This window comes from Saccopteryx leptura, chromosome 8 (assembly GCF_036850995.1).
Source record: "Saccopteryx leptura isolate mSacLep1 chromosome 8, mSacLep1_pri_phased_curated, whole genome shotgun sequence".
Lineage (NCBI taxonomy): Eukaryota > Metazoa > Chordata > Mammalia > Chiroptera > Emballonuridae > Saccopteryx > Saccopteryx leptura.
Genome location: NC_089510.1, coordinates 96,320,768 through 96,464,946, shown reverse-complemented (window position 1 = coordinate 96,464,946; position 144,179 = coordinate 96,320,768). Strand labels below are relative to the sequence as shown.

General features: G+C 40.1%; 1 protein-coding gene across 4 annotated transcripts; it reads left to right on the top strand.

Moving 5' to 3' along the window:
- Positions 1-102,325: 102,325 nt before the first annotated feature.
- NMD3 (NMD3 ribosome export adaptor) lies at positions 102,326-142,561 on the top strand. 4 transcript variants are annotated; one of them, XM_066347460.1, is made up of 16 exons: positions 102,326-102,432; positions 102,812-102,869; positions 103,658-103,792; positions 106,854-106,950; positions 111,079-111,159; positions 112,401-112,529; positions 112,805-112,895; positions 120,252-120,330; positions 121,527-121,623; positions 124,198-124,315; positions 126,205-126,350; positions 134,784-134,896; positions 136,796-136,868; positions 139,098-139,204; positions 140,189-140,259; positions 141,205-142,561. In XM_066347460.1, exons 2-16 carry the CDS (start codon positions 102,826-102,828, stop codon positions 141,333-141,335), a joined length of 1,512 nt encoding a protein of 503 aa, XP_066203557.1. In that variant the 5' UTR covers positions 102,326-102,432; positions 102,812-102,825; the 3' UTR covers positions 141,336-142,561. The 4 variants fall into 4 exon arrangements, with proteins under 4 accessions (XP_066203557.1, XP_066203558.1, XP_066203559.1 ...); XM_066347461.1 differs by having other exon boundaries at positions 102,338-102,432; positions 102,815-102,869; XM_066347462.1 differs by lacking the exon at positions 102,326-102,432 and adding an exon at positions 102,453-102,474 and having other exon boundaries at positions 102,815-102,869.
- Positions 142,562-144,179: the final 1,618 nt, after the last annotated feature.

Genomic DNA, 144,179 nt, shown 5'->3' with positions numbered 1-144,179 from the left:
AACAATTGACTCCCACCCCCGCCTGATTACACTGGAGGCCCTGACTGCCAGAGCCTTTCCCAAAGCCTTGCACTGAGTGTGGATAGAGTGGGGATTTCCCAGCTCTTTGAGCCTCTTACTCCCCAGGCAGAAGCAGTTGCAGCCTTATAACTGGATCACCAGGCTGCTAATTCAGGAAGGGGGGACTAGGAGAGAGAATCCAGGAAAGCAAACTCTCTCATCGTTGGACCCTGCAAACGCCAACAAGCCTTGACTACCAGCAAGACTAAAGCCAATTATATGACATTGCCATAGAATCCCATCAACTGCAAATCCCTACCTAAGTGTGACACAGGGGCAGAGCCTGGGGTACAGAGTCACCGACCAGGAAGAGGGAGAGAAAAGGAAAAGGAAGAAGTTATCTCAAAATCAAGAAAAATCCACAGACTTTACAACTTGTTCCACTAATTTTTTTGTTGTTGTAGTTTGTTTCTTCTACCTTATTGCCTTTATTTCCTCCACCTCGGTCCTTCTATTCTCTGCCCATCTTATGCTTCCCTTTTCTTGAACTACACTACCCATAAGTGTTACATTTTATTTCTCTTCTTTATCCTCACCCTCCTTTAAGGTTATACTCCAAAACACTTAACTCTCACTCTCTCCTCTTTTGTTTTTTTTTTGTTTTGCTTTATCTTGCTTTTTTCTCTTCCTTTTTTATTTCTTCCTTCGTTTTTCTCTTTTTCTTATTTTTTCCTTTCTATTCGTTTTTTCTTTTCTCGTTTTACTTTCCTCCCATTTAATCCTCAATCACGAACAAATTAGTTAATTTGGGACTCAAGGCTTTTTTTGGCTTTATTTTTCTTTTTCGCTTTTATTTTTGTTTTTTTCTTGTTTGTTTATTTTTGTGGCATTTTGGGTCCTCCCAACCCAAGGTCTCCATTGTATTTAGTCTTCACTCCACTTAATACAACAGATTTTTACTTATTATTTTTATTTTTTTCTTCTTTATTATTCCTTTTTTTGTCCTTTTTTCTGGTTCCCTCTTATCCCTCTCATTATATCTTAGTTGACCATCACTCACAAGCAAATCATCTTATGCTTGTCTAAGATTTTCTTCCTTTTTTTTTTTTTTTTTTTGCATTTAGTAGGTCCCTACTCCCCTTTTTTTTGCCCCTTGAACTCTTCACCCCAAATCAGGCCCTCCATTATAGGCACGATATTTCCCTGAGGAGGGGAGAGGAGGGAAAGAGAAGAAAGAAAAAAAGGGGGAAATAATAAATTATTACTGGTTTTTTTTTGTGGGGTGTTTTACCTTTTTTTTTTTTTTTTAATTTTTACTCTTTATGAATTCTAATTAGTGCTATCAACAAGACCACCCTCAGATGCCAATAAGAAAGAGGAAATCGAATATTATGGATACAAAAGAAAGAGAGGTAACACAAATAGATGTGGAAAAATCTATGGAGAAAAGACTTAACATATTGGAAGCCTTGGAGCTAAATGACAGAGAATTTAAAATAGAAATCTTAAAAATACTCAGAGATATACAAGAAAACACAGAAAGGCAATATAGGGAGATCAGAAAACAACTCAATGAACACAAAGAATATATTACCAAGGAAATTGAAACTATAAAAACAAATCAAACAGAAATGAAAAACTCAATTCACGAGCTGAAAAACGAGGTAACAAGCTTAGCTAACAGAACAGCCCAGATAGAAGATAGGATCAGTGAAATAGAAGATAAACAACTTGAGACACAACAGAGAGAAGAAGAAAGAGACTCAAAAATAATAAAAAACGAGAAAGCCCTACAGGAATTGTCTGACTCCATCAGAAAGAATAACATAAGAATAATAGGTATATCAGAGGGAGAAGAGAAAGAAAATGGAATGGAGAATATACTCAAACAAATAATAGATGAGAACTTCCCAAGCCTGTGGAAAGAACTAAAACCTCAAATTCAAGAAGCAAACAGAACACCGAGTTTTCTTAACCCCAACAAACCCACTCCAAGGCACATCATAATAAAGATGACACAAACCAATGACAAAGAAAAAATTCTCAAGGCAGCCAGGGAAAAGAAGAGTACAACATATAAAGGAAGGCCTATTAGATTATCATCAGATTTCTCAGCAGAAACTCTACAAGCTAGAAGAGAGTGGACCCCAATATTTAAAGCCCTGAAAGAGAGGAACTTTCAGCCAAGAATACTATACCCATCAAAGCTATCCTTCAAGTATGAAGGAGATATAAAAACATTCACAAATACAGAAAAGATGAGAGAATTTATCAACAGAAAGCCCCCACTCCAGGAAATACTAAAGGGAGTTTTCCAACCAGATTCAAAGAACAAAAGAAAACAACACCACAAGTAACAGCTCCACCAAGAACACAATAAAACCAAACTTAAACTGTGACAACAAAGGAAAAAAAGGGGGGAGAGGATGGAGATTAACAGTAGCAAAGGACGATGAAGTGCAGAAATACTTATAAGATAGGGTACTACAATGAATATGGTAGGTACCCTTTTCAATACTTAATGGTAACCACCCTAGAAAAAACCACCACAAAAACACTTGACTTAAAAAAGGTAGCAACAGAGGAAAGAAGAATGGAACACAAACAAACAAAAACAAATGATAGAAAAACAAAAGAGAAGAATCAAACTAGATACAAAACTAACAGAAAGCAATTTATAAAATGGCAGTAGGGAACCCACAAGTGTCAAATTACACTAAATGTAAATGGATTAAACTTACCAATAAAAAGACACAGAGTAGCAGAATGGATTAAAAAAGAAAATCCAACTATATGCTGCCTATAAGAAACACATCTAAGCAACAAGGATAAAAACAAATTCAAAGTGAAAGGCTGGAAAACAATACTCCAAGCAAACAACACCCAAAAAAAAGCAGGTGTTGCTCATATCTGATAATGATGACTACAAGACAGAAAAAGTACTCAGAGACAAAAATGGTCATTTCATGATTAAGGGGACACTGAATCAAGAAGACATAACAATCCTTAATATATATGCACCAAACCAAGGAGCACCAAAATATATGACAGCTACTTATTGACCTTTAAAACAAAAACTAACAAAAATACAATCATACTTGGAGACCTCAATACTCCGCTGACGGCTCTAGATCGGTCATCCAAACAGAGAATCAATAAAGAGATAGTGGCCTAAATGAAATACTAGAACACCTGGATATGATAGACATCTACAGGACACTTCATCCCAAAGCGACAGAGTATACATTTTTCTCTAGTGTACATGGAACATTCTCAAGAATTGACCATATGTTGGGCCACAAAGACAATATCAGCAAATTTAGAAAAATTGAAATTGTACCAAGCATATTTTCTGATCATAAAGCCTTGAAACTAGAATTCAACTGCAAAAAAGAGGGGGAAAAACCCACAAAAATGTGGAAACTAAACAACATACTTCTAAAAAATGAATGGGTCAAAGAAGAAATAAGCGCAGAGATCAAAAGTTATATACAGACAAATGAAAATGAAAATACGACATATCAGAATCTCTGGGATGCAGCAAAAGCAGTAATAAGAGGAAAGTTCATATCACTTCAGGCCTATATGAACAAACAAGAGAGAGCCGAAGTAAACCACTTAACTTCACACCTTAAGGAACTAGAAAAAGAAGAACAAAGACAACCCAAAACCAGCCGAAGAAAGGAGATAATAAAAATCAGAGCAGAAATAAATGAAATAGAGAACAGAAAAACTATAGAAAAAATCAATAAAACAAGGAGCTGGTTCTTTGAAAAGATCAACAAAATTGACAAACCCTTGGCAAGACTCACCAAGGAAAAAAGGCACAGGACTCAAATAAATAAAATCCAAAATGAAAGAGGAGAGATCACCACAGACATCATAGATATACAAAGAATTATTGTAGAATACTATGAAAAATTATATGCCACCAAATACAACAATCTAGAAGAAATGGATAAATTCCTAGACCAATACAACCTTCCTAGACTGAGTCATGAAGAAGCAGAAAGCCTAAACAGACCAATCAGCAGGGAGGAAATAGAAAAAACTATTAAAAACCTCCCCAAAAATAAAAGTCCAGGCCCAGACGGTTATACTAGTGAATTCTATCAAACATTCAAAGAAGACTTGGTTCCTATTCTACTCAAAGTATTCCAAAAAATTGAAGAAGAAGCAATACTTCCAAACACATTTTATGAGGCCAACATAACCCTCATACCAAAACCTGGCAAGGATGGCACAAAGAAAGAAAACTACAGACCAATATCTCTAATGAATACAGATGCTAAAATTCTAAACAAAATACTGGCAAACCGAATACAACAACATATTAAAAAAATAATACATCATGATCAAGTGGGATTCATCCCAGAATCTCAAGGATGGTTCAACATACGCAAAACGGTTAACGTAATACACCATATCAACAAAACAAAGAACAAAACCACATGATCTTATCAATAGATGCAGAAAAGGCTTTTGATAAAATACAACACAATTTTATGTTTAAGACTCTCAACAAAATGGGTATAGAAGGAAAATATCTCAACATGATAAAGGCCATATATGATAAACCATCAGCCAACATCATTTTAAACGGCATAAAACTGAGGACTTTCTACCTCAAATCAGGAACAAGACAGGGTTGTCCACTCTCTCCACTCTTATTTAACGTGGTGTTAGAAGTTCTGGCCAGAGCAATCAGACAAGAGAAAGAAATAAAAGGCATCCATATCGGAAAAGAAGAAGTAAAGGTATCACTTTTTGCTGATGATATGATCCTATACATCGAAAACCCGAAGGACTCCACAAAAAGATTATTAGAAACAATAAACCAATACAGTAAGGTCGCAGGATACAAAATTAACATACAGAAGTCCATAGCCTTTCTCTATGCCAACAATGAAATATTAGAAAACGAACTCAAAAAAATAATCCCCTTCACGATTGCAACAACAACAACAAAAAAATACCTAGGAATAAACATAACAAAGAATGTAAAGGACCTATATAATGAAAATTACAAAGCATTGTTAAGGGAAATCGAAAAAGATACAATGAGATGGAAAAATATCCCTTGTTCTTGGATAGGAAGAATAAATATAATCAAAATGGCCATATTACCCAAAGCAATATACAAATTTAATGCAATTCCCATCAAAATCCCTATGAGATTTTTTAAAGAAATGGAACAAAAAATCATCAGATTTATATGGAACTATAAAAAACCCCGAATAGCCAAAACAATCCTAAGAAAAAAGAATGAAGCTGGGGGCATTACAATACCTGACTTTAAACTATATTATAGGGCCACGATAATCAAAACAGCATGGTATTGGCAGAAAAATAGACACTCAGACCAATGGAACAGAATAGAAAGCCCAGAAATAAAACCACATATATATGGTCAAATAATCTTTGATAAAGGGGCCAACAACACACAATGGAGAAAAGAAAGCCTCTTCAACAAATGGTGTTGGGAAAACTGGAAAGCCACATGCAAAAGAATGAAACTCGACTACAGCCTGTCCCCGTGTACTAAAATTAATTCAAAATGGATCAAAGACCTAAATATAAGACCTGAAACAATAAAGTACATAGAAGAAGACATAGGTACTAAACTCATGGACCTGGGTTTTAAAGAACATTTTATGAACTTGACTCCAATGGCAAGAGAAGTGAAGGCAAAGATAAATGAATGGGACTACATCAGAATAAAAAGGTTTTGCTCAGCAAGAGAAATTGATATAAAAATAAACAGACAGCCAACTAAATGGGAAATGATATTTTCAAACAACAGCTCAGATAAGGGCCTAATATCCAAAATTTACAAAGAACTCATAAAACTCGACAACAAACAAACAATCCAATAAAAAAAATGGGAAGAGGACATGAATAGACACTTCTCCCAGGAAGAGATACAAATGGCCAACAGATATATGAAAAGATGCTCAGCTTCATTAGTTATTAGGGAAATGCAAATCAAAACTACAATGAGATACCACCTCACCCCTGTTAGATTAGCTATTATCAACAAGACGGGTAATAGCAAATGTTGGAGAGGCTGTGGAGAAAAAGGAACCCTCATTCACTGTTGGTGGGAATGTAAAGTAGTACAACCATTATGTAGGAAAGTATGGTGGTTCCTCAAAAAACTGCAAATAGAACTACCTTATGACCCAGCAATCCCTCTACTGGGTATATACCCCAAAACCTCAGAAACATTGATACGTGAAGACACATGTAGCCCCATGTTCATTGCAGCACTGTTCACAGTGGCCAAGACATGGAAACAACCAAAAAGCCCTTCAATAGAAGACTGGATAAAGAAGATGTGGCACATATACACTATGGAATACTACTCAGCCATAAGAAATGAAGACATCGGATCATTTACAGCAAAATGGTGGGATCTTGATAACATTATAAGGAGTGAAATAAGTAAATCAGAAAAAAACAAGAACTACATGATTCCATACATTGGTGGAACATAAAAATGAGACTAAGAGACATGGACAAGAGTGTGGTGGTTACCAGGGGTGGGGGGAGGGAGGACAGGGGGAGAGTTAGGGGGAGGGGAGGGGCACAGAGAACTAGATAGAGGGTGGCGAAGGACAATCTGACTTTGGGTGAGGGGTATGCAACATAATTTAATGACAAAATATCCTAGACATGTTTTCTTTGAATATATGTACCCTGATTTATTAATGTCATCCCATTACCATTAATAAAAATTTATTTAAAAAAAAATAATAAAGTCTAGGTATTATTTTAGTGTACCCAGCAAATATTTAAGGTCAATTTTAAAAAATATAAAAGAAGTCATATCCTGGAACTCCTGCAGGTCTACCTTATCATGCTTTTTACTTTAAAAAATCTTTTTTGGCCCTGGCCAGTTGGCTCAGTGGTAGAGCGTCGGCCTGGCGTGCAGAAGTCCCGGGTTCGATTCCTGGCCAGGGCACACAGGAGAAGTGCCCATCTGCTTCTCCACCCCTCCCCCTCTCCTTTCTCTCTGTCTCTCTCTTCCCCTCCCGCAGCCGAGGCTCCATTGGAGCAAAGATGGCCCGGGCGCTGGGGATGGCTCCTTGGCCTCTGCCCCAGGTGCTAGAGTGGCTCTTGTTGCAACAGAGCGACGCCCCAGAGGGGCAGAGCATCACCCCCTGGTGGGCAGAGCGTCGCCCTCTGGTGGGCATGCCAGGTGGATCCCAGTCGGGCGCATGCAGGAGTCTGTCTGACTGTCTCTCTCCGTTTCCAGCTTCAGAAAAATACAAAAAATAAAAATAAAAAAATAAAAAATCTTTTTTGAATGCTATTGAACAGGAGATGCCAAATCTTTTTCTCCAGCTAACTTCTACCCTCTTTTTTAATTTTTGTTTATTTATTTATTTATTTCAGAGACAGAGTGAGAGTCAGAGAGAAGAATAGATAGGAACAGACAGACAGGAACGGAGGGAGATGAGAAGCATCAATCATCCGTTTTTTCATTGCAACACACCTTAGTTGTTCATTGATTGCTTTCTTATATGTGCCTTGACTGTGGGCCTTCAGCAGACTGAGTTACCCCTTGCTCAAGCCAGTGACCTTAGGTCCAAGCTGGTAAGCTTTGCTCACACCAAATGAGCTGGCGCTCAATCTGGCGACCTCAAGGTCTTGAACCTGGGTCTTCCGCATCCAAGTCTGATACTCTATCCACTGCACCACTGCCTGGTCAGGAAAACTTCTACCCTTTTTTATTTGATCCAGCTAATAACACTGTTTTGTCTTTTTCCAAGTAGCTCCAGATATATAGAAAAGGTTTATATAGGCAGATGGGGATACTGAAACCCTCAGTGAGATCTTCTGAGCATGGCTTTTAAGGTACCAAGAGGCAGAAAAAGCTCAATAGAGATCAGGTGAAATACAAGCTCTTGGGATATGCCCTTAAAGGGTCTAACACTCCAAAGGGGTCTCATAGAACTCCATCTGGGCCCTGCTTCAGTGGTGGAAAGGAAGGTCATTGAGCTAAAGCCTGCCCGACTTACATACCTTTGCTATGAGGACAAAGGGACACTGGAAGGTAGGCTTCTCCCTTGCTCCTCTAAGGGAGAGTTCAGTCTCTTCCAGCCCTGCTCCAGCCACCTATGACTGAACCTTGCCCAGCCTGCTGAGATTTGCCACTGAAGGCAAAAGGTGCCCAAGGCCGTCGGCCCCATCTACAACACTGTGGACAAGCCTAGGGTATTTCTTCCAAGTAGCAGGTAAACTGATCTCATTTACCCAATGGCCAGTTAACTATGTCTTGCCTGAATATTCAGGTTTTTTATTCTTCCCTCGAAGATCTCTGTTGTGGGTGTTGATAGTCCTATTTTCTGCTGCTTTGTTTAATATATAGTGTTTTCTTTATTCCTTCTGTCTCAATGCCTCATTCATATTTCAGGCTGGAACCCACTCCTAATTTAGAGCTCTTTTTCTCCTTTTTGCTAACTTCTATTACAAATTTATCTTTGCCACCCAGCTTCGTGTATCCCAAGGTTCTCTTTACACTCCACGGTTGCAGAGCTCCAGGGAAAAGCAACCTGGTCTCATCTCTCCAGGCTGAGGAGAACAGAAGCTCCATCTTCACACATGCTGCAGATGGATTTTCCAGTCTACCTGAATTACTACCAGTTAGAAGCAGCGGTCATTGGGACTTGGATGCTAGCTGTAAAGTATAGAAATACGACAACAATTACAGTACCATGTGGACTTTTCCTGGATGTGGAATTTTCCTGGACTCCTGCTCCTTGTGACAGCTCCCAATGGACTGATCTTGGGTTGGGTTGCATTTGCAGGGATTTGTAATGGTGTTGGGGCCAACTTGGACTTGGTGAACATGTTAAGGACATTACTTTTATAGATTCTTGTTATATTGGCTAAGAATTTGCTTAAAGGCTTTAATCACTGTAATGTATTAGAATACTTGTTTGGGTATCTGTTAGTATTGGCTATACTAATTTTGTGGGTTTTTTCATATTTTTTCAGTCTGCCTTTAAATTAGAATCTGGGAAACTAGGAAATCAGATGAGTGCAAATATCAGCATACAAATTAAAAATAAAAAAGAAAAGGGGGATACGTTGTGGACTGTAAATGGCAAAAAGCCTTTGTAGATTCGAGGCTTACTTAGCAAAAGGCTAAGTTCTCCCCCCTCTAGCTCCATATTGGCTATGATGCTGAGTATTTGCACCCACTTCACTTACTTCCTTAAGTTGCTGGAAGCAATTAACATGCCCTTCTTCTTACTTTTTGTCTGTTTAGATGTTGGTTGATTTTACTTATGCCTGATAGGTGGATTCCTGCTTATGCCTTGGGAGAGTTCCTGTTTTAGCCTGGATGTGTAACTTTGTATCAAGGACTTTCTTTTTTTTTTTTTCAATAGTTTTTTTTTAATTATTTATTTATTTTATTTTACAGAGACAGAGAGAGAGTCAGAGAGAGGGATAGACAGGGACAGACAGACAGGAACGGAGAGAGATGAGAAGCATCAATCATTAGTTTTTCATTGCGCGTTGCAACACCTTAATTGTTCATTGATTGCTTTCTCATATGTGCCTTGACCATGAGCCTCCAGCAGACTGAGTAACCCCTTGCTCGAGCCAATGACCTTGGGCTCAAGCTAGTAAGCTTCTTGCTCAAACCAGATTAGCCATTGCTCAAGCTGGCGACCTCGGGGTCTCGAACCTGGGTCTTCCGCATCCCAGTCCAATGCTCTATCCACTGCGCCACTGCCCGGTCAGGCATCAAGGACTTTCTTGATTTGCATATGGCTATATAATAAAGCAAAGTGGGGCTATGGGGCACTCCGATATTGCCATCAGCATTTGAAGAGTCCTCCCAGTCCCATTTTTTCTTAATAAGTGTTTCCTTAATTTTGCACCATTATTAGAAGCTGTGCTGGTCTGTGGCAAATAATATTCAAAGAAAAGCAGGTGTAGCCATACTCTAACAAATCTGACTATAGGACAACCAGGGTAACCAGAGACAAAAATGATAATTTCATAATAATAAAGGGGACATTGTATCAAGAAGATATAACACTTCTTAATATACATGCACCAAACCAAGGAGCACCAAAATATATAAATCATCTGCTAACTGATCTAAAAATACAAACCAACAAAAATACAATCATACTTGGAGATCTCAATACACCATTAATAGCTTTAGATTGTTCATCCAAATAGAAAATCAATAAAGAAATATTGGCCTTAAATGAAACACTAGAGTGAATGAACATAATAGACATATACAGGACATTTCATCCTAGGATGTCAGAGTATACATATTTCTCCAATGTACATGAAATATTCTCAAGAATAGACTATATGCTGGGCCACAAAACTAACATCAACATATTCAGAAAGACTGAAATTATATCAAGCATATTCTCTGACCATAAGGCTTTGCAACTAGAATTCACCAGCAAAAAAGAAGTAAAGAAACTCACAAACATGTGAAAATTAAACAACATAAAAGCAGAGGTCAAAAGATATATGCAGACAAATGAAAATGACATAACATATCAGAATCTCTGGGATACAGTAAAAGTAGTAACAAGAGGGAAGTTCATATCATTACAGGCTTATATGAAAAAATGAGAGAGACCCCAAGTAATCACTTAACATCACATCTTAAGGTACTAGAAAGAAAAGAACAAAGGCCACCCAAAACCAGCAGAAGGAAGGAAATAATAAAAATTAGAGCAGAAATAAATGAAGTAGATGAGATTCCAAGATGGCAACAGAGTAGGCAGACACACAGACTCCCAGCTCACACCACCAAACTGGATTACAAATTACTTTAGGAATAATCATCGTGAAAAACTAACTTTAGATGGAAAGAACAGGTCTCAAAAATCAAGGAGCAAAGAAGAATCTACAGTGATATTGGTAGGGAATGTGGAGGTGCGGTGGGAGCTCCCCTGCTTCCAAGTGTGAAAAAAGGCTGAGGCTGAGAGACTGGAAGGACTCTCATTACAAGAAGAGAGACTGTGAGAGACAGGGGCCCTCAGTCTCAGAACCAGAAACCCAACCTAGAAATCCAGGGACTGGAGGAGACAGACAGAAAGCACTGGGAGGGGAGAAGAGCAAAGTCCTGTGTGTGGAAGCGATGGGGTGCCTTGAAGGGACAGAACAGAAAATATCACTCACAGCCACTTGCCTGGGGCCCTGGGGGTGAGGAAGGCTGAGGGGACCTGCTTGTCTTCCATGAGAAAAGTGGGGAGATTGAGACAGATCGTGATGGGCAGAGAAATGCCTGCGATGACCTAAGAAGTTGACTCATCCAGCGTGGAGGTGGCCATAGCTGAGGGAGGGGTTGATCCCTTCACACAGCACAAGCCTAAAGTGGTTCAGGTGACCCACTTCCAAAAAGCCCTCCAGTTCCAATCAGTGTGAAAGACAACTGAAAGCAGAAAGTGGAATCTCTAAAATACACCTCCCCTACTGAAACTGAGAATGTGCCCCACCCTCAGAGAGCAACTGGCAGAACCCGCCTTCAGATTCCCAGAGGTCACACTGACTGTTCCTGGATACAGTTTCAAATAAGTCCCTTATGGAGATCAGTAAACAAGCCCACTGTTGAGTTAAGTAAACTGAAAACAGACAAATCAAGACTTAAAACTGCTCTACTTGGTAAGGAGACCACACTGGCACAAGCCTGCAAGCACACACAGAAACAGTGGGAAGACAGAGAAACTTAAGTGATAGAAAACAGCAAGAAAAATGCCCAGAAAAAGATTTGGATGAAACAGAAGTAAACAAGTTACCAGATGCAGAGTATAAAATAATGACTGTTAGGATGCCTAAGAATCACAAAGCTACAATGGATGGATTTAATGAACACTTAAATAAAAAATTGTAAGCATCAAAAAGGACACGGAAATCACAAAGAAGAACCACACAGAAATGGCAAACAATATCAGAAATAAAGACTACACCAGAAAAAAATAAAAGCAGAATGGATGAAGCAAAGGATTGAATCAGCAACTTAAAGGACAAGATAGGTGAAAGCATGGAAGCAGAACAGGAAAAAAAAAGAATCAAAAGTCTAAGGAAACTTTAAGAGAGCTCTGTGACAAGAAGAGAAACAATATCTGTTCCTGAAAGAGAAAATAACAAAGAATAGAGAACCTGATTGAAGAAATTATAGCTGAAAATTTTCCTAAATTGATTCAGGAAAGAGTCACACAGATTAAAGAAGCAGAGGGAACCCATCAAAAAAGAACCGAAGGAGACCCACACCAAGACACATCATAATCAAAATACCAAAGCTAAAAGATAAAGAATACTAAAAGCTGCAAGAGAAAAACAGTCAATCACCTACAAAGGAACCCCCATAAAGATGACATCCAACTTTTCAACAGAAACACTTGAGGCCAGAAGGGAATGGCAAGAAATATTCAAAGTAATGCAGAACAAGAACCTACAACCAAAACTTTCTTATCCAGCAAGGCTATTGTTTAAAATTGAAGGAGAAATAAAAAGCTTCCCAGACAAAAAAACACTCAAGGAATTCATCATTTATCATAACCAAACTAATGCTGAAAGAAATTTTAAGGGGCCTGCTGTAGACAGAACAAAATGAGGGGGGAAAATCTAGTAAAAGAGAAATGTAGATTTAAAGAAAAAAAGCCAATAAACAACTACATATCAATAATAACCTTAAATGTAAATGGCTTAAATGCTGCAATCAAAAGACATAGGGTAGCTAAATGAATAAGAAAACAGTACCCGTACATATGCTGTCTACAAGAGACCCACCTCAAAACAAAAGTTACACATAAACTGAAAGTAAAAGAATGGAAAAAAATATTTCATACAAATAAAAATTTTTTAAAAAGCTGCTGTAGCAATACTTATATGTGACAAAATAAACTTTAAAACAAAGATTATAGTAAGGGATAAAGAAGGTCACTACATAATGATAAAGGGAGCAATCCAACAGGAAGAGATAACCATTATAAATATCTATGCATCTAATATAGGAGCACCTAAATATAATAAGCAGACTTCGATGGACATAAATGGTGAGATCAACAGCAATACTATAATAGTAGGGGATTTCAATACCCCACTAACATCACTGGATAAATACTCAAGAAAGAAAATTAACAAAGAAACAGAAGCCTTAGGGAACAGACAAGATGGCGCTGGAGTAGGCGGATGTACCAACATCCACCTCCCAGAACCAAAGTGGAGTACAAAATAATTTTAAGAACTATCATCTGGAAAAACCAACTTTGGACTAAACTAAGAGGATTCTTCAACCAAGGAACACTGAAGAAGCCATACCGAGACTGGTAGGAAAAGCGGAAATGCGGAGAGGGCTGCCCAGCTCCCTGGAGCGAACGGCAGCTGGGAGAGACTTGCGTGGCGGGAAGTGAGTTTTGCAGAGAGGGGAGGGTCCTGAGCCCCAGGAACAAAGCCCCAGCCTGCAGTCCCAGAGTCCAGAAGAGGCATAAGGACAGTATTAAGCTGGAAAGAAGTCAGGATACTGTTTTTGAGAAAGAGTCTGATTTCTCAGGATTCTTCTTAAAGGGACCGCACAGAACACCTCTCTCACAACCACTCACCCGGGGCTCTGGGGGATGGGGAGAGAGGAGAGTACTGGAGTAGGAGGAAGAGAGAGTGTAACCTAGGAGGCACAGGGAGAAACATTTTGAGAGACAGCCACCCTAACCCCTGGGATGAGTCACTCCCCAAATCTGAAGTGAATATTTCCCCTGGAAACAGCAATACCAGCAAAGGGAAGCAGGACACCAGCCAAACAAGGTCTCCCGCGGCACTCAGAGCAGAGTTGCTTAGAAGGAGGGAGCTTTCAGGACTACAGTAGTGAGTGTTAGGGTGTGAGCTGCAGAGTCTGCGCCCCACATGGCTGAGGGCTCGTCGGAGGGCAGGTGGCAGTGGGACGCAGAGGCGTGGTTCTGCTGGCAGGGGTGGAAGCCTCCTGGCTGCCACTGGGCTCATGTGTGAGCTCAGTCTTACCTGGCTGGGGAGGAGTAGGCGTACAAAAGTGGTCAAGCCCAGCTGCTGGCAGCCTGTAATCCAGCCTGTGGGAGAAGGGCAGGAACCCCCAAAGGGGTGGAGACCAGCCCTTGAGCAAGGGCGCAGGAACACAGCCTTGCCCTGTCCATGGACCGAGGCTTGTGCCCTGACTTGGGAGCTGGCTCCTCCCATGGGGGTGGAGCCAAAAGCCCAGAACAGGGGGAGGTCCGCTACTGAGCTGAGCATGGGCACGCAGTCCTGCCGGCCGGTAGAGCCAAGGCTAGCAGCCATTCCACGAGCGGGCTCCTTCTGCAATGGTGGGCAAAAGCCCAGAAACAGGCAGAGACCTGCAGCTGAACAATGGTGTTCTCCACTGCCCTCAGGGCAGAGAATAATGTCACCCACAAGGGTGGGACAAAGGCCAAGGCCACCAAGACTTGTGCACCCAAGCACATGATCACAGCGACTCCCATGAAGGAGAGGTGGAAACCACAGCAACAGCACCAGTGGGCAGGCACCGGCAACGCCCAAACCCAAAAGCCTTAGGCAGCAACAGAAGAGAGGGTGGCAGGCCTGCAGACAGACCATACCTAGGGAACAGGCCATACCCAGTGGACTCCAGTGGCCAAAACTTTCCTTTACACAGAGAAAATGAGAAGGCAGAGAAATGAAACACAAATGAACCAAGAGAAATCCCCAGAAAAGGACCTAAATGAATCAGATATAACCAAATTACCAGATGCAGAGTTTAAAATAACGATTGTTAGGATGCTCAAAGATATTAGAACAACAATAGATGGTCATTACAAACACCGAAATAAAGAGATAGCAAATATTAAAAAGGACATTGAAATAATAAAAAAAAAAAAATCAGTCAGAAATGACAAATACAATATCTGAATGCCTTGTTCTTTCTCTTCTTCTTCAGGAACCCCTATGATGCGGATGTTATTTCTCTTCATGTTGTAACAGAGCTCTCTTAGAGTTTTCTCAGACTTTTTGAGTCTCTTTTCTTTTCTCTGCTCTGCTTCCATGCCTTTATTTATCATGTCCTCTACCTCGCTGATTTGATTCTCCGCTTCATCCATCCTGCTTTTAAGAAATTCACTACATTTAAAAAAAAAGAAATTCACTACAACCAAACCAGGGCTGCAAGAAATGCTAAGGGACCTGTTGTAAACAGATCAAAGGAGAAAAAGAATATAGCAAAAGAGAAATACAGTTTTAAAGAATAAAATGGCAATAAACAAATACATATCAATAATTACCTTAAATGTAAATGGATTAAATGATCTGATCAAAAGACATAGGGTAGCTGTGCAGATAAGAAAACAGGACCCATACATATGCTGTCTACAAGAGACACACCTTAAATCAAAAGATGCACATAGACTGAAGATAAAAGGATGGAAAAAAATATTTCACACAAATGCAAATTAAAAAAAAGCTGAGGTAGCAACAGTTATATCAAACAAAATGGACTTTAAAACAAAGACCATAGTTAGAGATTAAGAAGGTCACTACATAATGATAAAGGGAGCAATCCAAAAGGAAGATATAACTGTTATAAATATCTACACACCTAATATAGGAGCACCTAAATATATAAAGCAGACTTTGATGGATTTAAAGGGTGAGATCAACAGCAATAGTATAATAATAGGGGATTTCAATACCCCATTAACATCATTAGACAAATCCTCAAGAAAGAAAATTAACAAAGAAACAGCAGACTTAAAGGAAATACTAGATCAACTCGATTTAATAGATATCTTCAGAACCTTTCACCCTAAAAAAGCAGAATATACATTCTTTTCAAGCGCTCATGGTACATTCTCTAGAATAGACCACATGTTAGGGAACAAAAGCGGGCTCAACAAATTTAAGAAGATTGAAATCATATCGAGCACTTTTTCTGATCACAATGGCATTAAACTAGAAATCAACCACAATAGAAAAATTGAAAAACATTCAAACACTTGGAAACTAAATAGCACGTTATTAAACAATGAATGGGTTAACATTGAGATCAAAGAAGAAATTAAAAAATTCCTAGAAACAAATGATAATGAGCACACATCAACTCAAAATTTATGGGACACAGCAAAAGCAGTCCTGAGAGGGAAGTTTATAGCATTACAGGCATACCTCAAGAAGCTAGAAAAAGCTCAAATAAACAACTTGACCCTACATCTAAAAGAACTAGAAAAAGAACAGCAAGTAAAGCCCAGAGCTAGTAGAAGGAAGGAAATAATAAAGATCAGAGCAGAAATAAATGACATAGAGGCTAAAGAAGCAATACAGAGGATCAATGAAACCAGAAGCTGGTTCTTTGAAAAGGTAAACAAGATTGATGAACCGTTAACAAGACTCACCAAAAAAAAAAGAGAGAGGACTCAAATAAATAAAATTAGAAATGAGAGTGGAGAAATAACAGCTGACACAACAGAAATACAAAATATTGTAAGAAAATACTATGAAGAACTTTACGCCAAAGAACTAGACAACCTAGATGAAGTGGACAAATTCCTTGAATCATATAATCTTCCAAAAATCAATCTGGAAGAATCAGAAAACCTAAACAGACCAATTACAACAAATGAGATTGAAACAGTTATCAAAAAACTCCCAAGAAAGAAAAGTCCGGGGCCTGATGGCTTCACAACGGAATTCTACCAAATATTCAAAGAAGAACTAACTCCTATCCTTCTCAAGCTATTTCAAAAAAATTCAAGAGGAAGGAAGACTTCCAAACTCCTTTTATGAGGCGAGCATAATTCTGATTCCAAAACCAGGCAAAGACAACACAAAAAAAGAAAATTATAGGCCAATATCCCTGATGAACTTAGATGTAAAAATCCTCAACAAAATATTAGCAAACCGGATCCAGCAATATATGGAAAAAATCATACACCATGATCAAGTAGGATTTATTCTTGGGAGGCAAGGCTGGTACAATATTTGCAAATCAATCAATGTGGTTCATCACATAAACAAAAGAAAAGAGAAAAACCACATGATAATTTCAATAGATGCAGAAAAAGCATTTGTTAGAGTCCAGCACCCATTCATGATCAAAACTCTCAGCAAAGTGGGAATACAGGGAACATACCTCAACATGATAAAGGCCATCTATGACAAACCCACAGCCAACATCATACTCAATGGGCAAAAATTAAAAGCAATCCCCTTAAGATCAGGAACAAGTCAGGGGTGCCCCCTGTCACCACTCTTATTCAACATAGTTCTGGAAGTCCTAGCCACAGCAATCAGACAAGAATAAGAAATAAAAGGCATCCAAATTGGAAAAGAAGAAGTAAAACTATCATTATTTGCAGATGACATGATATTGTATATAGAAAACCCTAAAGTCTCAGTCAAAAAACTACTAGACCTGATAAATGAATTTGGCAAGGTGACAGGATATAAAATCAATACTCAGAAATCAGAGGCATTTTTATACACTAATAATGAACTGTCAGAAAGAGAAATCAGGGAATCAATCCCCTTTACCATTGCAACCAAAAAAAATAAAGTACCTAGGAATAAATCTAACCAAGGAGATTAAAGACTTGTACTCGGAAAATTATAAAACATTGATAAAAGAAATCAGGGAAGATACGAATAAGTGGAGGCATATATCGTGCTCATGGTTAGGAAGAATAAACATCATTAAAATGTCTATATTACCCAAAGCAATTTATAAATTCAACGCAATACCGATTAAAATACCAATGACTTACTTCAAAGACATAGAACACATATTCCAAAAATTTATATGGAACCAAAAAAGAACACGAATAGCCTCAGCAATCCTGAAAAGGAAGAAAAAAGCGGGAGGTATCACACTTCCAGATATCAAGTTATATTATAAGGCTATTGTACTCAAAACAGCATGGTACTGGCATAAGAACAGGCACATGGATCAATGGAACAGAACAGAGAACTCAGAAATAAACCCACAGCTCTATGGACAACTGATATTTGACAAAGGAGGTAAGACAATACAATGGAGTAAAGACAGCCTCTTCAACAAATGGTGTTGGGAAAACTGGACAGCTACCTGCAAAAAAATGAAACTAGACCACCAACTTACACCACTCACAAAAATAAACTCAAAATGGATAAAAGACTTGAATGTAAGCCGTGAAACCATAAGCATCTTAGAAGAAAACATAGGTAGTAAGCTCTCCGATGTCTCTCGCAGCAATATATTTGCTGATTTGTCTCCACAGGCAAGTGAAATAAAAGACAGGATAAACAAATGGGACTTTATCAAACTAAAAAGCTTCTGCACAGCTAAAGACAATAAGAACAGAATAAAAAGACAAACTACACAATGGGAGAATATATTTGATATAGCGTCTGATAAGGGGTTAATAACCAAAATTTATAAAGAACTTGTAAAACTTAATACCAGGAAGACAAACAACCCAATCCAAAAATGGGCAAAAGAAATGAATAGACACTTCTCCAAAGAGGACACACAGATGGCCAACAGGCATATGAAAAAATGTTCAACATCACTAATGATTAGAGAAATGCAAATTAAAACCACAATGCGATATCACCTCATACCAGTCAGAATGACGCTCATCAATAAAACAACACAGAATAAGTGCTGGCGAGGATGTGGAGAAACGGGAACCCTCCTGCACTGCTGGTGGGAATGCAGACTGGTGCAGCCACTGTGGAAAACAGTATGGAGATTCCTCAAGAAATTAAAAATCGAACTGCCTTTTGACCCAGCTATACCACTGTTAGGAATATACCCCAAGAACACCATAGCACTGTCTGAAAAGAAGAAATGCACCCCCATGTTTATGGCAGCATTGTTCACAATAGCAAAGATTTGGAAGCAGCCCAAGTGTCCATCAGAGGACGAGTGGATTAAAAAGCTTTGGTACATATATACTATGGAATACTACTCAGCCATAAGAAATGATGACATAGGATCTTTTACAACAACATGGATGGGCCTTGATAACATTATACTGAGTGAAAGAAGTAAATCAGAAAAAACTAAGAACTATATGTTTCCATACATAGGTGGGACATAAAGATGAGACTCAGAGACATGAACAACAGTGTTGAGGTTACACGGTGGGGTAAGGAGAGGGAGGGGGTTGGGGGAAGAGAGGGGCACAAAGATCATGGCTTTTCAGCATTTGCCATGTTCCCTCCTTAATCTATAGACAGACAGCAAATATTTATGTATGGTGTTCCCACTATAAAGACTGCTGTCTTAGGGACAAATGCTGATAAACTATTTCAGCAGTTCCTCCTTCTTCAAAGACTTATATGTCAACATAGAGCTCCATGTTTCATAGGACATACTCAAGCTCACTCCATGCTCCCTGGAGCTTTAGCACAAGGGAATGCCCCCCCCCCCCTTTTTTTTTAGTATTTTTTCTTTTCTTTTATTTATTTTTTTTATTTTTCTGCGGATGGGGATCGGGAGGCAGTCAGACAGACTCTTGCGTGCGCCTGATTGGGATCCACCTGGCATGCCTACCAGGGGGGGATGCTCTGCCCATCTGGGGTGTTGCTCTGTTGCAACTGGAGCCAATCTGGCGACTGGGGCGGAGGCCATGGGGCCATCCTTAGTGCCCAGGGTGGCTTTGCTCCAGTGGAGCCTTGGCTGTGGGCGGGAGGAGAGAGACAAAGAGGAAGGAGAGGGGGAGGGGTGGAGAGGTAGATGGTCACTTCTCCTGTGTGCTCTGGCCAGGAATTGAACCCGGGAATCCTGCACACCAGGCCAATGACTCCGACGGGTCTACCATATCATGCTTTTTACTTAAAAAAAAAAAAAAAATTACATTTCTTTTGAATGCTGATGAACAGGAGACACCAAATCTTTTTCACCTGCAAACTACTACCTTCTTTATTAGATCTAGCTAATAACACTGTTCTGTCTTTTTTCCAAATAGCTCCAGATATATGGAAAAGATTTATATAGGCGGATGGGGATCCTCAAACCCCTCAGTGAGATCTTCTGAGAATGGCTTTTAAGATACCTAGAGGCAGAAAAAGCCCAATAGAGATCAGGGGAACTACCAGCTTTTAGGATACACCCTTAAAGGCTCCAACGCCCCAAAGGGGTCTCATAGGATGCCATCTGGGTCCTGCTTCAATAGTGGAAAGGAAGGTCATTGAGCTAAAGCCTGCCAGGCTTACATGCCTCTGCTGTGAGGAAACAGGGACACTGGAAGGTGGACTTCCCCCTCGCTCCTCTAAGGGAGGGTTCAGTCTCTTCCAGCCCTGCTCCAGCCACCTATGACCTAACATTGCCCAAAATGCTGGGGTTTGCCACTGAAGGCTGAAGGTGCCCAGGGCCATCGGCTCCATCTACGACACTGTGGACGAGCCTAGGATATTTCTTCCGAGAAGCAGGTAAACTGATCTCATTCACACAAGGGCCTCTTAACTATGTTTTGCCTGAATAGTCAGGTTTTTAATTCTTCCCTCAAAGATCTCTGTTGTGGGTGTTGATAGTCCTATTTTCTGCTGCTTTGCTTAATAGATAGTGTTTCCTTTATCCCTCCTACCTCAATTCCCCACTCATATTTCGGGCTGGGACCTACTCCTAATTTAGAGCTCTCTTTCCTCCTTTTGCCAACTTCTATTATGAATTTACCTTTGCCACCCAGCTTAGTGTATCCCAAGGTTCTCTTTACCAGGCCACAGTCACAGAGCTCCAGGGAAAAGCAACCTGGTCTCAACTCTCCAGGCAGAGGAGAACAGAAGCTCCATATCCACGCATGCTGCAAATGGCTTTTTCCAGTCTACCTGAATCATTACCAGCTAGAAGCATCGGTCATTGGGACTTGGACATGAGCTGCAAAGTATAGAATGGTGATAACAATTCCAGTGCCATGCGAACTTTTTTTGTGGGGAACTTTCCTGGACTCCTGCTCCCTGTGACAGCTCCTAACAGACTGAACTGTGGTTGGGTTGCATTTTTCAGGAATTTTGCATGGTGATGGGGCCAACTTGGACTTGGTGAACATGTTAAGGACACTATTCTTTTATGGATTCTTGCTGTATTGGCCAAGGGTTTGCTTAAAGGCTTTTAATCACTGTAAAAAAAAAATAGAGGACTGGATGAAGAAGATGGGGCACATATACACCATGGTATACTATTCAGCTAGGAGAAATGATGACATCGGATCACTTACAGCGGAATGGTGGAGTCTTGGTAGCATTGTGCGGGGTGAAATAAGCGAATCAGAAAAAGACAGGAACTGCGAGATTCCATACATTGGTGGGACATAAAAGCGGGACTAAGAGGCATGGACGGGAGTGTGGTGGTTGCGGGGGGTGGGGGGAGGGAGGGAGGGAGAGGGGGAGGGGGAGGCGTATGGAGAGAACTGGTTGGAGGGTGGCAGAGGACGATCTCTCTTCGGGTGATGGGTATGCAACAGAACTAGATGACAGGATAACCTGGAGATGTTTTCTTTGAATGTATGTGCCCTGATTTATTGATGTCACCCCATTAAAATAAAAATTTATTAAAAAAAAATGAGAAGAGGATATGAACAGACACTTCTCCCAAGAAGAAATACAAATGGCCAATAGATATTGAAAAGATGCTCATCTTCACTAGCTATTAGAAAAATGCAAATCAAAACTACAATGAGATACCACCTCACACCTGTTAGATTAGCTACTATCAACAAGACAGGTTGATAGATTAGCTATTATCAATAAGAGCTATTACCAACAAGTGTTGGAGAGGCTGCGAAGAAAAAGGAACTCTCATTCACTGTTGGTGGGAATGTAAATTAGTACAACCATTATGGAAGAAATTATGGTGGTTCCTCCAAAAATTAAGAATAGACCTACCTTATGACCCAGCAATCTTTCTACTGGGTATATACCCCAAGACTCGAAAACATTGATACGTAAAGACACATGCACCCCATGTTTTTGCAGCATTGTTCACAGTGGCCAAGACTTGGAAACAACTGAAATGTTCTTCAATAGAGGATTGGATAAAGAAGATGTGGTACATATATACCATGGAATACTACTCAGGCATAAGAAATGATGACATAGTATCATTTATGACAACATGGATGGATCTTGATAACATTATACTGAGTAAAATAAGTAAATCAGAAAAAGAACTGTATGATTCCATACAAAGCTGGGACACAAAATTGAGACTCATGAACATAGATAAGAGTGCAGTGATTACCAGGTGGAGGGGAAGGGGGAGAGAAAGAGGGGTGGGAGGGGTGATGTCCCAGTAGAGCCCAAGCTCTGTGTAGATCAGGCATCCCAGATTCAACTTCCCCATGTAGTGGGACACTCCTGTTTAACAGCAGGGCTGGCAGCCTCTTTGAGACCACTCTTGAGGCGGCTATGAGGATTCTTATTAGTGCAGAAACCAACTGCTACTGGAGGAAAGTCACAACCGACCCACAGGCTAGTTATTGTACAAGAATCACACAGGCAGTTTATTACTCACAAATTCTTTTGGTGTGCCTGGGTACAGCTTAAGGGGGCCCTATGGCTGTGCTCCTTTGGGCTGTCCTTGCTCACAGCGGTATGAAGATAGTCCATGTTCAAAGTTGGAGTCTGGGTGACTTCCGCAGCAGGGGCCCTTTAGCTTTAGTACCTTTTCTGGCCCATGCCTTCTAACAGGTGTCAATCTACAAGATTATCACCTCAAACCACCTTTTAGGAGTTCCTAGCAGGGAGCCCTTTTTATGTTAATCTAGTGAAATATCACTTCAAGCCACTTTTAAGGTGTTTCTAGCAAAGCATCTTGTTTATGTTAACCTATAGAGTTATGACATCAAACCACTTCTGATATCTATATATAACTTCACATACACACTGAGCCCTGCCCGAATGGCAGAATCTGTTTATCATATCTGTACACACTAGACTAATTCCTATCCAGACAGCATAACTTTATTTACTTTCCTTAATTGCTTTTAATATTATATCTTAATTATTTCTATATATCTTCCATATTTTTCTATATTTCTATATATTTAATTGATATAAAATTATATTACTGCAACAGGAGGGGCATAAAGATAAACAAATTTAAGTTGACAAAAGATTATTTGACTTCGGGTGATGGGTATACAACATAATCGACTGTCCAATGATGTGGAGTTGTTTTCTCTAAATCTATGTACTCTAGTTCAAGGGTCCCCAAACTACAGCCTGCAGGCCGCATGCGGCCCCCTGAGGTCATTTATCTGGCCCCCGCCACACTTCCAGAAGGGGCACCTCTTTAATTGGTGGTCAGTGAGAGGAGCACATTGACCATCTCATTAGCCAAAAGCAGGCCTATGCATAGTTCCCATTGAAAAACTGGTCAGTTTGTTGATTTAAATTTACTTGTTCTTTATTTTATATTGTATTTGTTCCCATTTTGTTTTTTTACTTTAAAATAAGATATGAGCAATGTGCATAGGGATTTGTTCATAGCTTTTTCATAGTCCGGCCCTCCAACTGTCTGAGGGACAGTGAACTGGCCCCCTGTGTAAAAAGTTTGGGGACCCCTGCTCTAGTTGACCAGTGTCACCCTGTTAAATTTAATTGTCTAAAAAACAAACAAACAAACAAACAAAAAACCTAATCCAAGTGCTTTATTGTGCCATGTAAATCAGGTGTGTCTTGCCCAGAGTGGGATCTCAGCCAAGGCCCTACCAAATTGTATCTTCCACAGGAGAAAGGGTTATTTTCCGTATTTGGATTTAGATTGTGCTGTATTTGGTTTTTATCCCTGGGGATGTGTTTATGTTCTTCTTTGTGGAGAAATGCATAGGGAATCAGGAGCAGAACCCCTAAAACTGCAGGAGAGATACACAGCTGATCTTCCTCCAGGACTTTGAGGAAATGACCTGGGGTTGGGCCAGTTAGCACAGAGTGGACTGTGGATACACATACTCAGAACCAATAAGCAGAATATGCAGATATTAGCTGCTGATAGGTTGTAATCATCCTAAAAGTTGGGAAGGGATAGAACTCAGAATAACCATAGCCCCGAGGGTGCAGAGAGGGGATTCTTTTAAAAGGAAGTATAACTTCACTGGCAATAATCCACCTGAATAGTAGTATACACGACTGAGGTACGAAACTTGAGGATGGAAGAGGGGCAGGAACTAGAGAGGAAGAACTTTTTTCTGGTTTGGGTCCTCATTGAGAGTTTGGAGTAAACCTTGAGGCATCAAGATAGTTCAGAGCTGAATGGGGAGGCAGGTGAAGCAGCTCCCACTGTGTGAGTGGCATCTAACAGGTGCCATGTTGTAGAGCTGTTGGAAGTGACTACCTGCATTAAGCCTTCCTGCCAACCTGTCTCAGCTATGCTGGGGTGGGGGGTGGGTATTAAGGGAAGGACCGGCCGCTCCATGTGGGGAGAGAGTGGTAAAGGCCAAAATTGAGATAGCATGTCCACTGTTAGCAAAGATACAAGAATACTCTCCAATGTTTAGAGGACATTAGACATCAATTTTATAGAAGTCAATTAATCAATGGAGTGTGTACCCATTACTCGTTTGTTGTATCATTTATACTGAAATCCCAGCGATAGTTAAAGCAATATTTTTCATAAGTTTACAACTATCTTATTTGGTGGCAAAAAGTCTAAGACATGTGTGAGACTATTTACACTCTTTATTTTTCTCACTTGATTTCTTAATATTTATATGATTTGCTACAGAAAAACATTTGTTAACAGGGCACTGCCTCAGAGTTCCCTTGGCATACTACTTGATTTGGCCTCAGAAATCTGAATTCCAAAACCTGTCCAGCCACAAGTGATAAGGACTTAGCTCTAGATAGAGATTTGTACCTGTATTAACTTTCTTCCAGGCTGGAGATCTGCCTCAGGGCCTTAGGGAAGCTGAGTGTGTTTTCTTTGATTCTTGGAAGTAAATGCCACCTCCTGTGCTGTGCAGATGCTTACACCAGTGGTAGTCAACTTGGTCCCTCCCGCCCACTAGTGGGCGTTCCAACTTTCATGGTGGGCAGTAGCGGAGCAACCAAAGTATAAATGAAAAGATAGATTTAACTATAGTAAGTTTTTTTTTTTTTTTGTATTTTTCTGAAGCTGGAAATGGGGAGAGACAGTCAGACAGACTCCCGCATGCGCCCAACTGGGATCCACCCGGCACGCCCACCAGGGGCGACGCTCTGCCCACCAGGGGCGATGCTCTGCCCCTCCGGGGCATCGCTCTGCCGCGACCAGAGCCACTCTAGCGCCTGGGGCAGAGGCCAAGGAGCCATCCCCAGCGCCCGGGGCCATCTTTGCTCCAATGGAGCCTTGGCTGCGGGAAGGGAAGAGAGAGACAGAGAGGAAGGAGGGGAGGGGTGGAGAAGCAAATGGGCGCTTCTCCTATGTGCCCTGGCTGGGAATCGAACCCGGGTCCCCCGCACGCCAGGCCGACGCTCTACCGCTGAGCCAACTGGCCAGGGCCTTGTTTTATATAAAGATTTATTCTTCCAAACTTAGCAAAAATCCGACATAAAGTACTTGGTAAGTAATTATTATTATATGCTTTAACTTGCTGTAACTCTGCTTTATAAATTTTATAAAGTAAAGTTACTTCTCTACTTTATAAATCACCATTACTGTGGAACTGGTGGGCGGTTAGAAAATTTTACTACTAACACAGATACAAAAGTGGGCGGTAGGTATAAAAAGGTTGACTACCCCTGCCTTACAGAGATGCAATTACTCACAGATGACTTTTAGGGGGAAATTTATTATGATTAATAATAAAAATTAAGGCAAGGCCCTGGCCGGTTGGCTCAGCAGTAGAGCGTCGGCCTGGTGTGTGGGGGACCCGGGTTCGATTCCCGGCCAGGGCACATAGGAGAAGCGCCCATCTGCTTCTCTACCCCCCCTTCCTCTCTGTCTCTCTCTTCCCCTCCCTCAGCCAAAGCTCCACTGGAGCAAAGATGGCCCGGGCGCTGGGGATGGCTCCTTGGCCTCTGCCCCAGGTGCTAGAGTGGCTCTGGTCTCGGCAGAGCGACGCCCCGGAGGGGCAGAGTATCACCCCCTGGTGGGTAGAGCGTTGCCCCTGGTGGGTGTGCCGGGTGGATCCCGGTCGGGCGCATGCGGGAGTCTGTCTGACTGTCTCTCCCCATTTCCAGCTTCAGAAAAATACAAATAAATAAATAAATAAATAAATAAAAAATAAGGCAAAACAAAAGGGGTTGAACTTATGTAACCTAAAGTAGAATAAAGGGAAAGGTTAATTTAATCAACACAACAATAAGCTACACAACATCACCAGGCGAAGAAACTTTAGCCTGGGTTCTAGAGTATTAGCTAAAGAAATACACTAAGAAGAAGAGAATTATGAGTATGTATTTATATGGATCTCACTAAACTGTGGGGGAAACATATCACCAGACGGAGATGTGTTCTCAGCCAGAGCTCCAAAGTCAGCCACCTGCCGTAAGCATGCGTGAGAAAGAGTTCTCTAGAGCTTCTGGGAACATCTGAGACCCTACCTATTTTATGAGGAAATTTTGGCTGGAGGCTATTACATGAGGGCCCTTTACGCATAGCCTCTAGGAACAAAGCAGGTCACCACATTGCCGCAGTCAAGTGGTGAGACTATCCTCTCTGGCTTCAGGGGAAACTGCGCAGGACCTCTTATCCCACTGTGAGGAAATGGCTCAGGCAGTCCTGTAACCATTGTTTGTAACCCTTTATTATTCGTGTTCATTGAGTTCAAATTCATATTTTTTATATACTATTCCTCCATCCCCCCCACTTGCACACACACCCTAAAATAGAATCTGCAGACTGGCGTGTATCCGTTGGTCACAGATCTTGCTTGGTCCACCCAGACTTAAAACACTTAAATGTGTTGCCAGCAGTTAAAACTCAAGAGGTTACACATAGAATTCTAAATTTCTGGTGTCTTTTGAGAAATTGGAAAGTTAACAATATTTAGTCTGCATTCTGGCAAATCAGAAATTAGCTAGAGCCCTGGCTGGTTGGCTCAGTGGTAGAGTGTCGGCCCAATGTGTGGAAGTCCCGGGTGCAATTCCTGGCCAGGGCACAGAGAAGAAGCATGCCATCTGCTTCTCCACCCCTCCCCCTCTCCTCTCTCTCTGTCTCTCTCTTCCCCTCCCGCAGCCAAGGCTCCACTGGAACAAAGTTGGCCCGGGTGCTGAGGATGGCTCTATGGCCTCCACCTCAGGCGATAGAATGGCTCTGGTTGCGACAGAGCAACTCCCCAGATGGACCGAGCATCGGCCCCTGGTGGGCATGCTGGTGGACCCCAGTTGTGCGCATGCGGGAGTCTGTCTCTGCCTCCCTGCTTCTCACTTCGAAAAATACAAAAACAAAACAAAACAAAACAAACAAAAAAACAAGACAGAAATTAGCTAGACATAAACAGCAGTTGTTTTGTTTAGATGGGACCATCGTCCTATTTGCCACAGTCTGCACTGCTCCCGAGTAAGCATCCAATTATGACACCAGGCTCAAACTAGTGACAACCTAGCAATCCATCTTCCTTCCAGGAAGGAGTTGTTTCTTTCTGTTTGTTTTTTTGCAGGGGGAGCAGATAAGAAAGGGTGGAAAGCTCACTTAATTTATTTTTATTATCCCTTTAGATGCTGTAGACATTTTAGTTTTCAATCCCTGCTGTATCCCCCAGTCAAAGCTTTATTCTCAGAGTTCCTGGAAACCTTCTAGGGGTTATCATCCTAGCTGTGGCTCTGAACCAGCAATGACTTTACGTTGACATCAGCTCTGGACAGAGCCTCAGACATTTTCCCCTAAGAGGCTTGCTCCCCTCTTGACTCATTCCTTGTCCATTCCTCCAGACCTGGGCAATGTTCCCAAGAGCTGGTGGTCTTAATTTAAAACCTTTCCAGTGCCTGCGTTTTTTCCCAACTGTCCTGTTGCTTTTCAGTTTGTGTCAGCTGGTGCTGTTGTCATTGTTTCCCATGGTTGCCCTGGCCCTGGCAGGCAGGGCGTGACCTGATTGCATTCCAAAGGGCTGTCTCCTGTGTCTCCCGCTTTGATGAGGTGCCTGTGTTCTGATACTCCATGCTCCTAAATGATCTATTTTTCTTTGTATTTACAACACCAGCCTCGTCGTCACCTGTAGTTTGTGGGGTTTTGTTTTTCCCCAGAGCTGGCACTTCTGTAAACCCCGCCACATATCTCAGCCAGAAGGACCCAGGGCCTTCATCCTGACACAGGGTGAGGTAAAAGCCCTGAGCAGAGGCCAGATTGCCTCTACTCCCAGCTACCCCTTCCTGGCAGAAAAGTCCCGGAATGAATCTTTTCCGGCTCTTGGCTTTCTCAGTTGTAGACTGAGGCATGATTATATTGTAGATAGTCTTGATATCATTTTATCCTGCTGAATAGGCACCACACTCCATTGGAAAAACATGTATGATTTATTTGTGTGAAGCCCCGCCCCCATCCTTTTCCTGTAGATCTTGGTTAGGGGACCTTGATAGAAGAAAACATCTCATTTGATGCCTAAGGAATTTCTCACTGTAATCAAATAGAGTATGTATAGATATACCTCACTTTAATACACTTGGCTTTGTTACACTTCACAGATTTTTTTTAAATACAAATTGAGTGAAAGCCCTCCACCAGCATGTAGATTATGACTTGCTTTATTGCTGTGGTCTGGAGTTAAACCTGCCACATGTCTGAAGTATGCCATTCCCCCAGAGCTGGCCCCTCTGCTGGGTGCCGACAGAGCCTGAGTGGAACCTGACGCAGTATGTGGGGTGGGGGGCAGGCCCAGAACTTGAAATCAAATCCTGGGCAATTAAGTGCTCTGCTCTGGAGAAGAACAGATGGAAATGGACGTGATTTAACTTCATCACCCTTTTCTATCCTTCTTGTCAGGAAGTCTGGCTACTGTCCCTGAGGTCAGATACTGGCCTCCTGCTAGCAGGCCTCATTTCTCTTGGGCCAGGGCCAGGCAGAGAGGACCTTGGGTGAGACCTCTGTGTGAATCAGCGTGCATAACCTCTTCCTGCTGTGTGACCTTGACCCATTTACCTTACCTCTCCTTGTTCGAAAAGTGGAGCAATTATAGTGCCTTTTGCATAGGGGGTGTCAGGATGAAATGCGATAATACATGTAAAGCTCTGAGTGCCTGGCACATATTAAATATACCAAAGGTGTTGTATATCTTTATCGTTGGAAGCACGTTTTGTTTCCTCAGAGCCTCCCAGTGTCTCAGTGACAAGTTATATCCATCTGAGGAGTATGCAAAAAAAAAAAAAAAAAAAATCCCATCAAAATCCCTATGGGATTTTTTAAAGAAATGGAACAAAAAATCATCAGATTTATATGGAACTATAAAAAACCCCGAATAGCCAAAACAATCCTAAGGAAAAAGAATGAAGCTGGGGGCATTACAATACCTGACTTTAAACTATATTATAGGGCCACAATAATCAAAACAGCATGGTATTGGCAGAAAAATAGACACTCAGACCAATGGAACAGAATAGAAAGCCCAGAAATAAAACCACATATATATGGTCAAATAATCTTTGATAAAGGGGCCAACAACACACAATGGAGAAAAGAAAGCCTCTTCAACAAATGGTGTTGGGAAAACTGGAAAGCCACATGCAAAAGAATGAAACTCGACTACAGCCTGTCCCCGTGTACTAAAATTAATTCAAAATGGATCAAAGACCTAAATATAAGACCTGAAACAATAAAGTGCATAGAAGAAGACATAGGTACTAAACTCATGGACCTGGGTTTTAAAGAACATTTTATGAACTTGACTCCAATGGCAAGAGAAGTGAAGGCAAAGATAAATGAATGGGACTACATCAGAATAAAAAGTTTTTGCTCAGCAAGAGAAACTGATATAAAAATAAACAGACAGCCAACTAAATGGGAAATGATATTTTCAAACAACAGCTCAGATAAGGGCCTAATTTCCAAAATTTACAAAGAACTCATAAGACTCAACAACAAACAAACAAACAATCCAATTAAAAAATGGGAAGAAGACATGAATAGACACTTCTCCCAGGAAGAGATACAAATGGCCAACAGATATATGAAAAAATGCTCAGCTTCATTAGTTATTAGGGAAATGCAAATCAAAACTACAATGAGATACCACCTCACCCCTGTTAGATTAGCTATGATCAACAAGACGGGTAATAGCAAATGTTGGAGAGGCTGTGGAGAAAAAGGAACCCTCATTCACTGTTGGTGGGACTGTAAAGTAGTACAACCATTATGGAGGAAAGTATGGTGGTTCCTCAAAAAACTGCAAATAGAACTACCTTATGACCCAGCAATCCCTCTACTGGGTATATACCCCAAAACCTCAGAAACATTGATACGTGAAGACACATGTAGCCCCATGTTCATTGCAGCACTGTTCACAGTGGCCAAGACATGGAAACAACCAAAAAGCCCTTCAATAGAAGACTGGATAAAGAAGATGTGGCACATATACACTATGGAATACTACTCAGCCATAAGAAACGATGACATCAGATCATTTACAGCAAAATGGTGGGATCTTGATAACATTATAAGGAGTGAAATAAGTAAATCAGAAAAATACAAGAACTACATGATTCCATACATTGGTGGAACATAAAAATGAGACTAAGAGACATGGACAAGAGTGTGGTGGTTACCAGGGGTGGGGGGAGGGAGGACAGGGGGAGAGTTAGGGGGAGGGGGAGGGGCACAGAGAACTAGATAGAGGGTGGCGAAGGACAATCTGACTTTAGGCGAGGGGTATGCAACATAATTTAATGACAAAATAACCTAGACATGTTTTCTTTGAATATATGTACCCTGATTTATTAATGTCATCCCATTACCATTAATAAAAATTTATTTAAAAAAAAAAATTAATCAAAAAAAAAAAAAATATATATATATATATATATGTGTGTGTGTGTGTGTGTGTGTGTGTGTGTGTGTGTGTTTATATACACATATGAGGAAGGCTCTTCATTTAATTCCTGCTCTTTGCCCTCCTAGTTTACACTGACAGCCTGAGCAGGTACTTCTGGTCATATCTAATTTAAAAAGAAGTTAAAAGCTACTACTACTAGAGCTCCTTAAGCCCAGAAGAATCAATTCTAAACTAAAAAGCCACTGCTTCATCTCACCTTCACATGTAGCCCATAATGGGAGCTATAGACATTCTTTTTTTTTCTTTTTTTTCTTTTTATTTTTCTGAAATGAGAAGCAGGGAGGCAGAGAGACAAACTTCCACATGCGCCCGACCAGGATCCACCCAGCATGCCCACTAGGGTGTGATGTTCTTCCCATCTGGGGCGTTGCTCCATTGCAACCTGAGTCATTCTATTGCCTGAGGCAGAGGCCATGGAGCCATCCTCAGTGCCCCGGCCAGCTTTGCTCCAATGGAGCCTTGACTGCAGGAGGGGAAGAGAGAGACAGAGAGGAAGGAGAGGGGGAAGGGTGGAGAAACAGATGGTCACTTCTCCTGTGTGCCCTGGCCGGGAATCAAACCTGGGACTTCCACATGCCAGGCCGATGCTCCACCACTGAGCAAACGGTCAGGGCCTTAGACATTCTTAAGGATCTTCTTTAATTAAAAAAGAACATTTCAGGCCCTGGCCGGTTGGCTCAGTGGTAGAGCATCGGCCTGGTGTGCAGAAGTCTCGGGTTCGATTCCCGGCCAGGGCACACAAGAGAGGTGCCCATCTGCTTCTCCACCCCTCCCCCTCTCCTTCCTCTCTGTCTCTCTCTTCCCCTCCCGCAGCCGAGGCTCCATTGGAGCGAAGATATCCTGGGCGCTAGGGATGGCTCCTCGACCTCTGCCCCAGGCGCTAGAGTGGCTTTGCTCACAACCGAGCGAAGCCCCCTGGTGGGCAGAGCGTCGCCCCCTGGTGGGCGTGCCGGGTGGATCCCGGTCGGGCGCATGCGGGAGTCTGTCTGTCTGACTGTCTCTCCCCGTTTCCAGCTTCAGAAAAAAATAAAAATAAAAAAGAACATTTCAGTGATTGTGATATTTTCATTTCTTTAAAATCAAAACTTTTTCTGGTACAACCTATGGGTGTGTTTTATTGATTTTTAGATTCATATTTATTTTCAATTTCACAATACTTTAAATTCATTCTGGTGAAAGAATTCTAACAGTGCAAATGAAGTGAAAGTATGACACTCTTTCTTATCACCATTTCTTCCCCGCATCCACACCCCACCTGGCCTTCCCCCCACCACCCTTTCAGGAGAAACTGCCACTGGCCTCCTAACTGCTTTGAGTGCAGGATTTCTACAAGTATGTAAATGAGTGTGGGCTAGACTCGTGACTTGTTTCTAACTAGTAGAATAGGGTAAAAGTGATGGCATGTTACTTCCAAGATTAAGTTATAAAAAGACTGGGGTCTGCCTTGTTCTCTTTCTCTTGAGCCCTGCTTTGGGGGATGCAAGCTGCCACATTGTGAGTGGCTCTGTGGAGAAGCCACGTGGAAAACATGTTTATCTTAACAGTCAGTTAGCACCTAAAATTTGAAATCAGCCACAGGAGTGAGCTGGAAATATATCCAGCTCCACTTAAGCCCAGAGATAATTATAGCTCTAGCCAAAACCTTGTTTGTAGCTTGCTAGGAGGCTAAGCTGCTCCTGATTCCTGACCTACAGAAGGGGGACAATAAATGTCTGATGTTTTAAGCCACTAACCTTTGGGATAATTTGTTGTGCATCAGTAGATGTGATGGTTAATTGTATGTGTCAGTTTGACTAGGCCATGGTGTATGTATCTGTTGATTCTACTTTATTGGAGAACCTGGAATAATTAGATTTTGACACTGAGAGTGATTCTAGTGGAACAGAATGTTAAGAGTGGATTTTCTGAATTGGTTCTGAGGTTTCTGGAAATGGTTCTCTAATATGATTAAATTAAAATACTAATGACTCAAGTAGTTAGAACACTGATAGTCCAAGGTGTGATTTGGCTATATAGTTACTCAAAATGTCTGCATTGGATGTCCTAATCAACCATTTATAGCAGGGGTCCCCAAACTTTTTACACAGGGGGCCAGTTCACTGTCCCTCAGACCGTTGGAGGGCCGTACTATAAAAAAAACTATGAACAAATCCCTATGCACACTGCACATATCTTATTTTAAAGTAAAAAAACAAAATGGGAACAAATACAATATTTAAAATAAAGAACAAGTAAATTTAAATCAACAAACTGACCAGTATTTCAATGGGAACTATGCTCCTCTCACTGACCACCAATGAAAGAGGTGCTCCTTCCAGAAGTGCAGCGGGGGCCGGATAAATGGCTTCAGGGGGCCGCATGCAGCCCACGGGCCGTAGTTTGGGGACCCCTGATTTATAGGAAGCAAGAAGCTGAGTGACTGTATCTGATATTTTTTTTTTACAGAGACAGAGAGAGAGAGTCAGAGAGACAGATAGATAGGGACAGACAGGAACGGAGAGAGATGAGAAGCATCAATCATTAGTTTTTCGCTGTGACACCTTAGTTGTTCATTGATTGCTTTCACATATGTGCCTTGACCATAGGCCTTCAGCAGATCGAGTAACCCCTTGCTTGAGCCATCAACCTTGAGTCCAAGCTGGTGAGCTTTGCTCAAACCAGATGAACCTGCGCTCAAGCTGGTTACCTCGGGATCTCGAACCTGGGTCCTCGGCATCCCAGTCCAACGCTCTATTCCCTGTGCCACCGCCTGGTCAGGCTATATCTGATGTTTTAAAAAATATTTATTAATTAATTTCAGAGAGACAGAGAAAAGGAGAGAGGGAGAGGGAAGCATTCATTTGAATTCCTGAGCTCAAACTTTTCCTTCACTACTTTGTCCAGCAACATTAGGAACAACCAGCCAAACTCATGATATTTGTTAGATTTCCAAATATGTTTAAAAGTATCATAGGCCCTGGCCAGTTAGCTTAGTTGGTTAGAGCGTCATCCCAAAACATCCCTATCAGGGCACATACAGGAACCGACTAGTTAATGCACAAACTAAATGAAATATTCCCATTCAACTTGTCTATTTGGCCTGTTCAGAGATGGATGGATGGATCTTGAAGGATGACAAGGGATTATTTTAACCATAATTGGGTGGTGGTGCCAATTATAGTTTCTGTACTGATGTGGTTTTAATTGCTTGAGCAAATGAACATATCCTGGACTACCTGGTAAGCAACCATTGATCTGGCAAATGCATTTTTTCTCTATGTCTTTTATTGAGACCACTAGGGCAGTTTGTTTTCAGCTAGCAAGCTCAGTAATACATCTTTATTGACTTCCCTCAGGGACATAATAAGTCTCCAGTCCCATGTCATAATTTAGATCTCAGGGATCTCGATTTGCCTTTTACTTCCACAAAATATCATACAGGTCCATTACATTATGACATTATGCTGATTGGAACTAGTGAGCAAGAAATAGTAAGTGCTCTAGACTCATCAGTAGGACACTGTGTCAAATTGAGGGTAGGAAATAAATAAAAAATATGAGGCCTTCTAAACTCAGTGATATATGTAGGGGTCTAGTGATATGGATAGAAACACCAGATACTGGAACTTGCATATGTAAGAGAAGAGACTCAAAAATATTATAAAGATCCAGCTATACTTCAGGAAGAATTTTTTTAAGATTTTATTTTTAAAAATTTTTTATTTTATTTTAGATTCACAGCAAAAATTGAGATATCCCATATACTGCCTGCCCTCACACACGCACAACCTGCCCTATTATCAACATCCTCCATCAGAGTGATTCATATGCAAGAAGATTCTTGTCTTTGAAAATGGTGGAACAAATGCCAACTTTTCTCACCAAAAATGAGGAAACACAATTTATCCTCTGGAGGAATTTTCCTATCACAGAAGCCCACCTCAGGTGTAACTAGAGAGTGGTATTTTTACAATGCAAATTCATGCATGTATTTTAAGCTTCAATTTTGTTTTTAAAGATTATCTGCCATACATATTTATACTTATGAATAATATTCATCTTTCCCAAGAAGACTTTATTAACAATATGACAGAAGAATTGAAATTTTTATCTTCAATTACTTGCTTTCCAAAATCTAAGAGGATTTATTGTCCTGTTCATCTTAAAAATGAAAAAGTAAGAGAACAATGAAGAAAAAAGTGAATTTTGGGGGGCTTCAAACTTTCTCACAATTGTTGCCAGTTACAGTGTCATTGACTAGAGTTATTTCAAATAAACTAATCTTTTGCAAATGGAGCCAGTACCTTAGTTTATAAATATGCTTCCAAAATACGTTTCCAAAATATACATTTTACTTTGTTTAAATTAATTTCAGTAGTTAAACTCTCTGTGTTCATTTAAACAAAATCTTTCAGAAGCTCATATGACTATCACATCTTCAGTTTACTGTAGAGTCTGAAATTTGCTTCTGGAAAAAAAAAAGCAAAATAATGCTCAGCAACCATATATCCTCCTTAAAACTCAACATTCAGTTTGGGTCTTTGTTTTATGTTGTTTTTTGCTTCTAATTGCCCAGGCAACAATTTTATGTCTCACAGTCTTGACTTCATTTCAGAAAATGATGTTGGAAATGGAATAGAAAAGATCTCATTCTCTTAGCCTTTGAACCAGTTTTTCTTACTCTGGAATTTTTATAGGCAGTCATATGTACAATATACATGTCTAATGTTGATGAAAATAGAAATCTGGATTTTATACCTGCTTCATCTGTGTGGCTCCCTCTTTTCCAGGAACTGACTATTCTTTCCACTTGCCTGGTCCCTCCCCTGTCTCATCCTCACACTTAATCCAGGCCATTGTTTGCTCACAGTGTGAACACTCTGTTCTGACCACTCAACCACATCCTCTTGGCCACAGCGATACAGTCACAGCTCCTGAATCCAAGCTGGACCAATCAGAATCTCTCTCCAGGCATTTGGAATTTAGACTAAGGAATTCTAGGTTTATGCAGCCTGGTCTTTGGAACAGAGGAGATGGAAACTCAGAAGATGCCAGTGGATATTTTCTACCTTGTGACCTAAGAGGAGGTAGGCGAGAAGGAGAAAAGCAGATTCAGAGGTTGAAGAAGAGTTGAAGCTGGGGTGGGAAAATGGCCTGGCCTGGCTGCATCCGGCCTGTAGGACACCTGAATCGGCTCTGCTTCCTTAGATAAATTATCTATTTTTGTTCGTTCCAGCTAGTTGGAGGTGGTTTCTATTATAAGAAAAATGTTAGCCAATGTGGTGTTTCCTTTATGAAATTTTGAGTAATTTCTCTTGCTTTAGTAATTGCTTTTGCTAAATAGCTATTGTATGGCCAGGAAAGGACTTTCTTCAGAGAACTTTTCTGCCTGTTTCTTTCTACCTCAGATGTCCACTGTTAGTATCTTAATCTGTCTTTCTTTTTCCTTGCCAGAGTCAATTTTAAACGTCTCTTTTTTTGGGGGGCGGGGTGAGTGCAAGGTATTGCAGCAAAATCCAAAATAGCTGATGATCTGGGTCGTATACACTCTCTAAGCACAATTCTCTCCCTGGACAAAACTCCTCAAGCAAGAGAAACAGCTGGGAATATAATTCTGATTTATCAGGTTACAAACAGCAAAGGCCACAGGAAAAAATATCCAGATTAACAGTAGGGTGGAGGTAGGAGGAGGGAAAGGCAAGAGATTTCAAAAACATAAGCTGTCATATTTTAGAGTGCTTTGGGGAAAAAAACATCAAAACAAAAGAACTCTAGAATTATAATAAAGTTATTAAAGGTTAGATAGAAAATTAAACTGTAAAAGGTTTTCCAAAAACAGCAACTAATTTCTAAAAGCTCTGGAAAACTACTATGATACAAAAATTGATCAACAGAAAATATGGAGACATAAAATTCCATTAAAGTTAAGGAGTAAGAGAATAATATTCCTACAGATGGTGAAAATATGCTCAAAACACATTCCCACAAAGCAGATTAAAAATCATAATCTGATATTTCACAACAAGCAAGAAGACAGAGAAAAGATGAGGTTATAAAGGAAAGAACAAATAAATTAGAATTTATTTCAAGAGATAGAACTCAGAAAATAATTAAAATAATGAAGGAAAGGAGAGTTTAAAAGCAAAACTAGAAAAAATACAAGATAATGTCTCAATAGAAGATGAAAAGAAAGAAAACATTTTAAACCATAAAGGAAGGAGAGAGTGATGAAAGGGACTCAAGAGGCAGTAAGACAGATGGAGAAGATCATATAGTAGGAATATCTGAAGAAAACCCTGACAAAGGGAAAAAAATACACTGAAATCTGTAATTTGAGAAACTGAATAAAGTTAGAATTGAAATGAAATATTGAAAAAGTACTAAGTTTATCAGGTGAGGTTGACCCAGAATGATTATCACAGAGATACAGACTAGTGGAATTACTAGACTTTAAATAACAATCTATTAGACACTTAGAGAAAAAGCCTAAGTCCCTCATACAGGGAAGAAAGTAATAATATTGCCTTTAAACATTTCAACATCAACACTTTATGCTTGAAGAAAATTGATTAATATATTTAAGGTATTCAAAGAAAAAATATGAGGCAAGAATTGGGACTTAAGGAATAGTATTTTTTATGGATTCCCTGGATAAGGGAATTCAGACAAACAAAATGCTGAGGACAAAATAGTCATTTTATATGATGAGCATATAGTCAATTATATGATGAGCATATAATTTCTATGTAAAACTAAAACTAAATTAGTTGCATAAGGAAGAGGATATAGTATGTAATGGCCGAATACAAATAGTACAATTGCAAAAAAAGTGGGGCAAAATTGGAGAGTACTTATGCAAAATAATTTGTAACACTTTCCCATGATCACATTGGTGGTATTGTTAATGGTTCCTACTGACTAGAGATGAGTATCTCTAAGGCTAATAACAGTAAAGGATCAAAACACATCAAATACATTTAAAACCGTGATTTCATCTTGATACAGAAATTGATTGTACTGGAGGATGCTTGGAAAGCAACTCTTAATTTTGAAAATCTGTTAATAAAAAAAAACCCCAAGCATTTATCATGCCTTTCCGATATAAAAACTGTAACACATGGTAACCAAGAAGGAGGGGATGTGAAGTTTCTCTTTATGGAAGTTGTCCATCAAACAACTAAAGAAGAAAGAATAGAATTTGAATCTCAACATTTTTCACAGTCCTTATTGAATTATTGAATCTAAGCTTTGAATATCAGGAAAAGACAGGTATTTGTGCCTAGAAGAACATATCACCACCTATAAAGTAGTCTTACCACCCTCTATCCCAATTAATAATAATAATTAAACCTGAATGTGACACAGCCTAAAGATATATGAAGTTGCTTTCTGTGTATCCTGCAATCCATGTTCTGACTACTCTTTTGGAGTTCAAAAAGCCAAGTGCCTCTGTGATTCAGACTAAAGCTATTTTAAATATTTAGTGGCTATAAAGCAATAGCCTTATCAAACACTGTGCCCCAAACATTTTTCCATTACAGGGCATCCTCGGATTGCAACACAGTTCCGTTCCTATGACAGTGACGTAACCTGAATTTTGGCATAAGTTGAAACACACCCTAGCCTCAGTCATTTACCTATCCTAACACAGTTGTAAAATCATAATCTAGAACACAAAAACACAACTGAGTCACAGAAAAAGAGAAAGGACATAAATATACCGCACTGTACACTCTACTGTAGTAACAGGAAAAAATGAGTGTAAAAAAATTTTTACCTTTATTTCTGTGGTTGGCTTGAACACTGGAAGGGGCATTGCAAGGTGCGAGAGAGTGACCTATTGGGAGGAGGAAGCTGGAGGCAGGAGAACCTGCAGAAGGTTCTGGAGACACTGGGTCAGGTGCATCAGGATTGCCTAAGGAACATGCAGGAGACACTGGAGATGATTCTACCTGCAGAACAGGTGTTTCATCTCGAGAAACAGCTGATATAGAGGGTACAGGACCTCTTGCAGGCCTCTAACTTCTTAAAGAATTGTTCCAAGCTTGTCTGGGGGACACCAACTCTCTCACTCATATGCTGCGTTACTGTGTATTCTTTCTTCACGTGCAACCAAACAAGTTCACCCACATAGTCTGTAAGTAAAACAAACTGAAACACTCATGTCTTAATGTTTTTAAGTTTTTATGTGAGTGAGCATTGTAAACCCGGAATGCTGTATTTTGAGACTGTCATAACCCAAGGACCTTGAAAATAGGAGAAAACTCAGTAACAAAGATCAGATTGAGAGAGCTGTCTTCCAGATGGTCTGAAGTTAGCTGTTGGTGAAAGAGCTGCAGCATGGAGAAGCCTGTAAGTAAATGATAAGCATATACATTGAAATTAAGTCTGGGTCAAGTCTTAGGCTGTGGTTCTCACAGTAGTCTACTGAGTTTTGGGGTAACCACATTCCAAAAGATTTCTGAGTTCTTCAGAGCAACAGTTTATGAACTTCAGCCTTTGAAATAATCCCAGGCCCTAAATCTGCACCCAGAATGAAGCCAGCTGCAAAAGTTATATATCCCCAGGAAACACCCTCCCAAATCACACCTTGAATAAAATCTTGAAAAAAAAAAACAGACCAAGAAAATCCTCCTGGCATAATTTAAGGAACTTTTTTCATTGAGATATTTGATCTGCTTTAAATTTATTTCAATAAAAGGAATGAGGTCTTCTATTGAACAGTTCTTTTCTCTACTAATTTTTGAAATAGCACCTTTATAACATGTTAAATTTTCATATGTATTTGGTCTGGCTCTGGATTTCATTCTGTCTTATTGATCTATTTATGTACCACTACTAAATTCTTTTTAAATGGTATGATGAAGATGCTGTATTATGGCATGAAATATTCTACAAGGAACTACTATAAATCTAAGCCTCTTGAATGTCAGAAATTAGGAAGGTTCAAGAAACAGGAACTCATTTTAGAATTCCATCATTAAGGTGACTCAGCTCTAACAATTTATGTTCTGGGCAACTTTTAGTCTAAAATTTCAAATTCCTCAAAAGAGCTAATTAGTTCAGCTTAGGCTGATTATCAATCCCAGAATAATGATTTATTCTTAGTGGCACAAGTTGATCTATTACAGACATAACTGCTGGGTGCCCAACCCTGTATCAATGGGAGTTTCCATAAAGTATTGTGAGCTGAACAGCACTCTAAAAACTGTCTACTCCACTATGCCCCCTGATCCCATAGGTCTGAAGCTTTCCTATCTCTAAATGGTGCAACTCTCCCACACAGAATAGCAGCCATCTCTTTCCAATATGAGATAATGAAAATCATATTCCTGCACTGATCTAGAGGCAATGTCATAGGATATATATAACTGTAAGCTGAGGATTTCCTAGAGCATGCCTACTGTTGGGCAGATATAATATATTATGCTCACTTTGTTAAAGATGGTGCTGCCCATGTGAAAGCCCGTTGCCCAGGTGATTATATTAGTTGCCCTTCTTGCTTGGGATGGGCGTAATTATATTAATGTGTGTTGGGGGTGGGCAGGCAGGATCCTTGTAGCCTGGGGCTTGGTTTTAGGACTAAGCCTTTCCCACCCTTTTTGATGTGGGGTGGTACACTCTCATGAGGAATCCCATTATGCCTCAGATAAGTGACTTTGTATCAGAGACTTCCTTGTTTGTATATTGGATTAAAGGTTTTGAATCTACACTATAAAATGGGGCAGACTGGGAGCTTGCTCTCTCTCGGTTCCTGAGATTAGCATTAGAGGACAGAGCAGAGAAAGGAGAGCAGATAAAGGTCACATGGAGGAGAGGAGAAGCATCCAAGATGGCGGACTGCTGAAAGAGAAGCCAATTTGTGCAGAGTTTGTGCAGAGAGAAGGAAGGAGATGGGGAACAGAGGTGAATAAGTCTGGTGAGCTAGAAACCTTTGATTCTAGGAAACTTGGATAAGTCAGTGGCTTTGGGAGCACCGAATAAGTGGGTTTTGGAGCCCAGTGTGTGTTTTTACTTGCCTGCTGGGTGCAAGCTAGGATTAAAGATGATGGCCCACCAGTTCTTGGCTCCATTGTTTCATTACCATCTGTTCGAATATAATGTGAACCTGTGTGGGCCAAGCAGCTGTGATGGTGGCCATGGCTACTGGCTTCACATTTGGCATAGTCAGCAGGATTCAATATAGTTCTGTATGGAGCCACCACCACATTTGAGCGGTGGAGTAGAGGACTGGCTGCTGTTATGATTCCCCATGGCTGTTCTTTTGGGGGCTGCACACTGGCTGAATTTTACAGCCATGCGTGAGGAAACTGAGAGCTCTGTGGAAGAGGCTGCCTGGCACCAGCAAACCAAGCATGGGAAGAAGCTGGAGCAAACATGAGAGAAAGAGATGCCGGCCCTGGAGCTGGAGCAAGCACCAGAGGAAGCCGACCAGATTTGTGAGATTTGCCTGGAAATGGACCACCCACTGGAGAAGGAATCACAGGTTCATGAGTTGCAGCTTGCCCTGGATGTTGTGGAGAGCCAGCAGCAGCAGGAGGCCAGGGCTAAGGCTGGGGCTGGGGCTGCAAGGTCTGCAAAGCAGAAGGTAGCGGCAGCCTGGGACTCGAGCCTGGTGGCGGGAGCTGGTGTTTCCAGTCCCTCTTTGGAGGATGAGGAGAATCGGGCTGGAGTTGCAATCCATAGTCTCCATAAGATGAGAGCCCAGCTGGAAGGAGCACCTTTTACGGCTCTGGTAGGTCTGCGATTTTTGGACATAGGGGTGGATGCCATCATGTTCTCTGGAGCAGAGATGGAAATGCTGACTGCCATTGCCACGTGCTCCTCTTTGGGACAGTGTAAGACCTGCCAGGACGGCAGGAATGAGGGGGGTGACTGAGGCCCCATGTGTGTGGACTGATTTCTGGACTATGACTGGAATGAGCACTGGCTCCTTTGTTGGATGGATTTATGGATTTTGGACAATGTGAAATACCCTGATGGGGGTGGGGGGAGGCTTTGCTGGAAGCACTCCTCTGCCCCAGGAAGCTTTTCCCATGGCTAGAAAGAAGGCCGAGGACATTTGGCACTTTTGGCAAAGTGTTCAGAGACTGGTGAAATGTACCTTTGTAATTGTTGAAACTGTATGATTTGTCATGTTGTTGTAATTTGTATAATGTGCCTAATTTCCTGCACAAGGATGCTGGTGGTGTAGATTGTGGGTAGTAAAGTGAGCATAGGGGTAGAACTCTTCCAGTTCTGACAAAATATCCTTTGTATATTTTATAACCTATGAATTATCTGGAAAATGTAATAATCACTAACACATTCTAAATAACAGTGATTTTTAAACTTGGGTACAAGTATATTTGGAGGTACATAAAGACATTCCAAAAGATAAAACAGCATGGAAAAATTTGAGGGGATCAATGTCCAGATCCTCAACTTCAATAAGGAGTCTTTCATAAGATGTGTTTGAATTAGAAGACTCTTGCCTGTCTCTGCTTTCCCACCTCCTCTTTACAATAGACTTTTACTTACTTTATTTGACCCATCACAGATCTTACATGGTACATTTGCTAAGGCGTAAAACCCCAAGATGACCAAGGCCACTGGGGTTGGAGAAGCTTTCTTTAATCAAGGCACCATAGGGAAAGCTTTCTATCATTTACTGTCTATTGTGTGTTTCTGTTGAGAGTGAAGCATGACATTAGAAATGGGATATTCTGAATTCAGATACATCAGGAAGTGGCAAAATGACATTGTCTCTTTCATTCCCTGACTCTTGTGAAAGAAGCATTCCTTCTGAGGGAGGGTCCCATGAAAGCAGATCCTAAGGCTATTCACAGGAATGGGGGGGGGGGCCTCTGGCACTCACCCAGGGGATAAAGGCTCTGTGTTCTGTCAAACTTGAATACTCAATGCCTGACCTGTGGTGGCGCAGTGGATAAAGTGTCAACCTGGAAATGCTGAGGTTGCCGGTTCAAAACCCTGGGCTTGCCTGGTCAAGGCACATATGGTAGTTGATCCTTCCTGCTCCTCCCCCCCTTCTCTATAATAAATAAATAAAATCTTTTCAACTTGAATACTCAAGATTTGACATGACAAATTTGAGAAATACCCGTTTGATTAGAAGCAAGTTCTCTTATTTACACCACTCTTGGTTAGCTTGGTGATTACTTTCATGCACTTGAATCTTTGTGTCTGTCTTAGTTACATATTTTTCAAAATTTCAAGAGGGAGCAAAAAATGTATATTTACTTTTGAGATACAAATCAATATTTTATATTCAAATAAAAGAAATATATACTGAGGGTGAGTTAGTGTTTTACCTTTTGTTGATGACTTATTTAGACTGTTAGAATAATTTTTATTAACTTTTAACAAAAGCATTGTTTACTCCAAATCTATTGATACAGTACATTTATTTTCACTTAGAGCAAAGTCTACTGCTGGCTGTTACTCATTACACAATTCTTTGCTTACTTATTTATTCCTAAAATTTGCTAATTAACATACATTAACTAACAGGAATATGTTTTACATTTTATAGAAGTAATGCATTTAACAGAAACTGCTGAAATGTTTTCCTTAGACCTGCTTTACAGATAACTCAACACCTTCTATTATTTTGTTGTTAATTTAAACAAAATAGATTAAATCATATTCTTAGAAACCATAATTATGATGTGTTATGCAAATGCAATCAGGATATAATGCCCCAAACTAAATATTCTATTTAATTAAGACTAGTTGTTCTTTTAAAGATCATAATCTGCTGTTCCAGTTTTCTCAAATACCTGCCGGTAATTACAAAGTTCACCATTTAGCCATCAAATGAAATTGCATATATATAGATAGATAATCTACATGTATATCTAGTATCCATACATATCATTTTAGTATCCATCCCTTTGTTATTCTGTTACTGATTTAAGGTACTCTGAAACTATCAAATATTGAAGTTTGGTATGAATATTGTCTGTAGTCAGTAGTAAAAAATCATAATGTTAAATTCCAATTTTATGGAGTTTGTTTTGAACCATATCTGTCCAGTTTTGGCTTGAAAAATGAGGTGTTTCTAAGTAAATAGCTGTAATTAATAGTCATTTGATAAGTGTTGGTTAAACTTTTTAGGTGTATTTTATAGAAATGCAAAAGCAAATAACTCATAGTTTGGTATACAAATTTCTTTGCAAGTGTTTTTTAATTCTTTGCTTCCAATAGATAGAAGGAAAATTAATTGTGTTGTCAGCTATTAGAATCTTTAAAATGTTCAGTGATAGATACCATATTATTTTTAAAAAATAACTCAAAAGAAATTCAGAGGACCAAATGATACAGTTAAAACAAACTTCATCTATTCCCATCTACTTATTTATATAAATAAGATTTCACAGAAATGAAATCTGTTAAAGTTTAAAAATTAGAATAGAATTAATGCTGTACTTTATTTTATTCTGCTAATGAGTATTATTTATTCATAAATACATAAGCTATGTATTTTAAAAGCTCTGTCTAATTCAGCAGGAAATGACTCTATAGTCATTTTTAAAATTTTTATACTTATTATTTTTAATCAAAATATTTTACATGTATGTTGCTTTGATTATTTTTGTTTACATAGCAATTGTGGAGTTGAGTCAATCCAGAAGACAGTTCTTTAACCTTAGAAGTCTTATATTCCCAGCCCTGGCCAGTTGGCTCAGCGGTAGAGCGTCAGCCTAGCGTGCGGAAGACCCGGGTTCGATTCCCGGCCAGGGCACATAGGAGAAGCGCCCATTTGCTTCTCCACCCCTCCGCCGCGCTTTCCTCTCTGTCTCTCTCTTCCCCTCCCGCAGCCAAGGCTCCATTGGAGCAAAGATGGCCCGGGCGCTGGGGATGGCTCTGTGGCCTCTGCCCCAGGCGCTAGAGTGGCTCTGGTCGCAACATGGCGACACCCAGGATGGGCAGAGCATCGCCCCCTGGTGGGCAGAGCGTCGCCCCCTGGTGGGCGTGCCGGGTGGATCCCGGTCGGGCGCATGCGGGAGTCTGTCTGACTGTCTCTCCCTGTTTCCAGCTTCAGAAAAACGCAAAAAAAAAAAAAAAAAAAAAAAAAGAAGTCTTATATTCCCAAAGAATCTAAAAACATTTGTCTCAATGTATATACATATTTTAAACAGAATTGAGAGAATGGTTAAAAAGACACTCAGGCATAAAAATATAATACATTAGTGTACAATTTCATGAAGGAGATAGAATGTAAATATAAATTCAAGGAGAAAAATGATGTAAAACATTTGACTCTTAAATAAAATCTGTTCATAATATTTTTATTTATTTTATTTTATTTTATTTTATTTTTAGAGATAGACAGACAGACAGGGACAGACAAAGATAAGAAGCATCAACTCATAGTTGCAGCACCTTAGTTGTTCATTGATTGCTTTCTCATGGATGCCTTGACCCAGCCGAGCCGAGACAGTTACCCCTTGCTCAAGCCAGCGACCTTGGGCTTCAAGCCAGTGACCTTTGGGCTTAAGCCAGCGACCATGGGGTCATGTCTATGATCCCAAGCTTAAACTAGTGAGCCTGCACTCAAGCCAGATGAGCCTGTGCTCAAGCCGGCGACCTTGGGTTTTAACTAAGTCCTCAGTGTCCCAGGTCGACACTCTAGCCACTGTATCATTGCCTGGTCAGGCAGTTCATATATTTTTAAATGGATGCTGGTAGCTTTTAAATTGCAAAATTGAATTTCTATTGAATTTATTTACAAGAATGATATGTATTATTGCCACAAATTAAAACCACTTAAATTTATGTTGAAAAATTTTCAGTAACTTAAAATTGTGTAATAAAGTTTGTCAGAAATTCTTTCAAGGATTTACTGGCAAAAAGTTTGAAGACTACTGCTATAAACAACAACATGGAAAAAGGAAGAAGAAAGTGATTAATATTTTTGTTTATTTTATGCTCATTCTTTAAAATTATAGGGGAAGAAGAAAGTATTCAATCTTCTGGCACTATACTCACATACTGAGCAGAAATCTAAAATTTAAAGAAGAAAAAGTGAAAGTTATTACTGTGTTAGAGGCACAACCCAGAAGTTATATTCATCAATTTCTTATACTTCTGTCCACTAAACATTAATTCATAGACATAGATAGTTTTGGGGGAGGCTGGAAATGTAAATCTTATTCTGATGGCTGTGTGCCCAACTTAGAAAATACAGGAGAGGTCTTGCTTTCATTTTTGCAATTTGTCATGCAACTTTAGTTTGGTATTAATGATTTCCCTTCTCCTTCAAAGTTATGTTTTTTTAAGGCCAGAGTACATGACAAGAAAAGCATTACACCACTGTTTCACAATTTTTTTCATTTGATAAATTCCTGTTTGGAGGCAATGTTGACTAAGAAAGAATGGTGGTATAAGTATGCAGATGTTAGTACTGGCCGAAGAATGATGGGTAGGGGAAACCTATTCAAATGTAGAATTATGCATCTATTCTTGTTATGATCTCCATGATGAAAGAGGTCAAATAAAATCAACCTGGCACCCTGGCCGGTTGGCTCAGCGGTAGAACGTCGGCCTGGCGTGCGGGGGACCCGGGTTCGATTCCCGGCCAGGGCACATAGGAGAAGCGCCCATTTGCTTCTCCACCCCCCCTTCCTCTCTGTCTCTCTCTTCCCCTCCCGCAGCCAGGGCTCCATTGGAGCAAGGATGGCCCGGGCGCTGGGGATGGCTCCTTGGCCGCTGACCCAGGCGCTAGAGTGGCTCTGGTCGCGGCAGAGCGACGCCCCTGGTGGGCAGAGCATCGCCCCCTGGTGGGCAGAGCGTCGCCCCCTGGTGGGCAGAGCGTCGCCCCTGGTGGGCGTGCGTGCCGGGTGGATCCCGGTCGGGCGCATGCGGGAGTCTGTCTGACTGTCTCTCCCCGTTTCCAGCTTCAGAAAAATACAAAAAAAAAAAATAATAAAATAAAATAAATAAATAAAATAAGTAGTTGGTGTTAGTATGGTTATAGGGATCCAGGTTCCTCCTGTCTAACTACTCTGTTCCCTAGAGGCTATTGTATGCTTGAAGGCTTATGGTGAAAAAGACTCATTACTACATTCACATGACAGGCAGAAGTCTGAAGTCTAAAAAAGAGATAGTGGAAGCTAACTCCCTTCCCTTTTGAGGCAGGACCCACAAGTTGAGTCCATCATTTCCTTCTACCTTCTATCCAATAAACCTTGATTGAAGGCTGTATATAGCTGCAAGGCAGGCTGGAAATTTTGGTTCCTCAGTTATTTTAAGGGCTCACTTATCACATGTGGCTCATAGCTATTCTATTGGACAGTGCAGACAGACAATATCTACCCCTTGTAGAAAGTGATGTTGAACAGTGCTGCTTTGGATCAAACTACCAGTTTTTTGTATGTAGGAAAGCTAGAAGAACAAATTAAATTTAATTATTAAATGATGCGGAAATAACTAGCCAAATTCTGAATCTGGAGCATTCTATGGGACCAACAACCAAGTTTTTTCAACAGTTAAATGATATTTTAAAAAGGGTTTTAAGAGACATAATCAAATGTGACGAGCAATTTTGAATTCTAATTTAAACAAACCAACAATTAAAAAGACAAATTTGCCTGACCAGGTGGTGGCGCAGTGGATAGAGTGTCGGACTGGGATGCAGAAGACCCAGGTTTGAGACCCTGAGGTCACCAGCTTGAGCAAGGGCTCATCTGGTTTGAGCAAAAGCTCACCGGCTTGAGTCCAAGGTCGCTGGGTTGAGCAAGGGGTTACTTGGTCTGCTGAAGGCCCGTGGTCAAGGCACATATGAGAAAGCAATCAATGAACAATTAAGGTGTTGCAATGCACAATGAAAAACTAATGATTGATGCTTCTCATCTCTCCATTCCTGTTTGTCTGTCCCTGTCTATCCCTCTCTCTGACTCTCTGTCTCTGTAAAAAAATAAAAAGACAAATTTGAAAAAGGACGATATGAATATATCCTGCATATTATATCATATAGAATTTTTTATTTTTAAAGATGTAATAATGGCATAGTGGTTACACAAAAAATCCTTTTCAGTTACAAAGGCATACTAAAATGTCTGAAATTACTTTAAAATATTTAGGCAAAAACAAAAGAGGGATAGTTGAAATGAGAATGGCCAATCTTTAACCCATTATTGGAACGGTAGTGACATGGGAGTTATGTATGTTCTACAGCTCAAGGTCATCATGGAGGTCTGATTTTTCACACGTCTGCCTCCTGATGGTGCATGTTATGTGGTGCAGAGTTAGTCACTGCTGCAAAGTGATAGGGATTTTTGGAAAACTTTTGAAGAACTGAATTTCATAAATTTCAACCTCTGGTATAAATGGGTTAATAAGTACTGAAATTATGTGATACATACATGAGAATCTATTGTAATCTTTGCAATAAAAATTACAAAAAGAAATAAAGCTGGCAGCTGCTAATAAGACCATGCTGTTTATCACTATGCAGGAACTAAGTTGAGCTGCCTGATCTCTACAGTTTTCAAAGAAGTGCTTTAAATAACAAAATCCAGTTGAGTACATTTGAAGACCTGATTGGCTTTTTAAAATAATTCATGAATCCTATGGCATCCCGTCTAGCAGGTAGACAGGTGCCCTGAGGAGATGTACAAAGGCATTCGTGGGGAGGAAGATGGAGGGAAAGAATGGATCACCTCATCTTTCTGTGGGGGATGCAGGGTTTATGTGGCAGATATCTTCATTGGTGCTGATGAGAAAATTCTAGACTGACAAATTAAGACTACATTTCTAGGAAAGGTTGTAACTGCACTTAGGTTAGGTATTAAGTCTTGGTCTGGTGATGTGGGCTTAGCCACAAGTGACTTTATTTTGGGCCTGTTGTCTCTCTCTTTTTTTTTATTGATTTTTTTTTTGTATTTTTCTGAAGTTGGAAATGGGGAGGCAGTCAGACAGATTCCTGCATGCGCCTGACCAGGATCCACCCAGCATGCCCACGAGGGGGCGATGCTCTGCCCATCTGGAGCATTGCTCTGTTGCAACCAGGGACATTCTAGCGCCTGGGGCAGAGGCCATGGAGCCATCCTCAGTGCCTGGGCCAACTTTACGCCAATGGAGCCTTGGCTGGGGAAAGAAAAGAGAGAGACAGAGAGGAAGGAGGGGGGCGGTGGAGAAGCAGATGGGCACTTCTCCTGTGTGTCCTGGCCGGGAATCGAACCCGGGACTCCTGCATGCCACGCCGACGCTCTACCACTGAGCCAACTGGCCAGGGCTTGTTGTCTCTTTTTTAACAAGTGAAAACTTAAGATTTAAAAAAAATAAAATCTCTTGATTTCATATAACAAAAACAATGTGACCAAACAAAACACATCTGTGGGCTGAAATTTGTCGTTGGGCCATCTGTTTCTGGTTTAGGAAAAGCTTGTTAATGAGATGTTTTACCTTGAATTTAAAATATGCACAAGCTTTAAAATAACTTCTGGAAACTAGCGGTTATAATTCAGTGCTGGGGACACAGAAGTGAGTGACGCATTGACACATTAATGCCACTCCTAGGGGACTGTGAGTCTCATCAGGGGAAAGGTGTGTAGCCAGAGGCTTATAACACTACATATGGTAAGTGTATGCTGGGAAGAACAGGGAGGGAGATGCATTGTTAGCCCAACCACAGTGTGATGGATTGAACTGTGTCCCCCCATCCCAAATTCACACACTGAAGTCCTAATTCCAGTCCAAGTGAAGCATGTGACTGTATTAGGAGACAGGGGCTTTAAAGAGGTAAATTGAAATGGGGTGTTAGGGTGGGCCCTAATCCAATATAATTGGTGTCTGTAAGACCAGTAGCCACGACCACTATCACAGCCGACTGGCCCATGCAGGTTGAGGTTTGATTTGGACAGATGGTAATGAAACAATGAAGCCAAGAACTGGTGGGCTATCATCTTTATTATATCTTGCACCCAGCAGCCAAGAGATATACTCAGTGGGAAAACACTTCCCTTTCCATTCAGGGCTTCCAAAGCCACTGACTTATCCGAGTTTCCTAAAATCAAAGGTTTCTACCTCACGAGCCTTATTCACCTCTCTTCCCCATCTCCTTCTCTCTGCACAAACTGCACTAACTGGCTTCTCCTTCAGCACTCTGCCATCTTGACTGCCTCTCCTCTCCTCTATGTGGCCTTTCTCTGCTCTCCTCCAGCATGGGCTCCTCTGCCTCATTTATAGTGTAGAAATCAAAACCTTTAAGCCAATATACAAATAAGGAAGTCTCTGATACAAAGTCACTTATCTGAGGCATAAATAGAATTCCTCATAAGAGTGCACCACCCCACATTATGCAACAGTCAAGGGTAGGCGTCCCCAAACTATGGCCCGCGGGCCGCATGTGGCCCCCTGCCGCACTTCCGGAAGGGGCACCTCTTTCATTGATGGTCAGTGAGAGGAGCACTGTATGTGGTGGCCCTCAAATGGTCTGAGGGACAGTGAACTGGCCCGCTGTGTAAATGTTTGGGGACCCCTGGTCAAGGGTGTGGGGAAAAGCTTAGCTTTGAAAAGATCTTAGTATTAAAAGGCCGGGAAAGGCTTAGTCTTAAAACTAAGCCTTAAGCTATAATGACTTTGCCGTTTTACAGCCTGTCCCCCACACCCAATGCAAACTATAAGCGAGCAAACATATATATCATATTTACAAACATATTTAACCAACAGGCACATTACACAAATTACAACAACATGACAAATCATACAATTTCAACAATTACAAAGATGCACTTCACCAGTCTCTAAACACTTTGCCCAAAAGTGCAAAATGTCCTTGGCCTTCTTTCTAGCCATATGAAAAGCTTTCTGGGACAGGGAAAAGGCCTCCAGCAAAGCTGTCCCTCACCCCCATCAGGGTATTTCACATTGTCCAAAATCCGTAAGTTCATCCAACAAAGGAGCCAGTGTCCACTCTGGTCATAGTCCAGGAATCAGTCCACACACATGGGGCCTCAGCCACCCCCCTCATCCCTGCTGTCCTGGCAGGTCTTACACTGTCCCAAAGAGGAGCACATGGCAATGGCAGTCAGCATTTCCATCTCTGCTCCAGAGAACATGATGGCGTCCACCCCTATGTCCTCAAATCGCATACCTACCAGGGGCATAGTACAATAGATACTCCTTCCAGCTGGGCTCTCGCCTTCGGAAGATTGTGGACTGCAACTCCAGCCCCATTCTCCTCATCCTCCAAAGAGGAACTGAAAACACCAGCTCCTGCTGCCGGGCTTGAACTCGAGGCTGCTGCCGCCTTCTGCTCTGTAGGCCTTGCAGCTTCAGCTCCAGCCTCCCGCCATTGCTGGCTCTCCACAACATCCAGGGCAATCTGCAACTCACGAACCTGTGATTCCTTCTCCAGTGGCTGGTCCATTTCCAGGCGAATCTCGCGTGCTTGCTCCAGCTCCACGGTCAGCATTTCTTTCCCCCCATGTTGGCTCCAGCTCCTTTCAATGCTTGGTTTGCAGGTCCTGGGCAGCCTCTTCCACAGAGCTCTCAGTTTCCTCACACATGGCTGTAAAAGTCAGCCAGCCTACAGTCCCCAAAAGGACAGCCATGGGGAACTATAACGGCAGCCAGTCTTCTACTCCACCACTCAACGGTGGTGGTGGCTCCATACCGATCTGTATCGAATCCTGCCACAAACTATGCCAAATGTAAAGCCAGTAGCCACAGCCACCATTGCAGCCACCTGGCCCATGCAGGTTCACATTTAATTTAGACAGACGGTAATGAAACAATGGAGCCAAGAACTGGTGAGTCATTATATTTAATCTTAGCTTGCATCTGGTGGGTGTGAAATATTCAATACATACAGTGGGAAAACACTTCCCTTTCCATTCCGGGCTCCCAAAGCCACTGACTTATCCGAGTTTCCTAGAATCAAAGGTTTCTAGCTCACCAGCCTTATTCACTTCTGTTTCCCATCTCCTTCTCTCTATACAAACTCTGCACAAACTGGCTTCTGTTTCAGCACTCCGCCAAACTGACTGCCTCTCCTTGCAATACTAATTTCAGGAACTGAGAGGGATTGAGCCTCCAGTCTGTCTCGTTTTATAGTGTAGAAATCAAAACCTTTAAACCAATATACAAATAAGGAAGTCTCTGATACAAAGTCACTTATCTGAGGCATAAATGGGATTCTTCATAAGAGTGCACCACCCCACATCATGGAACAGTCAAGCATGTGCGGAAAAGTTTAGTTTTGAAAAGATCTTAGTATTAAAAGGGTGGGAAAGGCTTAGTCTTAAAACTAAGCCTCAGGCTATGAGGACCTTGTCAGCTTACAACCTGTCTCCCACACCCAACGTAAACTATAAGCAAGCAAACATATACATCATATTTACAAACTTATTTTACCGACAGTGTCCTTATCAGAAGAGGAGGTGATGACACAGAGTCACAGAGGGAAGACCATGTGAAGACTCAGAGAGAAGAGGGCCATCTGCAAGCAAAGGAGAAGCCTCAGAAGAAATCAAACATGCCAACTTCTTAATCTTGGGCTTCTAGTCTACAAAACTGTGACAGAATAATTTATGTTTTTAAACCACACAGCCTGTGGTACTTTGCAAACTAGTAAACATTGGGTGCCTTAATTTAGCTCAGAACAATCTGTGAAAATTTGTAAAAATAAAAGTACTACTTGTGTATTTACAATAAAAGTCCTGATTTCCTCATGTCACTTCAGGAAATTCTTAGGTTCAAGGCACAGTCTCTGCATCTCTCTAAGCACAGTTATTTCTCCTATTTAATTGCTTTTTGTACGTTTAAAATCTGTCCCTTAATCCTCATTTTTCTCTCTACACCTGACCATGCTACTGGCCACTAGACATGTACACCTAGATGTCTCATAAACCCTAAATGAAAATATCTTACTGTTCTACCCACTCCCCAAACACACTTTTCTTGTCTTCTTGCTTGCTATTTTTCAGTTGTAAAATAAAGAAATTTGGGACCCTGCCTAGACTGTTCCCTGTCCTTTACCTCCATATCTAATTGGTCCAACTTCTAGCTCACCCCCCTCCTGATTATCCTGTCTTCCCTTACTGTCTTAGCCCTGCCTCAATTCAGACCGTTTTTTCTCTAAAGAGTATTATCTTGGCCTTTTTCGTCTCTATTCTCTAGTATTTCTCCATTTTGCCTTGGAGCAATCTTAGAAAATGTAACTTTCACAATGTCATGTTTCTATTGAAAATCTTCTAATGGCATCTCATCACTCATACATAAAATGAAAAATCTTATGCGTGTCAGGCAAGGACCTTCGCCAGGAGGATCCAGCCTGCTTTCCTTAGTCTCATCTTTGCAGTTCTCCTGTGTACACAATATGTCCAGCTACTAGGAGTTCCTTAAATAATCCATTATTTCACATTCCTTTTCCAATTGTTCTCTTTTTCTACCCTGTTCACCTGGAGAGTTCCTGCCCATTGTTGAAAACTCTGCATAGTCATAGCCCTTTTTGCAGTCTTCCTTACCTGCACCTTCAAGCTCACTCTGTTCTTTAAGGAGGTGGGTGGGGACCAGCCAGCACAGGCCGCAGACAGATGCTTGTAAACAGCTCTGCCTACCTGGGCTCTAACATCACCCAGAGGTGCAATTATAATGGAAGCTATACTTTGGCCTGCTTATTAAGGTCAGCAAAGATAGAATTCTATACATCTTAATCAAATCTCCTATAACTAATTCAGTCCATAGGATTATGCTTATAAATATTTTATATGTAGCTTCCAGTAATAGTGCTCCTTCTATCGATCAATATCAAATTAACCTCAAGATTACTGAAAATCTGGAGTAAAATATAAAATATTGAATCATTCACTTTTGATAGCATAGGTAAAAATGTGTATTGGTCTAGAGAAATGACTCTTGATTTTTTTATGTAAAATGTATAAGACAGTTTGGAACAGTGGAGAAAGTTCTGCCCTCTCTCCTCCATGTTGGGGGAGCAGCTCAGTGGGAACAATTAGCAGCCATCATACATGAAATATGAGACATACATGTCATCATACATGAGACATTGGGAAGATCCACCATGTCTTCTTTCCTGAGACTGCCCAGTCCCAATTCAACTTGAGGAAATTCTATTCAATATAATGTTGTCTAACACTTTAACTTAATAAGCATTTAATGAGCTAAGCTCAATGCCAGATTGTATTGAAAAGGATCCCTTAGTTGTAAAAAAAAAAAAAAAAAAAAAGACAGTTCTAAGACAGTTCTATGTGAAGGGTAAAGGTGAAGAAAAGTTTCATAACACCTGTGCCAGGATGGCAGCCAGGCCTCCCGAGGACTGAAAAGTGCCAGCTGTCCTCTTTCTTCTTTCCCTTGACGCACACACCCTCTTCTGCTTTGTCTCCTTTCCTTTTTCTCTTTGAGTGAATGGCATTCTGGCAGTGCCATATTTCTTCTTTGTTCCACTTTGTCTAAGATTCCTGTCTGCTTTCTAACCAGCTTGTACATGACCCATCAGGGTTACCCCCAAATGATAGTTTCAGATCCTAAGTCTACACAATCTTCCAACTAGGTTTTGTGTGTATATATATATGAGTGTGTGTGTGTGTGTGTGCGCGTGTGTGCGCGTGTGTGCGCGAGTGCATGCGCACTTATATGTGTGTTCATGTTCAATTTCCAAATTGAGAAGAGATTCTGATTGGCCTAGCCCTAAATCCAGTATCTACTCCTGCTCCAATCAGCTATTGCAACAAGAAAAAAGATAAGGTATAGTTAGGGTTGCTCCTTTTGTACTATGAATTGCACAGGTAATTATCCAAGAAGAAGTGGAAGTGGGAGTATGAGCAAAAGACCGATTCTGCTTCCTATGTTTCACTCTTATGGAAGAAGCCAGTATATGTATCATATTAGTGCAGGGCAGGTTATGATAATAGGACAGAAAGCTCCTAAAATATAGAGGAGGGCAAGATTGAGATTACAAGGATGTAGGAACATTTCTGTGATTGGTGGACGGACACTTAGTATATCAGAAATTCCTTGAATGACAGCCTGGAAATAGGAGTGTGGAATGAAGCCCAATTGAGGATGTAGGCAAGACTTGACAGGCAGCTGGTGTTTTTTCCTCTGCAGTGGAAAATCTTCAAAGGTTTGTGATCAGGAGCATCACATGGTTAAATCTGTGTTTCCTGAAGATGACTCTTGCCATGGCAGTTAGATAAGTGTGATGTGGTGTACAGGGGGAGCTCCTGGAGGAGTGCAGGGACTGTGCAGGCCCTGAGGAGCCTCTGCAGCCAGTGGGATAGGAGGAGCTAACATTTGAGGGTCAACTGTATTCAAGGGACATGGTTAAAGGCTTTGCAAATGTTATTTAAGTTTACCTACTTATTTATTTTACATTTAGAACTATTTTTTTATTGCCATTAGTAGGACTTTTTCTTCTGGCAAATTGCAGAAATTTCAGATGGGCTTTTTTTTTTGGTCTGGTCTTCTTCCTTCATTTGTGCCATACTTTCCCCCAAGAGGGGAAACCTCTTCTGCCAGAGTCTCTAGTTGAGATGAGGAACTTGCCTGGTCCCATGTAATCTGACATTTCACCGAGCCCAGACTTCTAACTCACCTCAGACCCTCACTGCCTCTTCATCCTGTCCACTCTGGGCCTGCCCTTCCCCAGGCTGCCGAGTCACCCCCGCCCTGAGCAGCTGCTGGTTTCTTCTTTTTCTCAGGCAGCTGCTTCTTTCTAGCCAGGGCCCACAGTCTGTTTGGGGAGCTTTGCCTTCCAGAACCTCCCCTTCTAATGCACAGGAACCACTTTTTATCAAAAAGACAATATTTTTTAAAACTGCAAACAAACAAACAAGCAAACAAACAAAACCCACCTGTCACTACTCTCAAACATAGAATTTTGAGAGGAAGGAAAGCACACAGAGAAGTTCTTCTGAGACCTCACTGCTGTTTACCTTATTTCCTTATTTGTTTATACAAATAATGAAAACGTTTGCATTAATTTCTCTTTGTAATGATAGGTCTCCAGTTGACAAAGTAGAAAGTCATTGGAGATCACAAATCTCCAGGTAAAGCATGTACACAGAATAGGGACTGGAAGGACAGGAATTTTTTCAAATTAAAAATAATTGTGAAGTGATTCACTTGACTTTTTGCTGTTTTCAAGCATTGCTCTAAATATTGCTAGTTTGGATTTACAAAGAAATGTTTTATAAAAATTAATTTGAATATAAAGTGCAAATCTGGACTTTTTTCTCTTGTATTGGTGCAGGACTCTTCCTGAGCCTTGAGGGCCTCCAACCTAGAGAGCCTACCCCTGGACTTATGTGAACCAAATGAATGCCCTTCTCATTCATGCCAGTGTGCCTGTTTTAGGCAGCTACGCACTATGTTCTTCCAACCTCCAATTCAAGTCCTACCCCAGAGATAAACGTTCTTCATATTCAGTGTGTGTTTTTGAGATCCTTCTATAGTTATACAACATTACCTTTTTATTTATATTTTTGCCCAGATGGGATAATATTACATATATTATTCTGGACCTTCCTTTTTTTACATGATAATATGAACTAGACATTTTTCTATGTCTGTACAAGAAGAGTTATCTCATCCTTTTAAAAATAATATTTAGCCTGACCAGATGGTGGCACAGTGGATTGAATGTTGGCCTGGGACTCTAGGTTCAAAACCCCAAGATTGCTGGCTTGACTATGAGCTCACCAGTTTAAGTGAGGGGTAACCGGCTTGAGCGTGGGATCATAGAAATGACCCCATGGTTGCTGGCTTGAGCCCAACAATTGATGGCTTGAGCCTAAAGTCACTGGCTTGAAGCCCAAAGTAACTGGCTTGAGCAAAGGGTCACTGACTCAGCTGGAGTCCCCGCCCCATGCCATGAAAGCGTATATGAGAAAGCAATCAATGAACAACTAGTGTGACACAGCTGTGAGTTGATGCTTCTTATCTCTCTCTGTCTCTGTCTCTTTCTCTTGCTAAAAAAAATAATATTTAAAAAATAGATTTCCTTTTTTCTCTTACAAGTGACATTTGCTTATTCAAGCAATGAGGAAAAGTTGCAAATAAAAAGCAGTAAATGTCCCTAAATCTCACGATATTGAAATAATCAGTATTATTGTTGGTGCGTGTTATTCCTATCAGGTCTCTTTAAAAACTTGAGCAATGACTCTAGCCCATTACCACCTGCATGTACCTGTGTGTACACATTCTCAGACATGCATACAGACAAAAATAGAAACAAATACAATCACACATATGAATGTACACAGCTACTCACATAGGAGAAGGAGAGAAAGAGAAGTAACTTAGAAAATCAGAACCTATTAAAAAATGTTTAATTTAGTTGAATTAAACAGGACTATATATTAGAATGCCTTTGAAAGTTATGACTAAAACAGTCATCGAAAATCACAGAGTAGCCCAAATTCAAACCAGTTACCATTTTAATATCTATAAGAATTATAGAATTAATAGCAAATAATTGACACCAAAATATATCATATTAATGTTTTCTTTTGTAAAGAATCTGTGTATATTTAGAATTACAAACTTGTAATGTTAATAATAATTTTATTTATTTGATTAACAAAGTAGTCTTGTAGTTATAAATTAAACTATAGAATTTGAGTAATTGATTTAAATTTCTGAATGTAAGTAGGAATTTTACTGTTTATGTATAGTATTAGAATATTTAATAGACCTCAAGTTTCAACATATTTTTAAGTTTAATTTAATTCATAAGAATGACTTAATTACTTGGAAATATTTGTCATTTAGACAGTTGAAGAACTTAAAAATATATTAAATTTATACTGTACATTTATTTTAACACATTTAAAGGGTTTAATTAATTTAGTTAGAAAATGAAACTAAGTATTACTTGAAGGTCATTAAAGTGACAGTTCAAATCTGCTAGGCGTATAATGGAATAATGAGATTGTAAGTGGAACTTAAATGTTTAAGAAAGAATTAAATTAGAATCTGTGAATTAACAAATTAATTATCAATTTTTATAAACAAAGTTACTTCTAAATTGCCTTTCCTGTGACCATAAAGAAATTCACATTTATACAAGAAAAATAAAACTGAAGTGAGGCTTAAAGAAATGTTGAGTTTGAATAAATGCTTCTTCACGTTCAAAACATTGTGTCTTATATAACCTAAGATGAAGACAAAAAACTATAAAAACCATTAAAAATTTGTAGTCATATTTCTTATAATTATGTTTTAATTTAATCATTGAATGTTTTTCTGCTATGAAATATAACAGAATCAACACTGGGAAAATAGCATGACCGATCATTTCAGCTTGCCTGGAGCTGAGAATCCTCAGTGTTGAAAATCAGTACTGCTGATTGGTCACCTTAATGGAAGGCATGGTGGTAGAGATGCTAAGATTGTAGATTTTAACACCTACATTTGAAACTTGGCTCTTTAACTTACTACCTATTCCTCATGGACAATAGACTTATTTTTGTGCTTCTAGTTTCTCCTCTGCAAAATTGTAATAAAACAATGAATATTTATCTCAAAAGGTTATTGTGAAAATTAAAAGTTATATGGAAAGCACCTACAATGCTACTTGGAATTTAATAAGTATATACGAACTGCTATTGCTGGGGCCTCATCCCCCGCCCCTTTTTGAGAAAGAGACAGACAGGAAGGAAGAGAGATGAGAAGCATCAATTCTTTGTTGCAGCACCTTAGTTTTTCACTGACTGCTTTCTTATATGTACCTTGACTGGAGGGATCCAGTCAAGCCAGTGACCCCTTGCTCAAGTCAGTGACTTTGGGCTCAAGCCAGAGACTTTGGGGTCATATCTAGGATCCCATGCTCAAGCCAGTGACTGCTTGCTCGTGCTGGTGAGCCTCCACTCAAGCTGGAGACCTTGGGGTTTAGAACCTGGGTCCTTAGCATCCCAGGCTGACACTATATATATAGTATGCCACTGCCTAGTCAAGCTCACCCCCTTTTCTTGATTGTGTTCTCCTTATATATTGCCCACCCCCCAGTTGTTGATCCTTCCTTTTATACTTATACATTTGATGTTTGCCACCGATCTTTTGTCATGGCTTGGAAAATCCTAACATTTTTTTGTTTTTGTTTTCCTTTTCTCTTGATTTATTTCTTAGTTGGCTGGATTTTATAATCAAGTCATTTTCTGTTTGTTTGTTTGTTTGTTTGTTTTTTACAAGAAGCTCAAAGGAGCTGCCTTCTCTTACTTACTTTTTTTGGTCTTTAAAAATGTCTGTTACTTTGCCTTATGACTGAGTAATATTCTTGACTGGATATAATATTCTTGGGTTCCTATTTCTTTCAACTCTTGGAAGACAGTCATCCATTTTTTTTTCTGGGATTGAAGTTTGCCATACCAAAGCCTGAGGCCATTCTGACTTTTTTTCTCTTATAAATGAATTGTTTTGTCAAAATGCCTAAATATGTTTAATTTTTTAAAGTAATATTTTAAATTATTTTAGTTTAATAACCACATAGTATCTTGGTCTATGTCATTTTTTTCTTATACAATATGTTCTAACTACAGATTTAGTTCATGCATGTCAGTGAAATTTTAATGTATTTTATTTTTAAATATTTTTGTTTGTTGGGTTCTATCTCAGGACATCAATTATTGAACAGGTCATTTTTGTCTGTTCTTTATTAAATCATGTTCACTGAAATTGCTTAAATTTCTTTGCCTAACTCCTCCACATTTATTATGATATTCTCAAGTATTTCTTTCATGCCATATATCAAACAGTGGGAGTGGCCTACCTGATAGAACTTTCTTCTTTCTCACTAACAGATTCCCAGACATACGACACAGGCCTGGCCAAAGAGCTATAAGTCTAAGTCTGCTATATGGGATTTAGGTCTGACTGAACAGGCACATGCCTTTTTCTTTCTCCCTTCTCATTTTTCCTTTCTGAAATATGGATGCAAGGTAGAAGGAAAGGAACTATCTTGGTATTATGAGGTCTTCACAAAGATGAAATCTATATGCTAGAAATGTCAGAGCAGAGAGTTAGCAGGATTTGTGATGGCTCCTTTGAGGAATCAAGAAAAACTACTATCACAATTTATTTAAAAATTGTTAAGTTTTCTGTTACATACTGCTATGAACCAGCGTGATTCATAATTGTCTAGGTCCTGAGTGAGAACAGTGCAGAATGAAGAAATAAACTCAGAGAGAGAAAGGTTGGGATCAGAAGGTCTCTGCAATGCCTTTAGCTTGCAAGAGCCAAAGCAAAGTCCCAGGTCTGCTTTATTATACAGTGAAGAGCCATATGAAAATAAGGAAGTCTCTGATACAAAGTCACATGTCTGAGGCATAAACGGATTCCTCATAAGAGTGCACCTTCCCCACCATGCAGCAGTCAAGGGTGTGGGAAGATCTTAGTCTTAAAAGGGTGTGGGGAAGGAATTAGTCTTAACCTAAACCCTAGGCTATAAGGACTTTGTTCATTTACAGCCTGTCTCCCACAATATCCCCCTTTTTTATTTTTTTATTTTAGCTCATGTACTGAGATTTGCACTCAGATTTCCCAGATTCCAATTCAGAGGCAGATTGGAAAAATACAGAATAAATACAAAATTAGTATAGCCAATGCTAACAGATACTAAAAGAAGTGTGTTAATGCATTAAAGGGATTAAAGCCTTTTAGATCATTAAGCAAATTCTTAGCCAATATTGTAGGATCTATAATAGAGTCTTTGCTGTTTTGAATGTCCTTAATGTGTTCACCAAGTCCATGCTGACACATCACCATTCCACATTCTCTGCAGGTGCAACCCACTCCCACTTCAGTCCCATTGAAAACTGTCACAAAGAGCAGGAGTCACACACATCCAGCAAAAGTCCACAGGACACTGGAACTGTTGTCACATTTCCACACTCTGCAGCTTGTCTCCAAGTCCCATGACCACTGCTTCTAGCACATTAAGCTTTTGTCTCAAGCTTAATATCAATTCTGGGTTTCCAATGATGATTCAGGTAGACTGGAAGGGCCATCTGTAGGCATGTGTGGAGATTGAGCTTCTGTCTTCTTTAACCAGGGAGGTTAAACCAGGGGGCCTTTCCCTGGAGTTTTGCAGCTGTGGGGGTGGTGAGGAGAACCTTGGGATTAATTATGCTGGGTGGTAGAGGTAAATTTGTAACAAAAGTGGGCAAATCTGGCTGGTCAGGAGTAGCAACAGGGCCGATTCCAAGGAAGAGAGGTGAAAGGAGAGAGAGGCTCTGAATTTGGAGAGTAGGGTCCCAGCCTAAAATAGGGTTGGGGCACCGAGGCAGGAGGAGAAAAGAGTGTGTAAAGGACACATCATGTATTAGACAAGGCAGTGGATCTGTGGCAAATGAGGAGAAAAATAAGACCATCAACACCCACAACAGAGATCTTTAAGAGATGAGCAGGACCCAAATATTTGGGCAAGGCAGAGTAGGTGGCCCCAGTGTCTATAAGAAATGAGATTGGCTTACTTGCTACTTGGATGGTCACCCTAGGCTCATCGATGATGATGTGAGTTGGGGCTGATGGCCCTGGGCACCTTCAGTCTTCAGTGGCAAGTTCCAGCAGGCTGAGCAAGGTTAGGTCACAGGTGGCTGGAGCAGGGCAGGAAGAGACTGAACTCTCCCTTGGAGGAGTGAGGGGGCAGCTTACCTACCAGTGTCCCTTTTTCCCACAGCGAGGGCATGGCCCTGGTGGGGGCTGAGGAACCACACTGGCTTTTGCCCAATGACCTTCCTTTTCACACTTGAAGCAGAGCCCTGATGGAGTCTTATGAGGCCCCTTTGGGGCATTGGAGACTTTAAGGGTGGCTACCAAGAGCCAGCATTTTGCCTGATCTCTTTGGACTCTGTCTGCCTTCTTCTGTTCTTCTTTGTCATTATAGACCTTAAAAACCATGCTCAGGCCCTGGCCGGTTGGCTCAGCGGTAGAGCGTCAGCCTAGCGTGCAGAGAACCCGGGTTCGATTCCCGGCCAGGGCACACAGGAGAAGCGCCCATTTGCTTCTCCACCCCTCCGCCGCACTTTCCTCTCTGTCTGTCTCTTCCCCTCCCGCAGCCAAGGCTCCATTGGAGCAAAGATGGCCCGGGCGCTGGGGATGGCTCTGTGGCCTCTGCCCCAGGTGCTAGAGTGGCTCTGGTCGCAATATGGCGACGCCCAGGATGGGCAGAGCATCGCCCCCTGGTGGGCAGAGTGTCGCCCCATGGTGGGTGTGCCGGGTGGATCCCGGTCGGGCGCATGCGGGAGTCTGGCTGACTGTTTCTCCCCGTTTCCAGCTTCAGAAAAATGAAAAAAAAACAAACAAACAAACAAAAAAAAACCATGCTCAGTAGATCTTGTGGAGGGGTTTGAAGGCCTTCCTCTGCCTACTTAAGCCTTTTTTTTTTTTTGTATATTGGGGGCTGATTGGAAGAAGACAGAAGGGCAGTGTAATTTGCAGGAAGAGGAGGTTTAGAGTGTGCTAAGAGGATTTAATAGGTGGAACAGGTTTGACAGAGAGGGACGAGAGTGAAGTAAAATAAGTCTTATACAATTGCTCTTGTGGAGTCTCTCCTCTTGGCTCACGGTGTCTCAACAAATATTCAGGAACCCACTGAGGAGCCTCAGCAGACCTAGGAAAAACACACACATATCCTCAGTCCCATAGGAGAACAAGGTCTGGCCCTTGCCAGATTCCTGTGAGTGGGTCCTTCCATTGCACTTCAGAGAAGGCTTTCCTTGTTGGATTCCAGAGTCTCTAAGCCACTGAATGGCCCTGTACATCAGCATTCAAAAAAAATTTTTAAGTAAAAAAAGTATGATAATGAAGATTTGCAGGAGTTCCAGGATATGACTTCCCCTTTTTTATTTTTTCAAATTGACTTTTAAGTGTTTCATGGGCACGCTCTACAATGCCTTGACCCTGCAGATTATAGGAGATACTTGCCCTCAGGTCAATTCCAAAAGTCTGAGAAAATGTAGTAAATGCTTTTACAAGTAATGCTCCCATACCTTTCTAAACATTTTATCCCATAGATTAATAGGCAATCTAGGAAGCACATATGGCTGAAAAAGTCTAGTATGACCTTCTTTATCTTCCCATTGTGAAAAATTTAGAGCTTTGTTAAAGAAATTACTTTACCCTAAGCCTCGCAGCTCAGTGACTGCTTCATGAGTGAGCCAAGAATAAAGCCAATGTTGCAGCTCCAGTATCTAAGAGTCCTCTGAATTTATGCCTTTGTATTGTTAACTCTATTTCAGGGGATCAGAGGAGCCAAATTCCCGATTCCTAGGGGCCCCTTTTGCAGGATGTGGCCTGACAAGCAGAATTAGTATCCTCTTCTAACTGCCTAAAGCAGCTGTGAGACAGATTCCTGAAATGAGTTATCAAGGTCCTGCTTAATTTTTCTGAATTCCTTTGTTTCACAGACCCAGGTACAGGTTTAAACACAAGATAATTTACAGTACAAAGACACAATTATAACACAAATCTGATTAATCCTAATACCTGAGTTGCTATTTGGCTCTCAACTCAGAAAACAAAGAACACACCTTACAAAGCACCAACTAAATTATCAATAGCAAGTCTTTAGGATTTACTCCATTCCATTTAAATTTAAATGAGTGTTCCTTACATGTTCCAATTTTAAAGCAAAAATGTAGGGATGAAACTATTTTATTTTTTCAATATAAGAGCTGGCATTTCCAATTTTTTGCATACAAGAACTTAATTTAGGCCTTAAAAATCACATTTTAGTAAGGTGACCAATTTTTTTACAATGAAAAGGAGGACTAAAATAAATTGAAAAAAACAATATCATAAATAAAAGAAACATTTTATTCATTGCAACAATAATACACTATAATATAATAAATGCATAATAAAACATTCATAATATTTTATATTATAATTATGCTTATATGCCTATTAATTTTTAATAATTATAAGAAAAAATACTCATTAGATAATATTATTTTCCATTGATTGAATATTTTTTGTCAATGTATTATCTTGTAACAATATATTGAAAATACCTGAACAAGAAATATCCTTCATATTGAATTTTATGTGAATTGTGCTTACCTGTCTATGATTGAATATTCACTGAGAAAGAAATAATCGTGAGTCTACAATGTTATATATGCTGTGTCGTGTTTCAGTAAGAAGTACACAAAGCCATTTGTGTACTTGATATATTGCTTGCTCTCTCAAGGTCTCCTCTGCAGAGCGCATGTGTCTCATAATCGTATCTCGCCGCACTGTACTGATCCTTGACAAATCATCACGTCAAATACAAATACATTACATCACACGCAATGGATCAACTCTGCATAGATCGAATATGGACATTTACAGATTAGTCTTCCAATATCAAAAAGGAGGACATGTATGAGGACACTTTTCGAGGGAGGAAGGAGCTTACAAAAAAGGGACTGTCCTCCCTAAAGGAGGACCATTGGCCACCTTAATTTTAGACAACATCAGACAAAAACTAAACAGAAACTAGAATCAGACAAACTAGAGAGAAACCTGGGATTTCAGAGCACAACCAGACTAGAAAGATGCCTACCTGATCTCCGTCAGGGCATTTTCTGAGAGAGAGACTGAAAGATGGACTAAGCAAAATCTCCCCAAGAAAATTTGCTCTCAGCAGTTGCTTGGGAAATTTTGTAGTCAGATCCACCAGGGGTCCCCTGCCTAAATATCTAGGCAAAGAATAGAAAAGAAACAAAATAATAGTTCAAATTATTGTTGCTAAAACACTAAAGAAAATCAGACAATAACAGGAAAGGTGGTAACTTTAATAGCTGAGTCTCCTAACCATTCTCAAATTCCATAGTTGCTGTAACTGGCGGTTCAGGTTGACCATGACAAGACTTCTCCTCTTCCTCAATTTTAGCTGAGCAGCAGCCTAAGCAGCCAGAAAGAACTAGGAGCAGTTGCCCTGCTGTTGCTCGGGATAACTGAGTGATGTTTGGCCTGCTGGAATCAGAATTTACTGAGGAAACACCGACATTGTCCCTACTGTCTGATGCCCTGTTGTCCATTTCCCTGAATCACCGGCCCTTCAGCATCATACTTAGATTTACATTCATTCGCCCAATGTTTCCCTCTCCGGCAGCACGGGCAGAGGCTAGGAGCTTTAAGAGTTGGCTTCCCTTGAGGGGGAGGCTGAGACTGATATCTACTGGCAGAAGTACTTTCCTGGCCTCCCTTCCTTCGTTTGTCCTGCCGTTTATCAAAGTACTATCCTGGAGACCTCCCCAGGAGCACTGCGGCAATAACCAGACCTTGCACGTATGAAGGCCCAATATCAGCGGATATTCTGATGTAATCCCCTATATCTCAAGCCTGCTCTAAAGCTTGTTGGAATGGGGATTCTCCAAAGGTCTGAGCTAGAGACCCTGGGAGCAACCGAATAAGGGTATGAAGGAGCAGAGGGTGGCAGAGGTGTCAAGGTTAAGGAGGCCACAGCCGCATCACCCTCATCCCTCGAGTCATCCCCAGGCTCGGAGGCATCTAGTTCATCCCCTTCTTCCTCTTCCATCCACATTCCTCCTTTTCTAGCTCCCTCGGACACTCTGCAGGAAACGGCTTCTCCTCAAATAAAAACATTTGTACAACAAGAAAAAGGTCCCTTACTTTGGGCTCTAATTGTCTCATAATATTACTCCCAATTATATTTTCCTTAAGAACTTTCTCTACTCACTGTGCACACTTGGAGAGTCCCATAACCTGCCTTTAGTTTAGTTTTCTTTTCCTCAGGTTCCTGTCGGGCGCCACTTGCCGCAAACCAGCACCCAGGTCCTGGATGAGAACTGTGCGAAATGAAGAAATAAACTCAGAGAGAAAACGGTTGGGATCGGGAGATCTCTGCACAGCCGATAGCTTGCAAGAGCTAAAGAAAAGCTCCAGGTCTGCTTTCTTATAGTGTAGAGCACGGGTCCTCAAACTACAGCCTGCTGGCCGCATGCGACCCCTTGAGGCCATTTTTCCGGCCCCCACTGCACTTCCGGAAGGGGCACCTCTTTCATTGGTGGTCAGTGAAAAGAGCATATTGAAATACTGGTCAGTTTGTTGATTTAAATTTACTTGTTCTTTATTTTAAATATTGTATTTGTTCTGTTTTGTTTTTTTACTTTAAAATAAGATATGTGCAGTGTGCATAGAAATTTGTTCATAGTTTTTTTATAGTCCGGCCCTCCAACGGTCTGAGGGACAGTGAACTGGCCCCCTGTGTAAAAAGTTTGGGGACCCCTGGTGTAGAGCCATATGCAAATAAGGAAGATCTGATACAAAGTCACACATCTGAGGCATAAAGGAAAATCCTCATAAGAGTGCACCGCCCCCCAGCATGCAACAGTCAAGGGTGTGGGGAAAAGCTTAGTATTAACAGGGTGTGGGGAAGATCTTAGTCCTAAACTAAGCCTTAAGCCATAAAGACTTTGTCAGCTTATAGCCTATCTCTCGCACATACAATTGAAAATAATTCCTACTGATATAGACCATTTATTTAATTCTTAGCAATGTTAAAATGCAGAATACTTTAGTAGTTTTCATGTCATTTTGAGTTGGAGCCATCCTAATCCATTTTTGGGTTTTTGCTCCAATTTTGACCTATGTGCTACTGAAGGGAGAAGGACATTGTTTTTGATTTGATGGTGGAAAATACATATTTAAAAGGAAGAATTTAAAAAGATTTAAAAGTCAGGTCACCAAGATCAAGCAAGTATCATTCTCAGTGCTGATTACATGAGTCAGTGGGCACAGCCACAGAAAGGGAAAGAAAGACTGTCAGTGGACTGTTTTCCTTAGAGAATAAGGTACTTTTTCTGCCAGGCATTCAATCTATAATTTTCAAATATTTGACAAGATGTTTTAAAATTTTATTTTTTGTTTTCTACTGCTTTTTAGGAAGTAATCCAGAGTCTAGAATTTAGAACTCAAAAATGAGTTTGAAGTCACCCTGGTTACCCTGGCTGGTTGGCTCAGTGGTAGAGCATAGGCCCCACATAGGAAAGTCCTGGATTCAATTCCAGTCAGGGAGCACAGAAGATGCACCCATCTGCTTCTCCACTCCTCCCCCCTCTCTTCTCTCTCTCTCTCTCTCTCTCTCTCCTCTCTGCAGCCAAGGCTGGATTGGAACAAGTTGGCCCCAGGGGCTGAGGATGGCTCCATGGCCTCCTCCTCAGGTGCTAAAACAGCTTGATTGCTGAACAACAGAGCAACGCCCCAGATGGGCAGAGCATTGCCCAGTGGATTGCTGGGTGGATCCAGTTGGTTGAGGTGCTGGCGGGAGTCTGTCTCTGCCTCCCCTTCCCCCACTTAAAAAAAAAAAGAAAGAAATCACCCTGCTAAAATGAATATTGGATAATAAATTCGATAACAGGTAATTACAGCAAGAAAACATAAAATATTTCAGCTCAAGAAAAAGGACTATAGCCAACATTGGCTTGGGATTTAGAACAAATCTGTATCTTTTATTGTTATTACTGAATTAAAGTTGCCTGGTGGCTCTACCCAACTGTTAATTATGTGCTTAAGCAGTCATAATCATTAACTCCTTCAGGTCCCCGTGATACTACTTGGTTATTGCTTCAATTTACTGTCCCAATCTCGTTAATAGGCAATGCCTTCAAACTCTGAAAATACCTGGCACATAATGCGTTTAGACTTCTAAATGATTAGAAGAAAAAAGCAATTCTAATTTAGTTTCTCGTTCATTTTAATTTGGGTTAGCAGATGTTCTATGTGTACTGCAGTTATAATTTGCATCATGGAAGAGCCTATAATATTAATTTGTCAAGGGTCTTTTTTATTTTCAGAGACAGAGGGAGAGTCAGAGAGAGGGATAGATAGGGACAGACAGACAGGAATGGAGAGAGATGAGAAGCATCAATCATCAGTTTTTCATTGTGACACCTTAGTTGTTCATTGATTGCTTTCTCATATGTGCCTTGACCGTGGGCCTTCAGCAGACCGAGTAACCCCTTTCTCGAGCCAGCGACCTTGGGTCCAAGCTGGTGAGCTTTGCTCAAACCAGATGAGCCCTCGCTCAAGCTGGCGACCTCGGGGTCTCGAACCTGGATCCTCTGCATCCCTCTCCAACTCTCTATCCACCGCGCCACTGCCTGGTCAGGTTCTTTTTTGTTTTTTGTAGTGTGATTTTTATTTCCTCCAAAATGTTACTGTAAAAATAGGATGCATTTATTTTCTGACTCGTGAAGAATACCCCAAGAGCAAAATTGGGCTCATAAAATTCAAGCAATATTTTAAAATTAGTTTTGGTGGAAGAGAGAATGAAGGAAATAGGAAAAGGAAAAAGTAAAGCAAGGGAAATAAGGGAAGTAAGCTGAACAGTGAAGCTTTCAGCTTGCCCATGACCCACCGTCACTGTGGGAACAGGTAGTGGAGGGTGGGGAAAGCAGCTTACCTGGAGAACATCCTATTTCTAGTACAATGTTACTATTCAAAAACTTATCTTGCCCTGGCCAGTTGGCTCAGTGGTAGAGCGTCGGCCTGGCGTGTAGAAGTCCCAGGTTCAATTCCCGACCAGGGCACACAGGAGAAGCACCCATCTGCTTCTTCACCCCTCTCCTTCCTCTCTGTCTCTCTCTTCCCCTCCCACAGCTGAGGCTCCATTGGAGCAAAGATGGCCCGGGCACTGGGGATGGCTCCTTGGCCTCTGCCCCAGGTGCTAGAGTGGCTCTGGTCGCAACAGAGCGATGCCCTGGAGGGGCAGAGCATCGCCCCCTGGTGGGCGTGCCGGGTGGATCCCGGTCGGGCGCATGTAGGAGTCTGTCTGACTGTCTCTCCCCGTTTCTAGCTTCAGAAAAATACAAAAAAAAACAAACAAAAACAAACAAACAAAAAACTTATCTTGCCTGACCAGGCAGTGGCGCAGTGGATAGAGCATCAGACGGGGATGTGGAGGACCGAGGTTCGATACCCTGAGGTCACCAGCTTGAGCTCAGGCTCATCTGGTTTGAGCAAAGCTCAGCAGATTGGACCCAACGTCGCTGGCTCGAGCAAGGGGTCTGCTGTAGCCCCACAGTCAAGGCACATATGAGAAAGCAATCAATGAACAACTAAGGTGTCACAACAAAAACTGATGATTGATGCTTCTCATCTCTCTCCCGTTTCTGTCTGTCTGGACCTGTCTGTCTGGCCCTATCTATCCCTTTCTCTGACTCTCTCTCTGTCTCTGTAAAAACAAAACAAACAAAGAAACAAAACAACTTATCTTACATATAGATTTTTTCCATGTGTATGTATATATTAAGGAAGTTTTCTGTACAAGCTGCCACTGGATAAATGAAAAAGAATGCACTTATCAGCACTTTAGTTTTGCAATTGTATATCCTTATTTGGGATTATAAGCCCTATTTAGAGCTAATCAAGTGAAAAAAAAATGTTTGTTGTTTTATGCCTCTGAGTTTTTAGGGAATTTTTTATGCAGTAATAAATAATAAATATAATCTATATTATAAGATTGCCTTTCTGGCTAAATGAGAGCAAGTGAAAAATACATGTTCTCGTTATAAGTGTGGTCTACGAGAACTTTGGGCAGCAAATTATTTCTTTTATATAGATTACACTATTCTGTTGAGAAGTTCAATTTTTTGATGTTCTTGTTTTTAGTTTCTCCAAATTCTCCTGTCACTCTTAAATTAGGGATTACAGACATTCCTACTTCGCTTCACATAGGGAATATAATTGACAAAAATAGTGAATTCCTAGATCTTATAATAAACATAAAATATACCATGTTGGAAAAGTACTCAACTACTCCTTGAAAAGCTGTATATATAGATGAATAGAGAAAAATTAGTTTTTGGTTCCTATGCTGAAAAGCCACTTTAGCAAAGCCTGTGGGGGATTCTTAAAAACCTCGGGTCTTCTCAGTAACAACTCCATCTTTACAGATATTGGTGGATATTGCTTTTATCCAGATAATATTTTAATCACATAAGGCCTAGATCCCAGACTCAGTTCCTTTAGCAGACAAGCAGGTCAGGAAGACAGATAGAGCAGCATGGTGAGCAAACGTCCTTTAGGAGCTGGACATACTCAGCCCCCCTCCTCCCAGGGTTCTCCCGCAGAAATTTAAATCCTAGGTTGCCAGATTTTCCAAGTATCAAGAGCAAATGGAAATCTGGGGGTTGTTTATACTTAAAAGATTTTTTAAAGCTCTATATTTAAAAATATTGTGTCACTTAAAAAAAAAACACAGATCAAATAAAGCATGTCTGTTGACTAGAACTATTTCCCAAGTACCAAGAAATGAGCGAGAAGCTGAGTGGATGGTGGTAACTATATTGTGGACAAAGCCTGTGTCTACTGGAAGTTTCAGAAGTTCACATTTTATTTCTAGGTGTCAGATAACCAATGCATAGTTTCTACAAAATGTCCAGCGCTGATGTCATACATCATCAGACAACTGTAGTGTTTAAAGTCTTCTCATTCATACAGACAAACTAGTTAAAATGTCCAAGAAAGACATTTCCCGTGTTTGTAACCACTTTTACATGCATATGCAATGACCTACAATATGACAGCACTGTTTAACCAGCTGCAGTAACAGTAAACAGAAGTCAATGTAGAAAGAAGGGGTCTTCTGTCAGCTGGCCAGCGCTGATTCATAGTTATAAGGGTCAGGAAGGCTGAGGTTCTGTCATCCCCGCCTCAGCTATCTCAGCAGTTTGAGGAGTCCAGAAAAAATGTACTCTAACCTTTACACCTATCACTTTCACAGTGCTCACTTTCATTCAGCATGACTGCTCACATAAAATAGGAGTCCACTGTCCTTTATTCTTAATCCCAGGAATATTATAAAAGCATAGTTACACAGTAGCAGAAACCTTTTGAATTGTTAGAAAATGAGAGAAGATGACATTTTTAGCATCTTCCAGATTGGGTCATGTTCTGCTATTTCAGCCATAGGCATTGTTCTTATAGCTACTATATTGTTCACAAAAATTAGGGGATATTTCAAAATGAATATGAAGAATATCCCCCAATTTTTGTAAACAGAATATTTTGAATCCTATTAGTTTCTGACTATAAAAAAATAATATAGGAAACTTTGTTTTTCTGATAAATCTGTTGGGTAAGATTTATTTCATCCTACTTTTTAACTTGGGAAATATACTTCCCCAATTAAAATAGCAATGAGAATGGCTCCATTAATTTTATGCATTACTCATCATATAATGTTTATTGTAAAAATGTATTAAGTGGACATATTTTCCCAAACTGCCATTGGTGATAAAATGTTGAGCAAGACTCTAAATTAGTCAAGTCAACCCAAATGGAAGACAACTCATCACTAGTAATATTTCCCTGTATATATAAGAAAAATTAATAGTTTTATCTGTTTTTGGTTTATTAATACAATGGACATTTTCCATTAGCCTATTAACAAAAATGAACAGTTTTAGTACTAGCAATTATTCAAAGAAAAGAATTGTGATATTTTGTAAAAAGCAAGAGTAAGCACTTTTTATTCATATTTTGATCCTCTTGATATTATGTATTCAGTAAGGTTTAATACTTAAAAATGGTGAGTTCATTGTCATATTTCTTTTGTTTTCTGAAAGAGAATTGTGATGTGAATGTGAAGTAACTTCCATCAATCCAGTTTTCCTGCATGTGACAACAGTAAACTTTGGGCAAAAATGAACAACTGCCTGGGCCCTGGCTTGGTAGCTCAGTTGGTGAGAACATCCTCCCAATTTGCCAAGGTTGTGGGTCCGATCCATGGTCAGGGCTCATACAAGAACTAACCAATGAATGCATAAATCAGTAGAACAACAAATCAATGTTTCTCTCTTTCTCTCTTCTTCTCTTTCTAAAATCAATTTAAAAAGAAAGAAAGAACAATTGCATGAAGGTACTGGGGATTGAAGCAGGTAGAAACTCAGTCCGCAATTGAAAGAAGAAAATTGTATTGTACTTTCTCTATTTAAAAAAAAAATTAGCTTGAGGACCAGCCTTAGGAAGTGCAGCTAAAACTTCTATGTACAGAAATACACAACTTTACTGGTTCGAAAAATGAAAGGATAGTGTTTAGAGGGAACGCAATAGTGGGAAAATAAAGAAGAACATCCTAGAAAGAGAGAGTCAGAGAGAGGGACCCCAAATTCTGTGTGTCATCTCTGCTCACATCTTTGGTTGGGCCCTGACCATGAATGCATGGAGAAGGCTCTAAGCAGCCCAGCTAAGGATAAAGGAACTGAATCACGATTTCAGATGTGCACCCACTGCAGGGAAGATGAAGTTTGGAGTCTGGTCACACGCAAGTAAACTGCCACTGAAACATAAAACAACAAAATGCTAACACTTTTCAGAAGATTGGAACCAGAATGGGGTCATGTGTCCCTGTCCTAAGTGCAGCTGAGCTGGGAGGTGATAGTTTGCCATTTTCAGCATCTTCGGTGGGAAACAGACTCTGTCTGAAAGGAAGGAAGAGGGTTGGAAAGTGGGTAGATAATCCAAAAAGTCTGTAACTTTGGGCAAAATAATAGAGCCAAGTTGAAGGGACAGAAGTATGTGTGTCAATTGGACTAGGAAGCAAATTTTAACTCACTATCTGGAGGTAATTCCTGTTGTATACTTTAAAACTTTTTACTGTGAAACTGTCACACATAAACAAAAATTGATATTATGAATCCCCGAATATCTATTATTTGCTTTCAACAATTATCATTTTGCTGGTATTGTTTTCACCTGTATTTTAAATTTTGTTTTTCCTCAACTTTTAATTTGAATAATTTAAAATGTACATATATACCTATTTATACTAATTACTAATATTTTAACATATTTGCTTTACTTCTCTCAGATATATAAGGCCTCAAATATATTTGAGACATTATAAATATACTTTCTCAAAAATCCATATATAGCCTGACCTGTGGTGGCGCAGTGGATAAAGCGTCGACCTGAAAATGCTGAGGTCGCCATTTCGAAACCCTGGGCTTGCCTGCTCAAGGCACATACGGGAGTTGATGCTTCCAGCTCCTCCCCACCTTCTCTCTCTCTGTCTTTTCTCTCTCTCTCTCTCTGTCTCTCCCTCTCCTCTCTAAAAAAAATGAATAAATAAAAAAATATCCATATATAAAATATCTTTTTTCTGAAACATTTGAAAATAAGTAGCAGACATCATTACACCTTACCACTGTTATTAACTTTACTACAAAATAAATCACCTATGTTTTAAAATAATCATATTTTTATTTACAATTCTGTGGGCTGGAGCTCTGAGCAAGGCTTAGCCCTGGTGATTTTTCTCTGCTCCATGAGGGCTCAGTCGTACATTTGTGATTAGTTGACAGGTTGGCTGGGGAGTAGCCAGTTCTCTGTGGCTTCACTCACATATCTGGCAGTGGTAGCCTAGGCCTCAGTTCTCCTATACTGACTGAAAGTAACCACAGAGGAGGAGCTGCACATAAAAATTCCTAACTAAATATGAATCATGGCCAGTAGTCTCATGCTAGCCCTGTAGCTTCCTTGACAAAAGTCAGCCTTTACCCTGAGTGAGCCCGTTTATTATCTTTCTACATTTAAGATAACATATTTTGGAATTACAGAGTCATCCCCTTTTTTCCAGACCCCTCAGGGCGCAACATCCTACCAGAGCACAAGACCACAGAACACTTCTAGGCATCTTGTTCCCACATACCATCAACATGTGCTGTAAATGTTAATCATTAACTGTCCTATACCCACCAATGTAAAGAAGTATATGTCTCTCCGTTATACTCTTTATCCAACTCCAGGGATCCTGTACTTTGCTTTCTCCCATCCTTTAATCTCCCACCAGCAGATTTCATGAAACCCCCTTATGCCCCCCCCTGTTTTTTAGTGAGAGTGAGAGAGAAAGACAGGGACAGTCAGGAAGGGAGAGAGATGAATAGAACCAACTCATAGTTGCAGCTGCTTAGTTGTTAATTGATTGCTTTCTCATCTCATATGTGCCTTGACCCAGGGGGTTCTAGCTGATCCAGTGACCCCTTGCTCAAGCCAGAGACCTTGAACTCAAGCCAGTGACCATAGGGTCATGTCTATGACTTCATGCTCAAGCCAGTGATGCCAGGCTCAAGCTGGTGAGCCTGTGCTCAAACTGGATAAGCCCGCATTCAAGCTGGTGACCTCAACATCTCCCTCTTTTATTTTAATGTATAAAATTAGTTGCAAAACTGCCATTCTACAGAGGATTTTCTCAATCCATGGAGATTTTGCTTCCTGGAAATTGTCATCAGTTTGGCGTAAATAAACTAATAAAAATTCTCTACAGGTTTGGATGTTTCTTATGTTAACAAGTGTAAATGTAAACCAAATTTCCCTGAATTCTGTGAGCAATTCTAGCAAATTATCAAACTTTAAGAGGGAACTATAGAAAACTATTTATAGCAGTAGGTTGGATGTATGGGTGGCTCAGATTTGGGATTGGCATCTGAAGTGGGCATAGTTTAGTGGAAGATTAAGTCTTTAACCTAGGAGGTCTGTGCTGATTCAAAGTATTTAATAGTTACTGTCAAAATTGGATTGTAGGACTTCAACTGGTGTCCAGAAATAAAAGAATTGATTTTGATATTGATGAAGGTTCTAGACATGTATACATATCTTTACTAACATTTTTTTTTTTTTTGTGACAGAGACAGAGAGCAACAGAGAGAGAAACAGATAGGGATAGACAGGAAGGGAAAGAGATGAGAAGCATCAATTCTTCATTGCAGCTCCTTAGTTGTTCATTGATTGCTTTCTCATATGTGCCTCGACCGTGGTGCTGCAGCAGACCAAGTGACCCCTTGCTCAGGCCAGCAACCTTGGGTTCAAGTGGGTGAGCCTTGCTCAATTTAGATGAGCTCGTGCTCAAGCTGGTGACCTCGGAGTCTTGAACCTGGGTCCTCAGCATTCCAGTCCGATGCTCTATCCACTTTGCCACTGCCTGGTAAGGCTTTTCTAACATTAACCCAGACTTATTTTTACATTTTCCCTTCCTTGGAATAATTAGAATATTAAGTCATTTTCATTGGTAAGTAGAAATTCAGAAAGATTTTCAGCTGATGTACTGGCAGGAAATTCTGGCAAATGTTTGATTTCTACATCAAAGTGGTAACCAAAAATGCTATTTTTCTGTGGTTGATGTCAGAAGTTTGTGTTTTTCCTAATTAATAGATTTTGGGGGATATTCATACTTTTTTCTTTTCTTTGTAATTAAGTGAGAGGCAGGGAGGCAGAGAGACTGATTCCTGCATGCACCCTGACCAGGATCTACCCAGTAAGCCCACTAGGGGGTGATGTTCTGTCCATCTGGGGTCACTGCTCTGTTGCTCGGTGACCAAGGTATTTTGACACCTGAGGTGAGGCCATGGTGCCATCCCTTAACGCCCAGGGTCAACTTGCTCAAACCATTCGAGCCATGGCTGCAGGGGAGGGAGAGAGAGAGAAAAATAGAGAGAAGGGGACAGGGAGAGGTAGAGAAGCAGATGGTTGCTTCTCCTGTGTGCCCTGACCAGGAATCAAACCTAGGACATCCACACACTGAGCCAACTCTCTACCACTGAACCAACCAGCCAGGGCCTTTCTTTTCTTTTTTCACAATCCAGTTTTATTATTTTTTTAATTCAGTAATTTAGAAAGAATATAACAAAGAAATCAGAAAGCTATAGAAAACAATTATAAAGCTCTGAAAGTAAAGTTAAACATATTTTCTAAGTTTTTTTGAAAACTTTTTGTTTTTCATATTCCAAAAATTTGTTTTCTTCTTTACATCTTTTGGGATTTTCCAAAAATATAAAATATATATAAATCACACACAAAAAATACCAATTTTTAAATAAGATGAAACAGAAAAAATAAAATAGAAAAAGAAAAGAGAGTGAAAGGAAGCACATAAAATTGTTAATCATGATTTCCTCAGCTAACCAAAAGGAGTAACAATTAGATCTGAAAATGTACCATTTATACTTTTACTCACTCAAATGATATTTATCACTGTCATATTATTACCTCCTACTAAACACCTGGACGACTCCAGTGACACTGTTTAAATGGCAATGGCTTTGGAGATAGTAAGATCCAAGGCCCTAGAAGTATCAGAGTAAAAATGCCACTTGTTAGGGATAATGTATGAGGGACTCAATTCTGATGGATAGAAGGGCAGGGCAACTTCTCAAGAATCTTCTAAATTTTGAACACCATCTCCCTGAAAATACTACCAAAATAACCTGCTGATAAAACAAAGCTGGGTTTGTTACAATAATAAGGGAGAATGCTACCTTGAAAAGTCTCATCGGTGTTTCAGAGTGTGGAGGGCAGAGGAAGGATATTTATGAAGATTTTTAGGATATGGTTTAAGGTGGGCCTTGAAATGCAGGCTGAGGGGAATGAGGGAGAGGACCTTAAGTTCACAGGGGTGGAGGGGAGGGCTTGATTGAAACTGGCAAAGTTGGGACATAATAGTTTACTTTTGGTAGATACAGGGAGGAGAGCATTTCAAAGAAAGTCTCAGAAAAACTGAGTTGAGTATTAATAGTTTAATACTTTTGGGAAATTTATATAAAAAAGTTATTTACAAATTTGTTTTCTTTCCTTAAAATAGAGAAATCATTTTAGTGCACTGAAATAGTAAAATCATAATGATAAGGACACTTAGTTCTTCACCCTGTGATGCTGCTTTCAGTCTTGGCAATCCTGGAGTACTGTGATTTCTCCGCTTCGGTGGGTGTGGGACAAATAAAGGGAAAGAGGACTGGTTGTCTTGGTCTATATTTTAAAATACAGAATGGTTCTTAAGTACAGTTCATTTTATTAAAAAAATAATGTTTTAATTACAAAATCAATACATGTTCATTCTAGAACTTTTAGAAAATAGAGAAAAGTTTAGCCCTGGCAGGATTGCTCAGTTGGTTAGGACATTGTCCTGATGCACAGAGGTTGCCGATTTGATCCCTGGTCAGGGCACATGCTGAAACAGATGGATGTTTCCATCTCTCTATCTTTCCCTTCTTCTCTCTCTAAAATCAACAGTAAAAAACCCCAATTTTCTAAAGACAAGTTTAAAGGAGATAGAGATAGGGTTTCTCCTTCAATTTTTTTTTTTTTAGAATTTCTACAATTAACTTCAAAACAATTCACTTGAAGTGAAGTTTTACATTTGATGACATCTTAGACTGTAGGAAAACAGTTTATTTAAAACTAGAAGGAAATGGAATAAACATAGTTTATTATGTAATAGTTTATTACATTTTTTCTTACTAATTTTTATACATACATGTTTATGAGTTGAATTGTACCCTTGCCAAATTCATAATTTGAAGCTCTAACTCCCAGTACCCCAGACTGTGGCTGTTTGAAGGTGGGGCCTTTACAGAGGTGATCAAGTTAAAATGCATTTATTAGAGTGGGGAACCCTAATGGAATATCACTGGTGTCCTTATAAGAAGAGAAAATTTGGACACAAAGGGACATCAGAGGTGCGCACAGGGAGTAAAGGCCATATAAGGGCGTAGCAAGAAGGCAGCTGTCTTCACACCAAGGAGATAGCCTCAGGAGAAATCAAACCTGCCTATGTCATGGTCTTGGACTTCCAGCTTCCAAAGCTGAAGAAAATTTCTGTTGTTTAAGGCTTAAACTTTAAGCACCTCATCTGTGGTATTTTTTTATAGCACCTTGGATAGACTAATACAATGCTCTTACATAATTACCTTTTTTTCTCTTGTGTTGCAATTGAAATTCCAGCCCAGGATGTTTCCATATTTTAATATGAAAATTGTCTGCTGATCATGGAGACATGGTGATATGGAGAACACATGCTCCTGGTCGTCATTTCTTTAGCAACCTTCAGGTGGATAGTTACAGTTTTATTTTGAGTCTTACCAAGGAATTCCAGGGTTTTGACTGTGTTACCCATTTGGTTAAACTCTTTGGGTGAGTTGAAAGAAAAGTTTTTCTTGAAGGAAGTTAAATAGTGTTATGCCAAATTCGAAGGGACCCAAAACATGAAAGACAGGGACAATGTCCATCGTCTACACATCAAAGCTTTATTGTCTAGCTTGGCCAAGCAGCGGCAGCTCCAACAGAATCTGAGGGAGAGCGCGCTGGCCCTTTGTTCTACTTAGTTTTTATAGTTTTGTAAGTGGGAAGTACAGAAGCAAAAATTGTAATTAGGAGCCCTTTACCACTATTGGTTATAGTCATATGTCCTTTAACATGATAGGACCATGTTCAATTTGCAAGCTATACATTATTTTGGAGAAAACAAAATTTACAAGCCAACACAATGGTAGAAAGATGACTCTTTACATATTAAAGGCATTCCTATATTATCTAGTGTTTATCTGCTATCTCTCTGTCCAGAGTCACACACGCATTTACATAGGAGAGGTAGTTTCGGTGGGGACAAATGCCTGCAAATGACTCATTGCTATAAGAAAAGGTTTATTTTGGCTTTTCTCTTCCTGCTAGCCATTCACCCTTTCCCCACAGGTGTGGTAGAATGTCTGGGAATCCATGTTTTCCTCCCCTTGCATTTACAATACAATGCCAAGGACCATCCTGGTTATGCCAATCACACAGTACAGAGACTATTCTCACAATTTCTCTGCACACCTTAATCCAAATTAATAAAATGTTCTCCAAGCCTCCTAAAATATTAATTCTGTAGCCTTTGGTACAACACCTGCGGATGAAATGGCTCAGTGGCTCCTCAAATAGCTTCTCCTAAATATCAGCCTGAGACTTTTTACAAATTGATAGTCAATATCTTAGTGAGAGTCCTTCATGAAGCACAAATGAGTCACATCAACCTCCCCTCCCCTTGAAAATTTTATCTTCTATTCAAAAACTCCAGTCGTTTCTCCAGCCTTTGGACAGCATTTCTTGGCATGTGATAGGCAGTCGTTTTGCAATTGTATTAGAGATAATAAGGAAGACAGCTTTATTTATATGTGGTCTTTTCTTAGTTGCTAATGCTTATTTTTGTAGCTCTCTCTCTGTGCTATTTGGGTGCACAATTTTTGAAGACAACTTAAGAAAATTGGGGCTCCAAACAGCTTAAAATTTAACCTTGAATGTGCTTTTCAATGCTAACTTACTATGCAGCTGGTTACTAATAGTTTATTTTTAACTTCTCTGGTCATACAATACCAAAGACTTTGCTAATTTCATCTATAAAACTAGTAGCTCATCACTTCATGGCAAATATAAGGTATATCTCAATTTTTTTTAGATGAAGTGAATAAAAATAGGTATCTGAGAACAAAAATTATGAAGAGTCAGAGAAAAATAATAATTTAAAACTTTCTGAGAGTGGTACTGTAAAGCCAGAAGCCATGGCCAGGGCCAGCATCAGAGCAGCCCGGTCCATGCAGGTTCGCATTGGATTCGGACAGTCGGTAAAGAAACCATGGAGCCAAAAACTGGTGAGCCATAGCCTTTAATCCTACCTTGCACCCGGCGGGCAAATAAAAATACACACTGGGCTCCAAAACCCAGTCACACTCAGTGCTCACAAAGCCACTGACTTATCCGAGTTTCCTAGAATCAAAGGTTTCTAGCTCACCAGACTTATTCTCCTCAGTTCCCCATCTCCTTCCTTATCCCAGATACAAACTCTACACAAACTGGCATCTCACTCAGCACTCCGCCATCTTGGCTGCTTCCCCTGGCCTCCTCCACGTGGCCTTTCTCTGTTCTCCTCTGCTCTCTCTTGCTAATCTCAGGAACCAACCAAGCAGCAAGTTCCCGTTCTACCCCTATTTTATAGCGTAGCTTCACAACCTCTAATCCAATATACAAAATAGGGAAGTCTCTAATACAAAGTCACTTCTCTGAGGCATGATTGGATTGTACCACCCCTCATCAAAAAGGGTGGGAAAGGCTTAATCCCAAAACCAAGCCTCAGGCTACAACAATTCTCAACACACATTAATATCACCTGGGCGACGGCCTCCTTGTGTTATCTTTAACAAAGTGAGCATAATACATTTTATCTGCCCAACAGGTACTATGATAAGATACCAAAGAATTTCAAAAATTAATATTAATATTTTAGGAGGAAAAGTCAGGTTTCTTGCCCATCGTTTCTCTAAAGAAAGGAGGGAGAAGAATGCAGAAGCTTTCTGGCTTGCAAGGACGACTGGGTCATTTAGTTTTAACTATAGAATAAAGGTTATCTGAAGAACTTCCTTTCCCTTTCAATAAGAGACAAAGTTTACATCCTTACACTGATTTTAACTCTTCTTCCCTTCCTGGAATCCTGAGAGTAATATATACCTCTAGACAAAGGAATGGGAGGTAGACACTAGAAGATTTGTGAATGTCTTTGATATGTAAAGCGACATCACTATTGTGTTACCTTATAGGTTTTTATATGTAGGAATGTTTTTATAGATCCTATGGACCAGTGGTAGTCAACCTGGTCCCTACCATGCCCTAGTGGGTGTTCCAGCTTTCATGGTGGGTGGTAGTGGAGCAACCAAAGTATATTTAAATAAAAAGATAGATTTAACTATAGTAAGTTGTTTTATAAAGATTTATTCTATTGGATGTGAGGGCGATCTGGCTGCGACATTTGTCGCCTCATTGATCGCCAGGGTTGATTTAGCTGATCTGGCTGGCTAGGCGGGTGTCCCCTTCCTCCCTCACAGCTCCATGTGCGTCCCTCCTGAAGCTGCGTGCTCGGTCGAAGAGGACAACCTTTTCTGCTAGAGGAGAGGACCGTTCTTCAGTCAAGGGTATATGAGTAGCTGCGCTCCCCTGCTAGAACTTCCAAACAAGTCTCAAGCTCCATAAAGACTTATTCTACTAAACAGCAAAAATTCGACATAAAGTACTTGGTAAGTAATTATTGTAAGGTATTTTTTTCCCACCGAGAAAGAAGGAAGGGGCTGGAGCCATGAAGTGTGGAATAATAAAAGGCTTTATTGAGTACAGAGTGCTTCCCACCCGACGAGGTTTCCTAGCCCTAGGGACAGAGGCTGGGCAAGTCGTAAGGGGTGACTTGCGTGGGAGATATTTAAAGGGTCCTGAGGGTGGTCGAGCTAATATGATGTGGTGAAATCTCACTGGCTGGCAGACGGTCGCTTTTTTCCAAAGGACTCCTGGGAAGTTTCTTTTGGCGCGCTTGGTTGTGGGTGGTCCTAGCCAAAGTTCCTGGCTAGGGAACCCACATGACCTTCCTCCATTGCCCACCCACCTTACATTCTGACCTTTTGTGTTAAATAGAATAGGGGCATCATTTATTCGTCTGGCTACTTCCTGCTGATTAAGGGTGTCGTGGGGAGGGGGAGATTGAAAGGTGGTGGCTTTGAGGGGTGTCAAGAGGAACATCTGTTTCATTGTGAGTTGAGAAACTTCATGGATGCAGTTCTGTAAGGATTTAAAACAAAAGGGGAGTAATAGGGGGATCTGCAGGGTCCAGCATTTTGGTGAGCTGGAGATAGATGGAGTCCAGTGGTTCTGACTGCCAGTGGTCCTGCATGGAAGCAAGCCTGAGGCAAAACTGCATGTCAGGAGTGGCATAAAAAGGGGAAAGGAAGAGGTCCCATCCATTCCCATAACCAAGACCTGTGAGGGAACTAGAGGTCCAGAGTGTGATGGCAGAATAGAGAAGGAAGCTCCTGTGTCCACAGGAAATGAGATGGACTTACCCACTCGTTGCAGCATACCCTGGATTCTCCAAGTCCAGGCTGTGTCCTAGGAGTTTGAGCGATGCACCCACCTAGCTGGCTTGTCCTCCCCATTTGGGTGGCTTGTCCTCCATGTAGAGGAGCTGAGGAAAAGCCTGTTGCCCAAAGGGGCAATCACTCCACCAGTGACCAGGCTGCTTGCAGTCAGGGCAGGGCTCAGTGGGCAGCTGCGGGCAGGGGCCCTGCTGGGACCAGTGACCCTGCTTGCCACACTTAAAGCAAGCTGCTGGTGGGATTTCTCTTTGCAACTTGGACTTGGGTTGGGCCCTTCCTGTGCCTTGCCTATGTTGCTCTGCCGGCCTCAGGGTTGCCACAGGAGTTTGGGTTTGGAGCATTACCTTCTGTTGCATGTGGGCCTGGTGAATAGCCTTGGCCTGTTTCTACTAGTTGGGACCATTAAAAACTTTAAATGCTGTGTTCACAGGTCCTGGATAGGGGTTTGGGGGTTGAGAATAAGAGGAGGGGGGCTTCTGGAGAGCCCAGCACCCAGATCTGGCCAGAAACGCTGGAGCCAGAGGCAGGACAGGGCCAGTAGTTTCTGCAAGAACATTGGGGTTGGGCCTTGGGGTCCTGCAAGGCAGCATAAGAACCAATAGTAAGTGGAGAATGGCCTAACAGAGAAGGAGTTTAAGAACACAGTGGAAAAGGGAGGATCCCCTGGCCAACAGGGGAGGAGAAAGAGAGAATGGTATTTGCAGGTGAATAAGAAACAGAATTTTGCGAAGGGAGGGGAAGGGGCTCTCAAAGGGAAGAGACCTGAGTGAAAGAGGTCTGCAGAGTGACCAGAGAGAAGTCCTGAGAGAGGGGCATCCTCAGGGTCAGGCAGAAAGAAAAGAGCGTTGGGGCCCTGGCTGGTTGGCTTAGCGGTAGAGCGTCGGCCTGGCGTGCGGGGGACCTGGGTTCGATTCCCGGCCAGGGCACATAGGAGAAGCGCCCATTTGCTTCTCCACCCCCACCCCCTCCTTCCTCTCTGTCTCTCTCTTCCCCTCCCGCAGCCAAGGCTCCATTGGAGCAAAAATGGCCCAGGCGCTGGGGATGGCTCCTTGGCCTCTGCCCCAGGTGCTAGAGTGGCTCTGGTTGTGGCAGAGCGACGCCCCGGAGGGGCAGAGCATCGCCCTCTGGTGGGCAGAGTGTCGCCCCTGGTGGGTGTGCCGGGTGGATCCCGGTCAGGTGCATGCGGGAGTCTGTCTGACTGTCTCTTCCCATTTCCAGCTTCAGAAAAATACAAAAAAAAAAAAAAAAAAGAAAAAAAAAAAAGAAAAAAGAAAAGAGAGTTGGGAGTCCGCGGAGAAAGAAAGATCAGGAGTGGAGGTTTTAGGTGACATTTCTCTGGCCAGAAAAAAGGGCCTGCACAGTGGAACAGGCAGTACAGAGATAAAAGACGGGTGTGCAAATAATTAGAAGCCCTATATGTAAGGGATCTCCAGCTTTTTTGGTGATAGTTAAGTTGGTGAGGGTGTTAAAACCAAAAGTCCCTTCAGGAGGCTAATTCAGTGGGTTCTGTGGCCTGGCCATAGCAGAGAAGAAGAACAGTTTCTTCTTCTTTAGGGAGGGAGATTCCTGTGCCCCTACACCCTCCCTCAGTCCTCTGAGTGGTCAGAATTGAGTATCGGCATCCCCAAACTCAAGCTCTGGCCACGGACGGATAAGGTAAAGTGGATGTGCTCAGGACGTCTCCATGAGCACACGCACTCGGATGTAGCTACAGTTTCAAGCAGGGAGTCTTGGCAGAAAGAACTCAAGGGTGGCTGAAGGCAGGGTACTTACCATACCATGCACCAAAGTGGGTGGAAGTTCGGAGATCCTGGTTCTTTCTTGGAGGGAAAGAGAAGAGGAGCAGTCATAGAGAACTTTTCCCCACCGAGAAAGAAAGAAGGGGACTGGAGCCATGAAGTGTGGAATAATAAAAGGCTTTGTTGAGTAGAGTGCATCCCGCCCGACGAGGTTCCCTAGCCCCAGGGACAGAGGCTAGGCAAGTCGCAAAGGGTGACTTGCATGGGAGATATTTAAAGGGTTCCTAGGGTGGTTGAGCTAATATGACGTGGTGAAATCTCACTGGCTGGCAGACGGTCGCTTTTTTCCAAAGGACTCCTGGGAAGTTTCTTTTGGCAAGCTTGGCTGTGGGTGGTCCTAGCCAAAGTTCCTGGCTAGGGAACCCATGTGACCTTCCTCCATTGCCCACCGACCTTACAATTATTATTATATGCTTTAACTTGCTATAACTCTGCTTTATAAATTTTATAAAGTAAAGTTACTTCCCTACTTTATAAATCACCATTACTATGGAATCAGTGGGTGGTTAAAAATTTTACTACTAACAGATACAAAAGTGGGTGGTAGCTATAAAAAGGTTGACTACCCCTGCTATAGACAAATGTTATAGGCTTGTTAATGAATTGATTACTATGTCATGTTCCCCTTCCTTTCCCCTACCCCCAAACCTGTATATGATCAAGTCTATATAACGAGCTGCAAGGCTATTTCATGTGTGCACAATTTGGGTCAGCTATACCCTGTGTTAGTCATATGCAGCTGGCTCAATAAACCTACTCAAAAATTCTTTTGTATCCTGCTTTGGTGTTTCTACATAAACCCTGAGGAAGTAAGGTGCAATACTTTACAACAGTACAGGATATCATAATTCAAATCCACAGTTAGGCACTACATCTCTGTTTCTTTTTGCCTCCTCCTCAGAGACTGCTGAGTGGCCAGAAGATATTAATGAGAAGGATCTCTAAAGTTTGACTTTTGGTTGTTTTCCAGGTACAACTATCATGCAACCCCACCCTTCATACACATCATTCCACAAGTCCAAAAAGCTGCTGCATATGTGTAAAGATAAATAAAATTTTTTTTTCTGTCTATAAAGGGAAAGAAACATTTCCCTTTTTCTTGCCTTTGAAAGAGTCTCTTTAGAAAAAAAATAGGCCTTGAGTTTCTATTTTAACTTTTGGGAACATAAATAAATCTCTCTAGGGCTATGTATGGCCAGGGGCCGCCGTAGTGGCCTTGCAGGTTCACATTGGATTTGCACAGATGGTAAAGAAATAATGGAGCCAAAAAATGGTGGGCCATTCCTTTATTAAAGTCTCACACCAGATTACAAACAAACAAGCAGGGAAAACACTTCTCTTTCATTCAAGGCTCCCAAAGCCCTGATGCATTCTCCAGTTCCACAACCAGGAGAATCTTCTCCAGTTCCTCCTAGAATCAAAGGCTCCACCAGTCTCAGCAGAGCTTACAAAAGCTCCTCACCTCTGGTTCCCCATCTGCACACCTTCTCTCTCTGCAAAAACTTGCTTCTTCAGCACTCTTCATTCTCTCTGCTCTCCCTGCAAAACCAGCTGGGCCCACAAAGACTCTTCCTTCAGCAAATATTAGCAAAACAATGGCCCTTCCCAAACAGGAAGGTAATTTGCAATTCCACAGACCACGTATACCTGGCGCTGCCCAGCCCGTAATGCAAACTATAAGTGAACAAACATGAAAATCATATTTTACAGGCTTATTTTGTTGTAAGGTACCAAAAAAGCTGAAAATTGACATTAATTCTGAGAGGAAAGGTCAGACTTTCCTATCAGGCTTTCCTGTTCTGTCCCTCCTTTAGGGAGGGGAGGGAGAAGAATTTAGAAGTTTCTGGCTTGCAAGAATAATGGGTTATTCAGTTTTAAATCTAAAATAAAGGTTAACCTAGAAACTTCTTCTCTTTCAATAGGAGGCAGAATTTACATACCACCTTGCATTGATTGTAGTTCCTCCCTCTTCCTGGAATCTTGAGGGTAAAATACGTCTAGGCTAGTGAGGGAAGATAAACTCTGAAAGATTTGTAAACATTTTTGATTGTGTTACTTTGAAAGTCTTAATGTTTTTGTGTATCCTCTAAACAAATGTTGTCAGCCCATGCCATGATGTCATGCTCTCCCCCACCCGTGTGTGATCAAGGGTATATAAACCGGCCCCTGAACTATTTTTGGGGGCTGCACAATTTGGGTCTGATGCCCCGTGTCAGCCATATGTGGCTGGCATATTAACAAATCTCCTCCTTTAATAAAACTCTTCAAAATTTATCTGGACTGGGTGTCTCTACATGAACTTGATAAAGTGAGGTACAGTGCCTTTCAGAATCTGGGGTGTGGTACTTTATAACAATTTGATCAACAGGCTAGCTAGATGACCCCATTTCTTGTTTCCCTTTGCAGAGATGTCTCCATGTTCCATGCTTCATGTGCCTTTGAACTGTCTACACCCATAACACTGGAGTTACTATTTGTTTGTCTCTCAAGGGGATAAGAGAGTTCCATTATTCTTTCTTCTGCTCTACTGTTGGTCAAATAAGTTTGTAAATATGATATATATGTTTGCTCACTTATAGTTTGCATTGTGTGTGGGGGACAGGCTGTAAGCAGGCAGGATCCTTGTAGCCCGGGGCTTAGTTTTAAGACTAAGCCTTTCTCACCCTTTTTGATGTGGGGTGGTGCACTCTCATGAGGAATCCCATTATGCTTCAGATAAGTGACTTTGTATCAGAGACTTCCTTGTTTGTATATTGGATTAAAGGTTTTGGCTTCTATACTATAAAGTGGTGCAGACCAAGAGCTTGCTCTCTCTCGGTTCCTGAGATTAGCATTAGAGAGGAGAGCAAAGAAAGGCCATGTAGAGGAGACCAGGAGAAGCAGCCAAGATGGTGGAGTGTTGAAGGAGAAGCCAGTTTATGCAGAGAGAAGGAGATGGGGAACAGAGGTGGATAAGGCTAGTGAGGTAGAAATCTTTGATTCTAGGAAACTCGGATAAGTCAGTAGCTTTGTGAGCATGAAATGAGTGGGTTTTTGAGCCCAGTGTGTGTTTTTACTTGCCCGATGGGTGCAAGCTAGGATTAAAGATGATGGACCACAAGTTTTTGGCTCTGTTTTTTCAATACCATCTGTCCGAATTCAATGCAAACCTGCATGGGCCAGGTGGCTGTGATGATGGCCATGCCTACTGGCTTCATGTCTACTTAACTAGTTTGTGTGAAATTTCATTCTGATATCATAGTTACTCACAGGTGGCTGTCTATGTGCATGTACTACTCTGTTGTGATTACCCAGTAATGAGGTTGTTTTTTTTTTAATTTCTGTGTTGATGTGCAGGGATCCTTGGGGTTGCAAACCTGGGTCTTCCTCATCCCAGTCTGACACTCTATCCACTGAGCCACTGCCTGGTCAGGCTGTATTAATCTTAAATATATCTATACTCTGTATGAAGCTAAATTATGTCAGAGAGTAATGTAACTGAAAAAAGTCTACATGCTCCTTAATAGTATGACTTTAATGGTGAGTGAAATCACTTTTTTAAAGGTGGTCAAAGACATAATAATGTCTTTTGTTCATTGGCCTAGATCAACAGAGGAGGAACAGCTGCAAGTTGAAAAAATGAAAAGGAAAGGAGTGCTTCTTAGTGAAAGATACAAGTAGATGATTAAATGAATGCTGGAAATGGAGAGAGGACTTCATCAACCATAAACACAACGGAAAGCAAGGAGATGCTTTCTACTGAGAAGTTAATTTGACATTATATGTTGCAGACGAAAATATTTTCTAGAGATGATTAATTCCTATAGAATTATATTCCTAGATCTTCAAATTAATATCAATGACTTTTGAAGGTTTTCCCCTTATATAGCACATGAAAATGTTATATACAAAAGGACAATAGACTGTTGTTACACTTAAGACCCTCCTAGAAGCTTTACTGCTACAGCACATTGTACATTTTATAAATTTTTATGCCTGTTTTGTTCTAGACTTTCCTTTCTCTGTGAGATATTTAGTAGAACTTTAAAGAATATGTGATATGTCCAAAAGAGTGATCATTTTAGGTAGATGTGATAGAAAGAAAATTATTTCTTGAAGATTCCTGTGAGCCTCACATCTTCATCAAGGATGAGATCCATCACTAAGCATCAGTTTTGCAACAAATCTGCCTATCTCCTTTGAAAAGCAATAATGTTTTTGGTATTATTTTAGACATTTGGCTCTGCATGCACAGTGACCTGATGAATGTAAATAATAGCCTCAGATTGACTAGCCAACCACATGAAGACGTCACTGGGATACATCAAACAAGGTTTACATATTTACAGGTGCAGCATCAAGTCAGAGCAGGTAGCAGCTCCCATTTCCTTTTAACAGAGCGAAGTGCTTCTACTTGAGGATTCCTCTAAAGGGCCACCCCAGCACATATACAGCTGGGGATGGTACATCTGAGCAAATAAAGCTCCCATCAAGCCTTCAAAGTTCAGCTACCCCTTCAAACACAGACTTACATACAGGGTGATAATGCAGTTCAGGACATGGTCTTGCTTGGGTACATGATGGAGACGACTGCACCCTGGTCAGGTGTACCTCCTCTATCTCAGAGTCATGTGACATGTTAGGTTTGCAGGAGTACACTGTACTAACACACCTAAAAGAACTCCTCATTTATTACTCTTAAACTCTCCAAGCTAAAACAGCTTGGCCCAGATACAGTCCTGAATTCTGTGCAATGGAGCTAGAGCGAGGATCTGTTACCCAGATGGTGCTAGGAGTCACGCTAATGTACCTTAGACGAGCTCTCGGGCCTCATCTCCAAGTTTAGACCTACCTATGTTGACAAGGAGTCATGAAAATGAGGAAGGAAAAAGAAATTGCAAAATATCTGCCTCAGCCATAGACTGTTCAAGTATGTAATCACTAGTCATCACAAGATAACATTTCTGCATCATTATTTAATATGTAGTTTTGTTTTATTTTTATTTTTTACTTGCTTTTGCCTTCCAAATCTGTGCATTGAGATATGAGAAAACTTATATCTAGCCATCCTTCATCATTTGGAGGCAGCCTTTCAACAGGTGAAACAGCCGTTTGCTTTGGTCATGTCCTCCCTTCAGCCCAGTTTTGAATGATAGGATGCCAAATGCAATGTCTCAATGAAATCCCAGCCAGTTGGGTTCAGCATTAGCTTACTTCATAATATTTTAACCTGGAAACAATTGCTCATTGTTATTCATCTCTGCATAGAGCTTGGTCTATTTTACCTACTGCTTCATGCTGAAACTCTTACACTTACTGGATCATTATGCTGAGACAGAGAATTGATTTGGTGAAGCCAGGCTCAAACCCTGCTTTTGCTATGTACAAGCTTTGCGATTTCTGTTAAAAAAAATCGCAAATCTTGCGTTTTGGGGATTAAATCTATCTCATGTGTTTGTAGTGACAGTTAAGATCATGTTTGTAACCTTGCCTTGGAAAGTGTTTTTGACACATAGTTTATGCTCAGTAAATATAAATTGAATCTAAATCTGACGATTTAGTCTTTTGCAATGTAGCACATGCAAAAATTCTTTATTGTTTATAATTTTTACTGCCATGGATGGGTTTTTTAAAAACCTCTAAATTTCGGCAATAAACTAATTGCTAGGATTTTAGAGGATGAGTTTGTTGTGTTCTGAACAGCAGTTAAACTACTTGCAGCTAAAAGCATTTCCTTGTATGTGAAATTAAGGCTGTGACTACATGCCAAGCAACTCATAAAAAAATACCATATTCTGGACCACTACTTAGCCTCTGGGAAGCTTTTTTTTTTTTTTTTTTTTTTTTTTTTTTGTATTTTTCTGAAGCTGGAAACGGGGAGAGACAGTCAGACAGACTCCCGCATGCGCCCGACCGGGATCCACCTGGCACACCCACCAGGGGCGATGCTCTGCCCACCAGGGGGCGATGCTCTGCCCCTCCGGGGTGTCGCTCTGCTGCAACCAGAGCCACTCTAGTGCCTGGGGCAGAGGCCAAGAAGCCATCCCCAGCACCCGGGCCATCTCTGCTCCAATGGAGCCCTGGTTGCGGGAGGGGAAGAGAGAGACAGAGAGGAAGGCGGGGGTGGAGAAGCAAATGGGCGCTTCTCCTATGTGCCCTGGCCGGGAATCGAACCCGGGTCCCCCGCACGGCAGGCTGACACTCTACCGCTGAGCCAACCAGCCAGGGCCTCTGGGAAGCTTTTTGAGAAAATTAATGAGTATATCCAAGAAATTGTTGAACTCAAGTAAATTTTCACTGAGTTGTTTGATTGCTCACTCTGTTACACGGATTAAAAGTTATTGGAAAGAAAAAAAAAGTTATTGGAAAGGGGCCATAGTCGACAGTGCAGCTGATGGACCAAGAAACAGTGGGCCTGCGCAATAAACCAGGCAAAGCAAATCACTTCATATAAGGATTAAGATTTTAATTGGTTTCTTCAGGCACTCACAGACTCTATTTAGGAGCTTATTCTGAATTTCAAAGGACTACTTGAAAAGTGCAATCATAACCATTAGACCATTTAGGGCTTTCTATTTTATGTTTATAAATATTAATTGAATGCATTACCACTATCTAAAAATGACCTAATAAATATTTACCAAGAACAGCCAGCTATTAGACTTCTTAACTTAGTGCTTCCAACTGTGGTAATTTTGTCAATGAATGTGCAAATTACTAAATTGTTTAGGGATTCTAAACTCAGAGGAGGCAAAGGTGGGAAGTAGGAGAAAGGTGCTGTATTTCACCATGTATAAGATGCACCTTTTTTCGAAAAATTTGGGGTCTAAAAACTGGGTGCATCTTATACAGTGTTTGTGGCATTTCCATGCCACAGATGGAACTGAGGATGAGGCAGTATATGAAGACAGTGATTCGTCATCTGACACAGATGAGGACAAGCTCATGGATGGGAGTTTTGACAGTGATGAGGAGTTGTGTGAATTTTATGATGAATAAAACCTGAGTTCAGCCTGACTAGGCGGTGGCGCAGTGGATAGAATGTCGGACTGGGATGCGGAAGACCCAGGTTCGAGACCCTGAGGTCACCGCCAGCTTGAGTACGAACTCATCTGGTTTGAGCAGCTTGGACCCAAGGTCGCTGGCTTGAGCAAGGGGTCACTCGGTCTGCTAAAGGCCCGTGGTCAAGGCACATATGAGAAAGCAATCAATGAACAACTAAGGTGTCACAACAAAAAACTAATGATTGATGCTTCTCATCTCTCTCCATTCCTGTCTGTTCCTATCTATCCCTCTCTCTGATTCTGTCTCTGTAAAAAACAACAACAACAACAACAACAAACTTGAGTTCAATAACTTTATGTAATACATTTTTTTTTTCAAATTTAGGGCCCCAAAATTAAGGTGCATCTTCTACATGGAAGTGTCTTATACATGGGGAAATACAGTATTTGAAAATTAGCAAGGAAGGGACAGGACAATAGCAGGCAGTGGCTCAACTCTCCCTCCTTACTAGTTACTGCCCAATTTCCTTCATCCACCCACATAATCTAGTCTATGCTGATTAAAGGAGCCTGCCATCAACTTCTGAGTTAGTGATGCAAAGAAGCAAGGATTATACGAAACGCTATGGTGGTCACATGGTTGAGTTCCCAGGGAAACTGGGACTTTGGTGTCAGCAAGAGCAGCCATGTCTGAGGTACACATAGCTGTGAAAGTGTGATCTTGAATAGGCGAATTGATCTGCTTTGTGATTTTGGGTGGTGTTCTTGGTTGCATGGCCCTGAGTCTGGTTTCCACCCTCCTTTGGATTCTGGGGTTGACCAAGAGGATATCCACAAATTCCTTTTTGCTAACTCAGCTGGAGTCAGTTTCTCTTGCTTGTCACTAAGAATAAAATGTAGTAGAGCAATTACCATACTTCACTATGTATAAGACACACCTTAATTTTGGGCCTGGACATTTGAAAAAATATGTATTACATGAAGTTATTGAACTCAAGTTTTATTCATCATAAAATTTATACATCTCCTCATCACTGTCAAAACTCCCATCCATGAGCTGGTCCTCACCTGTGTCTGATGACGAATCAGTGTCTTCATATATTGCCTCATCGTCAGTTCCATCTATGGCATTTGAAATTCCACACTTCCTAAATGGCTTGACAATGATCTCAATCTTGATAGTATCCCAGGATCTTTTCACTCAGGTACAAACTTCTCTTATATTTGATTTCTTCACTCTTCCTGCTGGTGTCAAATTGACCCCAGAAGACTTCATCCATTGGTTCCATTCATCTGTCATGGCAGCTTTAAAGGGTTTGTTAATGCTGATATGAAGTGGTTGGAGCTGGGATGTCAAGCCTCCAGGTATGATGGCAAGTTTTGTTGTTTGTTCTGCAGCAATCTTCTTTGTGTTTTTTGTTCTGTGTACCCTGAACTGATCAAGACCAGTAGGGCAGGTTTGCACAAGAGCCCACCTGGTCTCCTTCTCCAAACTTTCTCAAAACAGATCTTCATCCCATCCTGATACTTCCAACCCTTGTCATGAACGTGGACAATCACTCCTCAAGGAATGTCTCCTTTTGGCATTGTTTTGCGTTTGATAATTAACATAAGAGGCAGCTTGGTTCCATCAGCACAACAAGCTAGAACAACTGTATAAAGGCTCCTTTCATGTCCACTTGTTTTCACAGTTACCGTTTTCACCCCCTTCTTATCAACAATTCTGTTAGTTGGAGCATCAAATTGAAGGGGGACTTTATCCATATTTGCGATCTGTCCCAACTCAAACTGATGTGTCTTCCAACACTGAATGACAAAACTATGAAATTCAAGGACCTTCTGCTCATAGCTTTCAGGCATCTTTTGGGCAAGTCTGGTGTGTGTACGCATGCTTAGTCCATTTCATTTCATGAACCTGAAGCACCAATTGTGTCTTCCTTTAAAATCAGTAACTTCTTTTTCATCAGCAGTTCTTCTTGCTTCATGCTGAACCATCTTTGTGGACACAGGAATTCCAATTGTCCTTTGCTCTTCAATCCATATCTTCAGTTCCCTCTCTAAATCAGGTCATTTTGCTGACTTGCCTCTCATGACTTTCTGTTGTAGCATTTTCGGTAGGGTTTCTTCTTCCTGTAGCCAGTCTTGGATTGATTTCTCAGTTGGAAGACGACCACCCTTACGTTCAGCAGCCCTATTTCCATTCACTTTTGCAAACTAGATCATTTTTAACTTGTATCCAGCACTGTACAAAAATCTTTTCTGAGCCATTTCTGGGCAGAATGGGGCAAAACATAACCTACTATAAGATACCGGTAACAAGTGCGAAACAATGAGCGCAAAGACAACAAGAGTGAAAAAGTGAGAAATGCAAGTAAAAAAATCTACAACAATGACTGCAAAGACAAGTGCAAGAAAGCAGGAAATGCAAGATAATGAAACTCCCACCACTGTATAAGATGACCCAGTTTTTAGACCTCAAAGTTTTCTAGAAAAAGTACATCTTATACATGAGGAAATACAGTAATTCAATTTTTAAAAGGCTGTTAGGCTGTCAAAATTTTCCATATATTGGATTTGGTATGGCACACCAGTTTGAAACTTTCTTGATGTATTACAAGCTACTTTATGAATGAAATGGGAGAAGAGAAAACATGGCCTGACCAGGCAGTGGCGCAGTGGATAGAGCGTTGGACTGGGATGTGGAGGATCCATGTTCGAGACCCTGAGGTTGCCAGCTTGAGAGCAGGCTCATCTGGTTTGAGCAAAAAGCTCACCAGCTTGAACCCAAGGTTGCTGGCTTGAGCAAGGGGTTACTCGGTCTGCTGAAGGCCCCTGGTCAAGGCACATATGAGAAAGCAAGCAATGAACAACTAAGGTGTCGCAACAAAAAACTGATGATTGATGCTTCTCATCTCTCTCCATTTCTGTCTGTCTGTCCCTATCTATCCCTCTCTCTGACTCTCTCTGTCTCTGAAAAAATAAAGAGAAAACATGAACAAAATCTATGCAAATTAGTTTCTTCATTTCTTTTTCCTCATTATCAAAGGAAAACATTCTATCTTTTTATAAAGGTAGTATCTCGTTAGCAAATTGTTATAGGTTCAAAGAAAAGACAAGGGTCAGGGCTGATTTATAAGGCACATCTAATTTGGCTGAGTGCTTGACACACTGAGGTGCCTGTGGTAAGCAGGCTAAGAAATAGATATTCCATGATACCTAGAACAATAGTGTAGCCCAGTGAAAAAGACAAAGGAGACTTTCCCTTTCCTCTTTTTAACACTTATACAATCAATAAATATTGCCTACTTTGGATAAAACATTGTGCTAGTAATCTGGAGAAGCTCAGAGAGGTATGAGTCATCTTAAATGAAATACATTCATTCATTCACCTTTCAAATGTTTATTAGATTCTACTGTATTAGACCCGATGGATACAAAGGTATAAAAGGTATTGTCCTTGCCTTCAGAGGCTTATGGTTAATAGGTAAGATCATTTGCATGCCTAGAGGCCTGGGTAGCCTCATAACACACAGGAGCTTATTAGATCTATTCATTTACCTACTAGGTTATTTATTTTTTTGTTAACATTTTAAGCAGGCACAGCCAATTAACATAGCTTATGGCATTTTTTAAAAATTGATATTCACTGCAGTATCTTGAGTTAATAAATTTAAGCAGTATATATTCAGAATGTTATAAATAAACTCAGATTATATAGGCAAAAGTATGTTTCCAAAAGTGACGTGAACAAGTACATTAACTAAAATTATGACCGAGTTCCTTTCAAAATGCAGATGTAAATTTTTTTAAAATGAGGAGACTATTTATATACACTTCAAAAATCAAATGTGGTTCATATCAGAGATGAATGACAGCTACATGATTGTATTCTTCAAAGCCAGTTACCTAATATTTTTCTTGTTACCTAAACAATAGAAATGGTATTAAAAGAAAATTACACTTGCATTTGAATCACCAATTGAACATTAAGGAAGTTCTGCAGAAAGGTAGTGCAACTGAAAGTTTTCAAATTCAAATTAAAAATCTGTTAGACTCAGATGAAAATATGGAATGTGTCAGATGAAAAAAATAAAGATATAGTTGGCTTATTGAATGGAATTAAAAGTTGTCAACAGTTCTTTGAATCTAGGCACTTAAGAGCTAGTTGGGACAATAAGCTGTAAACCAGGCCTCCCCAAACTACGGCCCCCGGGGCTGCACACGGCCCCCTGAGGCCATTTATCCAGCCCCCACCTCACTTCCGGAAGGGGCACCTCTTTCATTGGTGGTCAGGGAGAGGAGCACATTGACTATCTCATTAGCCAAAAGCAGGCCCATAGTTCCCATTGAAATACTGGTCAGTTTGTTCATTTAAATTTACTTGTTCTTTATTTTAAATATTATATTTGTTCCCGTTTTGTTTTTTTACTTTAAAATAAGATATGTGTAGTGTGCATAGGGATTTGTTCATAGTTTTTTTTATAGTCCGGCCCTCCAACGGTCTGAGGGACAGTGAACTGGCCCCCTGTGTAAAAAGTTTGGGGACCCCTAATGTAAACCCATGAAGAGGTAAGAAAAATCCAGGAGTGAGGCTACGATTCACTGAAATGGTTGGAGAAGATGATCTGTAATGTACGTTCCAGCACTCAACATTGATTATTCTGTGACAGCTGTGTGAGAAGTATGGGACAGTGCATGATGAGTTGGCAGTTGGAGAAGTGCAAACAGTAAGTACTGTGAGGTCGAAAGAGGAAGCTATTGCCCTTTTTAGAATGGTTTAAGAAGACCATTAAAAACTCTGAGCTAAGCTACAACAAAAGCCCAATTCAATTAGGAGAGCCACTGACAAGAGTCTGATTATAATATAAATTCAGGCCAAGCTGAGGAGAATAAGAAACATAAAGTGCTGTAGAAAAAGAAGAAAGGAAAACACAGCATCAGCAATTTGATTTCTGAAACACACCAAGAATATTCAGTAGCTATCATGTTTTCATCCTTACAGTAGTCTTATAAGGCAAAGTATATCATCCCTATTGAGAATCTCCTGTGAGTGAGGAATCTGTTAGAAATGTGTTCCATTACAAATAATAGAAAACCTGGCCAGTAGTGGCTTAAACAAATAGTGTCTCCCCCTACCTCGCCTTAAAAAGAACTATAATGTGAACAGATTTTTCTAGCTCTTTGCCACACCAGCTTTAGCATGATAGCATTTGTTTTTATTGCTTATTGCCTTATGATCAGGAGATGGCTGCTGTAGCTCCAAGCATCACATTTGTATTTCAGACAGGAAGCAGACAAAAGGGCAAAAGAGCAGACTGAGGGAAAATGGCATGCCCACTGAGCGTGTGCCTTTGTATTAAGAAAGCTGAAGTTTTCCTTGATAGATTTCCCCTTTTAACCTGCTAGCCAAAATTGTGTCTCATGGTTGCTCCTAGCGATAAGGAGACTGGGGAAAAGTGTAAGGTGGTGGTGGTGGGGTTCATCAGTCAACCAGTGATGAAGACCAAAGTGTTAAAGGCCTGGGAAAAGAAATTACAAAAGATAAACACAGAGAGCTGTTTTCCTTAAACAGAAAAATGTGTCCTATATCTTAAAAAATCATACTGTTAAAAACTTGGTGATAATTGTAGATTCACACATGCAGTTGTAAGAAACAAAACAGATCTGGCCCTGGCCGGTTGGCTCAGCGGTAGAGCGTCGGCCTAGCGTGCGGAGGACCCGGGTTCGATTCCCGGCCAGGGCACACAGGAGAAGCGCCCATTTGCTTCTCCACCCCTCCGCCGCGCCTTCCTCTCTGTCTCTCTCTTCCCCTCCTGCAGCCAAGGCTCCATTGGAGCAAAGATGGCCCGGGCGCTGGGGATGGCTCTGTGGCCTCTGCCCCAGGCGCTAGAGTGGCTCTGGTCGCAACATGGCGACGCCCAGGATGGGCAGAGCATCGCCCCCTGGTGGGCAGAGCGTCGCCCCCTGGTGGGCGTGCCGGGTGGATCCCGGTCGGGCGCATGCGGGAGTCTGTCTGACTGTCTCTCCCTGTTTCCAGCTTCAGAAAAATGCAAAAAAAAACACAAAAAAAAAAACAGATCTGGACCCTTTAACCTGTTTCCCCCAATGGCAACATTGCGCAGCTATACTCCAGTATTGTCACCTGCTCTTTTCTTCCTGGCAGCTTCCAGGATCTTACTTACCTTCATCACCAATATCCTGAGCCTCAGCATAAGAACTCGAGTGCATGCCTATTTTCATCCATTTTGGTAAGACTATGGTGGATCCTTTCTTTCTTTTCTTTAAAGTGAGAGTAGGGCAGATAAAGAGACACTCTCACATGTGCCCCAACTGGAATCTACCTGGCGACCTCAATCTGGAGCCAACACACTGCCCATCTGGGGCCATGCTCGCAACCAAGCTGTTTTTAGCACCTGAGGCAGAGGCTCCACAGATCCATTCTCAGCACCTGGGGGCTGATGCACTTGAACTAGTCAAGCCATGGCTGCGGGAGAGAGGAAGAAGGGAGAGAGGGGAGAAGCAGATGGTCGCTGTTGAGCAAACAAATGTATAAAAAGTGTGTTAGGCTTGTTTGCTTGTATTTTGCCTGATTGGCGCTTGAGCACAGGGCAGTGCCATGTTTGTATAGTCTATGTAAGGCTGTGGGTACCTGCCCTCAGGGCTGCAGATTGCAAATTGCAGATTTCCTGCCATTGCAAGGGGCCGTTGTTTGCTGGGGAAGGGGACTGTGTCTCTACTCCCCTTCTCGGGCCCTACCTGTTTTGCTGGAGAGTCTGAGACAAAGAGGGAGTGTTTTTCCCTGCCTGCCTGCTTGGCTGCTGTTTCAAGACTCTAATAATCGTAATGGCCCACCATTTTCTGGCTCCACAGTTCCTTTCCTGTCTGCCTGAATCCAAGTGAACCTACAAGGCCATGGCCACTGGCATTATAGTTGCTTCTCCTGTGTACCCTGACCAGGAATTGAACCCAGGATATCCACACACTGGGCTGATGCTCTACCACTGAGACAACCGGCCAGGGTTATGGTGGATCCTTTCAATCTCTAACTTTCATTTCCTTATATTCTGAAAAATATTTCTGGGATTATTTCTTCATATTACTTATTTTTATAATTAGTTGGAAGGTCATGGTTCAACTAACTGAAAAGTACCCTAAAATAAGTTAGTACTTTTTTATGACATCCAAATTTGCTTACTTAAGAATAACCACTAAGTGGTTTTAAGCTGTTCTTCCACATGCTCTTAAACAGAATGTGGAAATAAGGTTGATGGAAAATGAACAAGTTTCTTAAAAAAAAAAAAAAAAAAAAGCCTGTGGATAAGAATAGACAACCTGAGCTTCAGCAGGCAGACAGCTTGGTATGGTGTTGAGGGCATGGGTTCAGAGTTAGACAAACTGCAGTTCAGATCCTGGTTCTGCTACTCGCTACAGAAGTCTCAGCGAATTACACAATCTTTTGGAATATCAGCCTCACCTGTGAAATGTAAGCTCCACAAGGGCAGGGACTATGTCTGTGTTGTTCACCATTGTATGTTCAGTCCCTAAGTAGCCTGGCCCTATGTGGCACTTGGTGCTACATCAACTAGAGAAGTGAAGGAGTATATTGAGAAAGAAAAAAGGAGCAGCCCCTGACATTCAGAGGCTGGCCTGTACTCACAGGTAGACTATATTATTATTCTGTTAGGCATAAATAATTTCACAGAATACCACTCAGACAAGGTTACTCTGAGATCATGATAAAATGAGACAAAGCAATGTCCCTGCATAATTTTGTCTAAGCATAGGTAAATACAAGGTCACTGTGCCACCCACAAAATACCAAACACTCACTCCCTCTCTTGGCCAAAGTGAGTGACTGCTACTTCTTTACCAATTGCAGCTTCGTCTTTCTGCCTCTCTTCCTATATATAAGATTTATTGAGTTATCCACTCATTGAATTGCCTCTGCTTTCTGACAGCATCCTATCTAAAGCAGATCCTTGCTTCCTTAGACCCTCCCCAAATTACTCTGCCAAATCTACAATAAGTTTTTTTTTTCTAACTCTTGTTACTAAAATACTCCTCATGGTCTGTTTGCACTCACTTCAATGAATAATACATGCAATCAGTCTAACTTAGTTGTTTTCCTGGTGGCATTTGGCTTAAGGGAAATGGCAACATGAGTGAAAAAAATGAGATAAAAACTGTCTCTTCTGAGTGGTTGTATCAAATAGATAATTAATTGACCAAGATATACTAAGGGTGTGTTTTGTGCCAGGCACTGTGGTAGATGCAGCAAATACTGAGAACAAAACCCAGAATGCTCTCTAGGAGTTTGAACCCATGGACTATACAGAGTAGAACATTTAGGATCCAACTTAATGTTGTTAGTGTTACTATAGAGGCATATAGCTTCTATCAAGATGTTATAGGACCATATGTAAAGGAGAAGCATCTATTTTTAGACCTATAACCTCCAGAACTGTAAGATAATAAATTTGAATTGTTTTAAGCCACAAAATTTGTAATATTTGTTATGGCAGCAATAGGAAACTAATAAAGGATGCCCAAGCTTAGTCTTTAAGGTGGAATGTCCCAGTCATAAGCAAAGGTAGCCTAGTTCTTATGAGGACCTTCCAGTGGGGCTGTGTGCTTAGGAATGTGACGGTTGGTCAGGGTCAAATTCTGAAAGGTCTCCTTTCTTTCTTTCTTTCTTTCTTTCTTTCTTTCTTTCTTTCTTTTTCTTTTATTTTTTGAGAGCGGCAGGGAGAGAGACACGAACATAGAGCTGCTTCTGTGTGTGCCCTGACCAAAGAATCGAACCAGCAACCTCTATGCTTGGGACGAAGCTCTAACCAACTGAGCTATCTGGCCAGGGCTTAGTTTTTATTGATTTTTTAGAGAGACAGAGAAAGGAAGGGAGAGAAAGGGGAGAGGAAGGAAAAGCATTCATTTGTTGTTATACTCAGTTGTACATTCTTTGGTTGCTTTCCCTGTGTGCCCTGACTGAGGATCAAACCTACAACCTTGTCATTTATGAACTATGCTCTTAACCAACTGAGCTAACCATTCGTGGCCGTGAAGGGTCTTCTTTCTACCCAAAGAATTGGAAATAATTCAGGAGATGATCAGAGACCACCGAAGGGTTAGAAAGCAGGGGAGTATGACAAAATCATATTTGCATTTTAAAAGTGTTATTGTTACATCCTGGAGACAGGCCACAGCAGACACAAAGTAAATTTTATACGTTTTATTGCAGACCTGCACAGGGACTGCAGGCAACCCATGCAAGGGAGCACTGCAGCCCCCCAAACCTGCACAGGGGATGCAGGTAACCCACACAGGGGAACACTGCAGCCCCCCAAACCTGCACAGGGACTGCAGGCAACCCACACCTCCAAAGAGACTGGAGCACTGCAGCCAACCAAACCTGCGCAGCCAACAAACTGCGCAGGGACTGCAGCCCCCCAAACCTGCACAGGGACTGCAGCTCCGAGCTTCTAAAATGGCTCCTTTTTATAGGGTGGCTGTCTAGGATGAGCAAGCATCATACAGAAGCTGATGTGGCTGTTAGTCATTGGCTAGGGAGGTCGTGCGCAGTTACGGGGGGGAGGGGGGTATTACTCAGTGGAGAATTTCAAACATAAACTTCTGATAAGGGTCTCTGACTCAATGCAGGATGTTGCTGAACTCTTTGTTCTCAGCGTCACAGGGACCTTGTACACTCTTGGCAGCCCCAGCATGTCAGTACGCCCTGAATCTAACAGTTATAAAGTATCCAATCCTCAATTTCGCGGGTTCTCGTAGAGACACCAAGTCAAGATGAGTTTTGAAGAGTTTTATTAAAGGAGATTTATTAAATATGCTGGCTGCATATGGCTGACACAGGGTGTAAAGCCAGTGGCCACGGCCAGGGCCACCATCACAGCCGCCCGGCCCATGCAGGTTCGCATTGGATTCGGACAGTTGGTAAAGAAACAACAGAGCCAAAAACTGATAGGCCATTTTCTTTAATTCTAGCTTGCACCCGGTGGGCAAGTAAAAATACACACTGGGCTCCAAAACCCACTCACATTCAGTGCTCACAAAGCCACTGACTTATCCGAGTTTCCTAGAATCAAAGGTTTCTAGCTCACCAGCCTTATTCTCCTCAGTTCCCCATCTCCTTCCTTATCCCAGATACAAACTCTGTACAAACTGGCATCTCACTCAGCACTCCGCCATCTTGGCTGCTTTTCCTGGCCTCCTCCACGTGGCCTCCTTCTGCTGCTGGCTCTACTCTCTCTGCTCTCTCATGCTAACCTCAGGAACCAAGAGCGCAAGCTCCCGTTCTGCCCCCATTTTATAGTGTAGCTTCACAACCTTTAATCCAATATACAAAATAGGGAAGTCTCTAATACAAAGTCACTTCTCTGAGGCATGATTGGATTGTACCACCCCACATCAAAAAAGGGTGGGAAAGGCTTAATCCCAAAACCAAGCCCCAGGCTACAAGGATTCTCAACACACATTAATATCACCTGGGCAACGGCCTCACGTGGGCAGTACCATCTTTAACAAAGTGAGCATAATACATTTTATCTGCCCAACACAGGGCAACAGACCCAAATTGTGTGTGAGCTCCCAAAATAGTTCAGGGGCTGCTTATACACCCTTGATCACACATGGGCGAGGGAGAGCATGACATCATGGCATAGGTTGACAACATTTGTTTAGGGGATACACAGAAACATTAAGATTTTCAAGGTAACACAATCAAAGATGTTTACAAATCTTTCAGGGTTCATCTTCCCTCACTAGCCTAGAGGTATTTTACCGTCAAGATTCCAGGAAAGGGAGGAACTACAGTCAATGCAAGGTGGTATGTAAATTCTGCCTCCTATTGAAAGAGAAGTTTCTAGGTTAACCTTTATTTTAGATTTAAAACTAAATAACCCATTGTTCCTGCAAGCCAGAAACTTCTACATTCTTCTCCCTCCCCTCCCTGAGGAGGGACAAGACAGGAAAACCTGACCTTTCTTCCTAGAATATCAGTATCAATTTTCAGCTTTTTGGTACCTTACAACAAAAGGATGGATTGGAGTCTGGCAGTAGGAAAATGAATGAGAGACTAATTGAGTACCCTGGGCAAGAAATGATGAAAGTCCTTCTTTGATCACTTACTATAAAATAACCTGGCTTATGCCGGTGCTGCCCTATGCTCAAGGTACAAAATTAAAAGGAAATATTAAGTGCAGTATCAGGAAGCACATTCTGATAATTAGAGTGGCCTAAAAATAACAGACTTCTTCACAAGTAATTATGCCTTACATTTTTTTTCTTTCACCTGTTAACCATTTGAGCATTTAGGATGTGGCAGGCATTAGGCACATGATGGAGAACAAAACAAATACATTGCCCTCCACAGAGTTTACTATCTTTATATAAAGTGATCCGGTTTACAAATAACCTTTATATAATCATTTCACTAAGAAGCTAGCTCCCAATCAGGATATCTGAAAAGTGGACGAGCCTCTAGTTCAGGGGTCGGGAACCTTTTTGGCTGAGAGAGCCATGAACGCCACATATTTTAAAATGTAATTCCGTGAGAGCCATACAATGACGTTATGCATTATCCAATAAAAATTTGGTGTTGTTTCGCAGGACAGCTGTGATTGGCTCTAGCCACCCACAACCATGAACATGAGCGGTAGGAAATGAATGGATTATAATACATGAGAATGTTTTATATTTTTAACGTTATTATTTTTTTTATTAAAGATTTGTCTGTGAGCCAGATGCAGCCATCAAAAGAGCCACATCTGGCTCACAAGCCATAGGTTCCCTGACCCCTGCTCTAATCGGAGAAAATCCGTAAAGACGAGGACCCTGGAGAGTTGGAAAGCGTGTTAAGTCTCAGGCAGTCCAGGCTGACAAGAAGCAGGTCGTCCCTCCCAGCTGCGGGGTCTCCGACCCCGCTCCTGGTCGCCGTGGCCGCCCCGCCCTTTAACTTTCCGCTCTCGGCGGCGAGATTTGGATCTCTCGCGAGATCGTCACTTCATGAAGCCGGCTGTGGGGCCGTTGTGCTGAGTTGTAGCAGACGGTTTTGTTGCAGTTTGTCGGAAGTCTTGGTCCTGCGTGGGGACACTAAGTAGGATCTGGGGAGGAGACCGGGGTTGCTGTCGCGCGCGGGGTACGTGCGGAGAGGCAGGCTGGCCTCTGGCCGCCTGCGGGCCGCGTGTGCCGAGTCCCCGTGGGGCGGGCGCGGGTCCGGGTAGAGGGCCCGCAGGCGCGGGGACGCCGGCTGGGGACTCCGGCAGCTCGGACCCGAGGCCCGGGGTGTGCGGAGACGCCCGGAGCCTTGCCGGTGCTGCCCGAGGTCCGGGGGCCCCGGAGTCCGCGCGGCTCCCACGGTGAGGTCCCCTGTGCCGGGTCCGCGGGCGGAGCGGCGTTGGCGTTCCTCCGCCGGCTGCCCTACTTCGGGAGAGGCGGCGGCAGCGACGACCGCCGACGCCCTGTTCTCTGTTCAGCAGGCGCCCGCACGATGGAGTACACGCCCGAGGCCGCCCACGGCTCCCCGGGGCACGTGTGAGTCTCCCCGTCTCCTCCCCTTCCTTTAACTCTGAAACTTATACCTGGGGGACTTTTATTCTTTTTTAATTTTGAGGGAGAAAAAAATGAAACGCCTTATTTCCTGAGAAAACGGAATTCATTTTTGGAGAGTTTGTTACTGCAAACATTTGCGTTGAGTGTTACCGTCTTCATCATCCAGACTTGCAGGTCGGCGCTGCCCAGTACCGTACCCTTGGCCACGTGTGGCTATTTAAATCTGCAGTAATTGAGGTGACATAGAATTAAAGACTCAGTTCCTCAGTCATGTCAGCCACATATGTAGCACTCAGCAGCCCCGTGGCCACAACCGCAGAGATTCTCAGACACCTAGACCACGACTCCCCCATCAGTTACACGACTCACTAGACAGGGCGCTCTTTATCCTTTAAAAACCTGCCGCTCTGGGGAGGTGTTTGCATTTCGGCAGTCCCCGAGCTATCCGGAGGCTTTATAAAAATAACTTCTAGACTAATGCTCTCTGATTACTCTTAGAAATAATTAAACTCTCTAGACCCTTTGGGCATCAGCCACATAATTTAGAGGCTTTTTGGAATTTTGGCTGTCTTTGTTTTTCTTCCTCAGTATGCCCACGTGTTATTTATTGCCACTTTGAAATTTGCTTTTTTTCTTAATTTGCTGCTTTGAGTACAGAGATACGATTGCCCTAACTGAAGACTTTTGTTTGTTGGTTTGTTGACAGTTTTTAAATTTAACCAGTGCATTTATAAAATTAGACTGTGAATTTTATGCTTTATTTCTTGAAGCTTGTGCTGCGAATGTGGTGTCGTAATCAGTCCAAATCCTGCCAACACTTGTGTGGCCTGTTTGCGAAGTAAAGTAGACATCAGCCAAGGCATTCCGAAACAAGTCTCTATAGCTTTCTGCAAACAATGCCAAAGGTATGGTTTGGAACCATTCATCCTGCTTACAGTTGGGATTTTACAAATAGGAGAGCACCTGGGATATGCCAGGATTACAGAAATACGTGAATAAAGTGCACATAATTGAGATTTGATTTTTGTTTATGTCTGTGTTGCCAAAGATTTTAGAATTTGCAGTTTTGTAGTAAGTATACTTTTTAGTTTACCCTGCTAATCTGGTAAAGGTAGTGAAAAGGTATTTAAATTTATTTTTCTTTTAAGAGATTAATAGGTTTGATGTATAGAGTTAGTAGATAACGAGTTGATGTTTGTATGTGTGAGAACAGTTTATTAAGGACGTACTGTTATTACCATGAGTTATTTTTCCCTTTAGTCACTAGAAACTATGTATGATTTTTAAAAAGCACATTATATTTTAAGTAATTTAGCAGTATATTTTAAAAATTACATCTGTGAATGTTCTCATGTAACTAAGATGACTGTAGTTGATGAGGAAAAATGCTCAGTAAATCATAATTTGGAATGGTCTGAAATAAAAACTGTATGTGAAGGCAGGAGACTTTCTGAAAAGTAATGTTTTATTTCTTCTTTATTAACTTCAATTGTTACCATAAATCATATATATCCATCTAGTAGACCATTAAAGTAACACAAAACTGCCTCTTTTTTTTTTTAAATTTTTTATTTTTTTGAAGTGAGAAGAGGGATGGCAGTCAGACTCCCGCATGCGCCCGCCCAGGATCCACCCGGCATGCCCATCAGGGGGCGATGCTCTGCCCATCTGGGGCATCGCTCAGTTTCAGCCAGAGCCATTCTAGTGCCTGAGGCAGAGGCCATAGAGCCATCCTCAGTGCCCAGGTCAACTTTGCTCCAATGGAGCCTTGGCTGTGGGAGGGGAAGAGAGAGACAGAGAGGAAGGAGAGGGGGAGGGGTGGAGAAGCAGATGGGCGCTTCTCCTGTGTGCCCTGGCCGGAAATTGAACCCAGGACTTCCGCATGCTGGACTGATGCTCTACCACTGTGCCAACTGGCCAGGGCCGAAACTGCCTCTTGAAACTGTTTGTATAGCCTGACCAGGTGGTGGTGCAGTGGATAGAGTGTTCAGACTGGGACGTGGAGGACCCAGGTTCAAAACCCTGAGGTCGTCAGCTTGAGCACAGGCTTGCCACCTTGAGCCCAAAGGTAGCTCGCTGGCTTGAAACCTAAAGTCCCTGGCTAGAGCCCAAGGTTGCTTGCTTGAGCAAGGGGTCACTCATTCTAACATAGCACCCTCCACCCCCATCAAGGCACATATGAGAAAGCAGTCAATGAACAACTGAGGTGCTACAAGGAAGACCTGATGCTTCTCATCTCTCTCCCTTCCTGTCTGTCTGTCCCTATCTGTCTGTCTCTCTGTCTCTGTCACAAAAAAGAAAAAAAAATTATATGCTTATGATTTCCCAAATAGGTTAGGGTTATAGTAATTCATAACTTCTTTGGAGGAGGAAGAATTTTTTAATCCCTTTGAGAATTTAAATGAAAACATGTAAATATATATGTACATATAAAACGTGCATTATATAAACACATGAAAGTTTGTACTATTTCAGGGGGTTTATAGTTTGTAAGCTTTGCAAGTGTGAGGCTGAATCTATTATAAATATTAGCTATTCTTTTTTTAGAGAGAGGCACACACACATCAATTTGTCCCACTTTTTCATGCTGTTACTAGTTGATTCTTATATGTGCCCTGACCAGTCATTGAACCTGCAACTTGGCATGTTAGGACAAGACACTCAAGCTATCCAGCCGGGAAACTGTATTTGCTATTCTTAAAAGCAAGGTGGAATGAAAAAAGCACTGGACAAAGAAGCTTAGTTTTTTCACAAACTAGCTTTTTGAAACTCTTGGACAATTATCTTCTCTAAGCCTTAGTATCATCACCAGAATGAAGGGGCTTTATTAGATGATATATAAAACTCCAAAAGCATGGTTATAACAAAGGGACTTGTATAACATTTTTGAGTAAATCTTTAAAAATATGATATAAAACAGCATTTACATAACATATTTAGATGTATTATATATGTGTTTAAAAGCATTCATTGAACACTTAACTGTGTGCCTAAGTATTGTTCTAAGTTCTGGGTGGGCTGAGCTACAAAACTTAAAACACATACATAAGCAGTTTCAATGCTAATTTAGTCAGGTTTTATGTAAGATTTTAAAACTTGAATTTTACAATTACAATTTAGAAAAGGACTTGAAATAGATTAATAGTCAATTATTTTGGTACATAGCTTGAGGTACTGATTTATTTTTGTGTGTGTGAGAAATAAGCAGTTCTCAAGCATTATAGATATACATTATAAATCCTTTTAATGCCATTTTAAGATGATATTTACCTGCCTGACCAGGCGGTGGCACAGTGGATAGAGCGTTGGACTGGGATGCCGAGGACCCAGGTTTGAGACCCAAGGTCACCAGCTTGAGCGCAGGCTCATCTGTTTGAGCAAAAAGCTCACCAACTTGGACCCAAGGTCGCTGGCTCGAGCAAGGGGTTACTCAGTCTGCTGAAGGCCCCCGGTCAAGGCACATATGAGAAAGCAATCAATGAACAACTAAGGTGTCACAATGAAAAACTGATGATTGATGCTTCTCATCTCTCTGTCCCTGTCTATCCCTCTCTCTGACTCTCTCTCTGTATAAAAAAAAAAAAAAAAGTAATAGATACAATGAATAAAAAATATATATTAAAAAAGATGGTATTTACCTGATTTTTCAGAGCATTGATTCAAGGAACTTTTGGTCATTTTGTCATCCTCACTGGAATTCTTACTGGTGCTTGAAGTAATATGACCTCTTTAATAGGTTATTTTAGATTGGCTTTCACAAATACCCAGAATTTTACCTTTTTAACTAAAGCTACTGGTCTAATTGAAAGTTTTGCAGGATTGTTAAAATATATTTGGGTTAAGTGCTTCAGATCAACGTGGGTGATTATATCTGGTTAAAAATCAGTGTTATGTCTACATATACAGGTGGACATTTTTGGTTTTTTTGAGAGATGCTGGATTTTATTGTATTATCTTCTCTTTCAGATATTTTCAGACACCAGGAACTTGGATACAATGTGCATTAGAATCCAGGGAACTTCTTGCTTTGTGTTTGAAAAAAATCAAAGCCCCTTTGAGTAAGGTAGGTCAAAGAGCTAAAATAATATTTTGTAGGAATATCTTTTTTTTTATTTTGTGACAGAGAGAGGGCCAGATAGGGACAGACAGGAAGGGAGAGAGATGAGAAGCATCAGTTCTTTGTTGCGGCTCCTTAGTCTCCTTAGGTATTCATTGATTGTTTTCTCATGTAGGAATATCTTTTAAATCTCTCATTTTCAGGAAATCCTTGTATAAGTAGGTTTTTCAAAAGTAACTGTTAAATGTTATTATTGGTAAGCACTCTACTACAAATGCTGTTTAATTTTTAAAGTTACATATTTTTTTATGGAAATGAAAGTTTATTTTAAAAGTCTTAATATAGAATCAAAAGTGTCATTTCTTGAGAACCTCTTAAATGCAATAATTTTTTAGGAAAATATTTGTATAAAACCATTGCTAAACTTTTTTTCCATTTTTGTTTTAAATCTTTCTTTTGTATTGTTTTGTCTTTTTTTTCCCTGTGTTCCTGACAGTTTTGTCTTCCTGTCTTTGTATTGTTTCTTTTCTCCCAGCAGTAATATTTTCAAGTTACAGAGTCTTGATGCATCCTGCTCTTGAATTTTTCTAAGTGTTTGATAATAGTTTTATTTTAAAACATTTCTTTTTATTACCAGATTTGTCTCCTTCCCCCCCCCCCCCCCCCCCCCCCCCCGAATCAGTTTTTTATGTAACTTGCTCTTCTTGCTTTCATACTTCAGGCTTTTGTCAAATGTCTGGTGAGCCTTAATAATTTATTAGTTCATTCAGGATATGTTTGTAAGTGTCAGCTGTGGGCCAGTCTGCTTTCGGTACTGGGGATATGGCCGTAAATGAGAGAGACAGAAATCTCTATCTTAGGAAACTTTTATTCTAGTTGGAGGGGAAAGTGTGGAGTAGCAATGAACAAAATAAGTAGATATATTATATAATGTATTAAATGGTATAAATTCTGTGAAGGAGAAAACCAGGAAGGGAGGGGATAAGAACTTCACAGGGAAGAGTTGCAGTTTAAAATCACCGATAAGGTGACATTTGAATAAACAATAAAGGCAGTAGGGACTGAGTTGTGCTGAAATTTGTGGAAGAGCATTATGGGTAGAGAAAACAAGTGTAGAGGCTAGAGGCTGGAGCATATCTATTTTTAGAGTGGAGCTGGCAGGGGAAAAACAGTTGGGATTGAAGCAAGATGAGTTATGAAAAGTCACAGTAGATCAAGCCTTGTAAATACTGGTTTTACTCCTTTGTTTTTTAATTTGCTACAAAGGGCAGTGGGAAAGAAGGAGTAAGGACACATATCAGTATATTTATTAGTTGTCCTGGAATAATAGAGTACAGAGGAAAAAATCTGTAAAACTGCAGAGACAATAATTGACTGGGAGATGCCCTTAAGAAGTAGGAAAGTGATAGGATGTTGCAGATTAGTGGAAGAATACAACAAATATTTGGTGCTTACTCTCTGCCAGGCCCATTTTGGGAGCCTGGAATATTTCAGGGAACAAAACAAAGGTCTGCTCTCTTCTGGGGCATTCTAGAGGTTGGTTTTGATAGCAGTAGGGACAGTTCATGTGTGGTAACAGAAGAGAAGGTGTTGGCATGTGGGAACTTCTGGAAAATCTCTTCTAATCTTTTTTTTGTGTGTGTGTGTTTCTGAAGCTGGAAACGGGGAGAGACAGACAGACTCCCGCATGCGCCCGACCGGGATCCACCCGGCACGCCCACCAGGGGCGACACTCTGCCCCTCCGGGGCGTCGCTCTGCCACAACCAGAGCCACTCTAGTGCCTGGGGCAGAGGCCAAGGAGCCATCCCCAGCGCCCGGGCCATCTTTTGCTCCAATGGAGCCTTGGCTGTGGGAGGGGAAGAGAGAGACAGAGAGGAAGGAGGGGGTGGGTGGAGAAACAAATGGGCGCTTCTCCTATGTGCCCTGGCCGGGAATCGAACCCGGGTCCCCCGCACGCCAGGCCGATGATCTACCGCTGAGCCAACCGGCCAGGGCCTCTTCTAATCTTTTTTTATTTGAGAAAACAGATGCATGAGCAATAGTTATGAGGGGAAATCTATTAAGTGTTTGAATAGAGGGGAAGATATGAAATAGATCTCTGGGAGAGAGGAAGAATGTACCAGAATGATACTGTATGATAAGAATTACACTTAAAGTATAAATTTAAAGACTAGTGTGGTTTGTGTTTCTGTAACCCCATCATCTGCATAAATAAGGCATAGAGCAGGTAGAGCATTGGTTATGATTTAGCCAAGTGTCTTAGTTGAAGTGAGAGAGGAACCAAGGAAATTGAGTGTGTGCATGGAAATGAGTGATTTGATCTTGAAATTAAGCTGAGACAGGGTAGAAGTGAGTAGATAGGGAAGGATAATGGATAGTGAAAAGGTGGGATAGGATGAATAGTTTGTAGGTTTCAGTAAATTGAAGGATTTGTGGTGTCCAGTAACTGGAGACAATGAGTTGGAAAGGTAAGAGATGATACTTAGGGAAATGGATATTTGGAATTGAGATTGGGGCCCAGGATGGCAGGATTTAGTTGTCAGGAGTAAAAGGGTATATGATTAAGAAGCAGGACAAGATCTTGGGGGAAGAGGAACTCAAAAAGAATGGAGAGGATAGGTGTTTGGGGGATTATCTGTGAGGATATTGAAATCATCAAGTATTAATATTGTTGAAGAGAGTGACTGAGCCAGGATCTAAAATCTTGGAGAAACGAAAGCAGGTGACCCAGAGATTAACAGATGACTAACAAGAGAGAGGTGGTGGTATAGTCCAAAGACTTCAGATTCAAAGCTGGCTGTATTTAAGGAGGAGGCAGAAAGAATGATTTGGAATTGGTAATTTAAGAGCAAGGAGGACACCTATCTTCTAGTCAAGTAACAGAAAGAAAGAAAAATATCAGTTATTATTTTAATTAGCTGCAGAGGGAACAATGTATATAGTCAAGGTGAAGGGAATGTTCAGTAGAGAGATGGAGGATTCAGGAGGTTTTGTTAGTGTATGTTGAGTTCCAGAGTGTTAGATGGGACAAATAGGGAATGTGTTAACCATATGGAGTTTGGTAGATGAGGGGTGACTGAGGTGTTTGGGACTATGGTAAAGAAGGATAAAGGGCCCAATAAAGTTGAATGGTCCTGGTTGTCTGAGAATAGTTTGAGACTGTGTTGGGAAATGAAGTAGAGGTCAAGGAGCCCATTCCTGCAGATGGAGGTTGGAGGCTGAGGGAAAGGCAGTCTTAGTGCCCATGAGGCTTCCTCTTGAGCCCTGTAGATGGAGACTGAAGAATAGAAGCTGCCTTTCACCTGCTGAACCTGTGTGGCTTGACTAGGGTTTGTTTTCATGTGGAGCCAGTTGTGTGAGGAGAGTTCTACTCTGTAGTGCTGAAGCACACTACCCATTGCTAGACCAAATAGGGCTTGATTAAATTATTGCCTGCCCACTGATATCTCCTAAATCATTTATATAGAGCTCAGATTTCTCCATTAGAGCTCCAGACTAAATATATGTCTTATTATCTACTGAACATCTTCACTTGGATATCTCATAGATAAATCTTCTTTAACTCAAATGTCTGAAACCAAATGCCTCATATTTTCCCTGTTAAATCTCTTCTTTGTGTCAGAGAAACGGTATTATTTTGATCAGTGGTCTTTAACTGCTCTTCTGCCAGAAATATCGTGCCAATCTGCCAAAAGAGTTGAAAATCACTGATCTACATGCCCAAAGATGAGGTCACAACATCTTTGCTGTCATATAAAAAGTATAATTTCTATTTAAAACACAGTATACCTGTCTACAGCCATACCACCCTGAACACGCCCGATCTCGTCTAAAACACGGTATACCTATTTTAGAAAAAAGGTTTTTTTCTTCCTGTGCAAGTATTTTAATTTTTACTTGAATTGTATCAATTGCATTAATGAAGTCATTAGATTATCCTTTTATTTGCTGTTTTTGTTGCTGTACCTTTCATGATAATTATTTGTTTATTTTTTTACTGGTTATGTTAGGTAGTGATGCTAATCCCAAATTCCTTAAACAGTATATGAAATTTATTTATTAATGAATTATTCTTTCATGTTTGTCTTCTCGGGTAGGAACTTACATTTCTTTCTGTTTGTGTTTTATTGAAGGTCCGACTTGTAGATGCAGGCTTCGTTTGGACTGAGCCCCATTCTAAGAGACTTAAAGTTAAACTAACTATTCAGAAGGAGGTAAGCTACATAATATTCTCAGCATGGTTAAAGTTTATGTACACTTCTCACAAAAATCAGGGGATATTTCAAAATGAATGTGAAGTGATTTAAAAAAAGCATTTGATTTTTTTAAATTAAATAAGAACAGAACAGCAAACAACAAGTCAAAGAAAGTTGTTTGATTATGCAAATGAGATGCAAAACCAACTTTTATTTCATTGGTGGAAGTGCACTATACAAAAGGCTGGAACTGGAGTGTCTGCAAGTTCCCTGATCTTGAAAGTGCATTTTGAAATATTCCCTAATTTTTGTAAGCAGTATAGTTAAGGAAGGGGCTATTGATAAGTTACTTCTTGATTTGAACAGCTTAAAAGGACATGAATACACTCTTTTTTTTTAAATGCTTGATTCTTTTTAGCTTTTATTCATTTTAGAGAGAGAGAAAGGGAGATATAGAGAGAATGGGGGAAGGGGTTGGAAGCATCAACTCCCCATATATGTTATTTGGCCAGGCAAGCCCAGGGTGTTGAACCGGTGACCTCAGCGTTCTAGGTCAGTGCTTTATCCACTGTGCCACCACAGGTCATGAATACACTCTTGATTTTAACCCTTTGTTTTCTTTTGGACCATGTGCACAGATCATCAGGGCACTAATAATTGCAGCCATTGCTTATGATTAGTGGGCTGAGATAATCTTTTCAAAGTTATTTTTATTAGAAAAAAGGTTGGAGTAAACATGAGCTAAGGCATTGCTTCTAACATTTGGCTGATCATTTTGACTCCAGTAACTGAATCAAAGTGGACACAAATGAATGTGAGACCCAGGAACGTGTATGTTTAAAAATCTTCCCAAGTGATTTCAGATGATTGGTTATGTTTGGAAACGATTAAATTAAGAATATTTTTATTTACTTATTTATTTTGTCTTTTTTTTCTGCTAAGGATGAATTTTATACAGATACATATACCCAAGTGTATATAGATATAAAATTCTGCAAAAAAATTCTCACAACCACTTTGATTAAAGATGTATTTGAAATGTTAATACAGTAAATCCTATGAATTAAACCTATGTGTCTTTCTTGAAGTAGTGTAATTTATGCTTATGACTTTAAATTTAACTGATTTATTGTTGATATTCTCAAAGCATTCATGGAAAAAGATTTTGACTTAAATATTAAAGTGTTTTCTTTTAAGAAAAATGTTTGTTAAACAGGAGAGAATGAAGGGAGTGATTTTTTTTTTTTTTTTTTAATCAGGTAATGAATGGTGCCATCCTTCAGCAAGTGTTTGTGGTGGATTATGTGGTTCAGCCCCAGATGTGTGGAGATTGCCACAGGGTAGAAGCTAAGGATTTCTGGAAGGCTGTGGTCCAAGTTAGGCAAAAGGTAATGAGAGAAAGATGCTGAGTGAATCCTCCAGCTTGTATTTCGTCTTTGTCAGTCATAAATAGCTAATAAAACCTCCTTTTTTGTCCCTTTTTCCAAATCTTTTGTGCACCAGGGAGAGCCTACGTCCCTGGAGCATTCATCTTTAGAAATAGATTACTATCACATTTTAGATCATCTTTGAAGATTATTTTAGTTTTAAAAATCAGTGTGCTATGTCTGTAGTGGCTTGTATTGCATTTCATCTATTAATCTAATAATGCATTTATGTTTAGACTTTGTACAAAAAAACTTTCTACTATCTGGAACAGTTAATTTTGAAATATGGAATGCATCAGAATACACTTCGTATCAAAGAGATTCATGGTGAGTTAAAATGTAAAAGCATTTGAAATGATGTCAATATTTTATTTCAGCTGACCTAAGGAGTCTTTCATCTTTTCTGATAATATCTAGAATAGTACTGTTCAAAAGAAGTTTGTTAGGAAGAAAAAAGTCTTAGTTCTTTATCTGCACTGTTCAGTATGGTAGCCATGAGCCATATGTGGCTGTTGGATACTTGAAATGTGGCTAATGCAACTGAGAAATTGAATTTTACATTTTTTCTATTTTAATTTGAATATACACTGAGTAGTGGCCCTGGCTGGATAGCTCAGTTGGTTGGAGCATCGTCTGGATACACCAAGGTTGCAGGTTTGATCCCCTGTCTGGGTACATATAAGAACCAACCAATGAATACGTAACTAAGCTGAATAGCAAATGATATTTCTCTTCCCCCTCCCTCCCTGTTGCCCTCCCCACCTCCCTTCCACCTCTCTCCCTTTCACTCCTCCTCTCTCTCCCCTTCACTCCTCTGCTCTCTCCCTTCCTCTCCCCCTCCCTCCCCCTCTCCCCCTCTTTTGTCTTCCCCTCTTTTCTTCCTGCTCTCCCTTCCTCTCTCTCTAAAAAATAATAAAAAAAACCCTTTTTTAATATATACTAAGTAGTTAGCAGATTAGTAATCTAGTAACTACATTAATGGAATATAAAGTGCTATGATAGAAAATTCATCAAAAACTTGTTTTATGTAGAGATCAATTTCTGATTGGAAGAAAGTTATATTTGAGATCTCTTAAGTTCTGTAATATTTTGTTTTTTATATTCCTAGAGGCATTTATTATGGGTATATTAAATCAGAATAACTGATAATAAATAATGATATACAAATGGTATAATTAGATTTCTTAAAGATGGAATTTAAAATTTTTGCATTATTTTATAATGGCTCTTTAGGGCATATTCTTAGCACTTGCTGTTGATAATATAGCTTACTTATACAACTAGATGATGGGTGACTATTTAACCCTTTGAGTAGTGAGTTTTTTTCATGCTTGCTGACCCCCAGGAGTGAGTTTTTTTCCAAAAAATAAAATTACTTCCAGTTACAGTTTTATTAACTTAAAATCATGTTTGTTTGATAACCAATTTATGGAAACAAGAAGAACATACATTTGTCTTTTTGTAATGTTGCCTTACACATTTTTAAAAGAAAATTTTTTGTTATGCTCGTACTCTGGAGGGTCAGGAGGCATGAGGACGTACATGAATGTTTGTACTACTCAAATGGTTAATAATATAAAACATAAATACTCTATTTATTGAGAGAGAGGGTGACAGGAAGGGAGAGAGGTGAGGAGGAGAGAGTTGAGTAGCATCAACTTGTAGTTGCTTTAGTTTATTGATTGCTTCTCATATGTACCTTGACCAGGGGCTTAAGCTGAGCCAGTGACCTCTTGTTCAAGCCAATGATCTTGGGTTCAAGCCAGTGACCTTGGGATCATGTTGATGATCCTGTGCTCAAGCTGACAAGTCTGCATTCTAGCCTGTGACCTTGGGTTTTCAAACCAGGAACAGTTAATATTTTTAGATGGTTCTTGCTACTGGTGGACATGTACATTGTTTATCTAGTCTCTAAAGTACTGGCTTAGACATAACTGTTTTTGAAGGAATGACCAAATTCTTACATTATACTACTCCTTGTTTTAAAATGGTAATTTCTACTGTGACTTATTCATCTCTTAATCATTTACCATGTATGTCTTGAGAAAAGTTCTTAGAGGTATGGTCTTGGTCTTAAATGGAGGGAAATAGGAGTATTTGTTATTACACCTGAAGAAACTCTTTTTAGCTTTGTATCTGGCCTGAGTGCATTACTGGTAGACCATAAGGTTAACAGTCTAAATCGGTGAAACACAATTTAGTAAATACTTACCGTAGGTTAGGATTCAAACCCACAAAATCTGGTTCCAAAATGCATACTCTTACTGTCAGTCAAGTTTTGAAAAAAAAAAATAAGGGGGCACATATTATAAAGTATATTTGATATACTGTGGTAGAAGCTGTGAGACAACCTTGTTGCTTGTTTAACATACTGTAGTGCCTGGCTATTTGTGGCTAACCAGAGGAAAAATAACACCTTTGTTCTGAGTAACTTTGTTTTAAGTAACTGTTTTATGAATAAGGAGATCCAAATATTTTAGCTAAGGAAGCAAAAAGTTACTATTCATCATGCAGAATTAGCAGAATTAGCCTTATACAGAAATTTTTTGTAACAAAAGACCTGGCTACATTTTGGTACCTAATTTTGCAGTCACTTTCAAAACCAAAAATGTTGTGGGTGTAACACTTTTTTATTTTTATCCAGGGGAATTTAATCCCCCCCCCCCCAGTGGTTCTTAGTTTGATTTAAATGTTTTGGCCTGCCTGACCAGGCAGTGGCGCAGTGGATAGAGTGTCAGACTGGGATGTGGAAGACCCAGGTTCAAGACCCTGAGGTCGCCAGCTTGAGCGCAGGATCATCTGGTTTGAGCAAGGCTCACCAGCTTGAGCCCAAGTTCGCTGGCTCGAACAAGGGGTCACTCAGTCTGCTGTAGCCCCCTGGTCGAGGATATGAGAAATCAATCAATGAATAACTAAGGAGCTGCAATGAAGAATTGATGTTTCTCATCTCTCTCCCTTCCTGTCTGTCCCTACTTGTTCCTCTCTCTGACTCTGTCTCTGCCACACACACAGAAAAAAAATAAAATTAAAAAAAAAATGTTTTGGCCTGAACAGACGGTGGTGCAGTCTATAGATCTTTGGCCTGGAACACTGAGTACCCAGATTTGAAACCCCAAGGTTGCCGGCTTGAGCAGAAGGATTACTGGTTTGTCATGGGATCATAAACATGACCCCATGGTTGTGGGCTTGAGCTCCAAGGTTCCTGGCTTGAAAACCAAGGTCACTGGCTTGAGCCCAAGGTTGCTGGCTGGAGCAGGTGGTCACTGGCTCCCCTGGAGCCCCCAGTCAAGGGACATATGAGAAAAAGCAATTAATGAACAACTAAGGTGCCACAAACAGTTGATACTTCTCATCTCTCTCCCTTTCTCTCTGCCTGTCCCTGTCTGTTCTCCTCCTCTCTCTCTCTCTCTCAAAAAAAAAAAATTGTAACTTTGTTTTTAAAATCATCATCATCATAATAATTCAAACTTGGAAGTATATCTGAATAAAGGACCTCTATGTCCCTTTTTAAAAAAAAATTTTTTTTTTTTGTATTTTTCTGCAGCTAGAAAGGGGGAGAGACAGTCAGACAGACTCCCGCATGCGCCGGACCGGGATCCACCTGGCACGCCCACCAGGGGCGACGCTCGCCCACCAGGGGGCGATGCTCTGCCCCTCCGCCCAGGCCGTCTTTGCTCCAATGGAGCCTTGGCTGCGGGAGGGGAAGAGAGAGACAGAGAGGAAGGAGGGGGGGGGGTGGAGAAGCAAATGGGCGCTTCTCCTATGTGCCCTGGCCGGGAATCGAACCCGGGTCCCCCGCACGCCAGGCCGACACTCTACCGCTGAGCCAACCGGCCAGGGCCTATTTTTTTCTTTTTTCAGAGACAGTCAGAGAGAGGGATAGATAGGGACAGACAGACAGGAACGGAGAGAGATGAGAAGCATCAATCATCAGTTTTTTGCTGCAACACCCTAGCTGTTCACTGATTGCTTTCTCATATGTGTCTTGACCGTGGGCCTTCAGCAGACTGAGTAACCCCTTGCTCGAGCCAGCGACCCGTGGGTCCAAGCTGGTGAGCTTTTGCTCAAACCAGATGAGCCCACGCTCAAACTGGCGACCTGGGGGTCTCGAACCTGGGTCCTTCGCATCCCAGTCCAACGCTTACCCACTGCGCCACTGCCTGGTCAGGCTCTGTGTTCCTTTTATCCACATGTTATTCCCAGAGGTAGTGCCTTAAGATAGTACAGTATGTGCTCTGTATTTAGTACATTGTGATAACACTGGTTTCCCTTGTGTAGGATCGTTCTGTTGTCTTCTGTGACCTAACGTGTTATGTTACATGTTTGGAAATCTTTCCATGTCATTGCATATAATCCTGTTTCATTATTTATAATCCATTATGTGTGTGTTCATTAGTCAGTGTTCATTTAATTAATTCCTATTAGTTGGCTTACAAGATACTCTTTTTTTTTTTTTTTTTTTTTTTTGCTGCAGCAAACAGCATTGGAATAAAGGTCCTCATGTTTGTCCATATTTAGTGGTTTTTCTGTGGAATTGAGTTCAAGAGTTGAAATTAATAGATGAGTTTGCTAATGCAAAATTTTTGTATGTATTGTTGAATTGTCTTCCAAAATAGTTCCAGTTTATTGTCCCATTACTTATGAGAGTTTCCATTTTTCCCAACCTTGCCAGCACCACATAAGATTGTATTAGCGTTTCTAATTTTTGTTTTAATGGAGAAAATAATGGCATCTTGTTTTAATATGCATTTCCTTCATTACTAATGCAGGTTAACATTTTTATTTGTGTATTATTGATTTGTTTAATGTGAATTGTCCTTCATATATTTGTTTTTCCTCATTTATTTTGTCTGTTATTCAGGAGTATGTATATATACATAGAGTAAGCATGCATTTGAGAACTTGTGTTTGAGCATGAGGCTAAGAGAGCTGGTACTTTATCATTTTCTTTTTCTTTTTTAATTATACAGCTATGGCGTATGACTTTTCTGTCTTACAGAGGAAAGTCTTCTATACTCCCAAGATTATTTTAAAAAAAAAAAGCTATAGTTTTTACTTTACTTTTGGGTTTTCAACCTGACCTCTTCTACCTACCAAATAATCTGTCTTTTCCTTGCTGATCTGACTGAAGTATCTCCTTATTCTTATATATGCTAAATTCCTTTATATACATGGCTCACTTCTGCTTAATTTTGTTTCACTGCTTCTACCAGAGAATATAAATTCTGTTGCCCCTTACTAATCTTTTTTTCCAAAATGTTGCAATTTTTTTTTTTTTTTTTGGGTAAAACTTTGTTGATAGTAAAAGCATGGATTCTAGAACCATATTTTGTGAGTTTGAGTCTCTGTCCTACCAGGTTTTGCTGTCTGACCTTAGGCAAGTTATTTAACTACTCAGAGCCTCAGTTTTTCCATCAATAAAATAGGATAAATAGCACCTTCCTCATAGTAGTATTGTAAGGATTAAATAATCTATGTAAAGCACAAAACTGTGTTTGATGCGTAATGATGTTTACAAAAAAGAATTAGTTCTTTTCTGTACTTCAGTGGCATTTCATAGTTTTCTTCACGAAGATTTTGAATGTTCTTACTGGTGTGTTGAGCTATTTTGTACTATTTGTTAGTGCAGATAGCAGCTTTTTTGTTATATTTTCTAATACATGATTGCTAATATAGTAGAAAGCTATTGCTTTTTCTGAAATTTCTTAATATCACTAAGCTTTACAGTTGATAATCTTGATTTTCTAGATAAACAATTATCTGTTAACAGTAATAATTTTATTTCTCATTGTGGGTTACTTTTTTGTATCTCATTGTGGTTTTGATTTGCATTTTGCTTATTAGTTACACTGAGCATTTTTCATATACTTGGCTTTAGAAAAATGTCCAGTTCCTCTGCCCACATTTTAGTGCGTTTATTTGGTTTTTTTGCTATTCTATTGAGTAGTAGGAGTTCCTAATATATTTTGGAGATTAACCCTTTTCTGATAAATGGTTTGTAACTTTTTCGTGGACCAGAAAGAATTTCTGTCAGAAAACTGGTCTGTATGACTGTCTTTGTGTCTGTGCCATACTGTTTTGATTTCTGTAGCTTTATAATATATTTTGAAATCAAGAAGTATGAGGCCTATACTTAATGGTATCTTTGGAATTGCAGAAGTTTTAAATTTTCAAGTCCAGTTTGCCATATTTTCTTTTATCTTCTGTGGTTTTGGTGTTATGTTTAAGAACTCATATCTAATCAAGATTTTCTTCTGTATTTCTTTTAAATGTTTTATAGTTTTAGCTCTTATATTTAGGCTTTGAGTTAATAACCCTTTTGAGTTACTTTTTGTGTATTGGTATGGGAGAAGGGTCTAAATCAGGGGTCCCCAAACTACGGCCCGCGGGCTGCGTGCAGCCCCCTGAGGCCATTTATCCACCCCCACCGCACACCCAGAAGGGGCACCTCTTTCATTGGTGGTCAGTGAGAGGAGCATAGTTCCCATTGAAATACTGGTCGGTTTGTTGATTTAAATTTACTTGTTCTTTATTTTAAATATTGTATTTGTTCCCGTTTTGTTTTTTTACTTTAAAATAAGATATGTGCAGTGTGCATAGGGATTTGTTCATAGTTTTTTTTATAGTCTGGCCCTCCAACGGTCTAAGTGGACAGTGAACTGGCCCCCTGTGTAAAAAGTTTGGGGACCCCTGGTCTAAATTCATCTTTTTTGTGTGAATATCCTGATTTCCCAGGGTAAAGATTATTTTTTTCCCAGTGAATTGCCTTGAATCCTTTGTCAACAAAGATCTGTTGTCTCTAAATGTAAAGGTTTATTTCTGGATTCTCGAATCTGTTCCATAAATCTATTTATTCTCAGGTTGTATCACACTGTCTTGATTACTTAAAGTTACCGAGTTTTAAAATTGGGAAGTGTAATGTTCCCAATAAATTTGTTTATCCTTAAAATTGTTTTGCCCATTGTGAGTTATTTTATTTTACTAATTAGCAGAGTTGTGTGGAAGAATATTTCTAAACATTCCTTAGCAGACAGTTTTGGTTTTAGTTATGCTTTTGTTGCTGATTTTTAATGCTGTTGCATTGTGATAGGATAATGTTGTCTGCAGTAATTTCTACTGTTTGGAAATTATTGAAGTTTTTTTTGAATCTTTGAATTTTAAAAAATTATATGGTTTTTTTTCTTGGGACCGTGTTCCGTAATCTCAATTGAATTAATTTTAATGGTTATTAAAGTTCTATGAATCCTTATTTTTGGTGAGTGTGGTTATTTTGGTTTTGGTGGTGTTAACACTAGTCACCCACATTGATTGTGCATGTGTTAACATTTGTTAATTTCCTTTTAATAGGTTTTGTTTCTGCATCTCAATTCATTTTTATTGTCTTCTTCATACATTGTTCCATTTATTACATAAAATGACCTTCTAAGTTCTGTTTAGTGTTTTTCCCTCCCCTCCCCTTGACTTTGAATATTATTTGTTTGACATTAAAATTGTGCATCTTTTTTCTTTTGTTCGCATTTGTCTGATTTTGTTAAACAAGTCTTAAGTGATATATCTTTAGTTGTTGTGGCTATATTTTATGATAATTTGATATTTTAATTTGATAATTTGTTACATAGTTGTTAGTAGAGGAAAATCTCATTATGCAGAATTGTTTTCATGTGGCTTTTTTTTTTTTTAAAGATGGTTTGGATTTCTATTATTCTTCAAAGCAGCATGCACAGAAGATGGTAGAATTTCTTCAATGTACAGTTCCCTGTAGGTATGTTCTGAACCTAAATGTAAGATTATGTCCAAGGAGCTGGAAGTAGATCTAGGTAACATACATCCTTCAGACTGACACAACTCTCTTGTGTTAAAATATTTAAAATTGTAGTAGGAATACTTACACAATTAGTAAACATCTATTGGTTTTAGTCTCTTTAAGGGAAGTATTAGCCTAAGAGCATGTAAGAATCACTTGAGGGATGTAGACCTCACTTTGTGATGATAAGTACAGTAGTGCCAGATCATTGATTGAATTCTTTTAAATAAGAGAAAAGAAAGATGGGGGTAGAGGGCTTTGGTTAGAAACTTTATAGACAAGGAAGGACTTAAGCTCCTAAAATGGGAAATTTTCAAAGGTACAGTTTAGACCAGGCAGTGGCGCAGTGGATAGAGTGTCGAACTGGGATGCAGAAGGACCCAGGTTCGAGACCCTGAGGTCACCATCTTGAGCACAGGCTCATCTGGCTTGAGCAAAAAACTCACCAGCTTTGAAGCAAGGTCACTGGCTCGAGCAAGGGGTTACTCGGTCTGCTGAAGGCCCGCGGTCAAGGCACATATGAGAAAGTAATCAATGAACAACTAAGGTGTCACAATGAAAAACTGATGATTGATGCTTCTCATCTCTCTCTGTTCCTGTCTGTGTCCCTGTCTATTCCTCTTTCTGACTCTCTCTCTGTCCCTGTTAAAAAAAAAAAAAAAGGTACAATTTATATTGAAAAAATGAGATTAGTGTGAACAAAGACTTGGGGGTATTAGTTTAGTATTCATTCATTCATTCATATATTTGAGAGAGGCAAGGAGAGACACAGAGAGAAAGAAGCTGTTCCTGTATGTTCTCTGACTGGGGATTGAACCAGCAACCTCTGCTCTTCAAGACAACACCCAGCCAACCAAGCTGTCTGGCTAGGGCCTTAGTTTAGCTTTTAAAGGATGCTGTATATAAATTATTATAGATTGGTTTGAACCAAGGGCATGTTTTAGAAGTCTTTAGTAGATAAAGTTGAAAATAGGTTGTAGTCATATTGGCAAAGGTTTGTAATTTAAGTGGATGAAATTAGATTTATCATAGTAGACAACAGGAAGCTGTTTCAGACTTTTGACAGTGATGATTTGATTTGATGAAAATTGATATTCCAAGACTACAAATAAGGCATTTGTCTTTTTATTACTGTCAACTTTTTCTCTTAATAGATACAAAGCCTCACAGAGACTGATCTCTCAGGATATCCATAATAACACATACAATTACAAGAGCACTTTTTCTGTGGAAATTGTTCCTATATGCAAGGTACTTTTTCATATTTAATTAATCCATGTCTATAAAAGAGTACAAGCAATTAATTGGTTTATATGTAGTTATTAGCTCCTGGTTTTCTTCTGGGCTTGGTTAAAAATGTAGAATAACTTTCTTAAATGATTTCTAATATACTCAGCCATGTTAAAAAGATGAAATGTGGACACATGACAGTTCTATGAAACTTTGAATACAGGAAATGACATTAAAATAAATATCAGTGAACCACTTTTGAACTGGATTTTGGCATGATGAAAATAAACAGTATTGTGAAAATGAGACTTACAGTCATTTCTGTGATTTAAAAACATAATCTGAACACTTAAAGTGTAGGTTATCATTTCATTGAATTGTGCTAGGTAAGACTGCTTGAAAAACCTAAATGGATTAAAATTTAATGACTAGTTGAGGATCTACTCTATAGAAGGCTGTGAGTTATGGTTTATGCATCTAAAGGTCTCTGTCATATAAGAACTTATATGTTGATATTTAAATCACTGATAAGAAGTGCCATAATTTATTGTGAGCCTTCTGTATAAGTTATTAATATCCAAGTACTTGAGTATATTTCATTTCTTTATGTCTCAATAGCTGGAGTAAATTATATTATCATTTTGAAGATAAGGAAATTGAAACTTGGGGATGTTAGATGACTTGACCAAAGTTACATAACTAGAAAATGATTTTTACCTAGGTCTTTGACTCTTAAGCTTTAAAGCTGTTACCACTTTTTATGATGGTAGTACAGTGTCAGTGGTGAAATGATGGCTTAAAGCACAGTCAGCAGAGTTTTCTCTAAAGGGCCAGGTAGTAAATATTTTCAATTTTAAAACCATATAGTCTCTGGTGCAACTACTCAACTCTTTTGCTGTGGCACAAAATAGCCATAGATAAATGAATGGCTGAGGATGTGTCCCAGCAAAACTATAAAAATGGGCTATGGAATAAATTCGGCCTGAGGGGCATATTTTCAAATTCCTGGTATAAAACTGAACATTTAACTGGCACAGAGCCTGGCAAATAGAAATCTAGGTGTTAGGGAATATTTAAGATTTGCATATTAAGTGCTTTGAGTGATTCATGCAATTAACTGGATGCATACACTGTAAAGGAGTATCTTTAATCCTTGGGAGACTCTTGACTAAGTTAAAGAAGGGACTGGACAGAATGTCCTTTCAGTGGAGGAGCCTATGATTGCAAATAAATACAGCTTAAAATAGAATTCAGATTCTTTTATACTATATTTTAATACCGTTTAAAAACAGATAACCCCATTATTGGTTGTATTTCCAATGTACACATAGAGGTATGCTCTTGGGGGCATTAAACATTTGAGTATATATTGTTACATATACCCAGGAAAGAGAAATGTGGCTCTCCTGAAATTTGTTTTTAATGGAGATTGAAAGAAGTCACAAATAGATTTAGAAAATCACTCTTTTTCTGATGTTTAATATAAGGTCTACCGGAAAGTTCTGTCCATTTCTATCACAACAAGTTTTGACACGTAAGCATGTTTATTTGGCGCAGGTGTATCTCTCTATTTTTATCCCTTAATGTATACATACTGACATAGCAAATGAACTAAAACAAAGTTGATTCACATTAGTCTTATGTGTGAAGCGATAGTGTACCCATGGCTACTGATAAAGTTCATTTACGCCACTGTAATTTTTACGAATTTCAACAAGGAAGAAATGCTACAGAAGCATGTCTGTCGCATCCACCATATTCCCCGGACTTAGCACCCTCCGATTATCACTTGTTTTTGTCCTTACAAAATTTTTTGAAGGGCAACAAATTCAAAAATGAAGAAAATATCAAACAAGCACTGGTTCAGTTTTTCACATCAAAAGATAAAACATTTTTCTTTTTTTTTTTTTAAAAAAAAATATTTTATTTATTGATTTTTTTAGAGAGAGAGGAGAGAGAGAGTCAGAGAGAGAGAGGAGGGGGAGGAGCAGGAAGCATCAACTCCCATATGTGCCTTGACCAGGCAAGCCCAGGGTTTCGAACCGGCGACCTCAGTGTTCCAGGTCGACGCTTTATCCCACTGCGCCACCACAGGTCAGGCCAAACATTTTTCAAAAATGGGATATACAAATTGCCCTCATGCTGGCAAGAAATCATTAATAATAATGGCAATTATATTACTTAATAAAGTTTATTGACAGTAAGAAAAATTTGTATTTTGTTTTATTCCAAAAATGGACAGAACTTTCCGGTAGACCTTATACTTTGCTTAGAGTGTACACTATTAACATAGAATAATAAGCATTCACACTTCAATAAAGTTGAAATAAACAATAGCTTGGTGAATAGGATGTGGAAAAAAATTTTAAGAATTTTTATTAAGACAAATATCCCCATTTTAAGAAGTTATAGCTTATTTTCTGTTTCTCTAAAGATGATTTTGTTTAGACCCTTTGTTGATACATAGAATTAAAAATTTAATATTTTGGTGTGGTCAGATGAACACAGATCAGGGTAACGTTGGTGAGTGTTTTTTGGAGACTGTTCTGTAGGGTTTGCTTCACTCTAAATGTTAGTTCTTGTTCTTGTACCTAGGATAATGTTGTCTGTCTGTCTCCAAAATTGGCACAAAGCCTGGGAAATGTGAACCAGATTTGTGTGTGTATACGCGTAACCAGCGCCATCCATCTCATAGACCCAAACACCCTACAAGGTAAATTTTAGGAACTGTTTGCCTTGACTGTTCTGTCTGGCAAGTGGTAATACTTTGTTATTAATTTCATCAAACATTTTCAATAATATTGTTATGAAAAGCTAGTTCTTATAAAACACTAATTTTTTAAGCTTTTGATAAGTTACTCTTGTATTTTTTACTTGAGGAAACTTTTTTACTTCTGTGAACTTTTAAAAATTTACTAGTTTTGGCCCTGGCCGGTTGGCTCAGCGGTAGAGCGTCAGCCTGGCGTGCGGGGGACCCGGGTTCGATTCCCGGCCAGGGCACATAGGAGAAGCGCCCATTTGTTTCTCCATCCTCCCCCCCCCCCCTCCTCTCTGTCTCTCTCTTCCCCTCCCGCAGCCAAGGCTCCATTGGAGCAAAGATGGCCCGGGTGCTGGGGATGGCTCTGTGGCCTCTGCCCCAGGTGCTAGAGTGGCTCTGGTCGTGGCAGAGCTACGCCCCAGAGGGGCAGAGCATCGCCCCCTGGTAGGCAGAGTGTCGCCCCTGGTGGGCATGCCGGGTGGATCCTGGTCGGGCGCATGCGGGAGTCTGACTGTCTCTCCCTGTTTCCAGCTTCAGAAAAATACAAAAAAAAAAAAAAAAAAAAAAAGAGGGAATATTCCCTTTAAAAAAAAAAATTTACTAGTTTTATGCCATTTATTTACTGCAATTGACTATCTCATTTTACTTTTGTGACTAATATTTAAGTATGTTGCCAAATTTCAGTGTATGGCAAATATTTTAAAGTTTGGGATATTTAACTCTTTATAATCCAGTAGAACATTTAGTTTAAAGTGAATTTTAACTACTTTTATCATTGCTATACATAATTTTTAACATTCCCTTGATAAAAACTATTTTTTAAAGAAGACCCTGTATTGATAGGTGTCTTCTTAGTACTTGTTTGCATCTCCTACTTCTTGATTATTTTTACTTTTTATTTCCTGTAATATAAGTTTTCTTTTATAAAATGGCTTTATTTTGCTGTTTTCTAGGAAGTCATTTACCATCCTTGTCTGTTAGATTATAATTCATCAGTCAGAGGTCTTTTTTTTTTTTTTTACAAAATTGGGACGACTGCCTGTTAGATAAAACTTTATTTTCCGTAAACTAAGTACCTAAGATGACTGATGTTTCTAAAATAAAGTGCCAGCACAGGAAACTGCTATACAACTAATTGGATTTAAATTTGTATTAAAGGCACTTAGCTCTATGGTGTTCTAATGACTGCTCACAAAAATGAGGGAATCAGGAAAGGTGCAGATACTCCAGTCCTTTTGTACGGTGCATTTTCACCAATGAAATAAAAGTTGGTTTTGCATCTCATTTGCACAAACAACTTTCTTTGACTTGTTGTTTGCTTTTCTGATATTCTTATTTAATTAAAAAAAAAATCAAATGCTTCTTTTTTTTATCGCTTCATATTCATTTTGAAATATTCCCTAATTTTTGTAAGCAGTATACTTAAGATGTATTTCAGGCCCTGGCTGGGTGGTTCAGTGGATAAAGCATCAGATTGGTGTTCCAGAGGTCGTGGGTTCAAGCCTTGATCAGGGCACATATGAGAAGCCTAAGTACACAATGAAATGGAACAACTGAGTGAAACGAGTTGATGCTCTTCTCTCTCTCTCTCAAATCAATGGAAAAATTTTTCAAAAAAAGATATATATATTTGACACCTGATATTTCTTTTGTGCTGTGAGAAGGTTGGGTTGATTTTATAGTAATAAGTGCTGGCTCTAGAGCCTGAGTTGCCACAGTGGTTTCTGTTGGTCTGATGCTTCCCAGTTTGTACAATATATACTAAATTTTTTCTTCTTTTTATGTTTGTTGACTTACAAATACTTCATTTCTCTTGTTCTTTAATAGTCTGTGTTTATTCTTAGTTGCAGATATTGATGGGAGCACTTTCTGGGGTCACCCTTTCAGCAGTTTATGCCATCCCAAACAGCTGGAAGAGTTTATAGTGATGGATTGCAGCATCGTTCGAGACCTAAAACGCAAAGCAGGTGCTGGAATAATATCAAAAAAGGTATGTTCTATACTGCACACCTTTTTTTTTTCTTTTCCAACTTACTGTTTTGGTCCTGGTAATTCTAAGATGGTGTTTACAAATAAAGCTAGCACCACACTAGCTTACAGATACCTTTCATGTTTGTGTGTTGCTTGTTTGTAACATACGGTCATTGTGGTGAAAATTATCAGACTTACACTATCTGGGAAGTTTATTTTTTTGTTTAATGTGAAAACATTTTTTAAAATGTTTATTATTATGGAAAAGCATTTTCTTGCTTTTGTATAGAAGGTCCAAGTAACAAGCTAACCTTTTTTGACTTGTTAAAAGTTTTCAAACATTTGAATCAAATATAAGCTGTATTATCACTACATACTGAATATATCAGTTTACATTTCTGAGATATGGTGATATTTTTTTACCTAATCAAAGTATTATCATACATACAATATAAACATTATCTTTTATATTAAAATTTTCTCTTTTGTCCCACTGTACTTTTTATGGATTGTTTAAACCTAGTATCTATTTAGGGACCATACATTGAATGTGAATATTATATGTCTTAAATCTTTTATTTACTAATAGCTCCCTCCCTTATTTTTCATGATACCAACCTCCGAAGGCAACCAGGGCATTTATGTTGTGGATCTTTCTCATTGTTTCCTCAAGATATCATTTAACTTGCTACTTAATCTCTTAACCTTAAAACTGGAAAGTAGATCTAAAGCCTTGCTCAAATTTATGTTAATTATTGTTGACCACAACATTTCAGTGATGATGCTGTGTATTTTCTGTAGTATATCAACAGACAGGTAACATTTGGCTATTTCACTGATAGCCTGATCTCTCTATTGTAATATTGTGATATTTTCCCCTTATTACGAGCTGGCCTCCTTTCCTCCCTCTCTCCCTCCCTGCTTTTCTCCCTCTTTCTCAGATTGCCCAAAATTTAGCCAGTGGAAACTCCTTCAGAAGAGTTTCATTGATTGCTTTCTCATATGTGCCTTGACTGTGAGGCTCCAGCCGAGCCAGCGACCCCTTGCTCAATCAAGCCAGTAACTATGTGCTCATGTCTGTGATCCCACATTCAAGCTGGCGACCCTGCTCTCAAACTGGTGAGCCTGCACTCAAGCCAGCAACCTTGGGGTTTAGAACCTGGCTCCTCAGCGTCCCAGGTCCTTGCTCTGTGCACTGAACCACCACCTGGTCAGGCTTATAAATTTTTTTTAGTGACTTTTTTACAATTTCTGAGCAGTTTTAGCAAATTAAGAAGAGGTAAGAAATTTCCCATATACCCCTGCCTCTACACATGCATACATAGCCTCTTCCATTATTTATATCCCCCTATCAGACTTCTTAGACATGTACATGGGTATTCTCTACATTTATATAGTTTTCTTTTGATTTGGTTTATCAGAATGTTGTAGTTTTTCTCATAAAGTTTTTATACCTAAGTTTTATTTTTGGGGGTGCTAATATAAATGGTAATTTTTTTTAACCTTTTTAAAAATTTTTTTAAAATTTTTATTAATTTTAATTTATTGTGATAACATGGATTCAAGTGTACCACTCAATTAACACTCTCACACTCCACCCCCGTGTCTCCCATTACACCTCTTTCCCTCCTCACCCTCACTCCCCCCTTCTCTTTGGAATTTGCTGTCCTGATTTCTGTATCTATGTGTTATGTATATATAACTTCACTAATCCCTTCACTTTTTCTGATCCCATCCCCTCATCCCCCTTCCCTCTGACAGCTGTCCCTCTGCTCCCTGTGACTGTCTCAGTTTCTGTTCCATTCCTCAGTTCACTTTGTTCATTAGATTCCACATACAAGAAAGATCATTAGATATTTTTCTTTCTCTGCCTGGCTTATTTTACTTAGCATGATAATCTCCAGGGTTATCCATAGCATCGCATAAGGTAAGATTTCCCTCTTTTTCACAGCCCCGTAGAATTCCATTGTGTATATTTACCACTACTTTTTTTTTTTCCTTTTTTTTGTATTTTTCTAAAGTTGGAAATGGGGAGGCAGTCAGACAGACTCCTGCATGCGCCCGACCGGGATCCACCCGGCATGCCCACCTGGGGGTGATGCTCTGCCTATCTGAGGCATTGCTCTGTTGCAACTAGAGCCATTCTAGCACCTGAGGCAGAGGCCACAGAGCCATCCTCAGCACCCAGGCCAACTTTGCTCCAATGGAGCCTTGGCTGCGGGAGGGGAAGAGAGAGACGGAGAGGGGGAGGGATGGAGAAGCAGATGGGCGCTTCTCCTGTGTGCCTTGGCCAGTAATCAAACCCGGGACTCCTGCACACCAGGCTGACGCTCTACCATTGAGCCAACCGGCCAGGGCCTACCACTACTTTTTAATCTTCTCGTCCACTGAAGGACACTTGGGCTGTTTCCAGATCTTGGGTATTGTAAGCAATGCTGCAGTAAACATGGGGGTGCATATCTTCTTTTGAATCAGTGATTTGGTATTCTTAGGATATATTCCTAAAAGTGGTATAGCTGGGTCAAAAGGCAGTTTTGTTTTTAATTTTTTGAGGAATCTCCATACAGTTCTCCACAGTGGCTGCACCAGTCTGCATTCCCACCAGCAGTGCAGAAGGGTTCCCTTTTCTCCACATCCTTGCCAGCACTTATTATGTGTTGTTTTGTTGATGAACATCATTCTGACAGTTGTGAAGGGATAGCTCATTGTGATTTTAATTTGCATTTCTCTGAAGATTAGTGACATTGAACATTTTTTCATATGCCTATTGGCCATCTGTATGTCCTCTTTGGAGAAGTGTCTATTCATTTCTTTTGCCTATTTTTTGATTGAATTATCTTCCTGGTGTTGAGTTTTAGAAGTTCTTTACTCCCATTGTGTGAGTTGTCTTTTTAATTTTGTTAATGGTGTTTTTTGCTGTGCAAAAGCATTTTCATTTGATGTAGTCTCATTTGTTTATCTTGTCCTTTATTTCACTTGCCTGTGGAGATACAATGGCACAAAATACTGTTACAAGAATTACCAGAGAGTTTACTCCTTATGTTTTCTTCCAAGATGTTTATAGTTTCGTGACTTATATATGTCTTTTATCCATTTTGAGTTTATTTTTGTGAATTGTGTGAGTTGGTGGTCTAGTTTCTATATTTTACAAGTACCTGTCCAATTATCCCAACACCATTTATTAAAGAGACTGTCTTTACTCCACTGTATACTCTTACCTCCTTTGTCAAATATCAATTGACCATAAAGGAGTGGGTTTATTTCTGGGTTCTCTGTTCTGTTCAATTGATCTATATGCCTGTTCTTATGCCAGTACCAGGCTGTTTTGAGTACAATGGCCTTGTAGTATAACTTGATATCAGGAAGTGTGATACCTTCCACTTTATTCTTCATTTTCAAGATTGCTGAGGCTATTCATGTTCTTTTTTTGGTTCCATATAAATTTCTGGAATATTTGTTCTATATCTTTGAAGTATGCGTTTGTATTTTAATAGGAATTGCATTGAATTTATAGATTCCTTTGGTAATGTAGACATTTTAATGATATCTATTCTTACTATCCATGAACATGGTATATACTTCCACTTGTTTGTATCTTCCTTGATTTCTTTTTTCAATGTCTTATAATTTTACAAGTACAAGTCTTTTACCTCCTGGTTAAATTTATTCTTACGTTTATATATATATATATATATGTATATATATATGTATATATTTTTTGCAATTGTGAAGGTGTTTGTTTCTTTTGTTTCTCTTAATGTTGGTATAAGAAAATGCCACTGATTTCTGAATATAAATTTTATATCTTGCCACTTAGCCAAATTTATTTATCAGGTCTAGTAGTTTTTTGACTGAGTTTTCTATGTACAATATCATGTCATCAGCAAATAATGATAGTTTTACTTCTTTTCCAATTTGGATACCTTTTATTTCTTTTTCTTATCTGATTGCTGTGGCTAGGACTTTCAGAACTATGTTGAATAAGAGTGGTGAAAGGAGGCACCTCTGCCTTGTTCCTGATCTTAAGGGGATTGCTTTTAATTTTTGCCCATTGAGTATGATGTTAGCTGTGGGTTTGTGATAGATGGACTGTATCATGTTGAGGTATGTTCCCTGTATTCCCACTTTGCTGAGAGTTTTGATCATAAATGGGTGCTGGATTTTATCAAATGCTTTTTTGCATCTTTGATATAATCATGTGATATTTAACCTTCCTTTTGTTTATGTGATGAATCATGTTGATTGATTTGGGAATATTGTACTAGCCTTGTCTCCCTGGAATTATCTCGTTGAATCATGTTGTATGACTTTTTTAATGTACTGTTGGATCTCGTTTGCTAATTTTTTTTGAGAATTTTAGCATCTATGTTCATCAGGGCTTTTGGCCTATATATATATCTTTTTTTTTTTGTAGTGTCTTTACCTGATTTTGGAATGAGGATAACGCTTGCCTCATAAAACAAGCTTGGAAGTCTTCCCTCCTCTTGAATTTTTTGAAATACCTTGAGAAGGAGAAGTGTTAGTTCTTCTTTGAATAGTTGGTAAAATTCACCTTTGAAGCCATACAGTTCAGGACTTTTGTTTGTTGGGAGTTTTTTGATAAGTGTTTCAATTTCTTTTTTTATTTTTTTACAGAGACGAGAGAGAGTCAGAGAGAGGGATAGATAGGGACAGACAGACAGGAACAGAGAGAGATGAGAAGCATCAATCATCAGTTTTTCGTTGCGACACCTTAGTTGTTCATTGATTGCTTTCTCATATGTGCCTTGACTGTGGGCCCTCAGCAAACCGAGTAACTCCTTGCTTGAGCCACACCTCTCATGGCGACCCTCCCCGAAGTGAGAGTTCCTCCAGACCCTCAGCTGCCACTTGATCCTGGGAGCGGGGCAGCCCTTTCCGTGTCTCTGCCCTTCCTACCAGTCTTTTTTTTTTTTTTTTTTTAATTTTATTTATTCATTTTTAGAGAGGAGAGAGAGAGAGAGAGAGAGAGAGAGAAGGGGGAGGAGCTGGAACCACAACTCCCATATGTGCCTTGACCAGGCAAGCCCAGGGTTTCGAACCGGCGACCTCAGCATTTCCAGGTTGACACTTTATCCACTGCACCACCATAGGTCAGGCCCTACCAGTCTTGATGTGGCTTCTGTGCTCCTTTGTTATAGACTCCTTTTTATTTAGTCCAAAGTTTTTTTTTCAGGATGATTGTTTTTAAACTAGGTTATAATTCAGTTTGGTCCTGGCATGTGGCAGTTGTAACGTCCGCCTATTTTGTTGCCATCTTGGAATCTCTGATACTGTGTTTTTAATTTCAAATTCCACTTGTTCATTTTGGTATATAGAAAAGTGTTTGACTTTCAGTTATAACTTGTTTCCTGTAAACTCGCTGTATTCTAGGAGTTTCTTTGTTCATTCAGGTTTTCTACATACATAGTCATGTTATTTGCAAACAAAGATAATTTTATTTTTATCTTCCCAATCTATATATCTTTCATTTTCATTTCTATTTTTTTTTTTTGTATTGGCTAGGATTTCTAGTAGGATACTGAAAAACAGTGGTAAGAGGACTTCAGTAGCCACTGTAGCAAACAGTATGGTGTTTCCTCAAAAAATTAAAAATGGAACTGCCTTTTGACCCAGCTATCCCACTTTTAGGAATATATTCTAAGAATACCAAATCACTGATTCAAAAGAAGAAATATTCCCCCATGTTTATGGCAGCATTGTTTACAATAGCCAAGATCTGTCAGTCAGTTGAAGAGTGGATTAAAAAGCAGTGGTACTTATACATGATGGAATACTATGCAGCTGTGAAAAGAAGGAAATCTTCCCTTTTGTGACAGCATGGATGGACCTGGAGATTATTATGCTAAGTAAAATAAGCCAGGCAGAGAAAGACAAATATCATATGATCTCACTTATATAGAACAAAGTGAACTGAGGAATAGACTAGAGGCAGAGGCAGGGTCACAGGGACCAGAGGGACAGCAGTCAGAGGGATGGGATTAGAGAAGGTGAAGGGGATTAGTGAAATTAAATATATTATACATAACACAGAGATACAGAAAATAAGAAAGCAAATGCTACAGGGAAGGCGGAGGGAGTCAGGGAGAGGGGCCAGAGGGGGTATAATGGGGAACACGGTGGTGGGGGTAAGGGTGTTATATTGAGTGGAACACTTGAATCTATGTTAACATAATAAAGTAAAATTAATAAAAAGAAAACAAAAAACAACTGGGCCCTGGCTGGTTGGCTCAGCAGTAGAGCATCGGTCCAGCTTGTGGAAGTCCCGGGTTTGATTCCTGGCCAGGGCACACAGGAGAAGTGCCCATCTGGTTCTCCACCTCCCCATTTCCTTCCTCTCTCTCTCTCTATCTCTCTCTCTCTCTCTCTCTATCCCCCCCCCTCCCCACAGCCAAGGCTCTATGGGAGCAAAGTTGGCCTGGGTGCTGAAGGTGGCTTCATGGCCTCTGCCTCAGGCACTAAAAATAATGGCTCCAGTTACAATGGAGTAACACCCCAGATGGCAGAGCATCACCCCCTAGTGGACTTTCCTGGTGAATCCCGGTCAGGCGCATGCAGGAGTCTGTCTCTCTGCCTCCCTGCTTCTCACTTCAGAAAAAATATACAGGAAAAAAGAAACAGTGGTAAGAGGGGACATCCTTGGCTTGTATCTGATCTTGGTGGGAAATCTTCAAGTTTCTCACCATTAGGTATAATATTAGCTGTTTTTTGTCTGTCAAGTTGAAGTTTCCTTCAGTTCCTACTTTGTAAGAGTTTTTAATTTTTAACATGATTAATGTGTTGGATTTATTTGAAGTGATTGGTGGATTACCTTAATTGATTTTTGCATATTGAACTGGTTTTACATACATTGGGTTAAATCTCACTTGGTCATAGTGTACAATTTTTTAATATTTTGTTGAAGATTTTTGCATCCATGCTCATAAGAGCGCACCAGTCTGTAGTTTGCTTGCCTGGTAATGTCCTTGTCTGGTTTTGGTATTAGGGTAATATTGTCCATGTAAATGTGGTAGGAAGTATTCTGTCTTCTCTCTTCTGGAAGAGATTATAGAGATTTAATATAATATCTTCCTTAAATGTTTGGTTATCAGGGAATCCATCTGGACCTGGTGCTTTCTGTTTGAAAGGTTATTATTTGTTGATTCAATTTCTTTAATAGATAGAGGTCTATTCCTTTGTCCTTTTGACATGACTTTCCCAGTGTTTGAAAGCATCCTTAGTTTCTGGTACATCACAATGTTTAGATGTTCCAGAATCACATTTGTATATTTATTACCCCATATCTGAAATCAGGCATTTCTTCAAAGATATGCGTGTGATTTCCTTTGCTATGAATTGGTGTTTAGAGATCCCCATTTTGTACACTGATGGTCCTTATTTACACAGAGGTGATACTGTGTTTTGAGACAAAATAACTTCTGATAATTTGGGAAATCAATGGAGATAGAAGACAAATTTTCACATTTTTATTTAAAATAAAAAAATATGGTAAAGAGCAAACATCATTTATAATAAACGTAGAAGAATACCACTTTCTCTTAGGCATACATAAAACGAGATACTATATATTTTTGGTTTTCAAAATACTTAACTAAAATAGATTTGTAAGTCTCTTATGAATAGATGCGATTTAAGTTAATCCAAAAAGTGTGTCCTGTTACATAGGATTTAGTCTTTCTGGTAATTCACTTTTTTTTTTTCATTTCTTCTCCTTTTACCTTTACTTTTTATTTCTTTGATCTTCTGTAGTTCTATCCATAACTCTTAGTATTGCTTTTTTTTTAATGTATATTTTATTGATTCAGGGAAAGAGAGAGACAGGAACATTGATCTTTTCCAGCATGTGCCCTGAGCCAGGATCAAACCCACAACCTCTGTGTTTCAGGAAGGTGCTCTAACCAACCAAGTCATCTATCCAGTCAAGGCAAATTTTAGTATTGCTCTTGTTCTCAATGGGTCTGCTTTTTAATAAAGGCTATTGGTATATGCTGCAGTTAATTCAGTCTGGTAGTCTGTCAATTACAATTGCTTGTAAAATTCTCTGTTGGAAGGGGACTTGAATGGTTTTCTAGTTTAATATTTCAAACTTGGGATGTTGTTTCTGCAACATGTTTTTTGCTCAGTCTGTATTGGCCCATCACCCTGTGAAAATATTTCTTACAGAAATTCTACAGATGTCTGTTTTAGGTGACATTGGTAATATTTTATAAAAGGTTTGACTAAAATCTTAACAAAAATATTTATTTTATGAATTCCTTGTGAGTCTTTTTCTATACTCATAATTAAGTAATTTGCTAACTTTTTTACAGTGTTTCAGAGATCTGAAAAAATAAAATAATTTCTTTTTTTTTAATGAAAATTAAAAAACCAAAGTCAGTATTGTATTTAAGTGCCTATGAAATGAGTTTTGAGTTCCATTTTCTTTCCTGTTAAGCATACCCTTGGGGAAGTCTGGGTACAGAAAACATCTGAAATGAATACAGATAAACAATATTTTTGTCGCACCCATTTGGGACATCTTCTGAATCCTGGAGACCTGGTGTTGGGGTTTGTATTACTTTATAGTATTTTAAACTGTCAATTAGTATTGCAGTTTTTTTTCAGGAGCCAGCAAAGCTATCTAAAATACTAAAGTTGTTTATTCAGAAAAGAATTTAAGGGTTCTCGAGAGCCTTGTAGCTCATTTTACTATTACTAAGTAAATTAAACTGTAGATTGCACAGAAACCCATACTCCATTATGGCCATCATCTTAAAGCGTCATTTGTTCCAAGATTTTGAGTAACTGAACTCTGAAGTTGTTTGATTAGATTGTATTTGTAATGGTGTGGGGGGGGTGTTACTGCTCAGATATTGAACTTTTTTTTTTTTTGTAATTTTCTGAAGTGAGGAGGCATAGAGACTCCCATTTGAGCCCAACCGGGATCCACCCGGCATGCCCACTAGAGGGCGATGCTCTACCCATCTGGGGTGTTGCTCCATTGCAACTGGAGCCATTCTAGCGCCTGAGGTGGAGGCCATGAAGCCATCCTCAGTGCCCGGGCCAGTGGAGCCTTGGCTGCAGGAGGGGAAGAGAGAGAGAGAGAGAGAAAGGAGAGAGGGAGGGGTGGAGAAGAAGATGGGCACTTCTCCTGTGTGCTGTGGTCAGGAATCAAACCCGGGACTTCCACAAACCGGGCTGATGCTCTACCACTGAGCCTGCCAGCCAGGACCTCAAATATTTCACTTTTTAAAAATGGCATCTATAGTCTGACTTGTGGTGACACAGTGGATAATGCATCAGCCTGGAATACTGAGGTTGATAGTTCAAAACCCTTGGCTTGTCTGGTCAGGGCATATTTGAGAAGCAACTGCTGTGATCTGATGCTTCCTGCTCCTTTCCCCTCCCTTTTCTCCTCTCTCTAAAGTCAATAAAAAAATGGCAACCATGTATGTAAAGGGTTTTTATAGGCATAGGGCAATCTATTCTGCAGAGCCTTAAACATTACTACTTTTGCTCTTAGGGTTTTAGTTTTTTTTACTAGAGAATGAGCATGTTGTTTTGAATTGTTTTGTTGTAAAATAATGGAACCATCTAACGGAATCCTTTAGACTGACATATAAGTCTGTTTTGCTTCTTTACAAATATGTAATGAAGTAGACAGTAATGGATATGTGAGACTCAGAGATAGAGTGCATTGTTATCTTTAGTATGTAATCTGTAGAAGTTCACTGTGAACTGTAGAACTTTTTTTTTTTTTTTTTTTTTCTGTATTTTTCTGAAGCTGGAAACGGGGAGAGACAGTCAGACAGACTCCCGCATGCGCCCGACCGGGATCCACCCGGCACACCCACCAGGGGCGACGCTCTGCCCACCAGGGGGCGATGCCCTGCCCCTCCGGGGCGTCGCTCCGCCGCGACCAGAGCCACTCTAGTGCCTGGGGCAGAGGCCAAGGAGCCATCCCCAGCGCCCGGGCCATCCTTGCTCCAATGGAGCCTTGGCTGCGGGAGGGGAAGAGAGAGACAGAGAGGAAGGAGGGGGGGGGGTGGAGAAGCAAATGGGCGCTTCTCCCGTGTGCCCTGGCCGGGAATCGAACCCGGGTCTCCCGCACGCCAGGCCGAGGCTCTACCGCTGAGCCAACCGGCCAGGGCCTGTAAAACTTTTTTTAAAGATTTTATTCATTATAGAGAGGGAAGAGAGAGAGAGAGAGAGAGAGAGGAGGGGGGAGGAGCAGGAAGCATCAACTCCCATATGTGCCTTGACCAGGCAAGCCCAGGGTTTTGAACCGGCAACCTCAGCGTTTCCAGGTTGACGCTTGATCCACTGCGCCACCACAGGTCAGGCTGTAAAACTTTTGATATAGGAATTCATATTAAATGTTTGATCTTAAGAGGAACTTTTAGGTGATCATCTATAAAATAAAAGAATAGGTTATTGCCATTAAATGTTTCATTATTTTCATTTCAGGTTTGATTTAGCAAACTGCAACTTAAATGATGAGCATGTCAACAAAATGAACCCAGATAGAGTCCCAGATGTGGTAAGGCTTCGGATTTTTTCTTTTTGTTTTTTTCTTGTGTTAAACAGGATTGATATAACTCTTATGGGTGAGATGCACAAGTTCAGTTTTTAAAATAACAAGTCAATTTAGAGAGTTCTTTTGAAATTGCACGTAAAAGTATAATAGCAAAGGCCTTCATTTTAAATCAGTTTTCAACCAGTGTACTGTTTAAAAACTACGTGTTTTAAAACATGTATTGTAGTACCTGAGTAGCCATGGGCATTGACTTCTTTTAGCATAGATTGTCAAATAAAAAATGACAAAGCCAATACAACAGTAACTGTTTGATGTGAAGAAATTAAAATTATACCTTTTTTTTGGTCAGATTGGCAAAAATGTATATTTTTGGTGTGTTGCAGTATTTTAGTAATTAGTTTATGTTTGCCATGAGATGAAAAAGATAGAAAATTGTTTAAATTATTTTTATTAGTGGAAAAAATATAAGATTTAAAGAGGTTGTTTTTTTTTTTTTTTTTGCTCTTATAATCACATTTTCACATTCTGTTAAAATACTTGGGACTATCTGTGGAGGGAGGGGAATTACAGCTAAAATTAATGATCTTTACAGTTTATTCCAGTTCATTTTTATAGTCTCAGTATTTCATTTATTGTTCAGTTAAGAAGACACTGAGAATTAAACTTTTTTAGTTTGATTATAATTGATCCCTGGCCAGTTGGCTCAGCAGTAGAGCATTGGCCCAATGTGTGGAAGTACTGGGTTTGATTCCCTGACATGGCACACAGGAGAAGCAAACATCTGTTTTTCCTCCCTTCCCGCTCTCCCTCACTCTTTCACTCACTTTTGCCCTCCTGCAGCCAAGGCTCTAATGCTTTGAGGCACTGAGGATGGCTCCATTGCCTCGCCTCAGACATTAAAAATAGCTTGGTTGCTGAGCAGTGGAGCAGTGGACCCAGGTGGGCAGAGCATCAGCCCCAGACAGGGTTGCCGGGTGAATCCCTATTGGGGCACATACAGGAGTCTGTCTCTCTGTCTCCTTGCTTCTCTTAATGGAAAAAGTTAAAATAATTACAGTTGAAAATCTTCAAATAGCAAGTCTTAGAGAAAGACTCTGACTTTTGAAAAAACCTGTTAAATTCTAACTTGAGCTTGTAAGACTCAGCAAGAGTGAATGTCAAATGTCAAAAAGACCTTATCTCCTGCTTCCTAATCTTGTAAAATAAACATTGATCTTCTTAGCTCTGGGCAAAAATAAAGTCATGGTATAAGGACTCCTTACCACCAGTTGTGCTTTTGTTAGTTAATAAATTAGGAAATAGAAAGTCTAAGTAGGTATTTCTAACTAGGTCATAACAGGAAATCATGATGTTATGAGATTTTGTATTATATTTTTCATTCATTCTGTAATTTATTAAACTGTTCTAGGGCATACAATTGTGAAAAAAATATATATATAGTTCTATAAGTACTTACTAGTGGGAACAAAAGGGAGAAAAAGTGTCTGTGATAATGTTTCAGAATGACTTATGTGAATGGTAGCTAAAAACTGAACGATGGTGTAAAAAAACACACCAGAAACCTGAAGTTTTAGGTATAAATAAAAAAATTTTCGCCTGACTAGGCAGTGGTTCAGTGGATAGAGCGTCAGACTGGGATGCGGAAGACCCAGGTTCGAGACCCTGAGGTTGCCAGTTTGAGCGCGGGCTCATCTGGCTTGAGCAAAATGCTCGCCAGCTTGGACCCAAGGCCGCTGGCTCCAGCAAGGGGTTACTCGGTCTGCTGAAGGCCCGCGGTCAAGGCACATATGAGAAAGCAATCAATGAACAACTAAGGTGTCGCAATGCACAACGAAAAACTAATGATTGATGCTTCTCATCTCTTCGTTCCTTTCTGTCTGTCCCTGTCTATCACTCACTCTGACTCTCTCTCTGTCTCTGTAAAAAAAAAAAAAAAAAAAAAAATTTCAATCACAGAAAAATTTCAGTTAGTAAATTTTATCAATTACACAAATGCTGGCTGGATGCATTCTTGTGAAATAATAAATACAGTACATGGAGAACAATAGACATTCTCTTGATACTACCTTTTGATCCCTCCCTACTCCTTTCCCTAACATGTAACTACTAGCATCAGTTTGGTGACTTCCTGACATTTCCATAACTTTTCATTTTTTAGCTTTATTGGATTTCAGGCAGTGTTACCTTGTTTACATTTTTTGGTAACTTTGCAAATACTTTTGTTACTTTTAGGTATTAATCAAGAAAAGCTATGACCGTACCAAACGTCAACGTCGTAGAAACTGGAAACTGAAAGAGCTTGCAAGAGAGAGAGAAAACATGGATACAGATAATGAAAGGTCCGAATTTTCTTTAAACTTTGTGTCTAAAGGAAATCCTTATGATAAGTTTTTTATGGTTTCTATATTGTAAAGAGGCAGTCATCACACAGTTGTTTCTTGGGCTCAGTATTAATTTTGTGTTCTTACCAATGTGTTGATAGAATCAGTATAACAGAGTATAATGACATTTAACACAGAATTTTGTTATTATTTTCTGGGTAATGACCTGACAGTTCCAGTGTTATTGTAAACACTTTATTTGAAAAGTCAAAATATAATAAGTAATTATGTTGTGGATATTACAAATAGCAAATGAGTACTTAGCATAAAAAGAGAATAGCTCATTGATATCAAATATGCTATTTTTCAAACAATTTAAGGGGAAATGGAGATACTGTGTTCTAGATGATTTGAAAAGTGGCCTTAATGATGATAAAGACAATGATGTCTGAAAAAATAAAGAGTTTAAATAAAATTGCCCCATTAAATATGAGTAGATATTTCCAACTAGGTCATAATAGGAGATCATGATGATCTTAAAAGATTTTGTATTAAGATTATTTATTCATTTTACAATTTATTTTTCTTTCATGAACATCGTATTTCTAAAATATAATCTCAATGTAATTTAAAATAAGTATGTATTAAATATGTAATGTTAAATTAATTTGATATTATAAGTACACATTTGAGTATTTTACCTGTAGTCTTAAAAATATAGGTATTTCAACTTGGCCATAGTACTTTTCTGGGAGAAGTAAATTGGGAAGGAGCTTTCTCATTGTGTTATATTAAAATTAACTTTACCTTATGTTCAGTTGTATGTTTTTATCATGTAATTTTGAAAGAAAAAACTTAGAGTATTTAACATGCATACTTGACAATCAGATATTTTAAATATTTTAATACTTCTAACACATCTTGCAGTGCTGAAAATGAAGAAAAGATCATGTCATACTTAGTTAAGATGCAGTATTTAAATGTTTCTTTATGCTTTTGTAGGCAATACCAAGATTTCCTTGAAGATCTTGAAGAAGATGAGGCAATTAGAAAAAATGTAAACATTTACAGAGGTTGGTGTTTGAGTGTTTAAGTTGTTATCTTTTGTATAGGGTGGGGCAAAACTAGGTTTACAGCTGTGAGTATGCAAAATACAATTTTTTTTTTTTTGTATTTTTCTGAAGCTGGAAATGGGGAGAGACAGTCAGACAGACTCCCGCATACACCCAACCGGGATCCACCTGGCACGCCACCAGGGGTCGATGCTCTGCCCCTCCAGGGCGTTGCTCTGTTGCGACCAGAGCCACTCTAACGCCTGGGGCAGAGGCCAAGGAGCCATCCCCAGCGCCCGGGCCATCCTTGCTCCAATGGAGCCTTGCTGCGGGAGGGGAAGAGAGAGACAGAGAGGAAGGAGAGGGGGAGGGGTGGAGAAGCATATGGGCGCTTCTCCTGTGTGCCCTGGCCGGGAATCGAACCTGGGACTTCTGTACGCCAGGTCGATGCTCTACCACTGAGCCACCCGGCCAGGGCCTGCAAAATACAATTTATTCTTGTATGATTCTTTATTAATTATTGTATTATTTTCCATACAAACAACTGTAAACCTAATTTTGTCTCACCCTGTATATAGAAATATTCTCCCACAGTGATTATTCTGGTATCTTAAACTTTGATTTCATAAATGACTTTTATTGTGTGTTTTTAAAACTCTTCTAGTTAAACATTTATTTTTTAAAAATACTTGCAAAACCGAAAAACTTGTTTAAATGTCTGTTATACCACATTTGATACTATTTATATCCTGGTATGATCCCTCAAGTTGTTGACCCCTACACTAGTAGATATTTGTTCATATATTTATGCAGTTCAGTCATTCAGTGAATGGTTAAATGCCTGTTCTAGATACAATAAAAGATCTGTGGATAAATATGGTTAAATAACAATAATGATGGTGGGGGCAGAAATTTGCATTTTTTGGATTTGTATGTATTTGAAATTCTCCTTATATTTTTTCTTAGATTCAGCCATTCCTGTGGAAAGTGACACAGATGATGAAGGAACACCTCGAATCAGTCTGGCTGAGATGCTCGAAGACCTTCACGTTTCTCAAGATGCCACTGGTGAAGAAGGTGGATCGATGATGACATAATGAGATCATGTTGTAGATGGTTTCCACATCTGTAGGCTCAGGGCATTGGACAAAATAACCTTTTCTATTCCACTGTGCCTCATAGAGGAGAAATTTAGTTTTCAATCTGAATAAATATGACTGTTTTGATTGCTCACTAAAAGTATCGAAAAGATTGATAACTCTGAGATTTTAGATAAAAGATCAGACTACTGTTATTATTGATATTTAGACCATTTTATATGTAGGCTTTTATTGGTTTGCTTTTCTTCTGAAACATATTTTCACGTAGCATTAGCTCTGGATTTAAAAGTTTAAAAGTTGTGATTCCTTGGAAGTTACCTAACCCTGCAAGCATAAAAGAAGCCTTCACATTCTTTGTGTACTGATTGCTTTAGTAAAAGCATGTGAAGAGTCATTTTTAATATGAACTTTTTATGCACTTGGATCTACTTTAGATTAGTTTTATATCCTTGGGTAGGGAAATTGGAGTTCAGTTTATCACTGGGCATTCAGGAGGAAAGTTAATTTCTTTAATTAACATTTTTAAAAGTTGATATATTGGGGGTTATCTTAATTTTTATTGCAGAATATATATATATTTAAATTATTTGAGGATTTGTAGTAAACATGGACTAATTATTTAAAGGTTAAATAACAATTTGTAACTTTTGCCTGTGTCAGCAGGTTAGGGCAGTAGCTGCTTATGTCATAAAAATGTCTTCCTATCAATGCAAGGATGTTGCTTTAAAATTTTTGGTTTACAAATTGAGAGGGAAAGATTTTTCTTTATATAAGTTTCTGATATTGAACACATAACCATCACAAAGAATGTTACAATCCAGCATATAGATGGTGAAGTAATAAAAATGATCTTCGTGCTTAGATATGAGTGGAGGAATGCCTTCCACATCCTTGAAAGAAAGGAGTTAGCTTGGGTTTTAAAGTGTTCTGGGAATAAAATAGTAAGATCCTATTTTTATGAGCAAGATGATACTTAAGTATTTCAGAAATAAGAACCAATTTAAAAATTGTAGGTATACCACTAAATAAAGATACTGAGTAAGTGCTGAATGGATTTTCCTTTTTTAAAATTGGACTTCTTAATTCTGAAGTTACGAATAAAGGCTTGAAATTTCTATTTTGCTCTTCTGTCTACATATTTAAAGTTTTCACTTGTAGTCTGTGTTTACTTGTTTTATGTCAAGACTTTAAAAAGCATGAAAATAAAAACATTTTCTCCCTTTTCTGTGTCCTTGAGGTGACTGCATCAGTGTCACATTGAAATGACAGAGTATCTCATGCAGTTTTTCAAACTAAAATTATGGTTTTTAAGTACTTGTCATATGCTTTTCCCACTTACTCTTTTAGGTGTTATGTCTTCTGAGTAATGAAACTTATTGGTTAAAATAAGGCTGTGGCAGAGGCAGGAATGTAGCTAAGAGAAAAGCTGTTAGACCCTGGCTGGTCAGCTCAGTAGAGCATTGGCCCAGTGTGTGGACGTCCTGGGTTCCATTTCCAGTCATGGCACATGTGAGAAGTGACCATTTGCTTCTCTTCCCCTTCTCTATTTCCTTCCCGCAGCCAGTGGCTTGTTTGGTTCATGGGTCAGCCACTGGGGGGTGGATCCTGGACTGGGTACATGGTAGAGTCTCTCTCCCCTCCTATCACTTAAAAAGCTGGTAGTCAAGAGTTGCACAATTACACAGCCCTCATAAATCTACCATTTAAGTATAGTTTTAGGCTTATGGGTTGCAAAATACTCTTGTTCATACAATTTGGGAATGCTGGCAGTAATCAAATACACAGGAAGCTGATTTATAACCCAATTTATAAATCTGAATAATTTCTAAGTCAGTAAGGTCAGTTGTCTTTGAAGCAAAATCTGCACTCAAAGCTGCTGTTTTATAGATAAAGGTCAATCAAAGAACAAGGAAACAGGTGGGGGAGATTGTTGCTTGTGTAATTCAGATGTGTAACAGCATCAAGCTAATTCTTTGCCACAGCAGAACCCAGGACTTAAAGCTGTCTGCGGGATACACCTATCTCATCAGTACTGAGTCCATGGCAGTGCTTGTTCTAGGTCAGGGGTAGTCAACCTTTTTATACCTACCACCCACTTCTGTATCTCTGTTAGTAGTAACATTTTCTAACTGCCCACCAGTTCCACAGTAATGGTGATTTATAAAGTAGGGAAGTAACTTTACTTTATAAAATTTATAAAGCAGAGTTACAGCAAGTTAAAGCATATAATAATAGTTACTTACCAAGTACTTTATGTCGGATTTTTGCTGTTTGGCAGAATAAATCTTTGTAAAACAACTTACTATAGTTAAATCTATCTTTTTATTTATACTTTGGTTGCTCCGCTACCGCCCACCATGAAAGCTGGAATGCCCACTAGTGGGCAGTAGGGACCAGGTTGACTACCACTGGTCTAGGCTCTTAATTTTACTAAATGTAAATGTGTTCATTGTATTTTATTTATTTATTTATTAAGTAAGAAGAAGGGAAATTGTGAGACAGACTCCCACATGTACTCTGATCTTCCCCGGCAACCTCTGTCTGGGGCTGATGCTGGAATCAGCTGAACTATTTGTATTTTTAGTGCCTGAGGCTGATGTGCATGGACCAACCAAGCTATCTTCATTGCCCAGGGCCGACGCTCAAACCTAATTTTATTTTTTAGATTATCTGTATTTTAACCCAAGAGATGTTTTATTAATAAATTTTTAATTTTGACATTTTCAGACAAAAGTTGGAAGATTGGCACAAAGAATCCCTGGATACCCTTCATTCGCATTTGCCAACTGTGAGCCCTTGCCTCGTTTGATTTCTCTAATTTCTTCCTGAATAATTTAAAAT

Excerpts from the sequence above, each read along its gene's own strand:
- NMD3 (XM_066347460.1), top strand. The coding sequence starts at position 102,826 with ATGGAGTACACGCCCGAGGCCGCCCACGGCTCCCCGGGGCACGT. Across the intron at positions 103,793-106,853 it reads TTCTGCAAACAATGCCAAAG|ATATTTTCAGACACCAGGAA; the intron begins GTATGGTTTGGA and ends CTTCTCTTTCAG. Across the intron at positions 139,205-140,188 it reads ATGGATACAGATAATGAAAG|GCAATACCAAGATTTCCTTG; the intron begins GTCCGAATTTTC and ends ATGCTTTTGTAG.